This window comes from Balaenoptera physalus (assembly GCF_965194825.1).
Source record: "Balaenoptera physalus genome assembly, chromosome: 20".
Taxonomy (NCBI): Eukaryota; Metazoa; Chordata; class Mammalia; order Artiodactyla; family Balaenopteridae; genus Balaenoptera; species Balaenoptera physalus.
In genome coordinates this window covers 15,887,833-16,000,179 of record NC_138901.1, presented here as the reverse complement: position 1 = coordinate 16,000,179, position 112,347 = coordinate 15,887,833, and the positions used below count along the sequence as shown (strand labels likewise).

The 112,347-nt window shown below is 38.9% G+C and overlaps 1 protein-coding gene across 9 annotated transcripts; it reads left to right on the top strand.

The window, feature by feature from the left end:
• The first annotated feature begins 5,375 nt into the window (after nucleotides 1-5,375).
• On the top strand, nucleotides 5,376-111,726 carry TLK2 (tousled like kinase 2). Of its 9 annotated transcripts, XM_082443126.1 has the most exons (23): nucleotides 7,776-7,858; nucleotides 11,980-12,076; nucleotides 12,521-12,564; nucleotides 40,175-40,246; nucleotides 41,191-41,260; nucleotides 42,306-42,349; nucleotides 43,077-43,172; nucleotides 52,826-52,993; nucleotides 65,919-66,014; nucleotides 67,419-67,511; nucleotides 71,358-71,468; nucleotides 72,704-72,840; nucleotides 80,251-80,403; nucleotides 83,672-83,738; nucleotides 85,090-85,187; nucleotides 86,752-86,833; nucleotides 90,653-90,744; nucleotides 96,088-96,177; nucleotides 99,846-100,015; nucleotides 101,240-101,378; nucleotides 104,986-105,097; nucleotides 106,960-107,067; nucleotides 109,007-111,726. In XM_082443126.1, the coding sequence occupies exons 2-23, from the start codon at nucleotides 11,989-11,991 to the stop codon at nucleotides 109,178-109,180; spliced, it is 2,304 nt and encodes a 767-aa protein (XP_082299252.1). In that variant the 5' UTR covers nucleotides 7,776-7,858; nucleotides 11,980-11,988; the 3' UTR covers nucleotides 109,181-111,726. The 9 variants fall into 9 exon arrangements, with proteins under 9 accessions (XP_082299257.1, XP_082299256.1, XP_082299251.1 ...); XM_082443131.1 differs by lacking the exons at nucleotides 11,980-12,076; nucleotides 12,521-12,564 and adding an exon at nucleotides 5,376-5,872; XM_082443130.1 differs by lacking the exons at nucleotides 11,980-12,076; nucleotides 12,521-12,564 and adding an exon at nucleotides 5,376-5,872 and having other exon boundaries at nucleotides 7,773-7,858.
• Nucleotides 111,727-112,347: the final 621 nt, after the last annotated feature.

Sequence of the window (112,347 nt, the reverse complement as noted above, 5' to 3'; positions counted from 1 at the left end):
CTTGCCTGCAGTTGGAAGAGTCGAGTATTTTGCATAAGGTGAACTCAGATCTCCTTTCCAAATTCTGCAATACCAGGACACAGAAGGCCCTTCTGTATTTGGACTGGTACGTTTAGGGCCAATAAAAGGAAGCACCACATCACAAGAGGGCTGGGGCTGCCATCCCTTTGGCCTCAGCAAGGTGGCTGGCAAATCCATTTCCACGGCTATTCAGGCTGTCACATGATGCCAGAACAGTGGAATGAAATGTGGAAGATTCTATTGAGGTTATTATCATGGGTTACACTCCAATTTTTCATATTTTTAAAGATTTGCTCACTGTACTTACAAAGCATTCACATAAAGCATTCACTAATGTAACAGACAAGCCTTCAGAGCCTTGAAATCCAGTGTGGGCTGCAGACCCGCAGCAACAGCATTACCTGGGGCTGTCAGAAATGCAGACTCTCAGGCCCTATCCCAGATGCATTTTGGCAGGATGCCCAAGGGATACGTATGCTTGGTCCAATTTGCGAAGCCCTGGCCTAGAGCAGGGGTTGACTAACTTTTTCTGTAAAGGACCAGATAGTAAACATTTTAGGCTTTGCCTGCCTGTCACAACTACTCAATTCTGCCATTTGTAGCGCAAAATCAGACACAGACTGTATGTAAAGGAATTAGTGTGGCTGTGTTCTAATGAAACTTTATTAATGGACCCCAAAATTAGTTTATGTAATTTTCACGTCACAAAATACTATTCTTCTTTTGATTTTCTTTCAGCCATTAAAAATAAAACTCATTCTTAACTCAGAGGCTATACAACGTCCATCTTCTGACTTGCCTTTCTAGGCTGACCATGCCCAAGGCCACTAGCCGAATGATCCCCTTCTTTCTTCTCTGTGGGCTTGGGCCCCCTTTCCCTCATGAGCTGTGTCACTGTGTCTGAAGGTTGATTACTTAAGCCTAATATGAAAGGTCAGTGGAAGAACTAAGATTTATAAAATACACTTTGCCAGCTTCCACAAATGCAGTGTGTTTGCAGTTGTCCCCTATCTTGATGTTTTCTGAGAAAGACCAAAATGGAAGATTCAATAGCTCAGGGGAGGGGGCTTGTTACTTTTCAGGGGCGTTTATTCTCTTTGCTCCTCTACTTGTCTATTTTACATTTCAGCTGCTGGGAAGAAGGAACACACAATTCAGGGAAGACAAGTATTAAAAAGTAACATTTGGGGAGGGAGTTGAAAGAGGACATTAAAGAAGGGAGGTACTCTCCAGGAGAATAAGAATATTGTTCCAGCATCACTGGGCTGTGGGGAAGAACGCATGACGATAAAGAAAGTAAACTGTGTCAAGGAGACTTGCTCAGGAAGGCTTTCTGAAGCAAGCTGGGCAAAAGGAGGGTATGAAAAACATAGAGATAGGGGAGAGACTGGCAGAGAATCTTAGGCAGGCTGAGATCTGAATTTCTTTCATCTATAGTGCACTTTCATGGCAACCAGATGCTTTTCCACTTTGTTAGGAATGGGGAGAAGGGAGGAAATGACACTGACCAAATGCCTACTGTATGTCAGGCACAGTTACAAGGCATTTCCTATCACTATTTCAACTTTAATTAAAGCCACTCATGGGATTAGGTGTGCTGGCCACAGTTTTCAGATGAGGAACCTGACAGGTGAAGAGATGGGGTTAGGACCTAGTTCTTTCCAACCACCAGTGCCCTGATGTTCTACATTGCCCTGCCTACCAGAATTTATAGTGGAAATATTGCCTTCACAAAATTTGTTATTTCTTCTCACCATTAGAAACCCTAAATTCTCCAGGATGGGGGAAGAACATAAACAGACCAGATGACTTTTACATTTTTCTCTACTTACCCCGCCCCCCCAAATAAAATGTAATGCTTTTTTTTTTTTTTGTAATGCTTTCTTTAAAGGGACATCAAGTCCTTTTTCTGTTATGAAGAAAACAGCCCCACAAACAACTCAGTACATTGGCAGCCTGGTTTCCGAAGTTAAACTGTGTGCTGCTAACCAATCTAATGACAAATGTCTACATCCTTGGTAGAAATGTGGTTTGGGGACCATTTATTTAGGGATTACTCTGTCAGGCATACACATTATCTCATTTCATCCTCCAACAGTCCTGTGAGGTTTTTAACACCATTTGATGGATAAAGAAACTGAGGCTTAGAGAAGTTAAATATCTTGCCTAAGGCCACACAGCTGGTAAGAGGCAGGGCCAAGATGAAAACCAGGGCCCTTGACTAGGAAATTTGTCCTCTTAGCCACCACACTGCAGGCCCCTTCTAGAAAAGGTGCACGTAAGGTCCCCTGCTCAGTAATATATGCCAGATGGTGGACATTATGAAACATTTAAGAAGATGCTGGACATTCATTAGTGTGGTACAGGTGAAAGGGCAAAAGAGTGCTAGAACTACTTTAGTTTTCCCCAGTGTCTTTCTCAAAACACCGCTCCCATGAGTACCTGAAACCACCAACCAGCCAGCAAAAAACCAGGGTGGTGGTTCCAAACATCAAATAGGAAACCACTGAATACCCTGATCCCCCCACTGGAGATTGTCATATGCCTACCTTTTAGGCTCTAAGTAGTACTGAAATAAAGGATTCCACTTAACTTTAACCTAGAGTTTCCCGAGGTCCAATGTACATCTACTCCCTTTAAAGCATTTAACCTATCGAGATGTGCAGAGCACAGCTTGGGGAACACCAGCGCCCTGGTCCTCTCTGTGACTATGAACATGAACCTGGAGGACTTGTCACACACTGAAGGCAGGAAGGACCAGATGATCAACGTGCACATCTAGATGAATCCATGTTTGAGCCTTCTGAAGCTGATGGGAATTGGGCCTTTGCATGGGGAGTGTCACCATTTGCCAGTCTATGACAAGTTGAGTCTCACAAAGTTGCCCTGTGAGCAAACACAATTAATAAATTTATTTCTGGCCACGGGGCATGTGGGATCTTAGTTCCCCGACCAGGGATCGAACCCGAGCCCCCTGCATTGGAAGCAGTCTTAACCACTGAACTGCCAGGGAAGTCCCAGTAAACACACTTTAAACAAGTTGGTTCATGAACCCAAGGTTAAATCACATTGTGAGAACCATCTGACAACAACAGAGCTTATTTTGAAATTATCCACCTATTGTTCTTTTTCCTTACTGTTGATATTTGATATTTTCATTTATATGATGCTTATAAACAGAAGCAGCTCATTTTTGTGGTAAGCAAATTCATTAAATTCCTATGAGCAATTCCTGTTGGAATGAGTGTTAAATGTGGAGTGGGGCTGTGAACAGACCTATGGCAGTGTAAGTTCTTTGACATGCAGAGGAAAACGCACTAGGCAAAGTGAAACTAAAAATCTCATCTTTTCCTGTATTTCAGTAACTACTTTTATTTTTTAAAAAATAATTACCTCAGGGACTTCCCCAAGTGGTCCAGTGGTTAAGACTCCGTGCTCCCAATGCAGGGGGCACGGGTTTGATCCCGTGGTCGGGAACTGGTCGGGGGAACTAAGATCTCCCATGCCGCATGGTGTGGCCAAAAAAAAAAAATTAGCTCAAAAAATGGAATCATAGCCTTATTATTATCTTATTATCCTCTAGTCCAAACTCCTTCACAGATGAGGTTGGCGAAACTTGAAAGGTTAGGTAACTGGTCCATGCAGCTTCTCTGTGAAAGAGCTGGCTGGAACTCAGCTCCAACTCTGTCTGGTGTTCTTCCTTTTAAACTCTTCTCATTTGAGACATTCCAGTGTCATTTTAAGGAGTTACTTTTTTGATCATTCGCTATAATGACAGAGCTTGCCTCACTTGCTTTTCGAGTTGTAGGGGAAGGTACTCTTGGTTCTCCTGCTCTCTTGATGGTCCCTCACCTTGCCCTTTTTCCTACCCTCCTCTGCCTGGAACTTGCTCTCCCCCTCCCCTTCAGACACTGTTATCTTTGGAAATACGTGTGTGCACAGGGCCCAACCTGGCTGTGTTCGAAGCAAGGTGACTCTTGGTTGAATGGAGTTTTTCCACAGTGCTTGAATTTGTCCAAGGCTTTGGAAGGCTGGGCAACTAACAAAAAGTAAACTGCCATCCTTTGCCCTTCCAGCAGGTCTGTGTTCCATTAATACAGGATGAATTAAGAATAAGGAAGAAAGAAAGGCAGAAACGCCACTTGAAGTACTTGCCTAGCCCCTGGAAAAGTTCAAGGCTCCTGTTCATCATCTGAATTTTTCCCAAATGATTTGCTTGTAGTCCTTAAGTCATCTTCAGACATCTGATCAAGGCGGCATCAAAGGAAAATAAAAAGTTGGGTATTTGCGTTGAAGTCAGTGTCCTGGCAAATAGAAGTCCGTGGAGAATGTGATTTTTCCTACGGTGCTGGGTGATCAAAATGGGAGGCTTTTTCTGTGCAGGAAGCCCTCCTAGCTGCGGGAGCTACTGCACCCTTTCACATTTCCCATTCCTCAGCAGACACTGAGGGGCAGGCCTGTTTTCTCCGTTCTTGCCCTTACCCTCCGAGCCCCCTAAGTACCCAGGAGGGCCTTGTTTTTAATCAAAGGTTGAAATGGAACCTCCCCCCGGGGGCACCGAGAGAGTCCCTTTGGGGCAGCATCCTGGTGGGGGTGGGGACTCAGCCTTGATCCCAGAGGACCTCTTGTCCCTGGAGACGTCCTGCCAACCAGGTACGTGGAGGTGAAGCGCTGTCCGCTTTCCAAGGCGGCTTGGATTTGGGGAGTGGGAGGGTGAGTTTGGAGAGTGGCGGGGCGTGGGAGCCAGCCAACACGGGTGGGCACAGCCAACTCACTAACTGGGCGTCTCCGGGGAAGTTCGGGCGGGGTTCGCCGGCTCACGGGCTTTCTTCCTCTAAAATCCATCCTGGGCAGAGCAACCCCACTTCTCACCCAAACTCGTGGAGACCAGGGATTAGGCTGGCGCGGGGTTCGACGAGGCGGATCGGGGAAGCGCCCGGCCCCGGTGGCGAGGCCCCTCTAGCTCCGGTCCGCGACCCAGGGCGCCAGCCCAACCTCCTCGGCTGGGGCCGGTCCCGCGGGGCGAGGGCCGATTTTACGGAGGCGGCAGTGGGGGCTCCGGAGCTCCGGACCTGTCCGACCTCTCCTCGCGTCGCTGCCGGTCCGCCGGCGCCGCCCGTCCGCCCTCCCTCCCTCAGCCGCCCGGCAAGGCGGCGGCCTCCTCAGCCGGCGCGGGGTCCCCTGGTTAACCCCTGCCCGCCAGCCCGGCCGCTGATTGGAGGAGGCGGGGCGCCGGGGCAGCGGGGACCCCCCCACCTTCCTCGTCCCCTCCCCCTCCTCCCCCACTGTCGGCTCTTCCCCCACCCCCATTGGACCCCCCCCTGCCTCCCAGCCGTGCAAATCTCGCGAGGAAACACGCGGTTTCACTAGTGTGTTTACACCGATCACTACTAATCCGGACCGAACCGATCCGGATTAAGGGGCCGGAGGCGGGTCCTGGGCACCAGCGGTTCCGACCCCCCCGCCCTCCACGCCGCACCCGAGTGGCCCCTAGCCGAGTGGCCCCCACCTCCCGGCCGGGCCTGGGCCCTTCTGTGCCTCCCTTGGCCTTTGTCCGGCGCCAGGAGACCGGTCCCGCGCCCCCCGCGGCCGCCCGGGCCCGGGCCCGCGTCGGGCGCCTGGCTCTGTACGCGAGCCCGGGGATCTGCGGCCTCCGAGGCCCCCCTCCCCCGCCCGCCCTTTCGTGGAGCCCGGCGCCGGCGGCGGCTGCCCGGGCGGGGGGTTGCGGTGCTCAGGAGAGGCCCCGGCTCCGCCCCGGGCCTGCCCAGGGGGAGAGCAGAGCGGTCCTCAGCCGGGTCGGGTCGGGGCCCCTCCCGGGAGGAGCGTGGAGCGGCGGCAGCGGCGGCGGCAGGTGAGAGGCTGAGCCCCGAGCGGGGGAGGGCGCCGGGCCTGAGGCATTAACCGTCCGGGCGACCCCCTCGGCTGAGGAGGCTGCGGCCCGGGCCCACACGGGGGCCGGCGCCGGGCCGCAGCTCCTCGGCTCTGAGGCGGGAGGGGCTTTCCGAGGGCTGCGGGTCGCTGAGGGGCCGGGCCGAAGATGGGGGAGGCCCAGGCGGCCCCGGCCTGGGAGTGGGGCCGGCGGCCGGCGGGGAGAGGGGGGCGCCCGGGCAGCTGGAGGCCCCGGCAGCTTCCCGGGCGCCCCCGAGAGCTGGCCCGCCCTCCCTCCGTGACAGGTGGGCCTGGAGTTGGGGAAAGTTTGGAGCCGGCGGGAGGCGAGGGGCGCCGAGACCAGGCCCCATCGGTTCTGCTTCCTGGCTGTGGGCTACAGGGAGGATCCCAGTCTAAGGCCCTGCTGGAATGGAACAGAGTGGATCTTTCCTTAACATGAGTTGACATTAAATGGAATAACCGCTGGGGCGTCATTTTCCGGGCCGGGCCTGAGGATGGAGGTTTAGGAAACGTGCCGAGAGACCCTGGGTCTTGAAGGGAGGTTGCAACCTCTGCCATTCCGGCCTCGATTAGGGCAGGGCGAGACGCGAGGAAGGCCACTTAGGGAAACACTCTCTCAATCTCTTTTCTTCTTCTTTTTTTCTTTCCTTTTTCTTTTTTAAGATGCCTTTGTACCCTTCCGAGAATTTCCTAATTCCGTCTGTAACCTGCACTTGTCTGTGTGGGTGAAACTTTAATTTGCCACCCTTTCATTCCCCTTTGCCCCAGGCTCTCAATCCAGGAAGGGAAATGAAACTGGAGGACTTTGTAGGGGTTGTTACTGGAAATTGTGGAGGTGTTAGATTGCAGAGGAGCATGGTTCATTCATGTTTTCAGTGAACTTTTAAATCATGCCAATCATTCCAATAACTATTTAATAATATGTTCAGAGGGGTTTTATGTAATGGTATATGCACCTCTTCTACTTTTAATATTGGGGAGGTTTCCAATGGGTTCTGCAAGAGTTGATCTCTTGCAAACGATGGAGGTATTTGCTGAGAGTAGCCTGTGCATTAATTGGTCGTGGAAGGAGTTTAAAAATGGTGTCCTCCTGCCCCTCCCTGCTTGGAAGGAGTGCTAAAAGCAGATGTCTAGAGAAACCTACTGCTCCAGGGAGTGGCAGAGAAAGATTTTGTAAAGGGATGGTTATGGAGCTATACTAATTTCCTGAGTGAATGCCGGTTGATGGTTTTACCATGGGTTCGCTATTATTTGAAGTAATTCCTTTTTTCCTGAGCTACTATCTGCTCCTCAGAGCAAGGAGGCATATAATAGCATTATTTTAAGTTATTAGTAGCTTCTGATTCATGCTGTATTTTTTTTTTTTTTTGGCTGCATTGGGTCTTCGTTGCTGCGTGTGGGCTTTCTCTGGTTGTGGTGAGCGGGGGGTTGCTCACTGCGGTGGCTCATCTTGTTGCGGAGCACGGGCTCTGGGCGCGCGGGCTTCAGTAGTTGTGGCACACAGGCTCAGTAGTTGTGGCTCGCGGGCTCTAGAGTGCAGGCTCAGTAGTTGTGGCGCACGGGCTTAGTTGCTCCGCGGCATGTGGGATCTTCCCGGACCAGGGATCAAACCCGTGTCCCCTGTATTGGCAGGCGGATTCTCAACCACTGCTCAGAAGAGGACTTTTGAGCTACTTTATAATTTTAAATGTATTACTGTTTGATGCAGCACATTGTAGTTTATTACTTGTATGCCATATTTATTTGAGGTTTACCTGTACGTGACCATTCGGTGAAATAATTACTCTGAGTTTTGTTATATTTAAAAATCGGTTCCTCATGTTTTAGCTTTTATGGTCTCACAGGTACTTTTTCTTTTTCAGTAGAAATGATGGAAGAATTGCATAGCCTGGACCCCCGACGGCAGGAATTATTAGAGGCCAGGTTTACTGGAGTTGGTGTTAGTAAGGTGAGTAAAATGATGATAACAAACACTGCTTAGAGTCTAATGTAAACACATTTAAAAACTAAGAGCAATTTGGGTGGATCATACAGATACACTGAAGGGGAGACGATTTGGCTTACGATTCCAATGAACTTTTAAGTCCTACCAGTTGTTCCAGTCATTTAACAGTATGCTTGAAGGTACTCTCTATGGGAGGATATACTTCTTTTTACCCTCTAATATGGGAGAGGTTTCCCATGGGTCTGTTGCAAGGATATTAACAGGATGTGTATATAGATTCTATGCCACATTTTGTCAAAGCTCAGCCACTCAGAAAAAACTGCTAATGAAAAGGTATTGGCATAGCTTCATTATGCTGGACTTTCTGGATAGTTATATGTATGTAGAGTTTTGAAAAATCTGCCTCTGCTAAGTCTGTCAGTTCTCCAAATCTGCAGTTCAACAGATTCCTCCTGGTTGTACCCCCAGACTGCTTTTTCTCTCCTTCTATTTTTCCTTCTTGTTCATTCTTTATTTTGTTCCAGGAGCATAAAATAAGATCAGGCCTCATTAATGAGCGGGTGTTAAGTTAAGCAGTGTTATGGCTTCCTATGCATTCTTATATACCTGCTACCTCACCCCTCTACTCTCATAGGATGGCTTTAGTACAAAATGTAAAACAGATTTATGATTTTAATACAATATATAAAATATATTTGTGATGTTTTATTTAAAATCTTCACCAATCCAAGATGTTGCTTCCTTGGGCTTGAGACTCGAGAATTTTTGATCTTTGACTTCATGTGATACGTTCCTTCCTGTGCTTTTCAAGAAATCTTATTTCTCATGGTGACTTAGATCTTAGTCTCATGCTTTGGTCAGTAGCTTCTTAATTTTTATTTATTTATTTATTTAGGCTGTGTTGGGTCTTTGTTGCTGCATGCGGGCTTTCTCTAGTTGCCGCGAGCGAGGGTAACTCTTCATCGCGGTGCGTGGGCTTCTCATTGCGGTGGCTTCTCTTGTTGCGGAGCACGGGCTCTAGGCGTGCGGGTTGCAGTAGTTGTGGCACTTGGGCTCAGTAGTTGTGGCTCGTGGGCTCTAGAGAGCAAACTCAGTAGTTGTGGCGCATGGGCTTAGTTGCTCCGTGGCATGTGGGATCTTCCCGAACCAGGGCTCGAACCCATGTCCCCTGCATTAGCAAGCAGGTTCTTAACCACTGTGCCACCAGGGAAGCCCCAGTAGCTTCTTAAAGGAGGAGGTGTTTGTCAGGGTTTAGTTGGAAAAACTGGCTGCTTTGAGGAGTCTCATAATTTTGGTGAGCTGGAATAGCCTGATAGTTTTTGTTCATTCAACAGCCAATGAGTACCTGCTGCATACTAGGCATTGTGCAGGGTGTCAGGGATGACGCCTCAGTACAGTGCTTCCAGGCCCCCCTGCAGTGTGGAGAGGGCAAGTGCTGTAGACAGAGAGCTGATGCTATGATGAGAGCTGTATTAGAGCTGTGGTGAGGTGCTACGGGAACACAGGATTTGTCACACATTTTGTAATTCTTGGTTTCTTGGCTTCTTTAATTAAGTAACTGACTTTTGTGGCACTTTGGAGCAGCTATACTCCTGACTGTTGCTGTATATTAAAGTTACGTGTGTAAATGTAAATTCTCTGATCTAGGTGAAGTAGCTTCAACTGTAAGTGAGCAGTATATTTGAGTATTAAATTGATTTCTGATTCAATTGATTACCTAATAATAACCTTTGTTGTGTCTTTTAACTGGGGAATTCAGCAAAAGGCTCCTATCCAAATCTGTCTGTTCATATGGTCACCTACTGAGTAAAAGTGAGTTTGTATTCAAATTGTATACGGTTTAAACTCATTGGGCTTCCTTGTTAGGATGCTTTTCTTTCCTTCTGTTTTTAGGTTCATGGTAGCTGTATCCAAGCATACTTTCCATGGTGTAGAGCGTAAGTTATGGGAATGAGTAACATTGTGAATTTTGCTGCCCAGGCCCGACCTAAAATCATGTAACTAAGGTGTCAGAAAACTTTATCTGTTTAATAGGAAGTTCTCCCTTTGATACATAGAAAGAAGTTCCTTTATATCCAAAAGCTTTTATGCCATTAATTGTATGTTATTTTTGAAGTTTCCAATCATGGTAAGTATATTGATTAAAATAAATTTGTTATTCATGGACTAGCAGGAGAGTATTTTTACCCATAGCAAAGAAACTTGGGAAGAAAAAAAAAAAAAAGGCAAGTAAATTATCCTGTGTTTTGTGGAGTTAGGAAGAGGAAAAAGAAAATCTCCATTTTGCAGGACTTTTGCCTGCAAGACATTGTATCTCTCAGACCACTGATTTGAAACAGGAGTGGGGAGGTGGCCACAGTACTGGGAGAAAAGGTGCTTTTGGATAAACTCCTCCTTCTAGCTTGGAATTCCTCATTATGGGTCATAATTTCTCAATGAGGATGTCACTGTGTTGATGACAGCTTTCATTTTTGCAGAGATCATGAGCACTTTCAGCCCTTGCTCCAAATGGGAGAGCAGAGTGACTTTCCTGTGATAGTGCCATCTAGCGGGACTGGTGCAGCCTCATGGGCTGTCTCTTGAGTTTCTGCTAACTATTCATAACATTTTCAGTACTTTTTGATGTCCATAGAAGGAAGAAAGTCAGTGCCACTGTGGATTCTTTCCTAGTGGACAGGGTGTTTTAAGTAGCTGCAGTCTTTGAACTTCCTGGTTATTGTAGATATTCTGTCATGTTGCCTTGAGTGTTTTGTACCTGCAAATTGGATATACATCACAAAACTTAGGCTAAAAGAAAATGGCCAAGCCACCGCATTTATCACTTTCAGTATTTAAGTTGCTCTTTACTTATATTTAGGTTATTGGCAAATTAAAAATTTTCCTGTACATTGCATTTATATGCATTAATTTTATATAATTTTATGTATAATATTTAACTTATTATAATTGGTAAAACAAAGGCATTTGTTTTGCGCTTTGGGATGCACCATGTGGTTTTGTTTAAGAGATTGATGCTTTCTGTCATCAGTGAGTTGATAATAGAGGAAGGTAACCTGATGTGCACTAAGCTATAGCTGACTTTCCTCTAGTCTAGCTGCCACTTTTTAGGAGGACCTGTAGCCATACTCTTAGCATTTTTGAGGTGATAGATTAATTGGGTTATGAACCTACTTCTTCATTTCTTGTTGACTTGACATGTGAGCTATCCTTCTTTAAGTTCTCTTCCTTTAAGTGCTAGATAATCCACTTCCAGTAATGTGAAACTGACTGCACCTTGTATTCATATGTTTTCAATGAGGACTTAATGCAGTTTATATTCCCTACTCTCTCCCCTTTTGACAACTTAAATACAGGTAGTCTTGTCTCTGTGATTCTGGAGACTGTAAAGTAGGTGGCTTTCCACCCTTACATGCACTGTTAACTGTACTTAGTTGAATTTTAATGCTAAGATAGTAACAAATACTCTTATAGTACTTTCTGTGTGCCAGATACTGTCCTGAGTACAATAAAAGCAATAAGTGAATTTAGATCTTTCATAACAGGGATACTAGTCTTAATAAACATTCCTTCTCTTTTTATAAGACATACTAACTAATGCCCACTGCATTGCTCCCACCAGTTGATTTATAGACTTACCAAGGGTCACTTTATGACAACTTGCACTTGTATTGTAATTATATAGTTCAATACAAAATTGTGTTAACCATTGACATATGATTGTAAAATGAAAGAATTGTCGATTCGGTGAAAACTAAGTTAATTGCCTTGGAAAGACTGAATATAAAATGAGTCAATAAGGAGATAAGTATAAAAATTTATAAAAAAAAAATTTTTTTTAATCTGGAAGAATTCTTCATTTAGATCCTTGGCAAGTATCTTTAAAGTTCTTGCTTCACTTTTAAAGAAATTGAAACTGGAAATTGTAGATGATGCATTATGGGTGTGGTTTGTGTAAGACAGTGTGAAACTATAGTCAGTGGATCTATAACTCAAAAGGCCTATATCAAAAGCTTGGCAACAGAATAAACATTTATATGTTTTAAGTTCAAAGAAAACGTTTAAGGTGTTATTTTTTAGGATTCCCCACTATCACTTATTTCTTTGATTAATGTCATTGGTTTCAGTTGTATTGAATGAAATGGATTATGCAGTGTGTTGATGGTATTGACAAGAAGAGCAAAATGAGAAGCCATGAAAAGTGGGACTATCTCTTTTGGCACAGTAAGAACCTTCACTTTATAGAGCTTGAAGCAAGATCATGTAATTATAGGTAGTACCACATAGTAGATTATTGATGTCTTCTTAAAGAAAAATGATCTCTTTTCCTATCTTTTATAAATTTGTGAGTCTGATATGTGAACATTTTAAATGATCACATTTGATTCCTGAAAAGACCTTTAACCAGCCAATACCTTTCTCCTGTCATTTAGTGAATTGCATCAATTAGAAGGTGTCAGTTATCAATATCTAGTGTTAGCTATTTCACATACCAGTGCCAGTAATTTTAAACAGTGTGTTTAGGTGTTTATATTTAGTACATAGTTAGATGGTCAGTAAGCATAAGTGTTGAAAAATAGTTTATGTTTATACCGGTTAGTTTTAAGGAACTGTTGATAAATTTATTATTATGTTTGCTTTTATGTTACCTTCTCCTTTTCATTACAGATCTTCCTCGACTTACAGTGGGGTTATGTCTTGGTAAACTCATTGTAAGTTGAAAATATCAGAAGTTGAAAATGCATTTAACATACCTAACCTACCGAACACGGTAACTTAGCCTAGCCTACCTTAAACGTGCTCAGAACACTTACATTAACCTACTATTGGGCAAAATCATCTAACACAAAGTGTATTTTATAATAAAGTATTGAATATCTCATGTCATTTATTGAATACCATACTGAAAGTGAAGAGCAGAATGATTGTCTAGGTACAGAATGGTTGTAAGTGTCTTGGTTCTTTTACCCTCGTGATTGTGTGGCTCACTGGGAGCTGTGCTGATGCCGCCGCCCAGCGTCATGAGAGAGTGTTGTGTCACGTATTACCAGCCTGGGAAAAGATCACAATTCAAAATGTGGAGTATGGTTTTAACTGAATGTATATCATTTTTGCACCATCATAAGGTTGAAAAATCATTAAGTGGAACAATTATAAGTCGGGGACCATCTGTACTTTAGTATTTATTTAATTCTACCCTCATTTCACATGTAGTCAAGTATCAACTCATTTCTCTTCTTTCTCTAGTATTTGTCTGCCCCACTGCTACTGCCTTAATCCAGACCTTCCTCATTCATAACTGTGTAATAGCTAGTTTCTCCTAATCCCATTCATCTTTTTGTAAACTGCCACCAGTTATATTTCTAAAAATACCAATACTATTGTTTTACTCCCTTGCTTTAAAGGCTCCACACTGTCTACTGGATAGAGTTAAAACGCCCTAGCCAAACTTTGTGACTTCATGGATCGTTGTCTGCTCGCCCACTGCTGGGCGCTGCTGCCTCAAACCGTGACTGATCTTCTAACCTGTAATGTTAGTAAACAGGGTTATGCTGTCTCCTCTACCGTTCCTTTTTATTTGTCAAATGAACTTTCAGTTTACTTTTCAAAGCATAATCCGGATATCCCTTCTGTATAGCTTTTCCAGATAGCTGCACCATCTACTTGCATTATCTTATTAGCACCTGATAACCTACTTTTATTATAACACATTTGTTTTCCCCATTAGTCTCCTTGAGAACGTGGGTGATAACCTTTATTTCTGACTATTCAAGTGCTCAGCACATTGTATACACTGAATAAATCTTTGTTGAATTGGAAAAGAGTATTGAGAAGATGAAAATAGAGTTAATTGTCACCCATATAGGCATGTTTCTTCTTTTAATCTAGCTCCAAACTCTTGTCTAAGTTTGCATTTAAAGCAATGACATATTTGGGCTTAAATCTTCCTTATGTTTCTTTTAAAATCTTTCTTATGCTTCTTTTACCTTCTTTTGAAATTTTTTTTTTATTTATTGAGTAATTATCTGCTATGAGAGACAAACATTCTCATACTATTTTCCCCCCTACCTTCAAATTTTTGTCAGTTATATTATTATTTATTTTTAATATTCCATTTTTCCACCTTCTAGTTTGAAAGTTATGCGCCCTTTTATTGGTTACCACAGAAATTACAATATGTATCCTTAATTTATCAAAGATTAATGTTAAATCAATACCTTTGCCCTCCTTTTTGTCAATATAAGGGCCTTGAACATTTAACTCCATTATTCCTCTCCCACCTCACATGCTATTGTTCTGTATTTAATTGTATATGTATATATATTTAACTAGTAGGCTTTTAGAGCAGTTTTGTATTTATAGAAAATTGATCAGTTAATACAGAGAGTTGTCATATACTACCATCCCATCCCTCCAGTTTCCCCTATTATTAACATGTTGCGTAAGTGTGGTAGACTTGTTACAATTGATAAACCGGTATTGATACATTATTATTAATGAAAGTCCATAGTTTAACATTAGGATTTAATCTTTGTGTCGTACAGTTCTATGGCTTTTGATAAATGAAAAAAAGTCATGTATTCACCATTTATATATATATTTTTAAGAGTCCACAGATTTTTTTTTTTTTTTTAAATTTTTATTATTTATTTATTATTTATTTTTGGCTGTGTTGGGTCTTCGTTTCTGCGCGAGGGCTTTCTCTAGTTGCGGAGAGCAGGGGCCACTCTTCATCGCGGTGCGCGGGCCTCTCACTGTCGTGGCCTCTCTTGCTGCGGAGCACAGGCTCCAGACGCGCAGGCTCAGTAGTTGTGGCTCACGGGCCCAGTTGCTCCGTGGCATGTGGGATCTTCCCAGACCAGGGCTCGAACCCGTGTCCCCCGCATTGGCAGGCAGATTCTCAACCACTGCGCCACCAGGGAAGCCCGAGTCCACAGATTATTATTGCATCTGTTTTATAGTTGCGTTTATTTTGCCTAACCTACATGTTCACCTATGTGTTTACCACTTTCTTTGTCATTCATTCCTTTTCACATCTCTGCCCTTCTCTCTGGAATATTTTTTCTTTTGCCTGAAATATATCCTTTGGAATTTGTCTAGTGTGGGTCTACCAGTGATTGTCTCTCCATTTTGTCTGCTTTAAAATGTCTGTTTTTGGTTTTATTCTTGAATGGTGGTATTTTTGCTAGTTTTAAAATTCTAAGTTGGTTGTTATTTTCTTTCAGTACATTGTTTACTATTGTCCACTGACTTCCATTATACTCTTTATTTTTAGTCTCATTGCCATTCTGTTGAAGGTAATCTATCTTTTCTTTGCCCATTTTCGAGATTTTCTCTTTGTCTTTGATCTTGTGCACTATAATGTAGGGATGAGAGATATGTCTAGATTGGATTACTTTTTATCTTTATTATTTTCTTGAGCTTTATTTACATCTGAATATTTTTGGGGAAGCTGAGAATACACTTAAAAGAAATAGATTTTAGTTTTTAGAGCAGTTTTAGGCTCACAGCAAAATTGAGTGGAAGGTACAGAGATTTCCCAGATACCTCCTGGCCCTGCACATTTGTTATAACTGATGAACCTATATTGACATATTATCACCCAAAGTCCATAGTGTACATTAGGGTTCACGCTTGGTGTTGTACATTCTATGGGTTTGGTCAAATGTATAATGATATATATTTGTTATACTATCATACAGAGTAGTTTTACTGCCCTAAAATCCTCTGTGCTCCAGCTATTCATCCCTCCCTCCCCTAACCCTAGGCAACTACTGATCTTTTTACCGTCTCCATAGTTTTGTCTTTTCTGGCATGTCATTGTAGTTGGAATCATACCATATGTAGCCTTTTCAGATTGGCTTCTTTTTTTTTTAAATTAATTAATTAATTAATTTATTTTTGGCTGTGTTGGGTCTTCGCTTCTGTGCGAGGGCTTTCTCTAGTTGTGGCGAGCGGGGGCCACTCTTCATCGCGGTGCGTGGGCCTCTCACTATCGCGGCCTCTCTCGTTGCGGAGCACAAGCTCCAGACGCGCAGGCTCAGTAGTTGTGGCTCACAGGCCCAGCTGCTCCGCGGCATGTGGGATCTTCCCAGACCAGGGCTCGAACCCGTGTCCCCTGCATTGGCAGGCAGACTCTCAACGACTGCACCACCAGGGAAGCCCAATATTTATTTATTTATTTGGCTGCACCAGGTCTTAGTTGCAGCACACAGGATCTTCATTGCCACACGCGGGATCTTCACTGCAGCATGCGGGATCTAGTTCCCTGACCAGGGATCGAACCTGGGCCCCCTGTGTTGGGCGCGTGAGTCTTAGCCACTGGACCACCAGGGAAGTCCCTGCTTCTTTTACTTAGTAATGCTCATTTAAGTTTTCTCTGTGTCTTTTCATGGGTTGTTACCTCTTTTTTTTAAATTTTTTTTTTTAAAGCACTGAATAGTATTTCGTTGTCTGGATGTACCACAGTTTATTTATCTGTCCATTCACCTACTAAAGAATGTCTTGGTTTCTTCCAAGTTTTAGCAGTTATGAATAAAGCTGCTATAAACATCTGTATGCAGATTTTTATGAATGATTGGATTATTTTGATTTATTCTGCTTGGAATTTATTGGATTTCTTAAATCTGTGGGTTGCTGGTTTTCATCAGTTCTAGAATATTCTCAGCCATTGTCTCTTCATATATTGCCTCTGCCTTCCACTCTGTCTTCTCTTTCTTGCACTCCATTTAAACATATGTTAGACCTTCTTACTGTATTTTCTCTGCCTCTTACCCTATCTTCTGGATTGCTGGTCTTTATTTCCCAGGGCTGAATACTGAGTAGGTTGTTCTGAAATTTCCTTGCACTTTTGTATTTCTTCTGATACCTCCACTTCTTTATTTTCTCTTTAAATTTGTCTAATCTCCATAATTCTATCCATTGAGTTTTCATGAGGGCTGATGTATTCCTAGGTGGCTGTTACCCTGAAAGGGTAGCCCCGTGCGCTTTGTTTAAAGTGTAGGGTAGATTTCCCAGAATCCCCTCATTGGGCAGGTCCTGGGCTTTGACTTTCTTCTTTCTCCACACACTCAGGCCTCAAAGTACAGCTAGCTCAGTTTCAAAGCTTTTTCTTTAGAATTAAACCAGCAAATGCCCTCAAATAGAAATACTATTTTTTGAGTGCTGATCTTACCTTTCTGAATTCTTGTCTTATGGATTTTGGTGCAGTAATACTTTATTTCTCTTTTTCGCAGTCAGTAATATAAAATTGGTTGACACTTAACAAAGTGTACATGAACTCTTGTGCCACAGTGGTTAGAGAATCAATCCATAACCATATCTAGTTTTCCTCCTTGTGATTTTTACTTTTCATCTGCTTCCTTTCTTCCTATATGTGGTCAGTATTGTCATTGCGCCTGGCTGTTAGTCATTTATGTTACTTCTTATTTTCTGTTTACTTTTAGTTAAAGATTAAATTGAAATGTTTCTTAAATTTTTTTTTTTTAAAGCAAGGAGAAGGAAAGCAAGTAAGGTATTATCAATGATTTTTTTTTAACGTTTTCTGAATGCTTTTAAGGCTTTATTTTTTACTTTATTTATTTATCTTTAAATTTATTTATTTATTTTTGGCTGCGCTGGGTCTTTGTTGTTGTGGGCTTTCTCTCGAGTTGCCACAAGCAGGGGCTACTCTTCGTTGTGGTGTGTGGTCTTCTCATTGCGGTGGCTTCTCTTGTTGCAGAGCAGGGCTCTAGGCATGTGGGTTTCAGTAGTTGTGGCACACGGGCTCAGTAGTTGTGGCTCGCAGGCTCTAGAGCGCAGGCTCAGTAGTTGTGGTACACGGGCTTAGTTGCTCCGCAGCATGGGGGATCTTCCCGGACCAGGGATCGAACCCGTGTCCCCTGCATTGGCAGGCAGATTCTTAACCACTGTGCCATCAGGGAGGTCCTATCAATGATTTCTTATTTCAAACTTGAGTCTAGAGATGGTTTGGCTTGGTTAGTCTTGTTCTTCCTCTTTACCTTGTCTGGGTCTCAAATTGCTAGGTACCTCTTTTTTTTTCAGTGCTAATGTTTATAAAGTTACATCCTAAAAATGTTTCTAATAAATAGTTTTAAACAAGATCTGTTGCGATGTTTTTGTTTTTGTTTTTGCTAGGTCCCTCTCGATGGTAGGTTTCACTTGGTCCTAACTACTACTGTGTGTAATGGGATGGATTAGTTTAGAATCTGCTTCCTAGTATGTTAGCCATGTTTAAACACTTCTTAGGCTGTTCTTTTTGACGTTTTACAGTCCAGTTTCCCTTTTTCCCTAATCCAGAAAGAGACTTGGCTTTTTCTAGTCCCAAATATACCTTGTTTAGACTTTAGGCATATTTAAAAAAAAAAAAAATTCCTGGAGTATTTGGTGACTTTGCCCTGCAGAAGGGTTGCCCTTCCCATCTCTCTGTTCTTTTTGGTTCATTTGAGGCTAGGCTTTGACTTAGTGTGGCGCCACAAAGTTTCTATTGTAGGGTCATTTGTCCTAGCACCTGCTTGCCCCCTGGTCAGCTTTTTTTGCCCTTAGAGACTTTCATGGGGAATCTTGTTTCATAATTTGGACTGCTCTTGCTTTCTACCCAAGGAACACTCCTTTGCAGGTTAGAGCAGTCTGAAGGATCTGGAGTACTAGTAAAAGCTCTTCTCTTTTGGTTGATTAGTTTTGCCTGTTTTCCAAGGTTCTCATGACTAAGTCAGGCTCTTTGCTTTCTTCCCACTTTTCATACACTAGTTTTGTAGAATCTTATCTTTACTGTTTAACAATAGAACATAGTTATACTGTATTAGCCATCAGATACAAGCGGTATCATTCCCCTCACAGATATACCTTGTGCTGAGGAATGTTCATAGTCAAATGCTCACAGTAAGAGAATTTTGGTTGTTTTTTTGTTTGTTTTTTTACTTTTTGGCCGCACCATGCGGCATGTGGGATCTTAGTTCCCCAACCAGGGATCGAACCCTTCCCCCCTGCAGTGGAAGCAGGGAGTCTTAACCGCTGGACCGCCAGGGAAGTCCCTGGTTCAGTTTTTTTTTTAAAACATGGATTTAATTTATTAATTAATTAATTTATTTTTGACTGTGTTGGGTCTTCGTTTCTGTGCGAGGGCTTTCTCTAGTTGTGGGCGGGGGCCACTCTTCATCGCGGTGTGCGGGCCTCTCACTAGCGCGGCCTCTCTTGTTGCGGAGCACAGGCTCCAGATGCGCAGGCTCAGTAGTTGTGGCGCACGGGCCTAGCTGCTCTGCAGCATGTGGGATCTTCCCAGACCAGGGCTCGAACCCGTGTCCCCTGCATTAGCAGGCAGATTCTCAACCACTGCGCCACCAGGGAAGCCCCCTGGTTCAGTTTTTGATAATTTTAGAAACCTAATTGGTAATTTCCTGTGCAATTTGGAATACAGAGCTAAGAATGGAATTTCGTTATAGTCATATCTTACTCTTTTAACTTAACCTCCCTCTCCCCCCTTTTAACTGCATATACTGCAAAGTGTACTGGAATAGGAATAATCTAGCTTTGATTTCTAGTACCTTCTAAGAAGTTAATTAACTATATGACTTGGAAGTCAGTTCAATTCTGGGTGGTTCCAGTTTAAGAAAATTATTTTTGATGATCTGCACCAAAAGAGGGAGCCATATTTGAGAAAGGGGAAAACAAAACTAAAAAATTCCATTTAGACATTAATACTATCAAAGAACGAGTAGTGGCGTTAAAATACAAAACCCTCAGGAACAAAGGCTAGAAAAAAATCTTGCCAAAATTCTTTCATTATGTGTATATAGACTTCTGGGAATTTGGATTGCAAATACCAAAGGAACAAGAAAAGCACTTTGTTCTGCCCGTTAAGTATACTCTGAGACAGTGGCAAGGAAAACAGAGGTGGAGCGTTTTTCTAAAAGTATTCTTTTAAAAAAGGGTGATGTCTGTTTCCTAATTCTAACTAGATGAGGGAGATAAAGAGGTTGGTCATCAAACTTCACTTTTTTTTTTTAAACTGAAGTATAGTTGATTTATGATGTTGTGTTAGTCTCTCGTGTACAGCAAAGTGATTCAGTTATATCTATCTATCTATCTATCTATGTATATTCTTTTTCATATTCTTTTCCATCGTGGTTTGTTACAGGATATTGAATATAGTTGCCTGTGCTATACAATAAGACCTTCTTTATCCATTCTATATATAATAGTTTGCATCTATTAATCCCAGACTCCCAGTCCAACTGTCCCCTGCCTCCCCTCCCCCTTGGCAACCACAAGTCTGTTCTCTATGTCTGTGAGTCTGTTTCTTTTTCGTAGGTAAGTTTATTTGTGCCATATTTTAGATTCCATATATAAGTGATATTATATGGTATTTGTCCTTGTCTGTCTGGCTTACCTCACTTAGTATGATAATCTCCAGTTCTATCCATGTTTCTGCAACTGACATTATTTCATTCTTTTTTTATGGCTGAGTGATATTCCATTGTATATACGTACAACTTCTTTATCCATTCATCTGTTGATGGACACTTAGGTTGCTTCCATGTCGTGGCTGTTGTACATAGTGCTGCTATGAACATTAGATGCATGTATCGTTTTGAATTAGAATCTTCGTCTTTTCCGGATATATGCCCAGGAGTGGAATTGCAGGATCATATGGCAACTCTTTAGTTTTTTGAGGAACCTCCATACTGTTCTCCATAGTGGCTGCACCAATTTACATTCCCACCAACAGTGTAGGAGGGTTCTCTTTTCTCCACATCCTCTCCAGCATTTGTTATTTGTAGGCTTTTTAATGATGGCCACTCTGACTGGTGTGAGTGGTACCTCATTGTAGTTTGGATTTGCATTTCTCTAATAGTTAACGTTGTTGAGCATCTTTTCATATGCCTGTTTGCCATCCGTATGTCTTTGGAAGAATGTCTGTTTAGGTCTTCTGCCCATTTTTTGATTGGGTTGTTTTTTTGTTATTGAGTTGTATGAGCTGTTTGTATATTTTGGCAATTAAGTCTTTGTCAGTTGCATCGTTTGCAAATATTTTCTCCCAGTCCATAGGTTTTCTTTAAGTTTTATTTATGGTTTCCTTTGCTGAACTTCACTCTTTTCAAAATTGTAGTAAATATACATGACATAAAATTTACTATTCTAAGCATTTTTGAGTGTACAGTGCATTCACTTTGTTGTACAACCATCACCACCGTCCCTCTCAAGAACTTTTTCATCTTGCAAAAATGAAACTGTACTCATTAAACAATAAATCCACATTTACGCCTCCCCTTAGTCTCTGGCAACCACCATTCTACTTTGTTTCCATGAATTTGACTACTCTAGAAATGTCATATAAGTGGACTCATACGGTGTTTGTCTTTTTGTGACTGGCTTATTTTACTTAGCATAATATTCTCAAGGTTCATCCATGTTGTAGCATGTGTCGGAATTTCCTTTCTTTTCAAGGCTGAATAATATTATATGTACCACATTTTATTTATCCATGTATCTGTCAGTGGTCACTTGGGTTGCTTCTGTGTTTTGGCTACTGTGAGTAATGCTGCTATGAACATGAGTGTACAGATATCTGTTCGAGTCCCTGCTTTCAGTTATTTTGGGTGTATATGCATAAGTGGAATGATTGGATTTTATTAAACTCACTCTTTTGTTGAAGCTTGACCTCCTCTAATCCCGTATCATTGACAAAGCGCAGTCAGAAAATGGTGATTGTTTTTCTTTTAGTCCACATTTAGCAAAAGCCCTAGAAGTCTTGAAAATTTTGTTAGCATCTGCCCAACTAGTAATACTACTCAAATGGCAGTTATTTTTCCAAACGGTATTATTGGCCCAGGATGTTGACAAGCTAAGTAACTTGGTGAGTTACATAGCGTTGTTGAGCATCTTTTCACGTGCCTATTGGCCATCTGTATGTCTTCGGAGAAATGTCTATTTCAACGCCTTTTATTTTAACCAAAGCATAGTTTAGTTTTAAAATGGTAACAGTAAGTGGCTATCCAAATTTGCTGTACTAGAATTTTATTTTAACCAGTACTACCTCAAGTATTAAGTCCTGTGAAGACTGTTAATGTTGCCTACATAAAGATAACAAGGTGATGGTATCTATTGTAATAGATGTGACCTGTGTGACTGATAACTTTGCTTTTATAAAGAGTATGTGACTTTTATCACATAGTCTGCTGCCAGGGTTCATGTTGATTTAATTTCTGTTTTGTCTGTCTCCAGAGGAATACTAAGGATTAATTGTGGAATTAAAATGTAATCTGAAGGACCAGCTAATCTCAGGAGATGGTGCCTCTAGTTCAGGATATATTCTGTTATATTAATTAACTTCAGCAGGCAGATTTAATGTTCAAATTTGACAGAAGCTACTAGCATCAAACCAAAACTAACTTGTCCAATCTCCATTATATTAACAATTGACTAGCTAGAATCAAGGCACAAAATATTCCATCAGCTTCTAATGAAAAGCTGTTTGACCTGCTGTGTGATAATCTGGATGAGATGAAGGAGAAGAACCATAATAGTTATATTGAAATTTTAATGCCCAAATTTTTCAGCAGTTGAGTTCTGCTAACTCTTATTGAGTCTGTACTATGTATAGGTGTTACAGAGGATTAAAAAAAAATCAACCAGATGCACTGCATACTCTTGAGGCACTTATAATCAGGCAGGCATGGACCCATATGTCTATGGCACACAGCTGATGGTGGATATGGAGATGTGAAGGTATTATGAACCTAAAAGAAGGGGGCACAAGTACATATGTAAATTTACTCCCCTCCATTAAAAACAATATGGAGATGTGAAGGTATTATGAGCCTAAAAGGAGAGAGCGTAGTAATTAATTTGCTCGGGGGTCAGTTTGTGGAAGGATGAGACTTTTTGTTTCACAGTAAGATCACTATAGCTAAACAACCTAAGAAAAATTCTGATAAAATATTATTATGAATAAGTCACAGAATGATAGTGTAGAATAGCTTGGTTTTATTTTTTTTTAAATATTTATTTATTTATTTGCCTGCACCTGGTCTTAGTTGCAGCACACGGGGTCTTCGTTGCCACGTGCGGGATCTTTAGTTGCAGCACGAGAACTCTAAGTTGTGGCATGTGGGATCTAGTTCCCTGACCAGGGATCGAACCTGGGCCCCTGCATTGGGAGCGCGGAGTCTTAGCCACTGGACCACCAGGGAAGTCCCCTAGAATAGCTTGGTTTTAAAGCTTAGCAAAACTGCTTAGGGTCTAAGGCAGAGTTTTGTTTTGTTTTGTTTTGTTTTTAAGAATTAATTTTGATTAGGTGATATATTTACATAGTACCAAATGCAGAAGATCTCAAAGATACACAATGAAACATCTCTGCTACGCTTTTCCTTTTTTTTTTTTTTTTGGCCACACCATGCGGCATGTGGGATCTTAGTTCCCCTACCAGGGATCGAACCTGTGCCCCCTGCATTGAGAGCATGGAGTCTTGACCACTTGACTGCCAGGGAAGTCCCTGCTATGCTTTTCCTATGTCCATCTGGTTCCCTTCCCTGGAGACAACTATTAGCAGTTTCTTGTATTTTATTTATGTGTGTGTGTGTATATCATATATATCACACATGATATGTATACGTTATATATATGTGTGCGTGTGCAAATACATATGTATATTCACCCCTCCATTTTTAAAAAATACAAAGACAAGTATGTTATATACATTATTGTGTATTTTCCTTTTCGTGTTTAAAATATTTTAGAAATTGTTTTATATTAGTACACATAGAGCTTCCTTGGCTTTTTTTTCCCAAGGCTGTTTAATATTCCATTGTGCAGCTGAACCATAATTTAACCAATTTCCTGTGGATGGACACTTAGATGGACAACACTGTTTTATTGACATAAGCAGTGCTATAGTGAATAGCTTTGTAATACACAGTGTCATTTCACACATGTTTACTGGATAAATCCCTAGAAATGGAATTGCTGGATCAAAGGATATGAGCGTTTGTAATTTTGGTAGTTATAGCCATATTCCTCTCCATAGAGAAGAGGAATATAGCTGTATTCCGCCATCAATGAATGAGAACATTTGTTTCCCCATAGTTGAGTATGTTAAGGGAGTTAGTTAAGGGAGTCTGTGGACAGATGCTAGTGTTCCTGAACCTTGTAAAATGATAGGTAAAAACTTATATGTATGTATTTATGGCCGTGTCTTTTTCCGGGGGGACAGGTCCTCAGTTTTCACTACATTCTTAAAAAGTTCAGTGATTCAAAATAGGGTTAAAGGACTTCCCTGGTGACACAGTGGTTAAGAATCCGCCTGCCAATGCAGGGGACACGGGTTCGAGCCCTGGTCTGGGAAGATCCCACATGCCACGGAGCAACTAAGTCCATGCGCCACAACTACTGAGCCTGTGCGCCTAGAGCCCGTGCTCTGCAACGAAGAGTAGCCCCCACTTGCTGCAACTAGAGAAAGCCCGCGTGCAGCAACAAAGACCCAACACAGCCAAAAATAAAAAAATAAATAAAATTAAATCTTTTTTAAAAAAATAGGGTTAAAAACCACTATCTGGCAGTTAGTTGTTTCAAATTAGAACACATCACTTTGAATCGTATTTCTCTTTTACAGAAGTATTTGAGCAGAAGCATGTAAGTAATTATTAGAGATGTTGTGTGGAAAGTTATTGTGTAGGAGAATGGACTAAATCTAATTCCCAATCTTTTATTATTCTTCCCTTCACTCCCTGGGAGGCCATGTTTTAAAAAGCCTGTTTTCTATTAAACTGAATTTATTAAGCAATACCTTATTTCCCCAGTTTTATTAATTAGAGCTTTAGAGCAGTATGAGGTGAGTTTTACTACATAGAGTTAATCCTTTCATCTATACTGAGTTGATGAAATTTTAGCTAAAGTCAAGTCAGTTTATCATTTTAAATAGGCTGTGTAGGTGAAAAATAGTTCAGGACCCCCACTGTTATCTTTAGGACTTATTAGGGATCTAAGGAACAAATCTCTATACCAGATAACCTCCAAGGCCCTTTTGAGTTCTGTGTGTCAACAGTATATATTCTGAGGTTTTGATGAGGACCCATATTAAGTTCTAATACAAGTACTATTTACAAATAAACTTTCACCGTAACAGAGTCCATAGGGCTTTCATATTTTGGGATAATGGAATTAATCTGTAATTACAGTATGCATATTATTGAAAGTCACAATTCTGTTAAGTCCTGGAGAAAAAAACAGGAGCTATCTAAAATGAATTAGAAAGTTAAAAGATTTAATTTATTTAGAGATAGTTGGTGGTGTTATTTAAAGCCCTCTCTTTTTTGATGCTGTATTATTATTTGCTGGCTTGTTTTGAAAGGGCATTTTTCTAGGGATGATTTAGAATATTTCATGTGGGGAAAAGTGAGGTGAATCTATATGCCATACTAGATACTGGAGCAAAAGTTAAAAGGTCTTGCCTGTTAATAGCACTCAGGACAGTTTTTTAAAAAAATTGTTACATATTCTGGAATAGAACCTGAGGAGCTGTTTGTTGTACAGAATTATTTGTTGTAGATAACTTATTTTATCTAGTTCTCCAAAGTTTTATTTATTTCTGAATAGAAATTTAGAACAAAATTTTTGTTATGGGCTGTCCTTATAGAACTTTTTATAGTGACATTTGCTATAATGGGAATCTGCTTTTACTAACAAACCTTTGATTACAACGAATTTTTTTCTTTTTTTTTCTTTTTATTGGAATATAGTTGATTTTCAATGTTGTATTAGTTTCAGGAGTACAGCAAAGTGAATCAGTTATACATATACATATATCTACTCTTTTTTTAGATTCTTTTCCCATAGATCATTTGGAGGTTGGCTATGATAAGTTGAATATGCATACCACTAAGAAAATAACAAAACAGAGATAATAGCTAATGATCTCTTAGTGGAGATAAAATGGAATACTTGAAAAAATATGTATCTCAGTTCTAAAGAAGGATGGGGAGGAGGAAAAGAAACAAAAGATAGGAAAAAAAAAGTAACATAGTAGGTTTAAACACAGATAATTAAATAAATTTGTAAATGGTCTAGCACTCCAATTAAGAGTGTCAGGTTAGATCATTGTTATGTGATCCAACTATGTGCTGTCTACAAGAAACCCACCTTATTTTTAACCTGTATCTTTGTATTTAAAAGGATGGAAAAAGATACCGTATAAACACTAAGTATAAAAGGATTGGTGTGCCTATAGTTGCATTAGACAAAGGAGACTTCAGAACAAGGAAAATATTACAAGGGGTAATGAAGGGCATTTCATAATGAAAAAAGGATCAATCCATTGAGAAGACTCAGCAGTTGTAAATGTTATGCATCCAATAACAGAGCAAAGCAAAAACTGACAGTTGAAAGGAGCAGTAGACGAATCCACAGCTTTAGTTGGAAATTGCAGTATTCTCTCTCAATAATTGATAGAACAAGCAGGCAAAAAAATCAGCAAGGATATAAAAGATTTGGACAATACTGTCAGTGAACTGTACCTAATTGACATTTATAGAACACTATACCCACATGCTTTTCAGGCGCACATGGAACATTTACCCAAATAGACTATATCCTGGGCTATAAAACTTGTTTCAACAAATTTAAAAGGATTAAAATTATATAGAGAGTATTCCGACTACAACGAAATTAAATAAGAAATCAAAAAGAAAAAGATACCTGGAAAATCTCCAAATATTTGCAAGTTAAGTAACATACTTCTAAATAAACTTTAGATCAAAGAAGAATTCACAAGGGAAATTAGAAAATATTTTGACCTGAGTGAAAATGAAACACCGTCTATCAAAATTTGTGGTATGCAGCTAAAGCAGTGCTTTAGAAGGAAACAGTTTCAAAAGAAACATCTAAAATCAATGACCCAAGCTTCCGCCTTAAGAAGTTAGAAGAAGAGCAAACTAAGTAGGAGAGAAATAAAGAGTTGAAATAAATGAAATAGAAAGCAACTCTGAATAACCGTATATTAATTAAAGAAATTGGATTTGTAATTAAAAGCCTTTCCACAAAGAAAAGTCCAGGCCCACATGGCTTTATTGGTGAATTCTATCAAACATTTAAGGAAGAAATAATAACAAATTTTTCACAAATTTCAGAAAACACTTATGAGACCAGCATTACCTTGATACCAAACCAGGTAAAGACATTATGAAAAAAGAAAACCATAGCTCAGTATCCCTCATGAATATATATGCAAAAATCATTAACAAAATATTAGTAAATTGAATCTAGCTCTCTATATGTATCCTATATATATGATAACACATCATGACCAATTGGGTTTAATCCCAATTGCAAGGTAGGTTGAACATTAAAAGTCAGTGTAATCTACCATATTGATAAAATAAAGGTGAAAAGCTGAATGATCTTGTAATAGATGCATAAAAAGCACTTGAACAGAGTTCAGCACTAATTTGTGATAAAAGCTCTCAGCTGGTTAGGAATAGAAGGGAACTTCCTCAATCTGATAAAAGGCATCTATTAAAAACCTGCAATGAACCTCATACTTAAGTGGTGAAAGATTGAGTGCTTTCAACCTAATGTCCAGAACATGTCAAGGATATTTGTTCTCACAGCTTCAATTCAGCATGTTCTGAAGGTCCTAGCCAGATGCATTAAGGCAAGTAAAAGGAGTAAGCTTATAGATTGGAAAGGAAAAGTAAAACTATGTTTATTTTTTAGATGTCTTATATTGCTTTGGCCAGAAAGTTCCTTTGGTATTTAAGTAAAAATAAAAGACACATTTTTCATTTTCACCAAGAACTTTGTTGAACAATGTATTCACTGTTTTGTTCTACTACCTTCTGCCATTTTTCAGGCAACTTCATAATTCCATCTTCCCAAAACTTTCTCTTCTTGAGCAAAGAACTGTTCCATGTGCATTTTACAGTCTTCCAGGGAATTGAAATTTTTTCCATTAAGAGAATTTTGTAAAGACTGAAATAAATGGAAATCCAAAGGTGCAATGTCTGGTGAATACGGCAGATGAATCAGAACCATCCAGCCAAGCTGTAACAGTTTTTGCCTGGTTATCAAAGAAACATGTGGTCTTCTTGCATTATCCTAATGGAAGATTATGCGTTTTCTGTTGACTAATTCCAGACACTTTTCGTTGAGTGCTGTTTTCAGTTGGTCTAATTGAGAGCAGTACTTGTTGGAATTAATCGTTTGGTTTTCCAGAAGGAGCTCATAATAGAGGACTCCCTTCCAATCCCACCATATACACACCATCACCTTCTTTGGATGAAGACCGGTCTTTGGTGTGGTTGGTGGTGGTTCATTTTGCCTGCCCCACAATATCTTCTGTTCCACATTATCATACAGTATCCAGTTTTCATTGCCTGTCACAATTTGTTTTAAAAACGGAACGTTTTCGTTACGTTTAAGTAGAGAATTGCATTCAGAAATATAGTCAAGAGAGTTTTTTTCACTTAGCTTATGTGGAACCGAAACATCAAAGTGAGTAACGTAACCAAGCTGGTGCAAATGATTTTCAGTGCTTGATTTGGATATTTTGAGTATGTCGGCTATCTCCCGCGTGGTATAACGCTGATTGTTCTCAATTAATGTCTCGATTTGATCGCTGTCAACTTCAACTGGTGTTCCCAACTGTGGAGCATCGTCCAGCGAGAAATCTCCAGCATGAAACTTCGCAAACCACTTTTGACACGTTTGATCAGTCACAGCACCTTCTCCATACACTGCACAAATCTTTTTTTGCATTTCAGTTGCATTTTTACCTTTCTTGAAATAATAAAGCATAATATGCTGAAAACATTGCTTTTTTTTCTTCCATCTTCAATATTAAAATGGCCACACAAAAATTCACCAATTTTGATGTTTTTTTAAAATGCACACTGATATGACAGCTGTCACAATGCAGTCTAACAAAATTGTTTCGAATGAAGTTAAAGACAACTAAGTGCCACTAGAGCCATCGTAGGGAAAAACTCGAACGAACTTTTTGGCCAACCCAATAGATGACATGATTATGCATGTAGAAAGTTCTGAGTAATTGATGTAAAAAAAAAAAGCTACTAGAATTTAAGTTTAGCTAGGCTACAAGTTCAGTTTCTGAAATACATCAATTGTATTTATGTAAACTTGCAATGTACAATTGGCAATTGAAATTTGAAAAGCAGTACAATTTACAATAGCATCAAATAGTATAAATATAAAAACATTCCCCAAGAACAGAAGAGTGAGAATATTTCTTAGAGTTCCCTGTAATAGAAGTTGCTTTGTATTCCCATTTCATTAATGAGGACATTGAGGTACAAAGGATTAAAGAACATCATTTGTTTATGAGCACACCTTCGTTAAATACCTGTTATATAATAGATACTGTGCTAGGGACATAATATATAGTAGTGAGTAAAAGATTATCCCTTCACTCATGGAGTTTATAATCTAGTGGAGATTGCAGGGAGAAATAGATTGAGGGTGCTGCGTTCCCAGCCTTGGTTTAGCATTTTTTATTTAGATCAGTGGTTCAAAGCCATTACCTTTTAGTTAGATCTTAAATATTGTGACTTGTTGAATAATCTGGCCTCTATGCGGGCAAACTATTTTATTGTAATATATGCCTGACAGTTTATAGAGTGGTTAAAACTGGTTGGCTTGGTTGTTTAAAGTTTCATGTTAAGGATGGTCCATGCATATCTTACCATACTCCCATTGAGCACCAATTTTATTTCAGGCAGTTATTTTACCCACCTCCCCAATATATAGTATTATTTAATCCTTGCAATATCCCTAAGGTGGGTGGTTTTTCCTTTTTTATCACAGATGAGAAGACCAGAGCTCATAGAGCTTAAGTGATTTGCCTAGTTTCATTCAGTGGTTCAGTGATTCAGTCCCACACCGACCTGACTTTAAACTGTCGGTACCAGCTATTCTCATTTTTCTATTGGTCACACCCCTGGGCCATCCCATTCTTTCCCATTCAGGAAATGCGAGTAAGTGAGATTAATTTTTATAGTGCTAAGTTTGAATCTTCCCTTTTTTTTTTTAGAGAAAAACTTTTTTTTATTTTTTTATTTTGGCCGTGTTGGGCCTTCGTTGCTGCGCTCGGACTTTCTCTAGTTGCGGTGAGCGGGGGCTACTCTTCCTTGGGGTGCACAGGCTTCTCATTGTGGTGGCTTCTCTTGTTGCGGAGCATGGGCTCTAGGTGCACGGGCTTCAGTAATTGTGGCTCGCGGGCTCTAGAGCTCAGGCTCAGTAGTTGTGGCACACGGGCTTAGTTGCTCTGCGGCATGTGGGATCTTCCCGGACCAGGGCTCGAACCCGTGTCCCCTGCATTGGCAGGCGGATTCTTAACCACTGCGCCTCCAGGGAAGCCCGAGTGCACTGATTTTTAAGTTTTATTGAGATATAATTCACACAACATACAGTTTACTCAATTAAGGTATACAATTCAATGGCTCCAAGTGTATGTATAGAAATGTGAAACCATTACCACAGTCAATTTTGGAACATTTTCCTCACCTCAAAAACCAAAACCAAAACCAAAAAACCTTACCCCTTAGCTTTCACCCTCAAAATCCCTCTCTCTCTCAGCTCTAGGCAACCATTAGTCTACTTTTTGTCTCGATAGATTTTGCCTGTTCTGAACATTTAATATAAATGGAATCATAAAATATGTGGTCCTTTGTGATTGGCTTCTTTCACTTAGCATCATGTTTATAAGGTTTGTTCCTGTATCAGAACTTCATTTCTTTTTATTGCCAAATAATATTCCCTTGTATGGATAGACCTCATTTTGTTTATTCATTCTTTCAGTTGATGGACGTTTGGGTTGTTTCCATTTTTTGACTATTATGAATAATGTGCCATGAACATTCATGTACATGTTTTTGTGTGCACATATGTTTTCATTTCTCTTGGGTATATTCCTAGGAGTGGAATTGCTGGGTCTTATGGTTAAGAGATAGTCCATTAAAGGATGAACATAATATAAAACTAAGGATCTATTTTTTTTTAGTCATTAGTTTAACCCTTTGAGGGACTGCCAGACTGTTTCTCAAAGTGGCTGTGCCATTTACCTCTCCACCAGCAGTGTATGAGGGTTAAACTTTCTCCATATTCTTGCCAACGTCGTATTATCTGTCTTGTTGGTTATATGTGCCAGATCTTGAGTAAATACATAGACTTCCATAGGCAGGTTGTCCAGGAGAAAAAACAAAGGATTTCTTATTCTTATTGTTGGACTTGCTTGTCTGGAAATGGATGTTAATAAGTTACATGGTTAGGATTTTGCCATTTATTTAGGACTGAAATACTACTAAAAATCATTAATATTAGTTAAGGATTTTCTTGACAGTATACTGTAATATTTTGTTTGCTTGCCAGAACACAAAGTCATTCATTTAAAATCACCCCACTGATTTGACTCTGCTATGGGGTGAAAAGGTGGTGCTAACTAATGACTAAAAAAAGTACAGAGACCCCTAGTTTTAACCCATTAGGTCTAGTCTTTAATGGAGTATCTTTTTTTTTTTTTTTTAATGGTGTATCTTTTAACTACCTCAGGTAGTTTGACTCTGTTGTCAGCTGTGCTCTTTTATACTTAAGTTTAACTTTTGTCTGCTGTTCTCAATCCCTTTTAAGATGCCAATTTAGTTCAAGGAGGAAATGAAGACTTTAGAAACTCAGCAAATGTTGACATTTAAATTTTTACAGGAGCGAAAGATTAACCTTTGGCCCCCACTTCTACAAGGTTTTCTTAGTTCGTATAGGCTTCATTCATGTGCTAAAGGCTGATTGTCAACATTCGTATTTTAACCTCAGTTTTCATAAGTTTATAACTTGTCCACAAGGTTTTCTTTAGGCTTGTTACTGAGGTATTTTTAAGCCTCCCAAAAGTGCATTTAAGTATATTAAAAGTGTGTTTTACTTTGTTTTGGGGAGCCCTGCTTTTTTTTAAAACGAGAAACTTGACTCTTGTCTATTTTTTAAACTGTCCATTTGGTGTTTTACTTAAAAAAAATCATTAGCAGGAGACAGGGTAATCAGCTTAAATGTTAGCGTAGAAAATAGGGCTTTTACTGAGGAGTCTTAACTTATCATACTTTGTTAAAAAATTTTTTTTTCTTTTATCTTTATTTAAAAAAATAAACTTGTGTCAAAGGCTGACTTTCAATAGATTGAAGATTAGGAATGAATCAATCTAGAGTTGGAAAATTAGAAAACAAAGAGGAAAATGGAGGAAGTAAGTGGAATATAACAAAAGTGAGGACTTAGAGAAAAAACGAAATGGATGCTGTTAGTTATGTGATTAATATGAAAATCTCAGTGAAGTAGATAATTTCACTCAAAGATAGTAGAAATTAATGTTGACAAAAATAAGATGGAAAATCAGAATAGCCTCCTATAACCAAGGAAAAATCAAGATTATAAAATTATTTCCTCCTCCTCCTCTTCCTCCTACTCCTTTGAAGCAGTGCAAAAAAATCCACTCCCTGGTTACTGGTGATCTCTCCTAACCTTTCAAGAAGTAGGTAATTCTCATGTTAAATAATAACATAGGAATAATAAACTTTGATAGCAAAACCTGACAGATATGAGGAAGTAAAAGTATAACCTGATTTCATTTATGAATATATAGATGTTTAAATTCAAGTAAAAATACTTGCGAATGACTAATTATTTTATTTCAGAGAGTTTATCCGAAGAATGTTGGACAAGTTCAATATTTTAAAAATGTATTAATAGGACTTCCCTGGTGGTGTAGTGGTTAAGAATCCGCCTGTCAATGCAGGGACACAGGTTCAAGCCCTGGTCTGGGAGGATCCCACATGCCATGGAGCAACTAAGCCCTGTGCCACAACTACTGAGCCTACGCTCTAGAGCCCGCGAGCCACAACTACTGAAGCCTGCGTGCCTAGAGCCCGTGCTCCACAGCAAGAGAAGCCACCATAATGGGAAGCCTATGGACCGCAACAAAGAGTAGTCCCCACTCGCCGCAACTAGAGAAAGCCTGCGCACAGCAACGAAGACCCAATGCAGCCTAAATAAATAAATAAATTTATTAAAAAATATTTATGTAGCAGTCACTTTAAAAAAAAGTATTAATATATGTAGAGATGACTCTATACTAATATATCTAGAGTATAGTGCTACTGAATGGCTAGTAGCACATATTTTGAAGCCAGGTAGCTTAGGTCTAGATCCTGGCTCTGCTTCTTGCCAGCTGTGTGACGTTGGGGAGTTCACTAAGTTTCCTCATCTAATAATGAGACTACTGATAGCTATCATATAAGGTTGTCATTAGTTTGCTAGGGCTGCCATAACATAGACCGGGCGGCTTAAACAACAGAAATTTATTTTCTCACAGTTCTGGAGGCTGGAAGTTCAAGATCAGGATGTCAGTAGGATTGATTGCTTTTGAGGCTTTCTCTCCTTGGCTTGCAGATGGCCACCTTCTCGCTATGTCCTCATATGGTCTTTCCTCTGTGTGTGTGCATGTCTGGTGCCTCTGTGTCCTAATTTCCACTTTGTATAAGGACATCAGTCGTATTGGATTAGGGTCCACCCTAATGACACATTTTAGCTTAGTTACCTCTTCAAAGGCCCTGTCTCCAAATACATTCTGAGGTTTTGGGGGTTAGGACTTCAACATATAAATTTGAGGAAGACACAGTTGAGCCCACATTACAGGTTGTTAGGAGGATTAAATGTGCTAATATAGAATACCTGACCGTGTAGCAAGCACTACCTAAGTATTGTTTACCATTATCATTACTTAACTATAGCAAGTAGTTATAGAATTCATATTAATAATAAATAAATAGCAAAAAGTAAAATAAATAATATATTAAAAACTTTAAAATACTTCTAGATTCAAAGGAAGTTGCAAAAAAAAAATGTACAGGGAGGTTCCATGTACCCCTTCTCTCCCAATGTGAGCACCTCATGTAATTATAGTACAATATTAAAATCAGGAAATTGACATTGGTGAAATCCACAGAACTCATTCGGATTTCATGTATACGCACATCATTTGTGTGTGTGTGTGTGTACATGTACTTCTGTGAAATTTTATCACTTGTGTAGCTTATTGTATCCACCACCACCATCAAGATGTAGAACTGCTCCAACAAGACTCTCTCCTGCTACTCCTTTGACAATATTGATTCTTCCAATCTAAGAACATACTATATCCTTCGTCTGTATGTCTATCTTCATGCCAGTGCCATATGTTTTGATTACTGTAGCTTTGTAATAAGTGGAAGTGGGAGACCTCCAAGTCTAACTTTTACAAGATTGTTTTGGCTCTTTGCAGTCTTATTACAGTTTTTAATGGTAAAGCACTAGAGGAGTCACCTTGAAAAAAGAAGAACAAAACAGTGTTCTTTATGGTGATTATTTTTGTTTTATTCAAAGCAGTAAAATATGAAACAAATAAGATATAAATTGTGGAAAGGAATGTATAAGCTTATTATTTATAAACGCTATGATTTATATCTAGACAACAAACTCAAGAGGAACAAACTGCGAGATGATTAGAAAGAATAACAGTTCAGTAAAGTGACTGGCTAAATGAAAATTATATAATTCCTGAATGTCAGCAGTATCAGAAAAATAGGAAAAATTGAATCCCAGTTATTTTAACTTGGGAGATGAAGACGAAGATGTCACAGTGGTGAATGGGAGTTAAACTTTGGTAACCCATAAGCTTTTATGCCTTTGCGGTTAATTTCCCCCTGGGGTTAGTAATTGAGGTCAAAGGCTTGAACTGGAACTGTATAAGGGTGGGAATTGGGAAGGGGCAAACCTGTCTATGAATTAAGACTAGTAAAACTGCCCACCAGTCCAGGACATAGGATGGAAGTGAGCTGCCTAACTTTGGATTGTGGATGTTAAAAGCCACAAGAAATGGAATCTCCAATTTTGTGTGGAAGTCCTGGGCAGGAAAGCTAATGTATAAATATGTTTGGAACTGATGAATGTTGTAGGGCACTGGCAGAGGTGACCATTAAACTTCCCTTGGGACTGACTGCTCCTTAACCCCTGAAATGTGGAGAACTCCCTCAAAGCCGAATATGAACTCATACAAAACTTATAAAGCACCTTAGTAAAAATATTGCAACAAATAGGAAAATTTACAATTGAAGGACTGATAATAATAGACTGGAACTTAATTATCTAGTATATAGTCCATATTCAGTTTCTGCCTTTGTCCCAGTAATGTCCTTTATTGGTTTTGCTTTGTTTTGCTATCCAGAGTCAAATCAAGGATCATACATTGAATTTAGTCATGCCTTTTTATCCTCATCTAATTTAGTTCAGTTTTTTTCTGCCTTTTTTGTTTTTTAGTGATAGTGACATTTTTGAAAGATAACATTGTTTGCCTAAAAGCCTTTGGTTAGCTCCCTTACTAGACAGTAAGCTGTTTTAGAACAGGGAATGTATGTCATTTATGCCTGCTAATTAAATTTAATCTAATGATTTTATAATAATTTGGGATGCTGTGCATCAGAAAAGGATGGGGAAAGGGAGGATTAAGTGATTCTTAATCCTTTTTTTCTTTTCGTTAGACACACATACCCAAGGAACCACAAGGATCTTTGTGCCTCTTACATCGATATTTCAAACACTACAATGTACACCACTGTTACGCACACTTTATAGTTTATGTCATTATCAGTAATTGCTAATAAAAAATAGGTTCTTCAGTTCTCTCTTGCCTGTATTCATCGCACTTGCCATTTCCTTGTTTTTTTTTTTATAAATTTATTTTATTTCATTTATTTTTGGCTACGTTGGGTCTTTGCTGCTGTGTGTGGGTTTTTCTCTATTTCCAGTGAGCGGTAGCTACTCCCCGCCGTGGTACGCGGGCTCCTCACCGCGGTGGCTTCTCCCGTTGCGCAGCACAGGCTCCAGGTGCACAGGCTTCAGTAGTTGTGGCATGCGGGCTTCAGTAGTTGTGGCTCGCGGGCTCTAGAGTGCAGGCTCAGTAGCTGTGGTACACGGGCCCAGTTGCCCCGCAGCATGTGGGATCCTCCCGGACCAGGGCTCGAACCCGTGTCCCCTGCATTGGCAGGCGGACTCCTAACCACTGCGCCACCAGGGAAGCCCCGCCATTTTCTTTTGAAAATGATGGATAGTTGGTGGGTAAAGTGGATAGTTAAAATATAGTGTACAGTTTTATTACTATCCAAGGGGGGGGCGGAATACTTCATAATGGTTACAATAAAGATAATTCACAAACGGAATATTTTAAGAATTTAGGCATAGAAAGATTCAATTTAAATTATTCTAGAATTCTTATGTAAATAAAGCCCTTTTTTTTTCAGTTAAAACATCATGGAACTCTTATTATATCTTTAAAGGAATAAGTCCTTTGTTGATTTATGTCACTGGGAATACATGATTTGATTTTATTTCTTATCCCTAGTTTCACTTTATTTTTTTTATTTGCAGTTTCACAAGTATCTATGAAGCTCTCTGGTATATTGTGTTGATTACAGTTTAAAAATAGTGCTTTAAGGACACAGTGAAAAGAAAACTTAATACACCCTTAAAGGAATGTGAATTATTTCTGACGCTAAGCCTAGTAACTTGTTTTTTTAACAGCCTTATTGAGATGTAATTCATATACCATACAATTCACCCATTTAAATTACACAATTCATTGGTTTTTAGTATATTCACAGGTATGTACAACCATCAACACAGTTTTAGAATATTTTTATCACCTCAAAAAGAAACCCCATACCCTTTAGCTATCACCCCCATGTTCTCCAACTCCTCCCCTAAGCAACTACTGTTTACTTTCTGTTTGTCTTAGATTTCCCTATTCTGGATTTTCACATGAGTGGAGTCATTTGATATGTGGTCTGTTGTGACTGGCTTCTTTTATTCAGCAAAATGTTTTCAAGGTTTGTTTATATTGTAGCATGTATCACTGCTTGATTCCTTTCTATGGTCAAGTAATATTCCATTGTATGAATATACCATATTTTGTGTATCCATTTATTAGTTGATGGATATCTGGATTGTTTCCACCTTTTGGCTTTTGTGAGTAATGCTGCTGTAAAGATTTGTGTCCAGGTTTGTGTGTGTACATGTTTTTATTTCTTTTCAGTATGGACCTAGGAGTAGCATTCCGGGTCATATGTAACTCTGTGTTTAATTGTTTGAGGAACTGCCCGACAGTTTTTGAAAGCACCTGCACTATTTTACATTCCTACAAGCAGTGTGTGAGGTGTGAGGGTTCCAGTTTCTCCACATTCTTGCCAGCACTTCTTGTTGTCTTTTTGAATCTAGCCATCCTAGTAGGTGTGAAGTGGTACCCCATTTTGGTTTTGATTTGTGTTTCCCCTTTGGCTAATGATGTTGAGCTTCTATGCATGTGCTTATTGGCCATTTGTATCTCATCTTTGGAGAAATGTCTGTTTAGACCTTTTGCCCATTTTAAATTGGGTTATCTGTGTTTATTTCTGAATTGTAAGAGTTCTTTATACAGCATACAAGTACCTTATCAGATATGTGATTTGCAAATATCTTCTTTTGTGGGTTGTCTTTGTTGATAGTGTCTTTTCAACCATAAACGTTTTTAATTTTGAAAAAGTCCAGTTTATCTTTTTTTTTACTTTTGTTGTTGGCACTTTTAGTGTCATACCTAAGAATTCTTTGCCCAGCTTGAAGTCATGAAGATTTACCCCTATTTTTTTTTTTAAGGGAACTTTTTGGCTGCATTGCATCTTCGTTGTTGCGTGGGCTTTCTTTAGTTGCGGCGAGCGGGGGCCACTCTTCGTTGCGGTGCATGGGCTTCTCATTGCAGTGGATTCTCTTGTTGCGGAGCGCGGGCTCTAGGCGCGCGGGCTTCAGTAGTTGTGGCATGCGGGCTCAGTAGTTGTGGCTCGCAGGCTCTAGAGCACAGTAGTTGTGATGCACGGGCTTAGTTGCTCCGCGGCGTGTGAGATCTTCCCGGACCAGGGCTCGAACCCGTGTCTCCTGCGTTGGCAGGTGGATTCTTAACCACTGCGCCACCAGGGAAGTCCCTTTTCCTCTACTTCTTTTTTTTTTTAAATTTTTATTTATTTATATATTTATGGCTGCATTGGGTCTTCGTTTCTGTGCGAGGGCTTTCTCTTGTTGCGGCAAGTGGGGGCCACTTTTCATCGCGGTACGCGGGCCTCTCACTATCGTGGCCTCTCTCGTTGTGGAGCACAGGCTCCAGACGCGCAGGCTCAGTAATTGTGGCTCACGGACCTAGTTGCTCCGCGGCATGTGGGATCCTCCCAGACCAGGGCTCGAACCCGTGTCCCCTACATTGGCAGGCAGATTCTCAACCACTGCGCCACCAGGGAAGCCCCCTCTACTTCTTTAGTTACTGTTTCCTTTGGTTCCGTGAACATATTTAGGATGGCTATTTTGAAAGATTTTTCTATTAAATCCAGCATCTGGTCATTCTCACCGGCAGTTTCTTTTGCCTGCTTTTTTTTTTTCTTTTCCTGGTATATGGGTCATACTTGTTTGTTTCTTTGCATGCCTCATGATTTTTTGTTGGAAATTGGCCATTTTAGATGATACATTGTAGCATCTCTGGGTACTGATTTCTCATCCTGTTCTTTGGGGCCTTGTTATTGTTATTTGCTTGTTTATTTGTTTAGTGACTGGCCGGATTATTTTAGTGAAGTCTGTTTTACCACCCATCCCCCCAGAGCTAAGCCTCTGATTGTATTCCTCAGGGAGGCATGGCTTTAGGTAAGCCTGCAGGTACCCTGTGGTGACTGGTACTTAGTAGGACTCTCTTTTCCTGACCAACCCAGCTGTTAAACTACACTAATTGTCCAGATTGCGCTCTTGTTTTCAACAGTGCCCTGAGGCATACATTCCTCTACAAACTAATCCAATCAATTTGGGGCTCCTTGGAAGGAAAAGTTTCTGAGGTCAATGTTTGCTATTTGTTCTGACCCCAGGAGGTCTCCTCCCTGGTGTCTTATTCCTTGATTCTCTCCTGCAAACTAGCTGACCTACAGTCTAGACTGTATCTTCATTACACGAATCTCTTTCCGCTTGCCTTTTACCAAAACCTCCCTTAGATTTAAACTTGTCCACACTCTGTTGGGCATGAAGTCAGGTCCTTTGGGAAAAGATTTGGTACTACATGTTCCAGCTTTTCTTCCCTGGCAAAATATCTAAGCCAGGGTTCTGGGGCTGGGAGTGGGGACAGTGAGTAATACTTTTCTGTGAGTGACATTCAGGCTGTAGGAACTGAGTGCCAGGAGGTAGAATGTGGAGATGGGGCACCACAGCAGCTTGTCTCTCCTGGTGTTGAACCACTGTCTCATGAGCTGAGCGAGAGGGCTATTGGGGTCCCAGTATTCTCAGTTTACCATGCCTAAGGCAGAGCCTCTGTTCCACAAGTCGATGTTGGGCAGAAGGGAGCCTCCTGTCTTTGATGTACTTGCCTGGGACTTAGCCTCAGTAATGGGGGCTGGGGACGGGTTGAGAAGCCCGAAGTCCTGCTCCTCCCAGGAAGAAAGCCCTTGGACTGAGAGCTGGGGGAAGAGGGGACCTTGTGCTCTTGGCTGCAGCAGTCTGGAGCCTTGCTGAGATGGGGGGTCGGGGGCGGGGTTGGGGGTGGGGGTGGGGTGGGGAGAGTGGTCTTGGTTTTAATACCACAGACTTTTCACCTTTCAGGCTGAATTTTCATAGATTTTATTGAATGGTTGTTTCTTCATTTGCTGTTTGCCCTTAGGGACCATTGTCAGAGGCTTTGAATGGTGGTTTTTAAAAATAATTTGCATCAGTTTCCCTGAGGAGTGAGCTAGCAGAGATCCTCAGCCATTAGGCTAGAAGTCAATCTCTTGTAACTGTTTTTTGAGCTTAGCAGTCATGCCTCTTTTAAAGCATGATTCGGAAAAGCGTTTCCTTCATTATGGTCTCTGACCACCTCCTCATGAGGAACCCTTGACATACCCCTTAACACCTCAACTTTCAGATATTGCCTGTGTGATACAAGAGGCCAAGAGAATTGATTTTCCCCTGCTTATTTTCCTTAAAGAATGAACTTGCTACATGTGGAAGTACTCTAGAAGGGAAAATTTGCACGAGTTCAGAGTTTATAAAGGAAATGAAAATAGTATTAGCTAGAGAATTTTAACATGAGGGCCCTGTACTATATGGTTGATTGAGTTCTTTTCAAGTTGGCTCAGAGGTGTTGCAGTTAACTCTTGGCTTCTTTGACCTGACTTAGATATCAAAATCAAATGGCTTCTCCCTCATTTTTGCTGTCATCCTTAAATAAGTTTCTTTTGATTCCTTTTTTTTTTTTTTTCTTTTCAGGGGCCACTCAATAGTGAGTCTTCCAACCAGAGCTTGTGCAGCGTGGGGTCCTTGAGTGATAAAGAAGTAGAGGTAAGAAGCCACATCCATTGCAAGACTTCTCATATTGCCACACTTTTGGTCTGGGTTAAACCATAGCACTGCAAACTCTGGGGTCCTGTTAGGGTCTGTGTGAATGACTCCCCTTTGAGTTGTTTGCTCGTTGTACAGTTGTGATGTGGCCTTGATGGGTTTTTATTATGATAATCATAATTATCAATAAAGGGTAGAGATTTGCAGATGTAGCTGAATTAGCCTAGGTGCCCTTGAATTTTAGCACTTTTCAGTACTTCAACAGAGTGGGTTAGTGTGGCCCAACAGACTTTAGTAAGAAAATTTGAAGTTTTTTTTTTTTTAAAGGCACACAACCTAGCTGCATAGATAGGTAACCGCTTACTTTGCACTTAGATAAAACTTTCAATAAATTAGTCAGTTGATTATGTATATCTTTACTTTTTGGAAAAAAGGATTAGATTTAAGCTCTTTTAAAGTAGAAATATTGTGGGAATTCCCTGGTGGTCCAGTGGTTAAGACTCGGCGCTTTCAGTGCCAGGCCTGGGTTCAATCCCTGGTTGGGGAAATAAGATCCCGCAAGCCGAGTGACATGGCCAAAAAAAAAAAAAAAAAAGTAGAAATATTGTAACAGCTGCTGTCTGAGAGCCTACTATATGCTAGATGCTTGTACTACATTTGTGCTTTGTAAAATAGCTCATTTAATCTTTGCAGCAACCCTGATTTACAGATAAGTAAATTGAAGCTCTGATATTTTGAGCAGTTTGCCAAAAATTGTATAGGTGGCTTGGTTCCAGATCCTGTACTCTTTCCATGACCCTGCCCTAAGAGTAGGACACTCATTTAGGACTTGTCTGAGCCAGTTAAATCTCCTTATAAATTTGATATTTTGTACATACTCTCTAATTTTCATAATGTGAAAAATTTAACAAAATGCTAATTGTGATGTATATGGTATTTAACAGACTCCTGAGAAAAAACAGAATGACCAGCGAAACCGGAAAAGAAAAGCTGAACCATATGAAACTAGCCAAGGTAGTAATAATTTCACACCAGTAAAAATACTAGATTCTTATGTACTTAGATAGAAAATTTCCAGCTCACACTAAGTAATTAGTTTGTGCACAGGGATTCCTAACAATGGAGATTTGTATTCCTTAAGGGAATATCAGGCTGTTTATTATAGACTTGCCATTTGATACACACTTGAGGAAACAGTGTTAGTTCTTTGGGGACTCTGGTTTTTCCCTGTTGTAAGTTAACGATCTTCTCACCATGGGTATGTCTTCAGACTAAGCATTTATTGTACAGAAAAGAGGTTACATTGGAGTTTTAACTATGTCTTGCACTAGATCAGTGATTTGTTAATAAATAGGCAAGCAGAAATGGTTTCAGTCACATGGCTGTCCTTTTACCTACCCTTCTTCCATGTCAATTATTTAGTTGTACATTGGTGCCCAGTGGAATAAATCTGTAAATATGATGGTAATAATGCCAAATTTCTGTAAATAATTAAAGAAAAAATAAATGAATGGCAGGGCTTCCAAGAAATGGACACCCTAGTCTTTTTTTTTTTTTTTTTCCATATTCTTTTAATCTGCAAATCATTTTTTACTTTTTTGGGAGAAAATTTTCCCAAAGTGACAAGGTCACATAAAGTTTTTTGTGAAATAGAATAAACCCTTTTGTTCTGATGAATTTGTTTTGAATTTTTTATCCTCTCAGTTGGGGGTGTAGTTTATAGTTTAGTTTTATTTTGATGCACAGTTGTGGCATGAGTTTTGTTAGTGTACTTGTAAAAGAAAGATTAGTGAATCTTAAAGGAAAGCGAGCTGTGAAAAAGTCTTTCTTTCACTGCTTATTTCAGTCTTTTAATTTTGTGGAGGAAACTCTTCTATTTTGTGGAGGAAACTGTCTTCTGTTCTTATGATACAGGTATTTTGGCTCATTTGTTAAAGGTAAGCTTGACATTTGAATTGATAACAATATAGGCAGTTATTGAATACATAGTACACTTTAGTGAATGATGGTTTTACTTGTGTTACTGGAAAAACTATACTTACTTTGGTTTTATTTTCAGGGAAAGGCACTCCTAGGGGACATAAAATTAGTGATTACTTTGAGGTAAGTTAAATTTTTGGAAAAAGAAATCTATAGTGAGTTTTTAAAAAACCTAAATCCCTTTGTTCATTTAAGGCTTTAGAGAGGAATATATTGCCTTTACTGTGCTCTCCTCCCCTTCCTCCCCATCTTCATCAACCCTATGCTGCCCCATCTCTATAAGAGGAAACGGCTGCTGACTTCCTAAATTTAAATTTGTTTATGATGTGTCTTTTCTGTGATGATATAAAAATTCACAAATGAGGTGATTTTTCTCTTGGCCAGACTAGGTTTCGTGTCTTACAAAGATTGAAGTGAAATGACTTGGACTCTTGTTTTGTCCTCTTCCCTTTAGTCCATTGGAACCTGTAGTAAGCTCACTGACCCATCCTTAGTGGTTACTGAAGAAGACACTAACATCCACTGTACCACTATATTCCTGCTTCATGTATTTTGAGACAAGAAGGGAAAACATTCTTCTCTTATGTCCTTTCAAAACCATGTGTACCTTCAGCTTTCTAGCCATGTTTTCTTTATATCTTGGTACATTTCTGCTGGAGCTCCTCCTTAAAATCTCGTTGAAAAGATAGCAGAATTTGACTTATATGGCATTTTCTCTCTAGAATAAGATGTATTGACTTAAAGGGGCCGTATATAATTAAGACCTGTTTGTGTATTAATCTTTTACTCTCCTTATCTGAAGCCTAGTACTGTTGTGAATTATTCATATCCATTTTTCCCTGTTGGCCAGTTTGCTGGGGGAAGCGGGCCAGGAACCAGCCCTGGCAGAAGTGTTCCACCAGTTGCACGATCCTCACCGCAACATTCCTTATCCAATCCCTTACCGGTAAGCATTTACCTGGAGAAATTTGACACCTGTTGTAGGAGACAAGAAGCCCAGGAACACTTGAGCAAAGTTTCTCTTCCATTAATTACCCAAGGGGAATGAGGCATTAAGGAGAAACATTCATAGCATTACCTATGAATCACTTAACTTAGATTCAAATCTGTATCTGTAAATTTACATTTTATAAGAGCTGACCCTTTTCTCCCAGTATAATAAATTACTTCTAGGCCTGCAGCTCATTGTTCTGTCAAGGAAGTGATTTCCAATCCAAACATTAGATTTTTATCCCTGCCAGACTTAAATGTTCCTATAACTAAATTCCTTAAAAAAAAAATTTGGTCAGCCCTTGGCATTTGAATTATTTTTAAGGCTTACTCGGTGATGTAGTAGAGAAGCTAAAGCTACACAAATTTGGGATAGGTTTGTTTTCTGCCTATAAGTGAGATCTGAAACTCTTAAAAACATTATAGCCAAGTTAGTGGTTCTCAACTGGAGGTAGTTTGTCCCCTCAGGGGACATTTGGCAGTGTTGGAGTAATTATTGGTCAGAAATAGAGGGTGAGTGGAAGGATGCCATAGGCATTTACTGGGCGGAGGCCAGGGATGCTCTTAAACATCCTACAGTGCACAGGGCAGGCGCCACAGCAAAGAACGATCCAGTCCAAAATGACACTAGTGCCAAGGTTGAGAATCCCTGAGCTAGCTAATGTAGGGTTTTGTGTTAATTTGCTCAAGTGCCTTTGGATAATTTGTTGATACCAGTAAGAACTCTGTACTTAAGAGTGTATTATGTCTACTGATGCCTCAGGTATTGCTGTGGGATCCAAGGGAAAAGGGAGATCAGGAGTTTTCATCCTAGGTCTCTGTTTAGGAAAGTTGCTTTTCTCTGCCTTAGCAGAGTTGATTAATACTACTTTTTTCCTAAATGATTTAGTCTTCTGTATTGTTAAAGTATTTTAAAATATCCTTCCCTTCTTCTCTCTCATGAAAACATGCATTCATTAGGGTGATTATAATTATTAAAGCACTTAGGAAAATGTATTCAACTTGAAATTTTTGCTATTATTTTGTCATCCTTGTCATATTTAAAAATGTTAGAAATGTTTGATGTGTAGATCTGTTTGGTTAGGTTGAGGTTTGTTAGATAACTTTCGAGGAGGCCTATATCTATATTTTTATTAAGTTTTAAACCGGTTAAAGTTTTAAAATGTTAAATGAGATTGCAGAATTATCTATTTGGGACAAATATGATTTGTAGAATTTTGTTGTCTATTACTCTTTTCTTCCTGAAAAAATTTTTTTTTCATTTGGTTTTTAGTAGTGTGACCACCCATCTATCATGTGTCCATTTAAGTCAGGTCTTACCTGAAAACAAAAGAGATGATTCAATGATCTGTAGACATTTCTGCCACCTCTATGAATGGTGGTGGGGCCTCATCATTATTATGCAAATCTAAGTATATCTTGGGTGTTAAAATAGGAACCAAGCCTTAATTTCCTTTTTCCATTGTACTGAGAAGCTCTTTATCCTTCTAACTTAGATTCTGTGTTTCATTGTTATAATTACTGATTTGTGTATACCCTTCAGCTCCCTTTCCCCACTCTCTCTCCATCATACTTGCCTGAAAAAACTCAACCCTGGTTATCTAATTTTGCACCTTTTCCTTGTCTAAGCAGCTCAGCATGGTTAGAGGAAAACACATATACCCATGCTGACTGATCTCACTTTAAGTTCATGACCACCAACCTCATGAACCCCCTAGTTGCTGCCAGTCCTATTATGTTTCCATAGTTAGTTCCCTTTCCTAGATGAATATTTCATATTTTTGTCATTTCCTGCAAGCCTCCAGCAACGCTTCCTCCTCCTCTACTATTTCAACTGATGGCTTTACTTTTTTATTTTCCTGAGAAAGCAGAAGCAATCAGAAGAGAACTTTCACATGCACCTATGCCAAATCTACCAAGTTACTTGTATCATTATCCATATCTGCCTTTTAGGATGAAAGAACTTGCCAGCCCTTTACTTGGGCACTGGTTTCCCTGAAAATTACGTATACAACTCTACTTGACATTTCCACTTACATAACTAAATGGACAGCTTAAAAACGTCCACAGAGGAACTCTTGCTCACTAGCAAAACAACAACAACAAACTGCTCTTCTTGCAGTCTGCCCTGTCCTGGTAAATGACAGTTTACTCTGTCCAGTTTTTCAGATCATAACTTCATGCCCCATATCTAACCTGTCAATAAATCCTGTTTTCTTTCAAAAAATACCCAAATCCCAACCTCTTTTCTATTCTTTTGGTTCTCTGCATTAAATCTCCAAAGTGGTCTCCCTGTTTCTGCCTGTGTCTCACCTATTTTCAGTATAGTAGCCAGAATGATTCGTGAAAAAATTAAGACAGATCCTGCTCAAAACTGTCCAGGGACTAGTCCAGACTGTTCTGGGCTTACATGGCCTAGAAGCTCCTACATGATCTTTGCTCCCCCCATCCGCCTGACTCCATCTGCTCCCCCCTCACCCTCATACCACTCCGGCCATGCTGGCCTCCTTGAAGTTCCTTGAACACTGTGACGCACTCTTTTGCTTCACGGCCTTTGTACCTGCTATTCCCTCTTTCAGGAATAGCATGATTAGCAATCTCTTCATCAGGCTGTTGCTCAAAAATGACCTTATCAGAGAGGTCTCTCCTGGCCAACTTCTTTAAATATCAGTCCCTCTCATCTTGTAACTCTGTCCCTAATCCTGCTTTAATTCTTAGTTATTACTACCTGACATATGTATTTAAATTTTGATATATATGTAAATTTTTTCATTGATTCATATTTATACATATAGAAGTGTACACATGTAAGTCTACAGCTTAATGAAGTTTCACAAACTGTGTACCAGTACAAGAAACAAAATACCAGGCCCTCCAGAAACCCCCTTATGCTCCCTTCCAGTCGTTAGCCCCCTCCCTGCCACTGGGGATAGCCACTATCCTGACTTCTCACAGTACAGGTGGGTTTTTTTGTTTTTGTACTTTGTATAAAAGGAATCATACAGTATATACTCTTGTGTCTGGCTTCTTTCGTTCAACATTACTTTTGTGAGATTCATCCATACTGTGTGTTGTTGTAGATCATTCATTGTCATTGTGTGGTATAATTTTAATATTTTTATTTAATAATTTAAATATCTTAATTTTTAACTATACAATTAATCTATTGCCCAGCTTCTCCCACCAGAATGTTAATCCTAAGAGAGCAGGGATTTTGTTTTATTTACTGCTGTTTCCATCTCTTACAGTGTTTATTACATAAAGATGTAATCATTTTAACTACCCCCCCCACCCCCGTTCACATGGAATAGATATCTTGTTCAATTTTTAGTCTCTAACACCCAAAACAGTGTTGGGTACACAGTGGGGGCTCAAGACTATTTGTCAAAAGGGAAGAATGGATAAAGAATTACTTTAGCATTTTTCCCCCTAAGTGATTCTTTTATATTTTTTGTTAAATACAAGAAAGTACATAAACCGTGAGCCTTTTAATGCAGGAGTTGGTAAACTACAGCCCACAGTAGCAAGCTAAGAATGATTTTTAGATTTTTTGAGTTGTATAGACAAAGAAGAATATATGCCACAGAGATGATATGTTGCCTGAAAAGCCTAACGTATTTCTGTCTGACCCTTCACAAAAAATGTTTCCAGGAAATCATTATGAGGTTAACTCCATGTAATCATCACTTAGGTCAGAAAGTAAAATATTTCCAGCACCCTGGAAACCTTCCTTGATCACAGCCCCCTCCCAATACCCTAGAAACAACCACTGTTCTAATTTTTGTGATTATCATTTGCTTTTCCTTATAGTGTGACCACATATGCATCCCTAAACAAAATAGTTTAGTTTTGTCATTACGATAATTTTGTTAAACATGGCATTTAATCACAGTGTTTAGATCTTCTGTATTCTGACTTTTGGCTGTTTGTTCTGTCAGTTACTAAGAGAGGTATATTTATGACTCTCATGACTGTGGGAGTAGTTTGTTTCTTCCTGTATATATATTTTTGCTTTATGTATTACTAAGTGATTCTCTTCATTTCTTCTGATACTTTTTGCTCTAAATGCAGTATATCTGATATTTAGTATATCCAAACCACTGTATGGTGTAAATACTTCCATTTTTATACTATCAACTTTTCATTATTTTGTTTTCAGTGTATCTGACAAATATCATATAGTTGAAATTTTTTCTTTATTCAGTCTAAAATCTTTTTTAGGGAATTCCCTGGCGGTCCAGTGGTTAGGACTTGGCACTTTTACTGCTGGGGCCCGGGTTCGATTGCTGGTTGGGGAACTAAGATCCTGCAAGCTGCACGGCACGGCCAAAAAAAAAAATCTTTTTTAAACTTCAGTATTTATCCTATTTACATTTAATAAACTTATCATTATATTGGTTTTAAATATACCAGCTTCTAATGTATTTTCTGTTTATCTTGCCTGTTCTATGTTACTTTTTCTTTCATTCCTTGTTTTCATTTGGATTAAAAAAAATTATTTCATATTTTTCTCCTCCACTAGTATGTAGGTCCTATGTGGTGTTTCTCTTAGAAGTTACCACAGGTATCTTTAATATGCCAAAGTTTGATGTTAATAGTATCTTTGCCCTCCTCACAAATATATGATAACCTTGATTCCATTTATGTGCTACTGCTTTGGTGGTGGTGGTGTAGGTTTATATTTTGCCATTTTTTTTAGTCTCATAAAACATCATTATTATACTGTCAGTATTCATTTAGATTTATCTATATACTTACCTCTTTCTTTGTACTTCTTCCCGTTTTACATATTACACCTTCCACTCTAGGGTCACTTCCTTCTGCCTTCAGTGGTCCTTTAGTATTCTTTTAGTACAGTGTTTATCTGCTGGGGGTTAACTCTCTAGGTTTTTGTTTGCTGAGATAACTTTCTTTTGCCCTTATTCTTGAAAGATGTTTATGCTTGTATATTTCTAGATTGGCATTTTTTATCTTTTCACACAATTGAGTATATCATTACTATCTTCTAGTTCCCATTGTTACTACTGAGAAAACACTTTTCATTTACTTGTTATTTCTTTGAAAGTATCTGCTCTGCTTCCCCCCATCCCCAGCTGCTTTTAACATTTTTATATGTGGTGTTCTGCGGTTTTACTGTGATGCATCCTTTTATTATTTTTTTTTAATTTGTTGGGCTTCTGGTATTTGTGGGTTGGTGTCTTGTACCATTTCTGAATAATTATTTGCCATTGTCTTCAGATATTATCTTGGCCCTGTTTCTTTTTCCTCCACCTATAAAATTTCAATTAACCGTATGTTAGACTGTCTCACTTTATCACCATGCCCCTTAACTTCTTTTTTCTATTTTCTTTTGGTCTCTGTATGCTCCATTCTGGATAGTTCTTGCCTTTCAGTTCCCAAATTCTCTGTTTTGGTGTATCTAATTTGCCCCATTGAATTCTTAGTTTTTGTTATTTTATGTTCCCTGCAGATATATTCAAACTTGTCTTTTATTTTTTTAATCTAGTAGACATAGTTGTTTTATAACCTGTCTGTTAATTCTTGTATTTGAAGTTTTTTTGAATCTGTTTCTGCTGTCTCTTCTTTTTCCTAGTTGTTACTCAGGGCTTTATTTCTTTTATGCTTTTGGTTTTTTGTCTTTGTGCTGCTCATTGTTCTTGAAAAATTATTTGTGAAATTTCTTTGAGATCAAGAATAAGATATGTTCCTCCAGGGAGAATTTTTATTTGCTTCTTTCAAGTGCCTAGAGATTCTACCCATCTCTACAAACTACTGAATTCATGGCTTGCATTTTGTCTGTTTGGTTTGCTTATTTTGTTTCTTTCTTTCAACCACCCAGGCATTATTGATTCGGATTATGTTAACATTTCTCAGGGGAGCCTCCACCTGCTGCATGGCCAAGGCAACTTCATTGCAGCTCCCTGAGGGCAGGGGAAATATTTCTTCTGGCTTACATTTTCCCTGAGGCTGTAATAACCCTTTGGAAATGTAGCTTAAAGTGGGAAGGGTTTCATAATGAACCCCCTACTATGGGTGGGCTTTGGCCTGTGACTCTCCAGTTGCCAACATCGTGCCCTGGAAATGGAAATTCAAGATCTGCAGGTACTCTTAGGGCAAATGTGACTTTGTTTCCCTTAGGTTTTGCCATGACAGACCCCTGCTATTTTATCAACTTTTCATTGCTTTTAATATCTTTTTTTTATATTTTGTCTTGTCTTTACAGTTGTTTTCTAAGGGGAGGTTGGTACAGACATCCCAGCCTGCGATATTTCCAGAGATACTTAAAGATCTTTCAGCCCTTGGCAAATATTTATTGAATGTATAACAGAATGGTTTGTTTTAATATTGCACCTTCAATGATACAGTCTCCCAAGTAGTGAGAATATTGTGAATGAGTATTACAGGTATTCTGGAGCCTGAATTTAAACCGTTTTATTGGTTAGGGCAGGAGTGTTATTTTTAAGGTGGTAGATTCTACTCATAGATTTTTTAAAAAATAAATTTTTTGTCAGGATCATTTTGATTAGTCTATTTTACTTTTATTTTCTAAAATGAAAGTGTTAAATAGTTTTCCCTGATAAAGGGATACATGCTGATTATGAAAGTCCAACCGTTGAGAAGTGGTAAAATATAAAGTCCTTTCCACAAGAACTATTATTAAAGAGTTTAGTGGGCATATATGTGTATACATGTGTGTTCATGTAGTAGATTTCCTCATTTTCATTGTATTTATTTAATCAATAGCCTTAAACATTTTGTGTTCTGTAAGTAATGCTGTAATGAATGTCCTTGTATATACATCTGTACTTATGCATTTTTTTCCTTTGGATATATTTCCAATGTATAGCTGCCAAATCAAAGAATGTGCTCACTTTAAAATGTCATCACATGAATGATAAAGAAGATGTGGTGTGTGTGTATACACTCACACACACACACACACAGACACAATGGAATATTACTCAGCCATAAAAAGAATGAAATATTGCCATTTGCAGCAAAATGGATGGACCTAGAGTTTATCATACTAAGTGAAGTAAGCCAGACGGAGAAAGACAAATATCATATGATATTGCTTATATGTGGAATCTAAAAAAAAAATGTTACAAATGAACTTATTTACAAAACAGAAATAGACCCACAGACATAGAAAACAAACTTATGGTTACAAAAGGGGAAAGGGTGGGTGGATAAATTAGGGGTTTGGGATTAACATACAACACACTACTGTATATAAAATAGATAACCAACAAGGACCTACTGTATAGGACAGGGAACTGTACTCAGTATTTCGTAATAATCTAAAAGGGAATCTGAGAAAGAATATATATATATATATATATATATTCAGTTATATATATATATAACTGAATCATTTTGCTGTACACCTGAAACTAACACAACATTGTAAATCAACTATGTGTCAATTTAAAATAAAATAAATGTCACCACATAATTGCTAGCAGGCTATCAGCAGTTTGAGAGCCCCAATTTCTGCCTACCCTTCTAATACTGAATTTTATCATTATAATCTTTGCCAGTGAGAAAATACCTTGTTTTAACTTGCATTTCTTCATCAGTGATATTAAACATCTTTCCATATGATTAATGGCCTTTTGGATTTCTCTTTTAATGCTTATTCAGTTCCTTTGCCTATTTATTTATTAGTGTATTGTCTTACTGATGGGTAGGAGCATGTTATTTATTAAGATTGTTAACTCATTGTCATTTATATTGTAAATATTTTTTGCCTGTTTGTAATTTATTTTTTAACTTTGTTTATGTTGACTTTTACCATTCAGAAGTCAAAAAATTTGAAGTAGTCAAATTTATCAGTGTTTTTCCTTCATGACTTACTGGTTTTGTCTTATTCTTAGATGTTTCTATATGGTTTGTATTTTTACTGTCATGTTTAAAAAGTCCTTCACCACTAGAAAGTCATAAAAGCATTTGTTTATATTTTCTTATAAATTTTATGTATGCTATAAGGAAGCAATCTACTTTTCCTTTTTTCTAATATCTACACACATATCCTATCATCTTTGTAATAAATTCCCACTAATTAAAAATGCACTATAATCACAAATTATACATCCATTTTATATGGGTCCGTTTCTGAATTTTCTGTGCCACTGATCAATCTGTCTGTTCCTGTACCAGTGTTATGCTCATTTGGTTAATGTTGCTTTGCAGTAAGTTTTAATAGCTGGTCAGGTTCCCTGATACCCTTTATCAAAAATTATGTGGCTAATTTTGATTATTTTTCCAAGTGGACCTCAAAATTAACTCGTGAAAATCCACAAAACAATCCCGCAAAAGAGCAAGAGAGAAGCTAGATGATCTCTATACTACCACAACACCTTCTCTTACAAAAACAGAAGCAAAAATACACAAAAAGCCCTAAGTATTGGCTTTTAGAGAAATTTGACATGTGTAAAATTTTAACTCAGGAGCATGGTATTGCCGTTTAATTTAGGTCATCTTTTATATTTGTCAGTGAAGCTGTGGGGTTTTTTTTAATGTGTAATCTGCATATTTCTTAAGTTTCCTTTTAAGTATTTCACAGATATTTTGAATCTGCTTTTTCTTCTATTACTGCTTGTTCAGATTATAATCAGTTGTGATATGTGGGGAAGCTATTGATTTTTGTGTATTTATTTTATATATGGCCATCTTACTGAACCCTTATTTGTTGTTTTTCAGTTGATTTGTTTGGTTTCCTTTGTGAATAGTTATATCATCCAAAAGTGACACTTTTTAATGTTTAATATTTTCTAATATTCATACCTCATATTGTTTTCCTTATCACTTTGGCTAAAAATTCTATGATAATGGTGAATGATTATATTAGTGTATTAACCCCTGTCTAGTTCCCAATTTTAATGAAAGTACCTCGAGTATAGCACCATTAATTATATTTATGTTTATTTCTGAAAAAATACTCTTTGTTGTGTTAAACATGGATACTTCTAGTTTTTGTGGGTTTTTTTAAAGCATTGCCCAACGATGTGCCAATCTTGTTTCGTGTCTAAAGGAAAGAATTTTGATTCTCTGCCCACCCCCACCCCCTACATTAATGTAATGAATTACATCAGTAGAGAGAATACTGAAGTATCCTTACGTTCCTGGAATAAACCGTACATAATTGTGGTATATTGTTCTTTTGTTTGTATTTATTTTATATTTTTGCATATAGGTATAGTAGGGTGAGAATAGAATAGAGTGAAATGAGTTCTACCTGTAGAGTAGGGGACAAATGCCTTAATCTTTATTAATCTAGAGGAGAGAAATAGCATTTCCTTTGTAGAATTGAGGGTATTATGAAGTTGTTTGTTGAACTCTACAAAGTATCCTGCAAATTCAGAGTTATGTAAATATAGAACCATTAAAATGTAATTTTATGGAATTTGAGTAAGATACTAACTCAGGTTTTTAGATAGGTCATAATCCAGTGATAATGTTATTATGCTTTCCTTATTTGTTTGCAGAGCTGTTTTTTTAAAAAAATCCTTCTTATATCTGATAACCGTGTTTTAATCTGTTGCATGTTTTGACAGTATCAGATTTTCTTTCTCACGTAATTTGTGTGGTTTCTTTAATGTTTTCCAGCGGCGAGTAGAACAGCCCCTCTATGGTTTAGATGGCAGCGCTGCAAAGGAGGTGTCAGAGGAGCAGTCTGCCCTGCCAACCCTGATGTCAGTGATGCTGGCAAAACCTCGGCTTGACACAGAGCAGCTGGCCCAGAGGGGAGCTGGCCTCTGCTTCACTTTTGTTTCAGTGAGTACTAAGGCTAAGTTTATGCAGATCCTTGTTTTCCTGGAGCGCCGAGATGAAGTTTGAGATATTATTTTGGTAGACGGATGATGATTTCTAACTCTGTGTTACTTCTGAAGGTATGTGTTTGTACTCAGTCCCGCTTGGTTCAAGGGGCTGAGAGAGACTGCTCTGTCAAAGTCTGAGTGTACCATGGGAAGGAAAACACAATCTTAGGTTGACAAAGAAGAAAAGAAAATAATTGTAATAATGGAATCAAATTCCATTAGAATTAAAATCTCCAAACTCCAGCCATCACTTAAAGTAATATTCAAGTTAATAAAATCTTAGTGTGGGGACAGGCATGCTTACCAGTCATTTCTCCCTGGTGGTACTTGGGCAACCTACCTGCTTGCCTTCTCTCACTTCTTCAGAGTGTTAGCACAGTTACTTTTTCCAAGAAGATTTGGCTACCTGCCTGCTCCTTTCCGCTTGCTTCTTTCTTCTTCCTTGAAGAACAAGAATTTGATTATTATAAATGTTTGACCCCCATTTTTTATTTGCCAAATTATAATGCAGTTTGGCTTAAAAGTTGTTGCTTTTCTTGGCTTCTTTGCCCTACCAAGTACCTGTTTGTTGCCAAGGATGGTATAAAGCAAGAGAAAGCTCCATTGCCCTATTCCTCCATTTTTAGGGGCATCATTCAGAGCTGACGTCACCATTGATCAAAATTTCTTTCCCTCTTACCAGTTCATTTTCTCCAGTAATAATCTGTTTCCTCTTTATTTGCTCTGTGGATTCTGAGCAAATAAATTTCTAATCTCTGGGATTAACCCACATGCGATTGTATTAAGAAAGGCCATGGAATGGTGGGTGTCTTAGGGAAAGGAGATAAAAATAATAACATAATTAGATAGGGATCATTGTGTATTATGTGGATCTATTCCTTCCTCCCTCCCTCCCTTCCTCCCTTCCTCCCTTCCTCCCTTCCTCCCTTCCTCCCTTCCTCCCTTCCTTCCTTCCTTCCTTCCTCCCTCAGCTTAAAACAGCACCCATTTATTACCTCACAGTTCTGTAAGTTTGGGGGTAATTTGTTGCAGAGCAATAGAGGACTAATACACATGGCTTTATCCTTAATGCCCGTGTTTCCTCACATTATACATCTAATCCATCAGAAAATATACTTATATCCAGAATCTGACCATCTCTTACCGTCTCCACTGCCACCACAATGGCCCACCATCTCTCTACTTTGGAATACTTTCTTGTAGTTATTACTGCTTTCCCTCAAGAAAGAGGTAATAGCTTTTTAAAAATGTACAATTTTTTTTGTTGTTGTTTAACATCAAAAGAATGGAGAAACTTCTTGTGTGAAGACAGTATAATTTTGTGCTTCAGTGGCAAAGGAGACACAACGTAAAATGGGAGAATTGACCAGTATAATATTTTGAGTGGGCCTGACAGTAGTATGGAATAGTTTGTATGAGAATGCAGTAGTGTTGTTTTAGAGAATGTTTGTCTCTCTATGTATGTATATATTTCATCGTGTGACAGGCACATAGTCAAATACACAGGATTTTGATTAGCAAGAACTCGTTCCCCTGATGTGAGCCTTCCGTCAGAGGTATGGGCATGCAGGCTGGGGGCGGGTACACGTGAAGGACAACCACCTGCTCAGTCCTGTCACCTAGTACTCAGGCTGTCAGAGGAGTTGCACATGCTACAGCCAGATTGCTCTCATGTGGAAGAGAGATGACAGAGGAGTAAGAAAGTAATCATGTCTGAAGAAGGAACATGGAAACAGTATAAAAACCAAAGGCCTAGAAGCTTTGGTATAGTTCTGTTTCTCTCTTTTTTCTTTTTTTTTAAAATAAATATATTTATTTATTTTTGGCTGCATTAGGTCTTTCTTGCTGCATGCGGGCTTTCTCTAGTTGCGGAGAGCAGGGGCTACTCTTTGTTGTGGTGCGTGGGCTTCTCATTGTGGTGGCTTCTCTTGTTGCAGAGCACGGGCTCTAGGTGCGCAGGCTTTAGTAGTTGTACCACGCAGGCTCAGTAGTTGTGGCTCACGGGCTCTAAAGCGCAGGCTCAGTAGTTGTGACGCATGGGCTTAGTTGCTCTGCAGCATGTAGGATCTTCTTGGACCAGGGCTCGAACCCTTGTCCCCGCATTGGCAGGCAGATTCTTAACCACTGCGCCACCAGGGAAGTCCAGTTCTGTTTCTCTTTGCTTCTCTGCAGTTCCAGCCGGGATGTAAACTTAGTGATATAAAAAAGGGAAAAAGCAAAAGAGTTAACATTAATATATGACAAATGTTAATTAATAGGTAGAGACAAGCAGTTTCCTTTAAAAAAAAAAAAGGCAAAGACTGTGAACAGGTAGTCTTACAGGAGGAAGAAAAGACAAATGACTAATAACAAGAAAAAATGCTTAACTGCAGCCATAGAGAAATACAAGATAAAATAACTCTTTTGAATTATCAAGTTGACAAGGATTAATAAATTTGATAATTCCTAGTGCAGGTAATAGTTTAGATACACATGCAGTTTTATACTGACTATAAATTGGTACAGTCATTTGGACAAGTTGGTAATGTATCTCAGTGTTAAGTTTACATATCCTTGGGTCCAGAAATTCCATTCCCATAAAACTACACAAAGATGTTTATTGTATTGTTTATAAATTGCAAAAATCTGGAAGCAGTGTCCCTCCACAGTGTTTCAGACGAACTTAGAACAAGGATACCTGTGACCTCCATGTTGTTAAATCCAGCAATCAGTTCTCAGAACTTATTCAGTATAATTCATTAGCCACAGTTGATCAGTCCCTTCTTCTCCAAGCACATGGTCTTCTCTTGGCCTCTACTCTTTTGGTTCTTCCTCATTTCCAGGATCTCCAAACACTGGAGTGCCCCAGGGCTCAGTCTTCAGACCTCTTGTCTACCTTCATTCTGTGATGAGAATCTCATTTAGTGTCTTTGTTTCAGTTATCACCTATATGCAGAGGACTTCCAAATTTATATCTCCTGCCCAGAGCCGTGCCCTGAATTCTGGACCTATGTAGTCAGTTGCGTTTTTATGTCTAATAGGCATATCAGATTTAACATGACTGAAACTGAATTCTTCATCTTGTTCCCCCACTCCAGACCCCCATTTCTTCCACATCTCAGTAATTGTCAACTCTCTTCTTCTAATTGTTTAAAAATCTTGGAGTCATTCTAGTCTTATCTCTTTGTTTTATACCCCAATTCCAAATCCATCAGCAAGTCTTACTGATTTTACCTTCAAAATATGTTCAGAATCCTGCCACTTCCACCCCCTTTAATGACTACCACTCAAATCTAATCTCCCACTGAGATTATGGTGGCAGCCTCCTAACTGGACTGTTTGCTTCTGCCTTTGTTCTCAACAGATCAGAGTGATCCCATTGAAACATAAGTCCAGTCATGCCACTGCCCTGCTCACAAGTGTTTAAAATGGCACATAACGCTTTGTATGGCCTCTTTCCCACCACTTTGACATCTGTTACTACTATCTCCCTTCCTCACCAAGTTCCATCCACACTGCCTACGTTTCTGCCTCAAATAATACCTGACATGCTCTCACCTCAGAGCCTTTGCGCTTGCTGTTGCCTTTGCCTTAACATTCTTCCTCTAGATATCAGCATGCCTTGCTCCCTCCGTTCTCTCTGGTCTCTGCTTAAATTTACAGCCTATCAGAGAGGCTGCACTGTATAAAATAGCACCACTTCCTGCCCACCCCACACATTGTGTTGCTCCTGTGCCGTATTTTTTCTTCTTGGTCTTATCACCAACTGACCTGCTATAATTTACTTCTTTGTCTCACTCCCCACTCCCACACTACCTCCCCTCCACTGGATTGTAAGCTCCATCAGGTCAGGGACTTTGCGTTGTTCACTTCTGTATCTCCAGTGCTGGAACTGGATCTGCTCTCATAGACACTCAGTGTAATTATATGTTATATGAATTAATGAGAGCATCTTTCATATAAGGACTAGTAAAATAAAATATAATACATATATACAGTGGAATGCTCTACAGTTGATCAAAGAAGTGAGATAGATATATATGTGCTAACAATGTAAGATCTATAGATAGATATTGATAAATAAAAATAGGGGGCAGCATATTATGAGTTTGAGCCTTTAAATGTTTAAAATCGTTACATAATTTTATATATTTCAACATAGGAAATTAATTTTTAAAATTATAAGCATATAATTTTCTAAGTTGTAAAAATAGTACATGCACGTGGCCCACAAAAAATTGAAGTGATGGAGAAGAGTAAAATTCTTTCCTTTGTGTTCCTCAGACAGACAACCACTCTTAAGAGTTTGTGTTTTAGATTTTTCTACTGAATACCATTTTAACGTCAAATTATCTCTTGTGTAATCAACTTTATTTTTTTTTGAATATTTATTTATATTTTTTGGCTGCGTCGGGTCTTAGTTGTGGCACGTGGGATCTTTCGTTGTGGCGCGTGTGCTTGTGGGATCTTAGTTCCCCGACCAGGGATCAAACCCGTGTCCCCTGCATTGGAAGGCAGATTCTTTTTTTTTTTAACATCTTTATTGGAGTACAATTGCTTTACGATGGTGTGTTAGTTTCTGCTTTATGACAAAGTGAATCAGCTATACATATACATTTATCCCCATATCCCCTCCCTCTTGCATCTCCCTCCCACCCCCACATCCCACCACTTTAGGTGGTCACAGAGCACCGAGCTGATCTCCCTGTGCTATGTGGCTGCTTCCCAATAGCTATTTGTTTTACATTTGGTAGTGTATATATGTCCATGCCACTCTCTCACTTCGTCCCAGCTTACCCTTCCCCCTCCCCGTGTCCTCAAGTTCATTCTCTATGTCTGCGTCTTTATTCCTGTCCTGCCCCTAGGTTCATCAGAACCTTTTTTTTTTTTTTAGATTCCATATATATGTGGTAGTATACGGTATTTGTTTTTCTCTTTCTGACTTACTTCACTCTGTATGACAGACCCTAGGTCCATCCACCTCGCTACAAGTAACTCAATTTCGTTTCTTTTTATGGCTGAGTAATATTCCATTGTATATATGTGCCACATCTTCTTTATCCATTCATCCTATGATGGACACTTAGGTTGCTTCCATGTCCTGACTATTGTAAATAGAGCTGCAATGAACATTGTGGTATATGACTCTTTTTGAATTACGGTTTTCTCAAGGTATATGCCCAGTAGTGGGATTGCTGGGTTGTATGGTAGTTCTATTTTTAGTTTTTTAAGGAACCTCCATACTGTTCTCCATAGTAGCTGTATCAATTTACATTCCCACCAACAGTGCAAGAGGGTTCCCTTTTCTTCACGCCCTCTCCAGCATTTATTGTTTGTAGATTTTTTGATGATGGCCATTCTGACTGGTGTGAGGTGATACCTCATTGTAGTTTTTTTTTTCAAGTGGTGATTTTCATCCTTTCTTTTCACCCTCTTATGGCAAGTATTAGTTGAAAAGCAAAAAACAAATTTTGAAAATTTCTTGGTATTCTTTTTTTTTTTAATCAGTCATCAATTTTATACACATCACTGTATACATGTCAATCCCAATCGCCCAATTCAGCACACCACCATCCCCACCCCTCCGCAGTTTTCCCCCCTTGGTGTCCATACGTTTGTTCTCTACATCTGTGTCTCAACTTCTGCCCTGCAACCCGGTTCATCTGTACCATTTTTCTAGGTTCCACATACATGCGTTAATATACGATATTTGTTTTTCTCTTTCTGACTTACTTTACTCTGTATAATAGTCTCTAGATCCATCCACGTCTCAACAAATGACTCAATTTCGTTCCTTTTTATGGCTGAGTAATATTCCATTGTATATGTGTACCACATCTTCTTTATCCATTCGTCTGTCGATGGGCATTGAGGTTGCTTCCATGACCTGGCTATTGTAAATAGTGCTGCAGTGAACATTGGGGTGCATGTGTCTTTTTGAATTACAGTTTTCTCTGGGTATATGCCCAGTAGTGGGATTGCTGGGTCATATGGTAATTCTATTTTTAGTTTTTTAAGGAACCTCCATACTGTTCTCCATAGTGGTTGTATCAATTTACACTCCCCCCAGTAGTGCAAGAGGGTTCCTTTTTCTCCACACCCTCTCCAGAATTTTTTTTTTAACTTTCTTAACATCTTTATTGGAGTATAATTGCTCTGCAGTGGTGTGTTAGTTTCTGCTTTATAACAAAGTTCCAGCATTTGTTGTTTGTAGATTTTCTGATGATGCCCATTCTAACTGGTGTGAGGTGTTACCTCATTGTAGTTTTGATTTGCATTTCTCTAATGATTAGTGATGTTGAGCATCCTTTCATGTGTTTGTTGGCAATCTGTGTATCTTCTTTGGAGGAATGTCTATTTAGGTCTTCTGGGAAAGCAGATTCTTAATCCCTGGACCACCAGGGAAGTCCTTCTGGTGTAATCAACTTTAAACAAGGTCTGTTTACTCCCCATTATAAGAGATGAGTTTAACATACTATCACCCAGCTTCCTTTTTCATCTTTCACTTTTTTAGTTATTGTTACATTGTGTGTGGTATTTTGTTTGTTATTTTAACTATAATTGCGTTGTTTCTGCTTTATAAATTATTCTAAAACTTGAAAACACTTAAGGAGCACCTACAATATTATGGTTGTTTCATTATTGGGCACTGTAAAACCAAATGATTTTATTGGATTCACTGAGAAGAAGAAGACAGTCCTAGTCATTGAATTAGTTTTGGTTGAATGAGACAGTTCAGTTGTCAAGGTCTAACTGATCCTTTTTTTTTTTTTTTAAATACATGGTCTGTTATTTCCTTGAAAGCTACATCTTTTAACATTATACAAGATATTCTTAAAACCCTTAATTTAAAAAAATGTAGTTTGTAGATTGTTTTGGCTGTGGGATCCCTTGCATTTCCATATGAATTTTAGGATCAGCTTTTCAGTTTCTGTAAACAGACCAGATGGAATTTATAGCAATTGTGCTGACTCTGTAGGTTAATTTGGGGAGCATTGCCTTCACAAAAATATTGTCTTCCAATCCATGAATATGAGATATCTTTCCATTTATTTAGGTATCTTTCATTTCTTTTTAATAAGGTTTGGAGTTTTTGGTGTGTAGATTTTGCCCTTGTTTTCTTTTTATTTCAAATTATTGAAAGAATATATTTATTTCTAAGAATTTATTCTTTTTCATGCTATTGCAAATGTTTTTCAGAGGCAGCCTCTTTCAGGATTGAAAAAGTTCCCTTCGGTTCTGAGTTTGTTGAGTTTATCATGAAAGGGTGTTGGATGCTTTTTCTACATCTATTGAGATGATCAGATGGTATCTTTTTGTTCTTGAGGTCCATCCACTATTTGCCTTTTCCTCCATTAATGTTGCTTGTCATATCGTAGGCTTTTTCAGTCTTAAAACTTACCTTTTAACCTCAGAGAAACTTTGCTTTGTTTTACTGTTCTTTGATTATATCTTTCCCTCTGTTCTTTTCCTCCTAAAAGCCTGTTAGATAGTTTTGGAACCTCTTGCTGTTCATGTTTCTTAACTTTTCTTTCCTGCTCTGTTTGACTTTCTGTTTTATCTTCTGGGAGATTTTCTTGACATTGTTTTCCAGATATTCTGTGTTCAACTGTGTCCATTTTGTTACTTAGCTCATCTATTCAGTTTTTAAAATTTTGGTAATCTTATTTTATCAAGTTTATTATTCGTGTTCTTTGCTGCTTTTTCATTTTTATAGATGTAGTATGCTTTTGATCCTCTCTGAACATACTTTATTTTTAAAGTTGTTTTTATTGAATTCTCTGTTTTCTTTTGGATCAGGTTTTGTTTTTTCATGTTGGATCTTCCCTTTTGTGCTGTTTGTTTTCTTGAAAATGTATATATAGCTTTAGTTGAATGCAGTACTATTAGGGTGATTAGCATAGGTTGTTGGCATGGATTTTTCCCTTCAGTGGCATAGTACTGCTTCGCAAATAGCCCACCATTCCGGGGGTTGGGGGGCGGTGACTGTTATCCCTGTGTAAGCATCTCGCAAACTCTAGGCAGAAAGACCAGCTCCTTTACAAACATGGAAATAAGGAGGGCATTGTTTTGATAGGTAACTATTTCACTCTTAGTGGTGTATTCCATTTCTTCCTCCATTGTGTCAGTTGTGGAGGGCAGGGGTACTGTACTTATAGCAGGAGCCCTCCCCTGGACCCACTTATTTTCCATTTTTAAATATTTACATGTTTGTTTTTTATTTAAGAGACCAGTTCTTGTGCTTTACCCTTGGGTCAGAAGCAGTAGTATCCAGGACCCTCATTATGCAAGGAAGAGATCAAGAGAGGACCCTATTGGACAGTATAGGTTTTATTTATGTATTTATTTATTTACAAATAAATAAATAGGTTATTTATTTGTTTATTTATTTATGGTTGCATTGGGTCTTCATTGCTGCGCGCGGGGGCTACTCTTCGTTGTGGTGTGCAGGCTTCTCATTGCGGTGGCTTCTCTTGTTGCGGAGCACGGGCTCGAGGTGCGCGGGCTTCAGTAGCTGTGGCTCATGGGCTCTAGAGCATAGGCTTCAGTAGTTGTGGCGCATGGGCTTGGTTGCTCCATGGCATGTGGGATCGTCCTGGACCAGGACTCGACCCCGTGTCTCCTTCATTGGCAGGCAGATTCTTTTTTTTTTTTTTTTTTTTTTTAATTTTATTTATTTATTTTTATTTATGGCTGTGTTGGGTGTTCATTTCTGTGCGAGGGCTTTCTCTAGTTGCGGCAAGTGGAGGCCACTCTTCATCGCGGTACGCGGGCCTCTCACTATCGCGGCCTCTCTTGTTGCGGAGCACAGGCTCCAGACGCGCAGGCTCAGCAACTGTGGCTCACGGGCCCAGTTGCTCTGCGGCACGTGGGATCTTCCCAGACCAAGGCTCGAACCCGTGTCCCCTGCATTGGCAGGCAGATTCTCAACCACTGCGCCACCAGGGAAGCCCGGCAGGCAGATTCTTAACCGCTGCACTACCAGGGAAGCCCCGTATAGGTTTTAAATGTCTGATAATTGTCCCATGGGTCGCTCCTGGTTTTTTTAAAGGTAAATCTCATTGTGAGGCTTTGGAGGAGCTCTCTTGAAAAGACCCAGCCTGTTTTACTGCTGATGTTTTCAGCTGTGAATTTCTTTATTTCACTTTCTCTATCAGTCTGATACCAACTGCTTTTGAATGTTTCTTAAAATTTAAAGTTTTAAAAAATTTGTGATTCTCAACTCTCCCTTGTTTCTTAGTGCTATTATGATTTTATTTTTTTAAAATCTCTGAATATCAGTAGGACTTTGGGAGATCCAGCCTGTAATCATGAATTAGAAGCTAATGTTACTTTTATAATAGGAACAAAGAATATGGAAGTCTGGGGAGAATGTTTTGCAAAGTAGGGGTTGGACTAAATTTACAACTACAGTGGCCCGCTTAGCAAGGCCATCGACTTCTGTTCTCATTTCTCGAGGACATGATTCCGTAATCGTGGACTTGTTGGGAGACTGTAAGCTCTCTTTGTTTTCCAGTGTTGCACTTCTAGTGTTTAACACAGGACCACGCACAGAGGTTCATAATTAATATCTAATGAATGATCAGAATTAGAGCATTTTTTTCTACCATGGATTCACTTGTCACAGTAGGTCCTTATATTTTTGTAGTTCTTTTACCTTTTGAAAGTATTATTTTCATTTTCATGAGGATTTGCTACCTCCTGACTTCTGTCCCACTTCCTCAGTTAACTTTCTACATTTTTACTTCTTATCATGGGGCTATTTATATGTACATTTTTACAGAGAGCTTTAATTTGGAAACATCCCCTTGAATCACATTCTAGCAATCTTGGTTTGCTGAAAGAAAACTTAGAAATGAGCACATGTTAAAAAAGCATTTTAACAAAGCCCATATACCAAAATCTAGAAGTTCATAGAAGGGCCTTTTTAGCCGGTCATGTGATTCTTATTGGCTTTTATTATAAAAGCTGCTCAAACAGTCATGTTTGTTTAGGGACATATTTTAAAAGGAGAGGGTTGTAAGAGCAACCTAATGATAACTGAAGGAGATAATGCTTGTAGCATAGTGCAGTGTAATATGTGAGTTTATTTATTTTTTTATAAATTTATTTTATTAATTTATTATTTTTGGCTGCGTTGGGTCCTCGTTGCTGCTCACGGGCTTTCTCTAATTGCGGCGAGCGGGGGCTACTCTTCGTTGCGGTGCGCGGGATTCTCACTGAGGTCGCTTCTCTTGTTGTGGAGCATGGGCTCTAGAGCGCAGGCTCAGTAGTTGTGGCGCACAGGCTTAGTTGCTCCGGGGCATGTGGGATCTTCCCGAACCAGGGCTTGAACCCGTGTCCCCTGCATTGGCAGGTGGATTCTTAACCACTGCGCCACCAGGGAAACCCAATATGTGAGTTTTATAATGATGGCCCTTAATCAGTAAGACAAGGTTAGATTTGCCACATTGTAGAAAGAGTGGGGAACATTTTCAGTTATTTAGACTATCCTAGACCTGGCTCTAATCGCTGCTCTGACTTACAGGCTGTGCGCATTGTTTAACCTCTTTGAGACTGACCTCTCATTTTTTACTTCTTTGATCCCCACATCATTCTTCTCTCTTCCCCTAAGGTTCTTGTATGGAATGTGAGAACCTGGAATGACCCCATCATCTCCTTTCTTTGATTGCTTATTTCCTTCAAATCTTAACCCTGATATTACTTTCTCAAGGAATTCATCCCCAACTCATTAAGTTAGGTTATATACCCTGTTGTGTACTCTTATAGCACGTATCCTAATTGCAATTTTGCATTTATTATATGATTGTTTATTTAACAATTTCTTTCAACAGGTATTTATCGAGTACTTAATACATCTTCTCTTGGATTGTAAGCGTTATAAGGCAGAGTAATGACTGGGTCTGTGGGTTTTGTTTCTGTTTTTCTTGGCCACTGTGTCCCTAGCACCTAACACAGTGCTTAGACGTAGGGTGTTCTCAGTGAGTACTTGTTGAATGAATAAATAAAAATGGAGATGATAATACTGCCTACCTTACAAGGCTGTTGTGAGCCCTCAGTGTAATTATGTGTATGAAGTGCTTAGCTTGCTTGTGGCCTGCTCACAACAGTACCTGTAACTGTTGACGTGAGGTAGTCAGTGTACCGTGGTCATAGAGATCGGTTATTATGGATGCAGATAGCCCTCTATTCTTGTTCCCCCACTAACTAGCTTTGTGACCGCACGTAGGTGCTTAATATCTCGGATTTGCATTTTCTTTATGTATAAGTGGAAATAATAACTACCTTATAGCGTTTTGTAAGGACTGTGTGTGATCATGGTGATAATTGCTCAGTAGGTGGTGGTTATACATTGTTTTAATGTTCATGAATAAGAAAATAATTAAAGGAATATATAGGAAGTATCAAAAAATTTACATATGTGGAAACACTGTATTCTCTGATGAGATGATAATACTGTATTGCCATTAGCCCATAATCCCCAGAATATCCAATATTTTCTAATTATGTCTATGATGGGTTGTACTGTGTTGGGTGCAATTTTGTTTTTAAAAGGACTTTCTGAAGTACAGGTCTTCCTTGACTTATGATGGGAATTAGGTCCTGATAAATACATCATAAGTTGAAAATATCATTCGTAAGTCAAAATGTGTTTAATACACCAAACCTACCAAACATACTGTAGCTTAACCTTGCTTACCTTAAATGTGCTCAGAACACTTACATTAGCCTACAGTTGGGCAGTCACCCAACACAAAACCTGTTTTATAATACAGTGTTGAATCTCATGTAATTTATTGAATACTGTAGTGAAAGCAAAACCCAATATGATTGTCTGGTACAGAATGGTTGTAAGTGTGTTGGGTTGTTTACCCTCATGATTGTGTGGCTGACTGGGAGCTGTGGCTCGCTGCCGCTGCCTAGCATCATGAAAGAGTATTGTGCCATATGTTGCTAACCCAGGGAAAGATCAAAATTCAAAATTTGAAATACCATTTCTACTGAATGTGTATTGCTTTCACACCATCTTAAAGTTGAAAAATCGTTAAGTGGAACCATTGTTAAGTCGGGGACCATCTGTATAATGATTGCATATTCTTGAACAGTTGAATTATATTAAGTCCTAAACCTTATAAATTTGAAAATGCCTTAGAATGCCCCATCGTTTATGTGTAAAAGTCACAGTAAGCAAGTGACAGTGTTGGAAATCAACCGGGATTTTTTGGACCACTGCATGTTCATGGATAATGTTTGAGGATTTAGGATGCTATTCTGAATAGTAGTTCACAGTCCTTTCTGCCTGGAATCACAAGCATCCCCTGTGCTTTGGATGCTTCACCAGCCTTTCCTGCAAAAGCATATTAAAATACAGTTGACCCTTGGACAACATGGCTTTGGACTGATTGCTCAGGTCCACTTATATGTGGATTGTTTTTCAACAAATCCATTCTACAGTACTACACCATCTGAGATTGGCTGAATCTGCAGATGCAGAACCATGGGTACGAGGGCCACCTGTAAAGTTAGATACGTGCATTTTCACTGCACTGCGGGCAGCGGGGTGGGTGGGGTGGTCGGCACCCTTAACCCATGCATTGTTCAGGTATCAACTGTACAAGTGAAAAGGGCATTTACATATTTGATAATTTACATATTTAAAAAATTCATTTATAAGCATTTGATACTTTTAACTATTTACAGTAACGTAGTCTAAGCTACCATGTCTAGCCCTTAGTTTTCATTTGAATTGTTTATACTTTCATCTTGGCTACATGGCCCTGACTTTTGACTTTCATCAGCAAGTGTTTGTTTTATATAGAGTTAATCATTTGCATTCATACAAATGTTTGTGGAGAAAGATGCAAAACTTTCTTGTGATTGGTGATGGACCTTTATTACAGGCTCAGCAAAACAGTCCCTCATCTACGGGATCTGGCAACACAGAGCATTCCTGCAGCTCCCAAAAACAGATCTCCATCCAGCACAGACAGACCCAGGTAGGTCAGTGATTGTTAAACAGAAGAGGAAAAGAAGGGTCTAGGAATAAATACTAATAACTACATATAAAATCTAGGTCCTCCCTTTGTTGTCCCTTTATTTCTCTGACTTCACCTCATTATTTGTGTGCGTCGTATTCAGAACTTGCATTATGAATATTTAGAGTCTTTTGGAAGGTGCTTTTAATTTAACTTTTTGAGGTGTTTGTTTACCTTTCTGGTGTATTGCAGCAGAAATGATTATACTGCAGCATGATGTTAAGGAAAAGACCTCTAGGCCTAGATTCAAACTCTAGCTCTGCAACTTATACCTTATCGTTTTGGGCCTTAGTTTTCTTCAGTTCAAATCATCTATAAAACTGTGGTTGATTATCATTATCTTAGTGTATACAAAACGCTTGTTGGCACAATGTTTATGGTAGGCTTCAGTGAATCTTAATTCCCTACTTTGTGAAAGTACTTAATTTATTCCTTGTACATACTCATTTAGCAAGACCTAGCTAAACTTCTTTTTTTAGAAATTTTTATTGAAGTATAGTTGATTTTACAATATTGTGTTAATTTCAGGTGTACAGCAGAGTGATTCGGTTATACATATATATGTATATGTCTATATTCTTTTTTTCCAATTCTTTTCCATTATAGTTTATTAAAAGATATTGAATATAGTTCCCTATGCTATACAGTAAATTCTTGTTTTAAACTTCTTTAACATGTGGCACACCAACATAATTTCTCCTTAAACAGTCTTCAGAAACTCCTTAATTTAGGGAATGTTGTGAACGTTCAAAGATAATATCTGAAAAGGATAGTGGATATATCCTCCATTTTGTGGTATTGAGCTAGCCAAATACTATACCTGGTTTTCTTGAAGCCCGTTGACACTGTGTTGCCTTCAAGACAGGATGCTTGGCAATCTAGGAGAATTTCTTAAGATGCAAGAGCTAAACAACCCTCAGGAGCAGATTTTCAATTTTATTTGAATTAAGCTTTTGAATAGTTGAACAGACTTAGATAGTTGCATGTTCATCTCTCCCTTCTGGTTACTCTTTGTTTCCACTAGGTGGCATGTTTGTCGTTTAGAGATTTGGGTCCTGTCTCTGATGGCCTTTTCTATTCAAAGTTAGTTTCATTTCTAGAGTAGTATGTTTCTGTACTGTTCAGTGTACAGTAGTTTGAAAATTTATATATTTGATTCCAGAGCTAATATATTTTTGAAGGGCAGGTGTAGCAGAACATAATGCTTAAAGAATGGGATGAGGAAAGCAGATTTAAATTCTTGAGCCATGCGATTCCAGGCTAGTTGTGTTGTCAAGTGCTTTTTTTTTTTCAGAAAAGTAATGAGAAAAATGTGATGACATGTAGTATTTTGAGACTAATCCTAAATTTGTTTTCTCTTTATAGTCTGACCTCACAATAGAAAAAATATCTGCACTAGAAAACAGTAAGAATTCTGACTTAGAGAAGAAGGAAGGAAGAATAGATGATTTGTTAAGAGTAAGTATTAAAATGTCATAAGAGATTTTATAACAAGCACTAATTGATTTTATATATATTTGAATTATGTACATATCATAGAGATAATTACCATAGCCAAATAATAAAGTTAAAAAGTAAACATTTGGATATTTTCCTTTAATCTGAGGGAATCTGAGTAGGGAACGAGGATCAAACCTATATTCTAAACTCTGTCTTTAAATTGGACATCTCAATTATAGAACTTTAATATTTAAATATATACTAGAGGAATATATGTGTGGAGTATTGTATTTCATTTGGAACTGTGAGAATAGGTATAAAATGTTTTCCCATTTCAGGAAAATTGTTTTTTTTAATGTCCTTGAATTTTAAAAACTATTTCACAAGTACTTTTCAGCCCTGGTTTTGCATTTTGTATCTTTTATAACCTATTCATGTAAAGTTTTTTGTGCTTACAAGAGAAACTTCAAAAATAATTAATGTGGAATTAAAAATATACCTCTAGAAAATATACAGTGGTTTTTTTAAATTTTAATTTTATTGGAGTATAGTTGATTTTCAGTGTTGTGTTAGTTTCAGGTGTATAGCAAAGTAATTCAGTTATACATATACATATATTCATTCTTTTTTAGATTCTTTTCTCATATTGGTTATCACAGAATATTGAGTAGAGTTCCCTGTGCTATACAGTAATACCATGATATTTTTTGAAATATATATATATATTTTTAATAAATTTGTTTATTTTATTTATTTATTTTTGGCTGTGTTGGGTCTTCGTTGCTGCGCGTGGGCTTTCTCTAGTTGCGGTGAGCGGGGGCTACTCTTCATTGCAGTGCGTGGGCTTCTCATTGCAGTGGCTTCTCTCGTTGCAGAGCACGGGCTCTAGGTGCATGGGCTTCAGTAGTTGTGGCACGCAGGCTCAGTAGTTGTGACTCACGGGTTCTAGAGCACAGGCTCAGTAGTTGTGGCGCACGGGCTTAGTTGCTCCGCGGCATGTGGGATCTTCCCGGACCAGGGCTCTAACTCATGTCCCCTGCATTGGCAGGTGGATTCTCAACCACTGTGCCACCAGGGAAGCCCTTGAAATAATTTTTTAATATACAGTTTGGCATATTGACTGACCCATTCTTTACAAAATTTTTTTAAGGTTTATTGTTTTCGTATTGTAAAAGCAATACATGCTCTTTATAATAAATTTAGAGAATAGTAAAAAAAATATGACACCCATAATTCCATTACTGAGGTAAAACATTTGGTACATTTACTTCAGTAATTTTTTGAGTTATTTGTTGCATATATATAAATTTTAAAATTTTATTTATTTATTTATTTTTATTTTTTGGCCATGCCACACGGCATGTGGGATCTTAGTTCCCTGACCGGGGATTGAACCTGTGCCCCCTGCAGTGGAAGCACGGAGTCTTGATCACCAGACTGCCAGGGAAGTCCCTGTAGCATATATAAATGCATCTATACATAAATACTACCAATTTATAAATAAAGTTGGCTAACATTTTAATCTTCTCCAGTGTTTTTATTGTTCTCAAGCTGATGTTCCCTTTCCTATTCAGAAATATTTTTCCTTAGGCCTGTTTCTTTTGTTTGTTTGCTTTTCTCCATCTTTCAATGAGGAGAGCCATGTTTGGACTCAGTATCTATTTTCCATATTTCATTGTTAGCATCCATACTTGCTTGGGGTTGCTCTTATTCCTGTTTTTGTACACTTGGGTGCTTGTTGAATTACCAAGATTTATAATTAGATACTGTGGGTTTAAAAAGTTCCTAACCTAGTTGCAGTATTGGCAGGTTTTTGTCCAGGGTAGCTCTGCTGGACTGAAAAAGGATCATGGGCTTGTCTTCTTCCTTCATCACCTGACTTTCTTAAGATTGAGAAGATGAAGTGAAAAACTGATCCTAACTTAGGACTCTTTTTTGGGGGGTTTAAAAAAAATGTCTGGTTTAATTTTCCAGGAAGTGGTATGTTCTCTTTACTCACCGCTACCCTCTTTCTACTGCCTTGTTTTCTGAAGGTTGTAGTCTTTCTTTGGGTATAGAGCAGTGCCAGTGGAATGGATATGTCAAAAAAGAAGATACAAAAGGACAGCTGCCACTTTTTCAAGTTGATGAGAGCTTGTGTTTCTGATTTGGAGGGACAGGGGGAATGACCACTGCTCTTTATATCTCCTTTCAGGCAGGCATGGACCATTCATTGAGCTTTTCCATTTTAGTTAGATGTTTGGGTAAGGCTGCATCAGGAGCTGCTAGCCAGGTGCTATTTTAAACCTGAACACAAAATCGTTAGTGTTAGAAACCACAGAAATTGAGTTCTTAAAAGTTTAAATAAGCTGCCAGAGATTGATTGATGCCATAAATTTGATTACAGATTTCAATGCTCACCTTCCAAAAGTAGATTGAATTTCATATAAACATTACATGATCTTTGTTTTTGTTGTTTTTTTTAGTGTTTGTTTATTTATTTGTTTGTTTATTTATTTATTTATTTATCTGGCTGCACCGGGTCTTAGCTGTGGCACACTGTATGTGGGATCTTTGTTGTGGCATGCGGACTCTTAGTTGCAGCATGCGGGCTCTTAGTTGCAGCATGTGGGCTCTTAGTTGCGGCATGCATGCGGGATCTAGTTCCCTGACCAGAGATCGAACCCGGGGCCCCCCGCATTGGGAGTGCAGGGTCCCAACCACTGGATCACCAGGGAACTCCCAACATTACATGATCTTTGGCTTGTAGATTTTTAAGTATGAATTAGTCACATTTACCCAAATGTACTTGTACTTAGCCTTCGGTAACGTGGTCCATAGAACTCTAGGGCTCTGTTAGAAGAACTAATAAGAAGAAATTATGTTTATGAGGAGAGTAGAAATTTGGAGATGGAAGCTGTTGTACAGTGGTCACTTTAAAATGAAGCTGAAAAGTCTCAAAAATTGAGTGTGCTATAGTATCTTCCATTTGTGCTTTTTACTGTTTCAGAAACACTTATATCATTTGATTGGGAAATGCTGTATTTTTTTTCATAATTCAAGCAAGTTATTATAAAGTATCATTTATTTGCCAAAAGAGTAGATATCTTTTGTTTAACACAAGAATAAATTCAGGAGTTGCAAGTCAAAGTTGACCTTGGGTTAGTGGTTCTTCCCTTCTCTGTTATTGTAGGAGGCTTGAATTTTTCAAAGTATTTAGCCCTTCTGACCACAGCTAAAGTAACTGTGTATTTACATTCTGGTGTTCTTGAACCAAGATGCTGTATTCAACTTCTTTGTTAGTTCTGTCTTAGACGGGCATGGGTGTGCCTGGCTTCTCTGGTAAGGAACATTTATATAAATTCATGTCTCTTCTTCTTTGGAAACAAGAACAGAAAAACAAAGAACAATTGAACATAAAGAACATTATGTAGTTTTTTTAAAAAAAATTCTGTAATTTTTTGGTAGTGCTTAATCACCCTTTGGAAGTATTTAATCTGTAAGTGCTAAAAACTGCTCTTTATATGAATTTTAAACATCTCATTCATTGTAGGTTTTTTCTTTTATTTTGTGACAATTTAAGTATGTGTGATGTACTAGATTTATCTGTAACTGGCTTTGGGGAGGAATAAAATATGATCAGTAGAAAAACATGCCCACTTCTAGTAACAGAATTCATCTTTAATAAATGATAAGTTTATTAAAAGAGAATCAAGGAACGAAGTATTTACCTTCTTTTTTAAAAAGACATAGTTACTCTTACCTCTTTGAACCTTAATTTTGCTTATAATTTAACAACAAATGATTTTCAGACTCCCTAGAAACTGCTTTTGTATTAATCTATCTTCCTTGGAGCTAATTAAAAAAATTTTTTTTCCATTGAAGGCCAACTGTGATTTGAGACGGCAGATTGATGAACAGCAAAAGATGCTAGAGAAATACAAAGAACGATTAAATCGATGTGTGACAATGAGCAAGAAACTCCTTATAGAAAAGGTAAGTGATTAGTGGTGGCCTGAACTCTGTACCCCAAGATGCTTAGTGTGTGTCATTATTGTGGCTTCTTACTCTTTACCTGAAATGAAAGTATTTCAGAGTAGGGCTTCTTGGGAAAAGACTTCTCATGATTTGACAGTTAGAATTCTTTCTTGTGTGGACACTGAACCAAGTATCCAGAGTGATAATTTGGGATATTTTTTCTGATTGTGCTTTGCTTTGAGTATGGTGTTGGTGGGACAGGGGCAGCTTGTCCTAGTTGAGTTTATTCGGGGTATTGCTCTCCAAAATTCTTACATTTGTCCTATTAATTAAAGCGTGTATCCTGTTACTATTACAGACATTTAGCAATAGTTTTATGTCTATTTCAGATACGGTATTTGGAGTAACTTATGTATATAATGTGATAATTCAGTGCTTTGTGCTTTAAAAAACTAAGTTGGCATTTACTTGTATATGATACTTTAATTGGCTGATGTCTCCTTTATTATAGTAACTGATTAGTTGCAACTTGCCTTTAATAGATATAAGTAACTATTTCTTGAAAATTTTAAAAATATTACATCTCCAGTACTTATTTATCTTATAGTGGAAGTTTTAAGATGATAATACTTCCTAATGAAATTATTACAAGCTAGAGGTTTGAGACAGACGAGTGGTTTTTTTTCTTTTTTTTTCTTTTTTTAAATTTTTATTTATTTATTTTGGCTGCGCTGGGTCTTCATTGTTGCGGCTTGTTGCGGTATGTGGGATCTTAGTTGTGGCATTTGGGATCTTAGTTCCCCGACAAGGGATCAAACCCGGACCCCCTGCATTGGGAGCCTGGAGGCTTAACCACTGGACCGCCAGGGAAGTCCCAGACTAGTGGTTATTTTTGCTGAAATCTTTGAAATGCTGTTAAAAAGACAGGGAACACTGATAAAAGTGAAGTGAATTACTTTATTGATGTCAGAGATACTGCGGAGAACTTTGCTTCATCTTTTAATCCATTAATTTTATAGAAAGGAAATCACTTTTTTCCACATTTATAAGAGAAATAACAAGGTATATGTTAACATAGAACATTTATGGGTTATATAGAACGTTTATAGCTTTAGGGTACTTCCTGAAGTCAGTGTAGATTTAGCCAGTTGTCCTAAACTTTGAGCAGTATAGTACAAAAAAATAAACATAATGCTGTATATGAGTTCTCATAGGAAAATAAAATTATTTTCTATTTGTCGTTTTCCCCTAAGTCAAAACAAGAGAAGATGGCATGTAGAGATAAAAGCATGCAAGATCGCTTGAGATTGGGTCACTTTACCACTGTCCGACATGGGGCCTCGTTCACTGAACAGTGGACAGACGGTTATGCTTTCCAGAACCTTATCAAGTAAGTGAATTGTGATGATTAAGTCGAGAACTGAAAAGTTGGTTTGGACTTAAAAATTTTTTTGTAATTGTAGTCATTAATATCTTAGTAGTGACAGTCATCATTTCATTCAGTTTTTGTCACCACATGTATTAAGAAATGTAGGGAATGAGATAAAGTCCTGGAAAAAAAATGACAAATAATCAGATGAATAAAATACAAGTTCTACATTAAAGCTTAAAAGAATCAGAATCAACAAAGCTAAGAAAGAAAAATCTGGGACCTGACTTGATATCCTTTTAATTATGTAATTGATTTTCATGAGGAGTACACCCACAGTCAGCATTTATTCTGGGTCCACAGGAAAATGAAATAGGCAAAGAAAGACCCAAGGAAGGATTTCCTGAGTTAGGTATAAAACAAAATAAAGCTTTGGAAGAACTTACAGGACGTGTCCCTGGGACCCTTTAAGGGGAGAGTATCCAGTCAGCAGAGATAATCACCTCCTTGGAGGCAAGGACTGAGCCATGGGTCAGGCTGGTGACCAGCCCCACTGCCTGTGCCTCTCAGCAACTTGGAATCTTGAGCATTCCTTCACTTTATTATAACTTTGGTTTGAAACACTCAAGTATTTATTCCAAGGAGGGCGTTAACGTTTAAAATCCTAGAATTCCAACTGTGTAATATTAGCTCAGGACTTAAAAAAAACCTTCAAGTTGTAGTACCTTTTATTGTATCTTATTTATTTATTTTGATTTGATCATTTCCATTTGAGACTGGGTTGCGGGGGGCAGGGGTGGCACATTGTATTTTTAATCATGGGCTCTCAAACCTCTGATCTGTAGATCACCGCAAGTTGAAGGGTTCTATAGACTGCCTTTCCTACCTTTTTTTTCTTGCTGAAATAACTTATTGAGCATCAGTTGGAGAGGGTAGAACTACTTTTGAATAGTAATGAAACATAAATAAATAAATTTATGTCTGAAAGAAAAGTACAGATACTGATATTATTAATAATATTTTGTTAATGCGAATTCCCTGGTGGTCCAGTGGTTAGGACTTGGCACTTTCACTGCCAGGGCCCAGGTTTGATCCCTGGTCAGGGAACTAAGATCCCACACGCCACACTGCACGGCCAAATTAAAAAAAAAAAAAAAAAAAAAAGCTTTGTTAATACCAACCTCTGGATTACATATTAGTAGTCAGTGCTTTATATGTGATTCATTAATCTCCAACTTGGTTTAGGTGTGTTTTTGCCTCACAAGTGCACCTCATGTATGTATATTTGGGTGTGATAAGAGGCTGTCAGTCAGATATAATACTGTGGAAGAAAACAGGCTTTTGAATTAGGCTAGATGCCAGAGGCTCAGAGTGGCATCCACTCTGAGCTCTATGCATAGATGATAGCAGAGTTGCACTAGGGCAGTGTAAACGGCTGCTGCAGGGAGGCATGATATCTATTCCTTAACACCCCGACTGTGATGTGCAAATTGCCCTGGAAGGGGCACACCATCCAATTTCGTTAGAATGGGACAGAAGATAAAACTTATATCCCCCATTATTGACCAGAGCTACCTAATGTTCACACTGAATTCCAGATGTGATAATGACTCCTACCAGCCCATGACAATGGTTACTCCTCAGATGGCAGTTTTTTTTTTTTTTTTAAATTATTTATTTATTTATGGCTGTGTTGGGTCTTCGTTTCTGTGCGAGGGCTTTCTCTAGTTGCGGCAAGTGGGGGCGACTCTTCATCGCGGTGTGCGGACCTCTCACTATCGCGGCCTCTCTTGTTGCGGAGCACAGGCTCCAGACGCACAGGCTCAGTAATTGTGGTTCACGGGCCTAGTTGCTCCGCGGCATGTGGGATCTTCCCAGACCAGGGCTCGAACCCATGTCCCCTGCATTGGCAGGCAGATTCTCAACCACTGTGCCACCAGGGAAGCCCAGATGGCAGTTTTTAAAATGTCTAAAGACTTAAACTCAAAAGGTTAGTGGATTTGTATAGAGATGTAAAATGTAATTACTTTTAAGAAGTGATTACAATTTTTGCTGATAGTAGCAGGTGTTTTATCTTTTTACTCTATACGCAGCCTGATGCCCAGAAGGTTCTGGAAATCTTATGTAGTTAGAGGACAAAACAATGACTTTGCTGTAGGGCCATCGGACCAGAGAAACTGGGACTATCTAAATGAGATTCCTAACCAGGTTTGCTTCTCCTAAGTAGATAGCATTTTTTCATGGTTTTAAGTCACATAAATTGCAGACTATCCATCTCTTCTCTTGGGAAGCTATTTCTGGCTGATAACTTTTTTTTGTTTGTTTTTATTTTGGCACGCCACACGGCTTGCAGGATCTTAGTTCTCGGACCGGGGATTGAACCCGGACCCCAGCAGTGAAAGGGCCATGTCCTAACCACTGGGCCACCAGGGAAGTCCCCTGGCTGATACTTACTAATTATAAGTATTTTATTTTTTAAAGTTGTGCTTTAATAAATTAATTCCCTTTCTTAATTTTAATGCAGAATTGAAGTTCTTTAGTTGTAAAAGGCTGTAGCTGATATCCTCACAAATGATAATTTTCTGTGTATAAGAAACTCCATGACACATAATTTGGTGGGCAAGGTACCTGAACACAAGGCAGGAGTACTAGGTTTTATAGGAAGAGGCAAACCTCAAGACATTAAAAATTTAATCAGATAATCAAATATAGTCTCAGTAGGAGCCTCAACACAGTTCTTTTGTTCTCACTTTGTTCCTTGGCTCTGTTTTGAATGAGCTTTATTAAGATCCTGAAACAGAAGATTTACTGTGTAATAGGAAGATCATAACAGATTTGTAATGTTTTTTGACTACGCTAGTAATTTTTCCTAAAAATATGTTTGAATCTATTGAAAAAGTAGCTTATTTTATAGTTCTGAGAAAGTAGTTATATTAAATACTATTGTTATTCAGGACACAATTTTTTATTTAAACAAGTCTTAAAGTCTCAAATAATCAATGGCAAGGCAATAAAAACTTTTTATTAAGATTTTCTTTATATTAAAGTAAAGCACATTAAAGTAATGGAATTTGACCTGTATACAAAATCGTGGTTGTTTAAGATGTGGATTATCAGAGGGAGTAAATGAAACTTTATAGCATTGTTACGCTAGTCCACATATTTATTCTGGTGTGTAAGGAATCATAGAATCCCATTTTAAAGTGATTTCTCCTGAACCAGCTGATTCTTGGTCACAGGATCCATAGAGAGACAATTCGTTTGTTTTAATTTTAATTTTTTTATTGAAGTATAGTTGATTTACAATATTTTAGGTGTGTAGCAAAGTGATTCAGTTATACATATATTTATGTATTCTTTTTCAGATTCTTTTCCATTATAGGTTATTGCAAGATATTGAATATAGCTCCCTCCGCTATACTGTAGGTCCTTGTTTATCTATTTTATGTATAGTAATGTGTATCTGTTCATCTCAAATTCCAAATTTATCCCCCTGTCCTTCCCCTCTGGTAACCTAAGTTTGCATCCTGTGTCTGTGAGTCTATTTCTGTTTTGTAAATAAGTTCATTTGTATCATTTTTTTTAGATTCCACATATAAGTGATATCATATGATATTTGGAGAGATAACTCTTTTTGTTGATTTTATAAATGCCAGATTTTCCTTGGGTAGTATATACCATTTTACAGTCTCTAGTACACACAGAACATATGAAATCCTGGGAATCTTTAAAAATTCTTATCTTGGATATTTAGACGCTATCTGTAGATCACCACTAAAATTATTTTGGTTAAAATAATGTCTGAAAATATGTGCATTTGTTTTTTAATACCTCTCCTACTAGTTATGATACAGTTTTGCTATTGAAGTTGCCTTTAATCGTTTCCTAGGGCTACTGTCACTAAATATCATAAACTGGGTGGTCTAAAACAACATAAATTTATTTTCTCACAGTTGAGGAGGCCAGAAACCTTGAAATCAAGATGTTGGCAGGACCATGCTCCCTCTGAGGCCTCTAGGGAGGCTCCTTCTTTGGTGTTCCGTGGCTTGTGGCAGCATAGCTTCAGTTGCCTCCATCTTCACATGTTGTTCCCCTATGTGTCTCTGTGTCTTCTCTACTTTTCTTATGAGGATACCGGTCATATTGGATTAAGGGCCCACCCTACTCCAGTATAACCTTATTTTAACTAATTAAATCTTCAATGACCCTGTTTCCAAAGGTCATAATCTGAGGTTAGGACTTCAACATATCTTTTTGGGTGACACAGTTCAGCTGATAATGGTACCTAAAGCTGATGGTCTTCTTATCGTTTACAAATAATGGCTTTTAAATAGAGTTATTTAGATTTGAATGAGATAAATTTATCAGGTCATCAATACTTTTGTAAAAGATAGTGGAGGTGCTTCCCTGGTGGCGCGGTGGTTGGGAATCTGCCTGCTAGTGCAGGGGACACGGGTTCGAGCCCTGGTCTGGGAGGATCCCAGATGCCGTGGAGCAGCTAGGCCTGTGAGCCACAACTGCTGAGCCTGCGCATCTGGAGCCTGTGCTCCGCAGCAAGAGAGGCCGCGATGGTGAGAGGCCCGCGCACCGCGATGAAGAGTGGCCCCCGCTTGCTGCAACTGGAGAAAGCCCTCGCACAGAAACGAAGACCCAACACAACCAAAAATAAATAAATTAATAAATTACAAATGTGGCTTACAATTGGGATTCATATAATATTTAAAAAAAAAAAAAGAAGATAGTGGAACTGGGACTCCCCTCGTGGCACAGTGGTTAAGAATCCACCTGCCAATGCAGGGGACACAGGTTCTATCCCTGGTCCAGGAAGATCCCACATGCTGCAGAGCAACTAAGCCCATGCGCCATAACTACTGAGCTCGCACTCTAGAGCCCACGCGCCACAACTACTGAAGCCCGTGCGCCGTAGAGCCCACACCTCAACTGCTGAAGCCCGCGTGCCACAAGTACTGAAGCCTGCGTGCCTAGAGCCCGTGCTCCACAACAAGAGAAGCCACCGCAGTGAGAAGCCTGTGCACCGCAACAAAGGGTAGCCCCTGCTCCCCGCAACTAGAGAAAGCCTGTGTGCAGCAATGAAGACCCAATGCAGCCATAAATAAATTAATTAATTAATTAAAAAAAAAAATGTGTGGGGCTTCCCTGGTGGCGCAGTGGTTGAGAGTCTGCCTGCCAATGCAGGGGACATGGGTTCGAGCCCTGGTCTGGGAAGATCCCACATGCTGCGGAGCAGTTGGGCCCGTGAGCCACAACTACTGAGCCTGCGCGTCTGGAGCTTGTGCTCCGCAACAAGAGAGGCCACGACAGTGAGAGGCCCACGCACCGCGATGAAGAGGGGCCCCTGCTTGCCGCAACTGGAGAAAGCCCTCGCACAGAAACGAAGACCCAACACAGCCAAAAATAAATAAATAAATAAATAAATAAATTAATTAATTTTTAAAAATGTGTGGATTTTCCCTGAAAACATTAGGAAATTAGTTTTATTTTATATTTAATAAGGGTAATTGCTAAAATCTCAATCTTCCAAAGCAGTTAGTCTTCAGAGACAAAATGTTGTGGCACTCCACTAGTACACTGTGGTTTATAGTTAAACTATATATTGTATGGTTATCTTCAGAGAGTTCAGAGTGTCTTGAACTCAGTGAGGCCCCTGAAAGGGTAGAAATGAGCTTAAAGATATTTTACCAATTTTTTTGATTGGGAAACTCATATTCAGAGAAGATAAATGTTTTCCTCAAGGACATTCATTAAGTGAGAAGGAAGATTGTGATTTTACCTAAGGATTCTGTGTCTTAATCCAGAATTCTTTCAAGCCATGAATTATTCATATACATATATTTTGGAGGGAAAAGCATATCTCTAATAGTTAAAAGATTTTCTTACAGAAGCAGACAACACTTGAATTAAAATTTCTGCTCTGCTGTTAAATTGACATCTAATCAATAACCCAGCTCATCTTGAAGCCAAGAGAATCGTAATATCAAGTGAATGGATATTTATTTGCGGTACTCTGTCTGATCAGGTTAACCTTGCTTATGGTGTTGCCATTTTAGATGTGGCAGGGTAAATTGTACTATGGGCATCTGCTCTGGGGTATATAGTCTTGTTTTTCTGGTTGCCGTTCTTCCAAGAAAGATATACTGAATCTGGAAAAGGTCTAAAGACCGACAGCTATAGTGTTCAGGGAAGAGGGTCGAGTAGAGTTCATTTTAGAATATAGGTTTAAAAAATTACATTGTATCATTTTGCGACTGTGAAGTTGGATTGAGAAAAGGAGATGGATAAAAGCATGGTAGAAAGAGAAGGTGAAGGAAGCTAGCATTTGACTGTCAGGTCAACTATGATGGGTGATTTAAAGACTTTAGTCTGTTAAGTCTTGGTATACTTTTATATGCCAAGTCTATAAACCTTAGTGTCTTTCAGGTAGCAGGATACGTGAGAGAAAGTGGATTACTTATATTTGTATTTTTATTGACTCCTAGTTTGTAAACTAGTTATTATTAAAAAATTAGACATCTTATTAGGAAATACTCTAACGGAAATGGTGTTAAATATCTTAAGAGTCTTTATATATGTTTTTTATTAATTCATTTTGCATACTATTTCCTAAGGAGTTTTTACTAGTTGAAAGGGTTCATTTTGCTTTCTCTAAGTGTACATCCTTGTTCTTAAAAAACTTAGTTTAGGTTTCACCGTATTAGTGACTGGGAATGACTTGGCTGTGGTAATGCCTCACTTAGACTGAATAAATGATAGGTCTAGAAGGAAAATCTTTTTTACTTTGTTTAGCATCCTTCAAATTTGGTATCTTTCTAGATAGAATTTGAGGAAACTATAATCCAATAAAAAAAATAAAAAGGCACTTGGAACCTTTTGTACTTTCTTTCTTATGTAAATATAGTTCTCTACTTTAATGGGTTCATTACCAGGAGTTGTTTTCTTTTTTTTTAAACTTTGGGTTTGTTTGTTTGTTTGTTTGTTTGTTTATTTATGGCTGTGTTGGGTCTTCGTTTCTGTGCGAGGGCTTTCTCTAGTTGTGGCAAGTGGGGGCCTCTCATTATCGCGGCCCAGGAGTTGTTTTCTTAACTGTTAAAAAGCAATCAGAAAATTTTTCCTTTTGAGTTAGAAAGTAAGGTCACAATAGAAATTTGATATTGTTTCTTCCTGCCCACTTTCCTACTCTGAGAATTACCATAATTAGTGTCTTAAAAGTACAGATTCATTCCGAAAAATAGTTCTATCACCAAATATTTGGCTTTTCCAACCTGAAGTTAAAGTCAAATCTCTACTTAAAGGGGTTTATTTTTTCTGGAGTCTATCGAATATGCAGGTAACAAATATATTTATGTTTATTCCACAGCCATGTTCAAAAAATTTTGACCTTCTTCCTCTGTGCAACATCTTTTGTATTTCTAGGCAACAGGAAAGGATAAATTCACAGAGGGAAGAGATAGAAAGACAACGAAAAATGTTAGCAAAGCGGAAACCTCCTGCCATGGGACAGGCCCCTCCAGCAACCAATGAGCAGAAACAGCGGAAAAGCAAAACCAACGGAGCTGAGAATGAAACGTATGTTCTTTATTAATGTGAACTGAGATACCATATTCTCCCCTGAGATACAAACCTCCTATTGAGTGGCACTGGAAAAAGTGATAGATTGTGGAGATTTCTAGAGCTTAAATTTTCTTTTTAGTTACATTAATGGATTTGCTCAACTCATATAAAAGCCATCTAAAATTAACTCATTTTCTTAGTCATGATCTTATATAAGGAGTTTCAAATGAGAGGGAGAAAAAAATGTCATTTAACTTGATGTCATGATCTTTGGCCACTCTTATAACAAATGTGAAGTCATTAGGTATTCAAATGATATAATTGCTTACATGTGGTTCCAGGTTATGGTATGTTGGCTTCATCTTATGGGGATTACCTGACTCTATTTCAGACTGAAGAATGCACAACTGAAGAATGCTATTTAGTAGTCTAAAGAACACTAGTTAACACTCACAAATTTAGGTGTAACCTAAGAAAAAATAGGTATTATTTTAGGAAAAGGACATTTTCCCAGTAAACCAAATCTTGACATTCCCAGTACTTTTACCTGTTCTGGCAACCTAAGGAAAACACCAGTATCTTCAATTGCAGTGTAGCCATCTATTTCACTGCCAGTCAACAATTATTCCATAGCTATCATGAATATGAGGAGTAGAATATTCAGACTACAAATGCCTTCCTTTTTCACTCCAGCCCCATGTCAGATTTTCCTAATTGATTTTTGAATTCTTGACCACTAAGAGAATCTTCCTCTAGGACAGGAGTTTGCAAGCTTTTTCTCTAATGGGCCAGATAATAAACACTTTAGGCTTTGCGCACTAGAGGGTCTCTGTTGCAGCTACTCAACTCTACTGTTACAGCTTGAAAGCAGCCATAGACAGTACATAAGTGAATGGATGTGGCTGTGTTCCAGTAAAACTTTATTTCTAGAAATAGACTGTGAGCTGAATGGCCCACAGGTTGTAGTTTGCCAACTAGGCAGGACTGCTAAACAGTTAGAATTGGTACGGGAAATAAAACCTATATATTACTTACCTGTTTAAAATATTTCTTATGCATACCCTAAAGACATTTAAACCATCACCTCTGTCTTCAAGAGGCTTTCCAATTAAAAAGGAAAAAAAGATCTACAAATAATGATGTAGAAAATCTCTACAGAATTGATGGTAGCCATGAAGTCATTTTCTGAATTGGATATTTGAATGTTTGAAATTTAAAATATGTTTTTTCATAGAAACAGTCGTTGGTATTGTAATCAGTATTTCCATAGTGGCTACATTGGTTTTTCAAGGGAAAAAGAAATTTTGTAAAGCTGTCATTGTGGGATTTAAAGATAGCTACAAATAAGAGATAATGATATTATGTAATTTATTGACTAATATGTCTTTTGCCATTAATGTTTTCATATTAGTTCACAAAAACATATTAACCCATAATCCACCTCAAGTATAATAATACTTATATTACACCATTGTTAAAAGTTCATGACATCCCAGAAATGTATCTTTCTTCATTCCAGTGAGAAAGATGGCTTAACACCAGTCCTCACCCCATACATACCTGATGTGTTGGGGAGCCTTTTCCTTGACATTCATTTAGTAAGTCTGTGTTAAATGCTTATTATATATTCAGCCCTGTTCTGGACACTCGGGTACAGAGCTGAAGGATACAGCCCAGTCTTAGGAGCTAACAGTTTATTTAGGGGAAATGAACAGATGAATAAACTAATAATTACTTTAAGTGTTGTGATAAAGGTATACACAGTGAATAAGTTTGGAAAACATCTTCACTTCACAAATATTTTAAAACTAGATTCTAAGTAAAAAATATTTCCTTTCAAAAAGTCCAAGTAGGAGCCCAGATTTGAAGAATTCTTCAGGCAAATGTTGTACACTTTAATCTGATTACTGTCTTCTTTCATGACTCCTATATTTATTGTGTAGGGACTCTCCTTCCAGTGTTACTTGAAAATTATTTCATGCTAGTGCATAAAACCATTGACTTAGGAGTAATAAAGTAGGCATAGGTTGTTTTTTTGCCATAGAATAATAATTAGAATTCAGTCTAGGCCAGTAGTGTGTCAGTAAGCAGTTGCCATCTGGAGTCCTGTGTAAAATCCAAGCTGGAAGGCCTTTGGTCTAGTCTTTAATAATTAGAGTATCTGTGACTTGGCTCATTCCTTTGGCCAGAAGCCGAAAACGGTCCTCTGGGGTCTTGGAGTGGGTTACATTGTCCTTTCCTGGTATTGAACCTATTTCAGGCAGAGAGAATTCTAAGCTCTGATTTTCCATTCCTCCCTTTTTTACTGGTGTGATATGGAGTAATAGATGTAAGTTTTTCTGCAGCTGTGCAATGATAGGTGTAACAGCCCTAATGGGTGTATTTTTTTTTGCTCTTTTTATCTTCTTTTAGTCAGACCTCAGAGACACTATTTTGTAGCCCTTCCTGGTTGATAGGATAGCTGTTTCTTCTTTCTCCTGCTATTTAGAATATATCTAAACAGTGACACCTAAAACTTTGAAGTATATGTGTGTGCTTCTAGAATGTGAAGAGGGTGAAGATGGAGGAGTAAGATATCACTTCTTACATGCTCATTCTTGAGATATGAGGATGCGATCAGGGTAGGTGGAACATGAAATGAGTGATTACCCATCAAGTAAGCCCTTTGAGAACTGTGTGAAATAGCATTTTACAAATTATAGATTCCTTTCATATTCTCATTTTAATAGCCACAACAGCTTTTTTAGATAGGTATCATTACTTGCTGCATTTTTAGGAAATGGAGGTTAAAGTTTCTTGCCCAAGTTCACATGGCCCGAGTTGTGCTTTGAACCCTAGTCCTCAGACTCCAGATCCTGGACTCTGTCCTCTAGGTTCTTCTCCTTGTATCAAAGTCCAAGAGTTATCAAAAATAATCAAATACGTTGGCTTATTAACATGCCCTTTATAAAAACTTTTAGACATATAATTTGGCTACCTCTCTTAATGGATTTTCATCTGAGTATGGTATGGGACAAAACTCATTTCATAAGTAATGTGAAAATTTAGCTCATTTATTTTTCTCATTTTTTAAATAAATTAGACTTCTGGCTTTGAAGTCCTTCACATCACATCTGATAAATCACAGAAGTTTTCTCTTGTCAAAGGGCTGCAAGATAATCTATCTTTTGGTCATTTTAACTAAGAGACTTAACATACGGTATAGCATGCGTTGGCATTTCTCTTTAAATAGGCACACTATGATTTCAAACAATTTCCTGAAATTTTTATCATTATTTTCCAGGTTAACATTAGCAGAATACCATGAACAAGAAGAAATCTTCAAACTCAGATTAGGTCATCTTAAAAAGGTAAGTGTAATGAGAAAATCTGTCTGGAGAAATGCAATTTTTAGTTTACATTTGGTGTTGAAGCTCTTTGGTCATTTGGGCAAATTAATAGCTTTACATACCTGTGGAAATCTTCAGTAGTTGCTCTGTCACACCTGTATTCTAATGGTGGAGTTCATATCTTTCAACTTGCAAGTCAACTCCAGCCACCCGGTGAGAGTGCCTTTTCCATCAATGATGTACCAGTACTTAGTTCTGTATGCCTCATTCGGCTCCACAAGTGATTATGTTTTTAGTAAAAATTAAATATAAAATAAGAGCAGATGGTTCTAAAATTGATATTTAAATTATTTTGATGTTTTTTTTTAAATTTTTTTATTTATTATTTATTTATTATTTTTATTTTTGGCTGTGTTGGGTCTTCGTTTCTGTGCGAGGGCTTTCTCCAGTTGCGGCGAGTGGGGGCCACTCTTCATCGCGGTGCGTGGGCCTCTCACTATCGCGGCCTCTCTTGTTGCGGAGCAGAGGCTCCAGACGCTCAGGCTCAGTAGTTGTGGCTCACGGGCCCAGTTGCTCCGCGACATGTGGGATCTTCCCAGACCAGGGCTCGAACCCGCGTCCCCTGCATTGGCAGGCAGATTCTCAACCACTGCGCCACCAGGGAAGCCCCTATTTTGATGTTTTAAATCACATAGCAGCTCTTATCTCTTGTAAACTGGCTAAGAAGAGAAGGTCTTGCACCAACCATATTGAAACACAAAGGCAGCTACATAGAATTTGTTATTGACAGTGTTCATGGAGGTATCTTAGATGTAGGTCACTCATCTCTTAAATTCAGCAGCCTGTACTTTTTTGGTGGCTTTTTTGGTGGATGCTGCTTATTCTGAAGATGACCAATAAGTGTCTAATAAATTGCTATTGGTGTATGTTTGTTGTCTCCTCCTCCCCTTTCTCAGATCCTGTTAAATCAGTGGAACTTAAGGCACCAAGTATAATCCCTCCTTACAGAACAGAACCAGATAGAGAACGTGATTTTTGTTTTTTAAAAAAGATTGCATGCCTATATGTATACACACAAAATATTTCTGGAAACTTACACAAGAAACTCAACAGTGATTATATCTGGGGAGTGGGCATGGAGGTGGACAGAAGACTTTCACTTTTCCTGCTGTACTTCTATGATTTGAATTTTATTTACTGTTTTGCTGTGGGCTCGTTTTTATGATTAAAATTCTAGTTCTTAAAAATATCTTTTTCAATGCAAAACATCTTAGCTTTTCATAAGAGAAATGTCTGCTTTTGTTTTTGAAATGAGATTCTGAAACGGTAAAGTTTCCTGTGTTCCGAGCTGTTTCTTTCTTTTTCACTTTAGGAGGAAGCAGAGATCCAGGCAGAGCTGGAAAGGCTAGAAAGGGTTAGAAATCTACATATCAGGGAACTAAAAAGGATACATAATGAAGATAATTCACAGTAAGCAACTTGGGAGTATGTTGGGTTGGAGATTGCTGAGCACTTTCTGACATGAATGGTCTAGAATGATATTTTTGCTTAATGTAAATTTGGTAAACCATTCCACTGTGTATTTAGCTCTGTTGTAGGTGTAATACAGTTTCCTGAATAAAATTTTGATTTGCGTTAGTTTAAATATGTATAAATATATTAGGTTTATATATTAAGTATACATCTATACATATATTATTTACACAAGTAGAGGTCACTAAAACAATACACTGTATTCAGATTTACCCTCAGAGCCTTACTAAAGGGAAGCATGGGATGACAGTGTGGTGTTGTGGAAAGATTACTGGGTTGAGATGACACTTGGTTTCTGAATGACCTTTATGGGCCATTTAAGTGTTGAGATTTTTAAGAAAGACTCTCTTTAAGTTCAGCACATTAATTATAGATAAATGCCCATCTTTGTAAGTCATTTAAGGAACTGAAACTGAAAAGTAGATTACAAGTGGGAAATGGCTTCTAACCATAATCCTTTCTTTTCCCACATTTTTCTGACTCTGAAACATGGGGGTTTTGGCATGGCTGCAGCTTGTGTATTTTTGTTTGACCAGAGTGAGCCATGGACTTTGCTTTCTGTAAAGTGGCAAGCAACAGCAGCTACCATTACTGCACACTCTCTGTGTCAGGCAGAGTGCTAAGTGTCCCTGTGTTCTATCACTTAATTGTCACAATAGCCTAGTGAGGTAGGTCATCTTCAATACATGGATCTGGAAACTGGCTTAGACAAATGAAGTTAATTTGTCCAGGGAGTAGTGTGACCAAACAAAGAGTTGAAATGTGGATCTGACTCCACAGCTAACTCCCATGCAGTAATATCACCTCTCTCCACAGGCATGCCACTGTCTCAAAATCAAAATAAAGTAATTTCAGGAATATTAGTGGGGCTGATGAGGAACAGGTAGAAATACTCTAAAAGTTATTTTTGCCAGAATCTCTCATTTCTTTGTCTTATTGTTAGAAGTGGAATTCTATATGGGGAAAACAGTTATATCATGAAGACTTAAAGAGAGAAAATGAATGCACATAGATCATGTGACTCACTTTATAATGAAATCTGTTTTTAAGGCCGTGTAAACTATCTTGGAATTTTATTGTATGTAGTTGTGGAATGGTGGGAACGAGTGGTTCTTGAGTGGTTTGGAGGACCCGAGTAGCACAGTTTGAAAATCCCTGATCTAGTGTATCTCCTTCCCCGCCGCCCCCCCCGCCACCTTTACAGCAGGGCAGAAAGGGAGGGAAGTCAACAAAGGTCACTAGTCTAATTGTGGCTGTGCTGAGACTGGCACCTGTGTCTCATGACTCCACAGCTAATGCTGTTCATTGTAATTATGCTGTCTCTTTGAACTATAGAACTTACTTTAGGCTCAGAATTAGCTATATTGTGATGATTGCCAAACTGTTGGCAGCATCTGTAATCATGTGTATAACATGTTAGATATTCTGGAAATTTTGCAAACATGGAAAATTGTGTAGTCCTTGACCTCAGGATGTTGTTATATATCCGCTGTTTCCACAGATTTAAAGATCATCCAACGCTAAATGACAGATATTTGTTGTTACATCTTTTGGGTAGAGGAGGTTTCAGTGAAGTTTACAAGGTAAGTATGAGGAACTGCGTACAGGGACTGAAGGTTAAATTATTGGTTATTACAAACTTGGAGATCATTTAGAATAGTGATATAACTCTGGGTTGATATCTATTGGTTGAAATTCCAAAACTTTTAAGAACCTGTATCTTTGGGAGAACTACTTCCAGTAAACTTGTTGACTAAAGCAGGATTCAATATTTTACCCTGTTTTCAAGTTTGAAAAGTAAATAATTACAGATTTAAAAAAAAAAAAAAACAGGAAGGGAAAACAACACTCATTTCTGGATAATGGAATCTTTCTGCCTCATCTGTATTTGTTAGAGATGAGTGTTACTTTTATTCTTATAAGTTTTTGTTTTACTTTTACAAAATGGATGTGTTAAAAAGTTAATTCTTTGAAAACCTGTTTTTTGCTTTTAAAATGTTCTCATCTTCTAAGTCAGGGTGTTTAGTAGCACTGGTGTTCTGAAGGATTGTCCTGGCTTAGAGTACTTCAGTTGGGCCAGCAAAGAACAGGCTACTAATACTAAGCCTCCAGTTGATTTTCCCTAAATGAGGAATTCAGCCTGTTTTAAATATAGTTGTAGATATATAACATGTTCACCAGCCACAGCCTCCTTAAATTTCTCTAGATGTTTCTGGCACCTGGCTTTTAAATGCTGAATTGGTTTATTAAGTGGTCTTTACTGCATGTCCCTGGTAATTCTCTCTTTTCTAAGGTGTAGCCTTCACTGTTAATGATTTATATTATGCCCATATGAATTTTTATATAGGAAATCTTTTGAGTAAAATAATTAGTTTTTATTTCAGATAAAAACTAGTTCTACTGTTTTCTCTTTTTTTTAATGTTAATTTTTTCTTGTGATGATGTATACACAAAATTTGCCATTTTAACCATTTTTAAGTGTACGATTCAGTGGCATTAAGTACATTCACAATGTTGTGAAACATCATCACTTTCCATTTCCAGAACTATAATAATATTTCTAGTGTACTGCTGGGTTTGATTTTCTGATATTTTGCTCATATTTTTAATCTGTGATCATAAGTGGGACTGGCTTATAGTTGTCTTTTATGTGCAATCAGCATTGTCTAGCTTTGATGTCATAGTTATCCTAGAATGAGTTGTGAAATTTCTCTTTTCCCATGTTCTGGAATGCTTTGCATTACATGTTGGCTACTTGAAAGTTTGTTAGAGCTAAGTCATAAAATCACCTGGGTAGGTGTCATTTTAGAGGAAAACTATTTGACAACCTTTTCAGTTCCTTCTACAAATATCGAGCTATTCAGATTTTTTTCCCCCTCCTTAAGTCGGTTTTGGTAATTCATTTTTTCTGAAAAATCATCCTATTTCATCTTGATTTAAAAATATCATGCATACCTTAGTTATTTCTCTTCTCTAGTGAAATGTTTATTTTTGTATCTCTTGACTGATAGGCCAGAGATTAGTCAATGTTTCTTTTTTCCTCTGGAGATTAACTTTTTATTTTTGTTGATTGGATCTACTATTTGATTTGTTGTCTATTTCATTAACTTCTGTTTTCAAACCTTCCTTCTTTCTTTCTGCTTTCTTTGTTTTCATTCTTGAGTCATATACTTAGTTTATTTTTTATTTTTGGTAACTTTTTTGATTGTGATAAAAAACACATAGCATAAAATTTACCAATTTAACTTTTTTTAAGTGTACAGTTCAGTAGTGTTAGGTATATTCATGTTGTTGTGAAACAGATCTCCAGAACTTTTTCATCTTGCAGAACTGAAGTTCTACCCACTAATCAACAGCTCTCCTTTTCCTTCTCTCCCCAGCCGCCAGTAACCACAATTCTGCTTTCTGTTTTTATTAATTTGATTACTTTTAGTTAACTCATATGAGTGGAATCACACAGTGTCTGTCTTTTTGTGACTGGTTTATTTCACTTAGCATAATGTTCTCAAAGTTCATCCATGTTGAAGCATGTGACAAGATTTTCTTCTTTTTAAGGCTGAATAACCCTCAAGTGTATGTATATACTTCATTTTCTTTATCCATTCATCTGTCAGTGGACATTTGGGTTGCTTCCTCCTCTGGTCTGTTGTGAATAGTGCTGCTTTGAACATGCATGTGCAAATATCTCTTTGAGACCCTGCTTTCAGTTCTTTTGGCTATATTCCCAGAAGTGGGACTATTCCTTTTTTAAAATCATCAAAAAATTGGTTCTTGGGGCTTCCCAGTTACTTGTTAGTGATTTCTTCATATTTTTTCCTAATGTATTCTTCAAACATTTTAACACTTCTGAAATCTAAATCCTTCTTACAACGATGTGTTCATTAATGTAGTTATTCTTTTGCTGTTCTCCACTCTCCAAAAGCCCTTCTTAGATTAGTGGTGGATCACAGTGTCTTGGATTCAGAAATAGGGTTTGGTAATTGGAGAAAATGACACTTGTAGTTCATTTGTGCTCTTACAGATTAGGTGGTATTTAATCTGGCTTTTAATAGCTTGAAATGATTCTCTCTTATAGCCATGATGGATACATGCATACAGGTGGACTTCATTCAGACTCTGTAAGAAAAATAGAGTTCAAAAGTTTCCATTTGTGTGAAATAAGATATTCTGTTTGAATTGAATGGTTTTTATATTTAAAAAATACTGGTTTATGTAATATAATTAGTAAATTTTTACTGATTGCCAAAAAAATAATAAAATGAAAATGGGCTACTTGGGAAAAAAAATACTGGTTTAAATTTGGTATAAATTAGAAGTTTCTTTTATAATCAGGCCTTTCTTGTATCCTGTGCTTTCTTAGAGGTAGCTTACATCTTAAAAGAGCTGTAGAACGGTAATCACCGCTATTCATGGACTGTATATCCTGTGCCTGTTGCCTTCATCTGTTCAAACATTTGTGGAAACTGGCAGATAGGTGGTAATAGTGTTGAAACTGGAGTAGTAAGTTTTTAATCTGAACTTTAAAACCTAGGAAGAACTATTCATTCTAAAAGAGTTCCTCAGTAAATTCTTTTGTATTGGGGAAATCTACTGTAAAATGCTACTTACTTTTTCAAATTGTGATTTACACCAGGCATCTTCAAAAATCTGTTACCTTTTTTCACCCCATAATATAGCACTACCTAGCTGATGTGGAACTTGCCAGCAGTGGTGGTCTTTGGGGAAAGCATGTCCCTTTCTTTGGACAGTGCTGGAGAAGCGATTTGGTGTGACTAACTTCAGACATTGTTGCGATCCAAAATTGCTTTTTATTTATTCAGTATGTAGGGGTGGGATTAAGCAAATTTAACAAAGAGGTGTATCCTGGGGGATTCTTTCTCAAGGAGGCAGATAGTCTATGTCCCTAGCATTTCAAAAGTGGCAGGACCTCTGAATCTAAAACTGCTCTAAAAATAAAGCCTATTAAAAAATCTTAAAAAAAAAAAAAAAAAGTGGCAGGACTTACTGTTGAAGAATGTCAGGTCCCATTGTCAGCTGAGGGAAGAGAGCCAGCGTAGGGAAGAAAGGTCCCAAATAGGGTAGATGATGTCCAGAAAGAGAATTGTTTAGAAGTGACCGTTAAGGCATGGGCTGTATTTCTGTTTGTGGTGTACGCTTGGTTTTATTTTCTAAACCCCTTGGTGCCAGCGCGTCTGGAGACTTCTAAATTATCTGATCACAGGTTTCAAGAAAGATGATTGCAACTCTGAAACAAGTGTGTGTTGTGTTGTCCACTGCTGTTGTTATTTAATAATGCATTTTGGACTTTGAGTATGTTGGTCTGTTAAACAGAAGCTTCAAGTCAGTTGCCTGTAATTCTTATTAGCATTATCCAGAATATAATTTATTCCTTTTCTTTATAGGCATTTGATCTAACAGAACAAAGATATGTAGCTGTGAAAATTCACCAGTTAAATAAAAACTGGAGAGATGAGAAAAAGGAGAATTACCACAAGTAAGTGATATTAGAGTGTCTCATTTTTCAAAATTTAGTAATAATAGCTGTAGTTTGAGCACTGTGTTAAGAGCTTTACATGCATTGCTGTTGTTGTTTCATTTAATCCTCCTAACTGTCCTAGGAGAGTGAATAAATTTTCCATCTTACTGCTAAGGAAACTGATACTTAAAGAATTTGAGTAACAGTTAAGAAATGGCTGAGCTGGTATTTAAATCTAGACTTCCCTTAATCCAAAGCCAGTGGGTTTAACCATCCCCTTCCATTGCGCATCTAAAATTAGCTATAATAAACAAGTAAAGCCTCAGAAATTATTGTTGCTTGTCTGTAGAAACCAGATGTGAGAGTGCTCTTCAGTGGTCTAGGGACCCTGGGGAGCTTCGGGTGGGGTTTGTCTGCTGCTTCAGTCACCTCGTCGTAAAGGAGACAATGCGGGGCACCTGGTGTGCCTCGGTGGTACTTGTTTGACTTGTTCAGTCCCTCAGTGCTGAGCTCACCTTCCCCGTCATAGTTTGCCCGTCTCAAAGTTCTTGGTCTTCAGCGTCCAGCTTGCTGTGCTTTCCCCTCTTCAGAATGCCACTCATGGTGGCCCTCATCTGTGCTTGGGGTACGGGGTGAGAGGGTGACTCTTTAGAATGAATAGTTATTACATGAGTGGGTGTGAATGTCTTTGTTCCACTGATGTCAGGCCTTGCCTGTCTCTCCCCTGAGCTTCGGAACATTGGAGTTCATAGCTCACTTGCTTTGGAGGCCATGCAGACTTAATTTGCTGTTAGGATCCCCACTGGGTTTAATATTGTTTCCTTGTTGTAGGTACAAGTACTACATTAGACATGTCCTACCCCTGAAAGGAGGAAACAGCCCCTTTTGATATAAGGCAGTCTACCTCCTTTCTATAAAAACAGTTTGTTTTTTTTCCTATAAATAGTACTTTGGAGGGAAAAAAGCAGTGGACTTTAGCCAACTTTTAGTTAGCTTCTAAGTCTCAATGGAAAAATAAAACATTTCTACATCATCAACCCATTCTTCAGGCATGGAGCAAGGCAACTCCTGCTCTATACCTACTGTTCATCAGGGACCCGGGAACTCTTGCTGTTCCATGTAGATTGGCAGTGGTGCTCAGCACTGGGGGAGAGAAGGTTCCTGTGGCATTAAGAGAAATAGGGCTTAGCAGAGGTAGGAAAAAGGATGATGTGTGCTCTGTGCATGGCACCCCTCACGCGTCCCTTATGTGAGAGGCAGCTGCAGTCCAGATGCTTCTGAGGAGCAGTTACATTATCATAAGTACATTCCAGGCATTTGACATGCAGGGACGAATAGCACGCGGCAGCGAATGCCAGGGAGCACTTGAGAGAAGGAAACCACATGTTATTCTGACCAGTTAGAAAAATGGTGAGAAATGTCCTCATTATACTGAGACTCAGAGTACCTAAGGGTATAGGAACAGTTCCTGCATCTCTTTCAAAATACCCTTCAGCTATCCTCAGAGGCTGTTCTGCAGCTTGTGTGCACGGCCCACTCCAAACCAGCTGACTCTACAAGGGGACAACCTTGGTCAACCTTGAGGAAATAGTTCCTGTGCAGAGACTTATACAGATTTTACCTAGTCTCAGTATCCAGCTTTCAGGCTGATCTTAAAGAGAACGCTGGTGTCGAATACTGTAGTGGCTGCATGTGGCGTTGTGCCCACTGCAGCCTTTTGAAGCAGTGAGGGATTGAAGTCAGGACCATGTACCTCCTTGACACATTTGGCAAGCTGTTTTGAGTCCTGACGGATGTAGATTGGTTCTCTTTTCACATTTGTCTACCAGATGGAGTCACAGAGCAAGTGAAGGGGGCAGTCTCGTTTTTCTGAGTTCTGTACCGGTTCAGCTGTGGTTCGCAGTGGTACCCTCCTATTCTTTGTTTCCTCACCAAGGCGGGAATCATGACTCCTGAGCACCTTCTGTGGAGCCGTCTGGGCAGGAGCCGTTTCCCAGTTGACAGACACACTGGGGAGGGGGTGTGCAAAGTTTTTGTGACCTCTATTCATCCTTGAGGGGAAATTCTTAAAGCACTTCCACCTTTCTTTGAAAGATTTTGCTTGCTAATTGATACGAAATCATACTGATGACTTTCAGGCTACAAAAAATAGTGAATTAGCAAAATGTTATTAACTCCCTTGAACTTAAATTAAGGAGGCTTATATCAGGCACCAAACAGATTTTAGAGAGTGCTTCAAAAATTCAGTGTTAAACTGAAAAGTAGTACACTTCAGTGTTGTGGTAACATTATAAAATATGAAAGTGCTACTGTTACCCTGCATAGTAAGGTCTTTTGATTGCTTTTCCCTTTGTGGGGATGACTTCCGAGCCCCATCTGGAATCAGAACATTTATTTGGGTAAAAAAGAAGGAAAAATTCAAAGAAAATAAAAGGTTGTTGTATTGTTTATTTCTGAGTTCTGTTCTATACCCCCTTTCCTCTCCTCTCCCCAGAAACAGAAAGTAAACTGATTGTTTTACTTTTGCATTATTAAAGCATTAATAGGTATTACTCGATTTCTTTAACTCCCCAAAATAGCATATTAAGAACTTTATGGTAGGAAAAACTTCATATAAAGCTATCCACAGAAATAATTGTATCTGAAGTAGTTAGTATACTCTTTTTTTTTTTTTTTTTTTTTTGGCTGCGTTGCTACGCGCGGGCTCTCTCTACTTGCGGCGAGCAGGGGCTACTCCTTGTTGCAGTGTGCAGGCTTCTCATTGCAGTGGCTCCTCTTGTGGGGGAGTGTGGGCTCTAGGCGCGCAGGCTTCAGTAGTTGTGGCACGTGGGCTCAGTAGTTGTGGCTCGCGGGCTCAGTAGTTGTGGCTCGCGGGCTTAGTTGCTCCGTGGCATGTGGGATCTTCCCGGACCAGGGCTCGAACCCGTGTCCCCTGCGTTGGCAGGCGGATTCTCAACCACTGCACCACCAGGGAAGTCCAAAGTAGTTAGTATACTCTTGTATGATACTCTTTTCTAATTTTCTAGGATAAAATTATTGAAAGTCTAAATACAGATCCACTTAGAGTAAAAGACTAACACTTTAGTGGATAAGTTTCTTCCAGCCTCCTATTTAAGTTTCTGTATTTATAGTACATTAATCCCTTGGATGCTTAGTTGAAAGTTGAACATATAAAGGACATGGCAGAGCCTCTGCCTTGCCTGCTGAACCGTAAGGAATGGCCTTAGAGCCTGACGTGACGTTGAGGGAGTGCTTTCAGTGACACACAGAAAGTTTTCTTAGTTGGCGAGGACTTTGCCATTTTCTTTGATTCATAATTTTTGCCAATGGAGAAATTGGTCTCTACTCTGAAATGCACAAAATCAAGAAGTTAAAAGGGCAGAGGACTATAGATTTATAGTGTGTGAGAGTAAGAAATGACTTAACGGTAATCTGTTTAGACCATAGGTTTCTAACTTTGTTTTTTTTTTTAGAAACAGCATCACCCTTATTTTACCAAATGAAATATTACATGGAATCTTTTTTTTTTTTTTTTTTTGGCTGCACTGTGTGGCATGTGAGATCTTAGTTTCCCAACCAGGGATCACACCTGTGCCCCCTGCATTGGAAGCATGGAGTCTTAAGCACTGGACTGTCCCATGGAATATATATATATATTTATATTTATATTTATTTATTTATTTGTTTATTTATTTATTTAGGCTGCGTTGGGTCTTCGTTGCTGTGCGTGGGCTTTCACTAGTTGCAGCAAGCAGGGGCTGCTCTTCGTTGTGGTGCATGGGCTTCTCACTGCGGTGGCTTCTCTTGTTAGAGAGCATGGGCTCTAGGCACCCAGGCTTCGGTAGTTGCAGCACGCAGGCTCTAGAGCGCAGGCTCAGTAGTTGTGGGTGCACGGGCTTAGTTGTTCCACGGCATGTGGGATCCTTCTGGACCAGGGCTTGAACCTGTGTCCCCTGCATTGGCAGGCAGATTCTTAATCACTGTACCACCCGTGGAATCTTGATATATGAAAAAGGACAGTGTGGAGCTGCTTTGGTGGGATGGGGGGTTGGGTCAAAGCTACATTTGCTTAGCTTCTCTTTGGAGGCGTCCAAATCTAGGGAGCTCCCTTTAAAACTTCTAGTCCGCTGCCATGGTGGTGCAGGCCCACAAGGCCAGAGAGGGGGCATCATGGAGCTCAGACTCAAAGCCAGGCTTCTTGATCCCAGTGCCTCCTGCGTTCTAACACTGCTCTGCCTCAGTGCTGGAAAGTTTTTTCTTTTCAGAAAGACATAAAGATGCTGATGAAATTAAGCATCAGAAGAAGCAAAAACTGCCAAAAATGGCCACTTGAAAAATAAGCCTAATCAAACAAATTTCCATTGGGGAAGAATATTTAATTACTTTTAGATTCCTATCCTTCCCCTCCCTCTTCCCCTAGTTGTTCCTCAGCTTTTCTTTGGTTGAGTACTTTCTGTGTATTTTTGACATGCTAGAGTACATTTCAGAAAATAACACACTTTTTTTTTTTTATCATACTATGGAAAGTTTCCCTTTTCTGACTCTTGTCTTATAACAAAATGCCCCAAACTAAATGGTGCTAGATTACTTAAAATATAATAATATCCTATTACTCTCTTTGTAAGTAAGAACTAAATGTTATTCTTTTAAAATTCAGTATATGAATTTGCCAGATTATATCGTACATTTTTGTTCCCAGTCTTACTAAATAATTTTAAATTGGAAAAGTACTAAAGAAGAAAGATGTTAATACATACATACATACACATATATATATATATATATATATATATATATATTCTTGTTATAAGAAAACTAGGGTTTCCATAATTTCAAAGTTTTTATCAAATTAGCATTTTCTTAAAGTAAAGCTGATAGTCTTTAAAATTTTTTTTTGTAAGGAGTAGGATTTAAAAACAAACAAATACAAAGCATTGCTAATTGCCTTATCTAACAGGTAATCCTTTTACCCAGTGAATTTACATGCTAAAATTGATCCCCTTGATGTAACCCCAGGATATATAACATTTATAGATAGAAAATACCAGCTTTAGAGGAAAGAAAAAAATGCTGTCTTTATAATTTTTAAAGTTCTGATATTTGGGTATAAATATAAAAGAGATGAGATTACTGTAGAATGAACTCGAAAGGGATAAAAGGTTAGCACCTACTATTTTCTCAACAGCTTGGTAGATACTGGTAGAGAAAATAGGATGAAGAAAGATCAGGGGACTAGATCGACCTGAATGGAATGAATGTTCGGGAACAATGGAGAAGTGAAAGAATAAATTAGGAGTATCCTGGAAGAGTTCTAAGAGACAGGCCAAAATACAAAATGTTAATTTTCCGTTTTGTTTACAGGCATGCATGTAGGGAGTACCGGATTCACAAAGAACTGGATCATCCCAGAATAGTTAAACTGTATGATTACTTTTCACTGGACACTGACTCGTAAGTGCTATGCCATTTTAGCTTAGCAGATAATATTATTTTCTTGCAGTGTGTTGACTACTCATGGAATAGAGTTTAAATCTGGGTCCAGGAAATGCTCTCTGAGGGGACCAAATATACTTATGGGCAAATGATCATATTTGAATTCAGATTTGGGCCAGCAAGACGTCTCTTGGCCACAAGATGTATGCTGTTGTGTGCTGGTAAATGTTTAACAACCAGCTTGGTGGGGAGAGGCATAGGGCTGATTTGTACTGTTTGCCAGTTTCTGTGGTATAAATACTCTGAACATGTCCAATTTAAAAAAAAAAAGAACAGCTTTATCGATATATGTTTACATACATACAGTTCACCCATTTAAAAGTATACAGTTCAGTGGTTTTTAGTATATTCACAGATACGTACGTTGCAGCCATCACCATAGTCAATTTTAGAACATTTTCACCACCTCAAAAAGAAACCCTGAACCTTATGCTATGGTCCCCCTATTCTTCCACCCCCACTCCCTGCTGTAAGCAACCGCTAATCTACTTTTTGTGCCTATAGATTTGCTATTCTGGACTTTCATATGAATGGATCATATAGTATGTGAACTTTTGTGACTGGCTTCTTTCACTTAGCATGGTGTTTTTTCAAGGTTCTTCTTGTGTCATGTATCCGTACTTCATTCCTTTTTATGACTGAATATATTCCATTGTATGGATACACTACTTTTTGTTTATCCATTCATCCTACCAGTGGCTTAAAAGCCAGCTCACAAAAGTCCTGAAAATTTATCAGCTCTCAGAAACTGGCACAAATTGGTGCCAGCATACCACCGAGAAGCACCAGTCAAGAGAGTCTCTGCCCCATCCTGGAGACTCTGATGAGCACTGATGGGCCTTTTAAAGAAGTGCCAGCAATGTGACTTTATCACAGAATGAGAATGAATGTGGCGTAGCCCAATGCTGCATCCTAAAATACAAGTTGGTTCAGAGGCTTATAGGGATTTCTGTCCAGCAATCTCATTTTGTAGGTGGAGATTTGAGGACCAGGGAAGTTAAATGACTTGTCTGAGATCTTTAATAGTCGTAGGCATTGTTGTATTTCATTACTTGGTATAGGTAAGCTCTAGACCTCTCGGTTTATCCAGGAGTTTAGAAATATTTCAGCATTTGGAAACATTTTCTCTGTTGGAGTCTGAAATAAATCAGGAGAACATACCTAGGTCTGGCCCACAAGTGTTTCCCTCCGCCTCTCAGGCTGTTCAGCCTGTTCCAGACAGCAACTGTCTCAGAGGTTGCTGCACAGAGAGCCGGCCCACATTTAGAAGTGGCCCCAAAGGGAGACCATAATTCCCTTTGGAAACATCCACTCAGGGATTTCCCCTTTCCAGTCGGGTGCACCCAGCACAGTCATGCGTGTAGCATGGAGTGGGGTTCAGAAAACCCCACTCTAGTTAGAGAGCAGGTTTCCACAGGGTGGCTTACTGTTTTGCTTTCAGTAAGTTCCTTGAATACTAGGAAGGACACACACCACTCCCCCAAATGTAAGTACAGAAATCGTTTCAAAAATAAATATAATGACTCGGATTATCTGCTGTTTTTAATTGTATACACACTTTTAACTAATCTGAGAAATTGAGTTGATTCTGTGCTATTGTTAAGTTGTTTACTTTGTTCTTCCTGTTGTGTGTATGGTGAATTTTTATCAAAAGTAAGTCAGACCATTGTTTTAGAAAGTCTTCTGAGAGTTGTTTGGGTATTAAAAGTGAGATTTTATTTTCAGCTTGCATTGGGTCCAGAATAAATTCACTAAGCATGAGAGTCTATGCCTCAGATTTCAGCATATCAGATCAGAGAATCTATAAATTTTAGGCATATTTTCTCAAATAGGGTGCTAGCATGCTAGGACATGCTATGTTTCATAAGAAGCATAAGCTGTTGTTCAGTCTGGGGATCCCTCAGGGCTGTGTGTGTCCACATTTTGTTGCTGTGCTCTGTGAGGGCCTCAAATTGCCCAGAGCCCCATAGTGCTAGTCCTGCGCCTGTTTAATCTGAGGTGAGTTGGCCCTTGCAGGTTGTATTTACCAGGCTCCTTTGTCAGTTGTTATTCAGTGGGGTTCAGCCAGTGGGGAGATAGGTGGGGGTGGGTGGAGACCCCTCCGCCCAGCTGTGGTTGCAGTTTCCCTTGGTGACTCTGGTTCTGGTTGCACCACCTCCTCCCTTTGGCCCTCTGGCCTTAGGGTGCTAATGCCTTCCTGCTCTAGATGGTTTCTGGGATGCTCACGGGCCACTTTGTCTTCTCAGCCTTTCCATCATTTCTGGGATTAGTTCCCTGAATTAAAGCCCCTCTGTTTTAAATACTGGTTTTTATTTCCCAGCTAGACCCTGAGTGATTTACCCAGATTGTCACAGCTTAGAATACTTTAAAAGGTAGTCATCTCTCAGGAAGCCTTTCTTTAGCTTATAACTGCCTTGGAAGATAGACACATGACCCTTAATGGCACGAATGGTATGTAGTTTTAAATTTGGGTCTGTATGATATATATATGATGGAATATTACTCAGCCATAAAAAGAAACAAAAGTGAGTTATTTGTAGTGAGGTGGATGGACCTAGAGACTGTCATACAGAGTGAAGTAAGTCAGAAAGAGAAAAATAAATACCGTATGCTAACATATATATATGGAATCTAAAAAAAAAAAAATGGTTCTGAAGAACCTAGGGGCAGGGCAGGAATAAAGATGCAGAGGTAGAGAATGGACTTGAGGACACGGGGAGGGGGAAGAATAAGCTGGGACGAAGTGAGAGAGTGGCATGGACATATATACACTATCAAATGTAAAATAGATAGCTATTGGGAAGCAGCCGCATAGCACAGGGAGATCAGCTCAGTGCTTTGTGACCACCTAGAGGCGTGGGATAGGGAGGGTGGGAGGGAGATGCAAGAGGGAGGAGATATGGGGATATATGTATATGTATAGCTGATTCACTTTGTTATAAAGCAGAAACTAACACACCATTGTAAAGCAATTATACTCCAGTAAAGATGTTAAAAAAAAAATGGGGGTCTGTATGATATACTGATACAAGTGAAAGAAAAAAACTCATACTGTGTAATAATACATTTGTTAGAACCATCAATACTTTAAAAAGCTCTTTTATACCTTGTGTGTTTAGCAAAGAGAAATCATAGTATATGCCAGTCTGGCAGGAGAGGTAGTATGCAACCAGCCCTTGCGACCTAGGCAAACCGTAGATTCGTCCTCACTGTCAGCACTTGAGGTCATATAAAATGTTTGCAGTGACAATTGTGTATTTGATCATAAGGTACTTGTTTAGAAATGGAGCATTGTGTAGATAGTAAAAGAGGTATCTAGCTTAAATACATTACGGTTCCTGTCAGTATTGTTATAGTCTTGATTCAATAAGAGGTATGCCCTGGGTGAACTTTAGCACAGCAGGTTCCAACAGGAAGGGTGCAGACGCTGTTCACCGAAAGAGTAAGCAGTTTTCTTCCAGTAAACCACTCAGTTAGCTAATACTGAATAAAGAATAGAAGAATATTTTAAGGAGCAAAGAAGAAAGAAGTGAGAAGCTAATAACCTGACGTTTTCAGTGGGGCTGGTTTAGACTTAATCTGCTTGCTCTTTTCCCACGGTCAAATGTTGGTTTATTTGTGTTTAGGTTTTGTACAGTATTGGAATACTGTGAGGGAAATGATCTGGACTTCTACCTGAAACAGCACAAATTAATGTCGGAGAAAGAGGCCCGATCCATTATCATGCAGATTGTGAATGCTTTAAAGTACTTAAATGAAATAAAACCTCCCATCATACACTATGACCTCAAACCAGGTATGTCTAATTTTTAGGAGACAGTATTGGTAGTATTTCTTTGGTCTTATAAGTGACTTTTAATTTTATAAAGTTAGGGGACTTGGCTGGGGACCAAGAAGGCCTAATAACATCTGACTTTAAATTGCCTGGGTAGTGGGAATAAGAGAGTCCCGGCCACACAGCACTGGGTTTAGGAGGGTGGGTCGTATTAAATGCTCTGGAGAAACAATGCCCTTGTCTTAGAGCCAGGGCAGTTCATGATGTCAGTCCGATTAAGAAAGAACTGCTCTGGCAAGCTCGGTTACGTTTTTTCCCATTACTCACACTGCATAGCAGTTCCTCTACTCCAAGTCTCTCTGATAAGTGCCCCCACATTAACAAATTAGTTTACACATATGCCTCCCATTTCATTAAATTCCGAGTGGAATTTTCCATCTTTTCTCATGGTTACTATCTAACATTGATAGTCGCCAGTCAAGTAGAGAGCAGTTAGACTTCTTACTTCTGTCTGTTGTTGTCATTCTGAGCTGTTGCTTAGAAGTCTGCCTATGTTGTCTGTAGACAGCTCTAACCAGCTGAGCTTAGGTGTTGGGAAGATTCCCATTTACCTCCTGGTGGGCACAGTTGTTAACTTTGCTTTCCTCTTCTGATAGCTACATGTTAAATCTCACTATTCACTATTCTTTAATGTTCTAGTATAATTCAAATGACTAAAAAATTCATCACAATGAAGTGATTTTTTTAAAAGATGGCTGTTGTGTGATTGGGTTTTCTGTCACTGAATCCATTACATTTTCCTGCCCCAGGAGCTGTAGGTGGCACTGTGGTACTAGCTTAGATTCCCTTGTATGTTTTCTTTGATTCCCCCCCCCCCCCCGAAACTACTGTCCTAAACAGGGTGGTTAAGAGATCCTTACTGAAAGTTCGGATGTAACTTTCCCACTATTTTTGACCAACCATAGAAGTGATACTTTACTTTGGCTAGTTAATTATTTTTTTCCACTGCTCATAGTGGTGGTTTTGGCACATTAAGCAGATGATTCTTGGAAAAGAGAAATTTGCCGCCAGACACTTACAACTCTCCCCTAGCATCTAGAGTCCAGATCGTTTTATTCCAGAGATTTAAATGTTTGCTGTTATATGTAAGAGTTTCAGTTCAGTTGTCCTCTTCTTGCCTGTTATTACCTTGGTTTATTTTAATTAGTAAGTCTTTTTTATTCATGAAGATTTTTATCTTTTTAGGTAATATTCTTTTAGTAAATGGTACAGCATGTGGAGAGATAAAAATCACAGATTTTGGTCTTTCCAAGATCATGGATGACGATAGCTACAATTCAGTGGATGGCATGGAGCTAACATCACAAGGTGCTGGTACTTACTGGTAGGTACCTGGGAGATATGTCAAGTTGGCTGATGGAGATGTGGCTGTGCTATACTGAAGTGTTGGTAATTATTAATTAAACTGCATCCTGTCTGCTTAGGCAAAAATGCTGTATACCATAGTAGACTTTCCTCTCCAAATATTTGCTGTCTTTTCAACAGTTTGACTCTTTGTATTTACATGAATTTGTCTTAATTTGTCTTTCTGTTCTTGAAAAACCATTGAGAAAGAGATTATGTGTGGCCAGGTGTTTGAGTTGTTTGTTTCCTCCATAGGTTTGCCCCTACTGAGTAGATAGAGAATGAGGTTGCTCATGTGTATGTACAGAATGGCCTTAAATTCTTTTCAGAATTTCAAATGCAGGTCTCTCTCTTCATGAGTTAATGGGATGAGGGATTTGTTTGTAGAGTTGCCTGAGGATGGTGGACTCTCAAGAACTAAGGAGTTGTGAAGATTAGGATGTAAAATAACCATAGCATCCCTTGAAATCTAAACAGGAAAACACGAGCATGGTTTACCAAGAAATTTATCCATTTCTGGCAGCCATGTTCTAAAAGGTTTTGAGCCACATTTCTTCCCATCTGTTGTCACTCATCTACCCTCAGCCACCCCACCCCAGCTAGCTCTGCCTGCCTGTTCTATGCCCTATCCTACTCTGCCTAGTATTACTTTTGACAGTGAGAACCATAAAAGATACCTGCAGCTCAGGCATTTGACTTTGTGATTGTAAAGGCATGTTACCAGAGCTTTCTTTTCACTTCTGTGGTGGTGACACAAAGCCATACATTGGATGTGTAATTCTGAACATGGAAAAGCCTCCAGTAGCACTAAGGGAGGGGGAATATATACTGTTAAACCCCAGGGTCAGTTGGCCAAATCACTTATGTTTGAGACTGAAGGGCCCTGGCCCTTAGCAGATTAGTGACTCTCGGAATGAGGTTGTTGATCTGAAACAGACAGAGAAGAGGGGGACGTCAGTCCTGGTCTTACCACTCCCATCATATTAAAGAAAGACTCAATCATATCCTGCTAGAAACACCATGTACACAAAATTTCAACTTTCCCTTGCTCCGTATTGTTTGTGGAGATGGTACCTATAGTGAAAATCAGTCCCTAAATTAAAACTTTGAGATTCTAGGTTTAAAATAGAAGCTACATTTACAGTGTTTATTCACTTGGTGGTTGTTGTGGATTCCTGTCAGTAAATGATACAAAAATATCTGTTGTTGGAAATTCTGGAAGAAGGTCTATACCTCTGTTATATAAATTCACCAGAACTTGGAGTTTAGCTTTTCATTTGATAGCTGTTCTTTTTTAAAGGTAAAGATTTTTCATGTTTAAATTAATTATCTCATTGCTGCCTATTGCTCTATTTGCTAAGCTATAAAATTCAGTGTTTGGAATTTAAATAAAAATATGTAATGTTTGGGATTTGCTTCAAAGTAATCTGGGGGAGGTGGAGAGGGGTGTATATGAACAAAGATTTGCCTCATGTTGACAATTATTGAAGCTGGATGATGTTTACTTGGGGTTCATTTTACGATTCTTTCTACTTTAGATCATATTTGAAGATTTTTTTTTCATGATAAAGAGTAAAGTAGAGAGGGAGCTACTGAGAAAATTAATTTTATGGGTTTCTATGAAGGTTTAAAAAGTCTCCATATTGGAGACTTTAATCACCATCCTCAATGTGTCATCCTCGTATTATGTCCCAGACACATACAGAGAGAATGGGAGGACATAACAGATTTTAAGTGATTGTTTGCGGCATTTGGTTGTTCCAGAATTCTTCTACATGGAATACTACTTTTAAATAAGTAATCCCTAGACTAGGCCTTGAGAATCATTTTTCTCTATGAGGATTTTATCATGATGGCATATGCAACCATGCTTGTTTTTTAAACACAGTTTAGTGTAGTATCTTAGAACTGTCTTCTACTCTCCCTCCCAGAGTCCTTGATAGGGACTTAGAATGCTTATTATTTGGGTGAAGAACTAGTGTATTTCTTCATTTATAGATGGGGAAACTGAGTCCTAGAAAGTGATATGCCAGACTTGTACTATTAAGGGACAGTGTCTATTTGGCCAAATTATTGCTCTGCATTTGGATAAGTCCAACAACCTCTGTTCTTCCTCACCACAAACAAGAACTTACTTCTTCCCCACTACTTCCACCAAAAAGTTATAAGTACATTAAAAAAATCATTTTAGAATCAAGGTTCTATTTGTTATTTATCCAAGATCATATTTAAGTTATGTATATTAAAGAATCAAGAACCATGAAAACTTAATGGTTCAGGGAGGTTTTAGTGGCATTTGGAAGAGCTGTTCTTTTTATGGATTCTTTTGTCTATATTTTTATTTCTTCGCCTTTCTCTCTCCCCCACCCCCTTTTGTGAGTTCTCTGTCTATATTTTCACTTTTCAATGTGTGTTTTGGCTAAAAGCTTTCGTTGTGAAATAATAATCTAGGTCAGTGGTCTTAATCATTTAAAAATGACTGTTAAAAAGGAACAACGTGAAACTAAACTTCTTTTAAAAAAAAAAAAAAGAAAAAAAAGCCCATCATCTGAACATTTTCTGCCTCTCAACTCTTGTGATTCCCTTCCAGCTATACATTTAGATTTCTATACCAGAAGCACAGCGGGGTTTATAATAGTTTTTCACAGAATTGATTTTGCCAGCATGAAATCTGCAGAAATCAGTCTGTTATCTTCAGAATTCTGCCTTCCAGCTGGGCTATGGTGAAGACTCCAGGCAATGAGGAGAAACATATTTATTTGGTTTCCTAAATGCTAAGAGGCACTTACCTTCCACACCATACAATTTGGTGTGGTTGGCTGTCCAGCTAGTCTTTTTAGAGGCCAGGGGTGGGTGGGGAAGGAAGGAATTCAGATGAGGATTGAGTTGGGCTAATAACTAGTAGTTTGTTTGGCTTTTTGTGCACTATTTGTTAGTCTTCCATAAGCCCCTGATCACCCTTAAAGTAGGGAATGTAAAATATCCTTTCATAATATGAACTTTAATGTCACCATTGACTATAATTGTAGTTATTTTTAGTCTAGATTTCCAAAAGAGGCTACCTTAAGAAGACAGAATAGCCACTCCCCTCAGAGATTTGTACTGGGTCCTGAATTCATTTGGACTTTTAAAATAGTAATTTATTTTGGAGACATCTTCTTCTGCCAGCCTGAAAGGAAATCACACCACTTCTAGTTGCATTTTAATGTTTGTTGCTGCAGCTGTCATAAAAGGGAGTGCACTTCTTTTGTGCTCCCCCTCCTTTTAAAAACTTGTTGAATGACACCTTATATTAGGCACAGCACTGGGAAAGGAGGCTGGGGTGGGTAAAGTAGGAACTAGGGAGAATATTCACCTCTCTCCGTAAATAAGAAACATGTATTTTAAGGCTTTATAATAGGACATTGCTGCCTCCTTAAGTTAGAGTGTCTTTTCATCTACTTTATCCAGCTGGGTCTAAGCTGGCTTTTCAACTGTTAAGATTTAGATATTTTTATTTCTAACAGGGTCTTTATTTTGCCTTTTTGTAAATGTCTTAGATTTATACAGTCTTTTTCCTAAGAATTTTTATTTCCCTTTTGTCCCAGGTATTTACCACCAGAGTGTTTTGTGGTTGGGAAAGAACCACCAAAGATCTCAAATAAAGTTGACGTCTGGTCAGTGGGTGTGATCTTCTACCAGTGTCTTTATGGAAGGAAGGTAATGAAGACGGTTGGATGTGGTGGCTTCTGTCTTAGGTGGTGCATGTACACAGTGGCATTGTGTGGATTATTCTCTTGTCGTTAATCATTGGGTTATACAGAATGGAATCCTGAAAGTTGTGGTTTGAAGAAAATACAGACTTTGATTATAAAAGCTTTATACATAAGCAGAAATTTTCAGTCCCAGGGCACCTAATGAATTCTGCGGGGCTGTTGAAGACATGCATTTTTTGCTGTTCTCAGATCCAGTCTATGTTTTGATTCTGATAATATGTACAGGGAAATATATGAAATAGTTTACTAAAGTATACAGTCTTCCCAAGAGCCATTCTTAAGGGTCCCAAGAATTGAAACCTGAAAAATCTGCAAGGCTTCTTATTGCCAACCACCCCATTAGTTAGAGCTCTTATTAATAAAAGCATGCTTTGTATTTCTGTACCGGGGAGGTGACGTCAGAAAGTACTCATTGTCTGTTACTTCTGGTAAAGGTGATATATTATTTGTGTAAGTAAAAATGTAGATGGTAAACTACAGCTAATGAATTGTCACATTTGTGTTTTCCTTGTGAGCATAATATCTTGTATAAATGTATATATTGGGATCCAGTTGTATATTTATATTCTTATTTCTGCTACCAGTGTGTTTGTGTGTTTTAGCGTTCCCCATTGGGCTGTGGGTTTAAGCCATTTGGGAGTTCTGCAACTTCCTTAGACTCCTAATATTTTGATTACAATCTCCAGACCAAACTCTTAATTCAGATCTCAGCTTCCTCTTTAACTTCTCCTTGGGCTTTGTTTCTTTATTGTACCTATCTAACATGGGGAAACTATTCAGAACTAATAGGGGTTAATTATTATTTATACTCTGATATTGTGGAAGTGCTGCTGATAATGGTGGTAGAGGTTATCTAGAAAGAATCGTGATCTCAGTAGAAACACTGTAGAGATGACACTAGGTGTGAACTTATTTTTTTTAGGAGTTTATTAGAAGATAGCAATTTGTGGCACAGATGAAGCCACTCACTGAGTAGCCCCGACTGTTTTTTTCCCACTTTGTCGGTACCCCTCTCCTCTTTCACTTCGTTTCCATTTCTTTATCTGTGTCTCGGGTCTGTCAGTGGCACACATATATATTGCTAAAGCCCACAGGTATCACTCAGGGCAAAAGAGGTTGCTGGGTCCTGCTCTGAATCTTCTTTATCTTTGCTGTAAGCAAAGCTTAGCAGAGGTGTTGTGATATAGCAGATGCTGCTTCTGGTCCCAGCTCTGCCTTAACCTAGATGTTGGAATTTGAGCAAGTTACTTAAGCTCTGAGCCTTTCCATCCATTATCTATAAAATGAGAGAATTAGAGGAGATCATCTCCAAAGTTCCTTCTAGCAGTTCTTGTTGAGATGTGTCTTCTCCTTTCCTTTCTCTTTGGTTTTGAATTGTGTTCTCTCTCTCTCTCTCTCAATTAATTAATTAATTAATTAATTTATAGCTGTGTCGGGTCTTCGTTGCTGCGTGCGGGCTTTTCTCTAGTTGTGGCGAGCAGGGGCTACTCTTGGTTGTGGTGTGTGAGCTTCTCATTGCGGTGGCTTCTCTTGTTGTGGAGCACAGGCTCTAGGCGTGCACGCTTCAGTAGTTGTGGCATGTGGGCTCAGTAGTTGTGGCTTGTGGGCTCTAGAGCGCAGCCTCAGTAGTTGTGGCGCACAGGCTTAGTTGCTCCGCAGCCTGTGGGATCTTCCCGGACCAGGGCTCAAACCCGTGTCCCCTGCATTGGCAGGCGGATTCCTAACCACTGTGCCACCTGGGAAGTCTGTGTTCTCTCTAATTTTAACCAGAGGCCTACCTTTGTTTGTTTTGTTTTTATATGATAGCCGTTTGGCCATAACCAGTCCCAGCAAGACATTCTACAAGAAAATACTATCCTCAAAGCTACTGAAGTGCAGTTCCCGCCAAAGCCAGTAGTAACACCTGAAGCAAAGGTAAGTTTCGACCCATCGGCCAGCAGAAATGTCTGCTTTGCTTTCTCTATTATTTCTCTGGGTAATTTGTCCAACCCCTACCTTCTTCTCCCCCTCTCTTCCCACAACAAACATTTATTGGGTGCCTGTTAAGTACTAGACACTGTTCTAGGTAGTGGAAGGAGCTGTGACTGTGTGGCAGTGAACTACACAGACAAGGTTCCTATACTTACGGAGTTTACATTTTACTAGGTGAGATGAACGATAACTAAAAATGAATACATTTCAGGTGGTGATAAATGTTTTGAAGAAAACAAATTGGAGTAAGGGAGTAGAGAGGGGGGAACCCCCTTTTTTGATGGCATGGTCGGGGAAGGCCTCAGTGATGAAGTGACTTTTTTGAACAGTCTTGACTGATGTGAAGGTGGGAGCCATGTATAGATTTGGGAGAAGAATATTCTGAGCAGAGAGAAGTGAATAAAGCTCATATGTGAGTGTGAGCTTAGCAGGTCCACAGAGCAGGCCGAGCAGAGGGGAGAGTAGTAGGAGAGGCAGCAGGATAGATTGTAAACTAATGGAAGGCAGTTGAAGGTTTTAATCAGGGCAACTTTGTGATCTGATTGCTGTTTCAAAAGCCTGCCCTGGCAGCTGTGTAGAGGGAAAGTTCAAGGCAAAAGGAGTTTATTTGATTGGTGCCCATCCCAAGAAAACCTTCCAGCTCCAGGTATCTCACTAAGAAAGCTTAATTTTTAAAGGCCAAAGGATCCTTATGTTCATTTCTGTGAATTTGTTATTTTCCAAATGCTTTAATAAAGCAACTATGTGTAGGTGTCTTTGCTTTTGAAAAACCAGGAATTTTATTAATTAAACATGAAAAAAATAGAAAATCAGTAGTTCATTTTATGTTTTAGATATATTAAAATAGACTTTACTTTTCAGAGCAGTTTTAGATTCACAGCAAAACTGAGTGGAAAATAAAGCATTGCCATATACTCCCTGCTGACGCAGCCACCCCTCCGCGGATGCACAGCCTTGCCCCTGTCAGCATCCTGCACCAGAGTGGTACAGCTGCTACGATCAGTGGACCTACATCCAGGCATCATTACCACCCGAATGTAAAGGATGGACTTTGGATGATAATATTTTAGATTTTTAAAAATTGGTTCAATTTAAAATAATTATATTGTAAGGCTGTGATTAAATAGAACTGGCTGGTTAAGAAATGGGAGAAGACAGATAATCTATGTAAGGGCCTTTGTGTTTACAATTGTAGAAGCTGAGGCTACATAGCTCTTCGTACCTAGCACAAAGGAAACCTCCATGTTGGTAGTGAATTAGGATTCCGAATCAGTAAGTTTTTATGTCTGCAGGACTCCTGAGGAGACAAGTCCTGTTCAGGTTTTCCTTTACTACTTAGATGTAGTAGTGCCTGAGCATTTGCCTGATGATCTTTCAGGGAAAAATAAGATACACCGAGAAAGCATTTACCCATCTGTGACACACTGTAGTGTTGGTCAGTGTTGGTCTCCTCACCCTGCACGTGGTGATAGTTTGTCACTACAATTTCCACTTCCTCAGGAAGTTCACACGAGACCGTGGTTTGTAGATGCAGAACTATGAAGTTAGACTGTGCCCATGCACATCAGCCAAGGCAGAGAGGGGGAGTTTTGCGTTGGTCTTTGTGCTTTGGGGACAGAGATCTTTAGAGGTCATGCCCCGTGCCCCCTCGGGAATGGCTCAGCCATCTTCGCTGGGGAAGGAGCCAGCGGCCACAGAGAGATGCTGCGTCTGGCATGTCTCTCCTGGGTCTGCCTAGTAGTTTCCGGGCAAGGCCCTAAAGCCCCGTCTCTTTAGGAGACGTTTGCTCTGGGCCCTGGCAGCTGCTACAGAACCTCCTGGGTCCCCTCTTGGGGTGCCAGGATTATCTGCTTCAGGCTTCTTCAAGAAACTTTCCTTTCAGGCGTTTATTCGACGATGCTTGGCCTACCGAAAGGAGGACCGCATCGACGTCCAGCAGTTGGCCTGTGACCCCTACTTGCTTCCTCACATCCGAAAGTCGGTCTCCACAAGTAGCCCTGCTGGAGCTGCTATTGCATCAACCTCTGGGGCGTCCAATAACAGTTCTTCGAATTGAGACCCACTCCTAGCCACAAACTGTTCAACACACACAAAGTGGACTAATGGCATTCAGCAGCGGGTTTGGAACATAGCGAATCCAAATGGATCTCATGAAACCTGTACCAGGTGCTTTTATTTTCTTGCTTTTTTCCCATCCATAGAGCATGACAGCATCGATTCTCATTGAGGAGAAACCTTGGGCAGCTCTGGCCAGGCCTCGTAGGAAAAGGCCCCGCCCAAGGTTCCGGCGTCAACGGCCACTGCGTGTGGCTGCTCTGAGTGAGGAAAAAATTAAAAAGAAAAACTGGTTCCATGTACTGTGAACTTGAAAACATGCAGACTCAGGGGGGGGTCCCTGATGCAGTGCTTCAGATGAAGAATGTGGACTTGAAAATACAAGACTGGGCTAGTCCAGTGTCTATATTTAAACTTGTTCTTTTCTTTTAATAAAGTTTAGGTAACATCTCCTGAAAAGCTTGTAGCACAAAGGCTCGGCTGGGGATGGTGTTTGACTTCGGAGGAAAAAAGTTGCTATTGCCCGTTAAAGGCACTAGAGTTAGTGTTTTATCCCTAAATAATTTCAGTTTTTAAAAACATGCAGCTTCCCTCCCCCCTTTTTTATTTTTGAAAGAATACATTTGGTCATAAAGTGAAACCCGTATTAGCAAGTACGTGGCAATGTTCATTCCAGTCAGATGCAGCTTTCTCCTCCGTCTGGTCTCCTGTTTGCAATTGCTTCCCTCATCTCAGTAGGGAAAAAATTGAGTGGGAGTACTGAGATGTGTGGGTTTTTGCCATTGGACAAAGAATGAGGTTAGAACTCTGCAGCTTGGAGTCTCTCTAGGTTTTCAACTATTTCTTCACAATTTGAACACTTGACGGTTGCCCCTTTTAATTTATTTGAAGTGCTATTTTTTTAAATAAAGGTTCATCTGTCCATGTAGTCCTCTTGGATTCTCTGAATGTAGTAACTATTGAAACTGTTCCAAAGGTAGGCAAAAAATGGGCTGGGGAGCCAAATGCTCCAGGGATCAGGAGTCCTACCCACAGTCTCGTGTGTGCTTGCTAAATGGTGTACATTTCTTGTTAGCCATGATATTAAAACTTGATCAGCACATAAGCTTTCCTCTGTTAGATCTTTTGGCAGGAAACAACCTCCAAACCCCTAAATTTTGTGGGTGTGTGCTGGTGTGTGTGTGTGTGTGTGTGCACGCACACACTTTGTCTAACTCGCTTTAATAGATTCATTGAAGTTAAATAATCTCAAAGGAAATAGGTATTTCAAATATGAACATTCTCTTGGAACTAATTTTTTTTTAAATTTGGTTGTTTCTGAGATGTATGATCAACTGAAGATGGAGCTGAAATGGGAGCCGCATGGCCCCACCGTGCCCTTGAAACAGCAGAGCACTCGACAGTAGAGGGGGAAGGAGGCCAGAGTCTGAACATGTGGTAGCCAGCTTGGAATGTTACTGACATATGTGGCAAAAGGGCTCAGCCAGAAATATTTAAAGATGCAGCATTCAGGCATGCGAGTTCCCTAGGCAGGGGGGAGGGCAGTCAGGAAGGGTAGAGAGCTCTCAAATGACTCATGACTAGTATTTCTTTTACATGTGAAAAATGCCAGTAGTGACACATTTTCTAGGACCTTTGTTTGTTTTGTGGACTTGCCCCACTCTCTCCAGTGTCAGGAGATCTTAAGGGAAGATGGAGTGTTCCAAATTGGAGAGAGGTTCGTGGGTGTATTGTCGTGTGGAACTCTGAAGGGAAGGAAGTCAGCTCCAGAGTCCTTGTTGCCCCTAGCTTTCCAAAGCGATTTTATTGCAATATATATATTTATACACATGTATGTGTCGTACCTTTTTTTTAAACCATTACTTTCACGCTGCTAAGCAGAGTACCCATGGGGTCTCAAAGGTTGAGCACAACACCGAAAGGATGGTGTCTGTATACGTGAAGAGATGGATGAAGTTGAGACCATGTTTAAACTTACTCAAGATAACTAAGTTCTGTTCCTCTTTTCTTCCTTCTCATTCAATGATCTTGAAGTGTTTGTTTAATTTTTAACTTTCTTTTAAGGATGAAGGAATGCTGCATCTTTAAGACTTCCCTCTAACTTCCTGCCTCCTTTCCCCCAAGTTCTTATGAGTGAAGCTGTAGGACTTTATTTGGTGATCTACTTTTTCTACCCTCATTTTGAAGAAGGGATGCCCTCTCTTCTTGCTTTTATTGGGTCTAGGGCTTGGTTGGAGCTGATTGGGCTTGGTTGAGTCTGGCCAAGGCCTCTTTCCACTGCATGGATAAGCCCCAGGGAACATGCAGAATGTTGACCTTTTCTAGACTTGTAAGTAACCAGTGAAATCACTAAGTGGAGTTCTTCCATGACATATTTTGTTAATATGGGTTTCACTTTTTCCAAGGATAATCCCTCATTGCCACAATGTTGATTTACTTTAAACAATGACAAAAAAATGTGTACTAATTTGTAATTAAATCCAGCCAGACTGTTTTGGCTTTTCCCAGTTTGGGGGGTGGGGAAAATATTAAAATAAGTTTTAAGAAGTGAATTTCCCAGCCTCTTGATTTTACTCTAGTTCTCCAGCTTCAAACGGGGCCCTTAACCACCTAGAGTATAGCTAGAGAAATCCTGGCAGCTGGCAGAATCCCAGTGGACGTTGCAGGCATGATGGGAATGTGTGGATTCATGCAACATCTTTTATACCCCTGATGTGCCAACAGCTAGGCTTGTGGGTGGGAATACTGCAATGAACAGAATGGGGAAGGCCCAGCCATGACCATGAGCTCACCGTTCAGGGGTAAAGGCACTGGGCCCCAGGAAGGGATGGAATACAGGGGTCGAGGAGGAGGACTTGGGCTCTGAATCGTCCATCATGACATGGGCAGCTGTAAATAGAGAATCGCCAGTCAGAGCCGTATGCACCCCACTCTGTGGCTGACCTGGACACATCTGCTGTCCTTTTTAGAGGGTTTGTTTCTTGCCTACTTTCTAGTCCAGGAAGGACAGGTTTTCCTCCAGCTGAGAAGATGAGCAGTCAAGGAGCTCTTGTGTTTCTTAATTTAGAAAATAACTCTCCTTAAACATAGTTATCTCCTCGAATCCTAGAGCTAGAAGCAAGCTTTGGGTCCAGTTCCTTGCTCCTAAAAAGGCGAAGTTTACAACTA

What these genes read in the sequence shown, in the direction of transcription:
- TLK2 (XM_082443124.1), top strand. Translation starts at nt 6,059, where the DNA reads ATGGGGGAGGCCCAGGCGGCCCCGGCCTGGGAGTGGGGCCGGCGGCCG. An exon ending in GCTTTCCAGAACCTTATCAA is followed by an intron (nt 72,841 to 80,250) that starts GTAAGTGAATTG and finishes TTGTATTTCTAG; the next exon opens with GCAACAGGAAAGGATAAATT. An exon ending in TAGTAACACCTGAAGCAAAG is followed by an intron (nt 107,068 to 109,006) that starts GTAAGTTTCGAC and finishes CTTTCCTTTCAG; the next exon opens with GCGTTTATTCGACGATGCTT.